General features: G+C 47.8%; 6 protein-coding genes across 10 annotated transcripts; 3 read left to right on the forward strand and 3 right to left on the reverse strand.

Moving 5' to 3' along the window:
• Positions 1-3,293: 3,293 nt before the first annotated feature.
• MPL (MPL proto-oncogene, thrombopoietin receptor) lies at positions 3,294-16,744 on the forward strand (the record flags this gene model as incomplete). 2 transcript variants are annotated; one of them, XM_084872118.1, is made up of 12 exons in its annotated part: positions 3,294-3,384; positions 3,531-3,663; positions 4,192-4,370; positions 4,853-5,142; positions 5,548-5,710; positions 5,959-6,085; positions 8,360-8,541; positions 8,705-8,847; positions 11,694-11,853; positions 12,054-12,150; positions 14,872-14,959; positions 15,165-16,744. In XM_084872118.1, exons 1-12 carry the CDS (start codon positions 3,306-3,308, stop codon positions 15,459-15,461), a joined length of 1,938 nt encoding a protein of 645 aa, XP_084728244.1. In that variant the 5' UTR covers positions 3,294-3,305. The 2 variants fall into 2 exon arrangements, with proteins under 2 accessions (XP_084728244.1, XP_084728245.1); XM_084872119.1 differs by lacking the exons at positions 11,694-11,853; positions 12,054-12,150; positions 15,165-16,744 and having other exon boundaries at positions 14,872-14,937.
• A 5,581-nt stretch (positions 16,745-22,325) lies between these two features.
• On the forward strand, positions 22,326-26,496 carry CDC20 (cell division cycle 20). Of its 2 annotated transcripts, none has more exons than XM_084874622.1 (11): positions 22,326-22,461; positions 22,565-22,802; positions 22,917-23,065; positions 23,164-23,260; positions 23,392-23,526; positions 23,618-23,814; positions 23,985-24,079; positions 24,225-24,453; positions 24,604-24,729; positions 25,788-25,905; positions 26,242-26,496. In XM_084874622.1, the coding sequence occupies exons 2-11, from the start codon at positions 22,622-22,624 to the stop codon at positions 26,418-26,420; spliced, it is 1,506 nt and encodes a 501-aa protein (XP_084730748.1). In that variant the 5' UTR covers positions 22,326-22,461; positions 22,565-22,621; the 3' UTR covers positions 26,421-26,496. The 2 variants fall into 2 exon arrangements, with proteins under 2 accessions (XP_084730748.1, XP_084730749.1); XM_084874623.1 differs by having other exon boundaries at positions 22,381-22,489.
• A 162-nt stretch (positions 26,497-26,658) lies between these two features.
• ELOVL1 (ELOVL fatty acid elongase 1) lies at positions 26,659-31,937 on the reverse strand. Of its 2 annotated transcripts, none has more exons than XM_084874718.1 (8): positions 31,798-31,937; positions 29,104-29,163; positions 28,725-28,915; positions 28,171-28,251; positions 27,962-28,018; positions 27,762-27,867; positions 27,534-27,670; positions 26,659-27,360 (listed from the first exon to the last, which is right to left on the reverse strand). In XM_084874718.1, exons 2-8 carry the CDS (start codon positions 29,147-29,149, stop codon positions 27,139-27,141), a joined length of 840 nt encoding a protein of 279 aa, XP_084730844.1. In that variant the 5' UTR covers positions 29,150-29,163; positions 31,798-31,937; the 3' UTR covers positions 26,659-27,138. The 2 variants fall into 2 exon arrangements, with proteins under 2 accessions (XP_084730844.1, XP_084730845.1); XM_084874719.1 differs by lacking the exon at positions 31,798-31,937 and adding an exon at positions 29,860-30,770.
• Positions 31,938-41,188: 9,251 nt separating this feature from the next.
• Positions 41,189-47,599, reverse strand: MED8 (mediator complex subunit 8). 2 transcript variants are annotated; one of them, XM_084872690.1, is made up of 7 exons: positions 47,532-47,599; positions 45,815-45,933; positions 44,994-45,138; positions 44,344-44,484; positions 44,071-44,152; positions 42,393-42,641; positions 41,189-41,566 (listed from the first exon to the last, which is right to left on the reverse strand). In XM_084872690.1, exons 1-7 carry the CDS (start codon positions 47,535-47,537, stop codon positions 41,502-41,504), a joined length of 807 nt encoding a protein of 268 aa, XP_084728816.1. In that variant the 5' UTR covers positions 47,538-47,599; the 3' UTR covers positions 41,189-41,501. The 2 variants fall into 2 exon arrangements, with proteins under 2 accessions (XP_084728816.1, XP_084728817.1); XM_084872691.1 differs by having other exon boundaries at positions 45,815-45,952; positions 47,532-47,575.
• Positions 47,600-47,651: 52 nt separating this feature from the next.
• On the forward strand, positions 47,652-97,522 carry SZT2 (SZT2 subunit of KICSTOR complex). The gene is made up of 72 exons (XM_084874451.1): positions 47,652-47,749; positions 55,355-55,480; positions 56,221-56,394; positions 56,678-56,848; positions 60,495-60,626; positions 61,362-61,503; positions 61,915-62,021; positions 65,831-66,041; positions 66,502-66,672; positions 67,101-67,335; positions 67,723-67,852; positions 68,767-68,909; positions 69,116-69,268; positions 69,403-69,517; positions 69,700-69,917; positions 70,017-70,232; positions 70,627-70,705; positions 70,904-70,998; positions 71,270-71,438; positions 71,594-71,708; positions 71,809-71,922; positions 72,133-72,303; positions 72,467-72,561; positions 72,792-72,915; positions 73,020-73,184; positions 73,275-73,479; positions 73,747-73,862; positions 73,976-74,222; positions 74,713-74,854; positions 74,996-75,088; positions 75,486-75,564; positions 75,671-75,964; positions 76,121-76,262; positions 76,662-76,769; positions 76,856-76,919; positions 77,133-77,318; positions 77,659-77,826; positions 77,914-77,998; positions 78,138-78,209; positions 78,388-78,589; positions 79,489-79,588; positions 80,311-80,440; positions 82,441-82,593; positions 82,677-82,779; positions 82,869-82,974; positions 83,060-83,171; positions 83,809-83,927; positions 84,033-84,197; positions 84,460-84,544; positions 84,698-84,862; positions 84,950-85,117; positions 85,731-85,864; positions 86,285-86,451; positions 86,567-86,664; positions 86,763-86,895; positions 87,007-87,137; positions 87,265-87,365; positions 87,445-87,621; positions 87,814-88,084; positions 88,185-88,264; positions 88,350-88,475; positions 88,597-88,796; positions 90,604-90,691; positions 90,903-90,983; positions 91,066-91,140; positions 94,389-94,602; positions 94,992-95,145; positions 95,294-95,416; positions 95,517-95,922; positions 96,040-96,156; positions 97,149-97,217; positions 97,337-97,522. Exons 1-72 carry the CDS (start codon positions 47,723-47,725, stop codon positions 97,478-97,480), a joined length of 10,296 nt encoding a protein of 3,431 aa, XP_084730577.1. The 5' UTR covers positions 47,652-47,722; the 3' UTR covers positions 97,481-97,522.
• A 625-nt stretch (positions 97,523-98,147) lies between these two features.
• HYI (hydroxypyruvate isomerase (putative)) lies at positions 98,148-100,923 on the reverse strand. Its single transcript, XM_084874720.1, has 8 exons — positions 100,678-100,923; positions 100,496-100,607; positions 99,326-99,440; positions 99,045-99,123; positions 98,909-98,958; positions 98,742-98,811; positions 98,436-98,570; positions 98,148-98,313 (listed from the first exon to the last, which is right to left on the reverse strand). The coding sequence occupies exons 1-8, from the start codon at positions 100,874-100,876 to the stop codon at positions 98,240-98,242; spliced, it is 834 nt and encodes a 277-aa protein (XP_084730846.1). The 5' UTR covers positions 100,877-100,923; the 3' UTR covers positions 98,148-98,239.
• Between the last annotated feature and the right edge of the window lie 39,285 nt (positions 100,924-140,208).

A 140,208-nucleotide genomic window follows, 5' to 3' on the forward strand; every position in this document is an offset into this window, starting at 1 on the left:
AGGACTGGAAAATTTTTTTAAGAATTAAGAAGTAAAGGACTGGGGAAGGCACCTCTTTCCAGCTGTGTGGGAGCAGAGAAAAATGGGGAAATGACAGACAGGTAGCTGGACCTCCTTCCATGCAGGAGCAGGAAGCCCTCATCTCAATTCTGACAGTCATAGACAAGCCTCTTGTCTAATGGGCTCTGCACCCTTAACCGCTATTATATCACCTCTCTGTAGAAGTCACCGGAGTTGGTAAAATTGGATGCTGGAGGGAGGGGGAATGAAGAATTGAAGATCACTGTCAGATTTCAGGCTTGAATGCCCAGGTAGGCTCTGATGAGATGTGAGCATAGGAAGAAGAAGAAAAGATCTGAACGGGTGTATTGGAGTTAATAATAGTTCTTTTGGGACTCGGTGAGTTGAAGTGCCTGTGGAACAACAAATAGAGATGTCTGAGAAGTAACTGGAGAATTTTAAGATCAAGAGAGTGATAAAGACTTGGGAATTACTACTATATAAATGCAAGTGACACTATCAGATCACTTAGGCACTATAAAGGGCAAAGCAAGGATATGTGGGGAACAGCAACATTTAAGAGAAAGAGCAAAGAGAGAAAGAAAAGGGGTGGGGAGTGGGGAGTTGTTACGGGGTGGGGAGTAGGAGGAACTAGGAGAACGTGATACATCGTAGAACCCAAAGAAGGAGAAGAATATCAAATGTTGCCGAAAGGTGGAGTATGATATGGATTAAGATGAGAGACACAATGAGGTTATTGTGGCTGGGCCAGAGTAAAGACAGTGGTAGGAGATGAGATTTAAGCAGGCAGGGAGGAGGTCAGGCAGGATTTTGTGTGCCATTAGGAGGTGTCTGGATTTCTAAGTGCAGTAGGATCATTAGAGGGATTTAGCAGGAGACAAAGAAATCCGATTTGCAGTCTACACTTATCACTACATTACGTGGGGGACATATTGAAGGGGTAGAGTGGAGACAGGAAGCTATTGCAATAACTCAGACTTGGACTAGGATGGTAGGAGAAGAGGTGATAAAAAGTGTTCAGATTCAGGATACATTTTTTTTTTAATTTTTTAAAAAATTTACTAATAAAAAAAAATAAGAGATAGCTGATTGAACTCAAGATAAGAGAAAGATAGAAACTAAAGAGTCCTGAGGTTTTGGGTTTAATCAACTGAGTAGATAGTGTTGCCATTTATAGAAGTGAATAAGACTGGGAAAAATAAAATAGGTCTAGGCATGGGAACCAGATCAAGAGTTTTATTTTGGCCATCTTAAGAATAATATGCCCACTAGACATACAAGTAGAGATGCAATCCAATTCTGGAAGAAAGTTAGACATTAATTTTGAAATCATCAGTATATACATACCATCAAGGCCACGGGCCTGTATGGACATTAAAGCTGTATTTCCTCTCTCACTTGACCTGACAGAGGTTGGGTGGCCATTGATTGGGGGCCGGGAGAGGCATCCAAAATCATCCCCATTGGGCAAAGATTCCTGTCCAGCTCTTGAACCTGAGAGCTGGATAGGAATCAGGACTAACCTGGCTCAGACACTTCGTGCAGAGAAATTATGCCAGAGAAACTAACACCTCACAGGAAGGCTGAGGATTTCCATTTTCCTCCTCTTTCTCCCCTCCCCTCTAAGGTGCCATTCCATTCCCTGTGGACTTTACAAATGTTCTATGTTAGGAGCATAAATTTGGGAGGAAGAGAGATAGGTGATATTAGGGACACTCAAATTTATAGAGCCAGCAATGGGAGCTCCAGCTCCCTGGGGAAGTTTATGTGGCATATACCCTGCCACCATCCCCCCTTCCCCCGCCCTCCCGCAACTCGGCCTGCAAGAGTCAAAGCTCCTGAGAGTTGACACAAAAGCCACCCATAGTTTCTGCCCTCCAGGAGAAGGCCTGGGCTTCAGCCAAGGGGTCAGGCCCACTATTCTGCTGCTAATGTGAAGACGAGCATGAGCTGAAGAGCTGAGATCAACCATCCTCTGATTTCAAGTCAACCAGATAAAAATACTAAAGACTTGCCGAAACCGGTTTGGCTCAGTGGTAGAGCATCGGTCTGCGGACTGAAAGGTCCTGGGTTCGATTCCGGTCAAGGGCATGTACATTGGCTGCGGGCACATCCCCAGTAGGGGATGTGCAGGAGGCGGCTGGTCGATGTTTCTCATCGACGTTTCTGGCTCTCTATCTCTCTCCCTTCCTCTCTATAAAAAATATATTTAAAAAAAAGAAAATACTAAAGACTAGCCCTGACTGGTTTGGCTCAGTGGATAGAGCATCGGCCTGCAGACTGAAAGGTTGTGGGCACGACCCCAGTGGGAGGTGTGCACGAGGCAGCTGATCAATGTTTCTCTCCCATTGATGTTTCTGATTCTCTATCCCTCTCCCTTCCTCTCTGTGAAGAATCAATAAAATATATTTTAAAACAATACTGAAGACTAGTGCTTCTCTAACTTTAATGTGTATTTGAATCGTCTGGGGATTTTGGTAAAATACAGGTTCTATTTTGTTACATCTCGGGTAGGGCCCAAGATTCTGCATTTCTAACATGCTCCCAGGTAATGCTTTTGCTGCTGGTCTACGGACCACACTTTGAGCAGCAAAGAATGAGAGGCAGCTGTGGAGCTACCCACAATGAGAGGGGCATGTCCAGTCCCAGGGAGAATGTGTTCCCTTGTGCACAAAGTCACAGAAACTATTAAAATGGAAATAGCCACCGCTTTGTCGTGGTTGTGTGGCAGGTGGTCATTTCTTGGCACTGCACTTTCCAAGAGCATCACATGGTTGTTAAGCACTTGGGTTCCTGAGCTTTACCTCTGAGTAGGCATGTGATCTGAGGCAAACCTTCAACTTCTCTTGAGTTTGCTCACATCTCTAATGGGAGTAATAAGACTATTGTAAGGATTAGCTAAGTCAATAGATACGAAGCACTTAAAACATAGCAGCACAGTAAGTGTTCACTGTTAGTAAATGTTACTATTTTTGTTGATAACACACCCTCTACAATAGTCAATTTAGACACACATGGACACTTAGTCTCCTTTTGGTACATGGTCAAATTATAACCCCATCTCCCTCCCACCAAAAAGCCTGTATCCTCTCTTTCAAATGCCTCCTACCCGCTGTCCCTCTCCCCCTCCCCTGGCCCCTCGCCCCAGTGTGGTCTGGGGCAGGGACAGGGACAGGACGTGGGGCTGTATCTGACAGGAACCTGAGGGGCTGGCCTGGGAGGGGATTGGGGCCCGGCTTCCTGAAGGGAGGATGGGCTAAGGCAGGCACACAGTGCCGCAGAAGATGCCCTCCTGGGCCCTCTTGGTGGCCACCTTCTGCCTCCTCCTGGCTCCCCCAAACCTGGCACAAGTCACCAGCCAAGGTGAGGTGTGTGGAGGGTGGATCTCACCTCTAGCTAGGAAGAGGGAGCCCTGGGAGGGATGCGAGTTAGGAGGCTCCCACTGGTCCCCTATCTTTCTCAAACATGCCTGGAAGGACCCAGAGCCCAACTCACCAGCTGTTCCTCAGATGCCTCCTTGCCGGCCTTGGATTCAGAGCCTCTGACCTGTTTTTCTCAAACATTTGAGGACCTCACTTGCTTCTGGGATGAGGAAGAGGCAGCACCCAGTGGAACGTACCAGCTGCTGTATGCCTACCCAGGGTATGTGCTGGGCTGTGCCCCACTCCCCTGCACCTGTCCTGTTCCTACCTCAGCTGAGCCCTGCTCCAGTAGCTTTCCCTGCCTTTGGCCCCATAAGACCATGGTCGGCAAACTGCAGCTCACATGCGGCTCTTTGGCCCCTTCAGTGTGGCTCTTCCACAAAATACGACCTGGGCGAGTCTGTTTTGAAGAAATGGCATTAGAAGAAGTTTAAATTTTAAAAATTTGGCTCTCAAAAGAAATTTCAATCATTGTACTGTTGCTATTTGGCTCTGTTGCCTAATGAGTTTGCCTGCCACTGCCATAAAAGAATTATTTCAAGTAGATGCCTTAAGTAGCCACTTAATGAACTGATGTGCTTTGGATATATCCAGCTCAAGCCCCTAATAACCCCTCATCCAACCTATCCCAGCACTGAGGGAAAAAAAAAAAAAAAAAGACAGTAATGGAAATAGAAGTAGGGCTTGGGGCCAGCCTGGGTCCTGGGGGTGGCTGGATAGGTAGGATGGACTTTTCCTATGCCCACAGGGAGGAGCCCCGTGCCTGCCCCCTGAGTTCCCAGAGTGTGTCTCCCTCTGGAACTCGATATGTGTGCCAGTTTCCAGCCCAGGATGAAGTTCGTCTCTTCTTCCCACTGCACCTCTGGGTGAAGAACGTGTTCTTGAACCAGAATCTGACCCAGCGGGTGCTCTTTGTGGATAGTGTTGGTAAGGGCCATCCTCCATCACCCTGGCTCCTCTATCTGCTGCCTGCAGGCTAGATCATAGAGTCAGACCAGTTGGTGCTCTTTCAGGACATGCATCCCCTCCATTACTAGACCCCCCAGATGCACCTCAAGACACCCTATCATTCCTCCCAGCCTTGGCATCAAGACCTAGACTTCATTTCACATCAGAGATACCCTGGCCCTCCCATCCTTAACCTATTCATTTACACACTCATTCAACAGTGCCAGGAGCAAAGCTAGGGGACAGGTATACAGAGATCCCTGCTCTTGAGGAGCACTGAGTCTAACTAACTTGGAAAGAGGTCACTGTTCTCATGAGGAAAGGAGAACAGGCTACAGAGTCTCCCGGTGCTGCCTTCCAAGAGAGCCAATCCAGCCTGTAGCACCCCCCTCTACAACCCATGGGCTCAACTGTAGACTGTGGCATTCAGAGAGTTCTGATGTGCCCTATTTTGCCCTCAGGCCTACCAGCTCCCCCCAAAATCATCAAGGCCATGGGCTGGAGCCAACCAGGGGAACTTCAGATCAGCTGGAAGGTCCCAGCTTCTGGATTCAGTGATTTCCTGAGGCATGAACTCCGCTATGGCCCCAAGGATCCCAGGAACTCCACTGGTCCCACAGTCATGCAGTTGCTATCCACAGAAACCTGCTGCCCAGCTCCGTGGAGGCCAAACCCAGCCCCAGCTCTGGACCAGGCTCCATGTGCACAGCCCCAACAGGATGGAGGAGAGCAGACCTCCCCAACTAGAGAAGTATTCTGGCCTTCTTCCGCTCCACTTCCTATCTCCTACCCCAAATTTTGCCCCAAGAAAGGACAGGCCGTACTTTGGGGATACTAGATTGGGTTGGTCCTTGGGGAGTTAGTACAAACTCTGATTGGTCCTCAGGAACTGTTTCTATTTAGGGATCTTCCACTTTGGATCATTCACACCAACAAAGTTGAGAGCTCCGGGCCTCCAAATGAATGGGGACTTCCCTCAAAACCCCTAAAACCATCTGAAACCCACTGACCTAGCCTCCAGGCTGTGTGCATATCTATCCAGTAAGGAACTGAGCATCTCTCCACAGGCAGGCTGCGGGGCTTCAAATATAAGAGATGGAGGCTATGTTGGCTGAGAGGCAGACCTAGATTCTGAGACTGGGATTCTTCTTTCAAGGCTCCGTCTCTGACAGGGATGAGTGGAAGCTGCCTCATCTCAGGGCTCCAGCCTGGAAATTCCTACTGGCTCCAGCTGCGCAGCCAGCCTGATGGGGTCTCCTTCCGTGGCTCTTGGGGACCCTGGTCCCACCCTACAACTGTGGACCTGCCTGGAGATGCAGGTGAGTCATAAAGGAATGGGGAGATGAAGAGAAAATAAAAAGGTCTTTAGGGAGGCATGGGCTGGACATGGAAGCTCTGATAATCCTGGTCCTTCCTGATGACCTCAAACTTGCTACAGAGAGAACTATGTTCAGGGAGAAAACAAAGAATAGAAGTGAATGTTCCAAGTTATATATGTAAAGATGATCTAGATATCATATAGAGTAGAAGCCTGTGGACCCTAATGTGACTTCCTTCTCCGATCCAGTGGAAATTGGACTACAATGCTTTACCCTGGACTTGAAGAATGTTACCTGTCAGTGGCAGCAACAGGACCATGCTAGCTCCCAAGGCTTCTTCTATCACAGCAGGCTGCGGTGCTGTCCCAGAGACAGGTGAGAGTTGAACTACTGGTTGAGCTTGATGTCATGGGAGAAAGGCACAATCTTGCCAAAAGAAGGGAGAAGTTGTTCTTGGTCCTCTCACTCCTCTCCCTGTCCCAAAACCCAATGGCCTCCATGCTCTCATCCTCCACTGGGTGTTTTATCTTCTCAACCTCTCTCCATTCCCACTGGGGATGTTTTGGTTTAGTTCAGTTTTAATCATGTCACCGGGACCACTGCAACAGCCTATATCCTCATTCACCTCCAATTCATCCCCCATGCTGCTGACAGAGTGACCTTTGTTAAATCAGATTTTGCCTGGCCTTCCTTATTCAAATATGTCCTGCAACTTTTCACTATCTATCAAATCCATCAAAATGTTGCCTTTTCCTCCCTCTCTAAAACCAATAAACATATCTTTAGGTGAGGATAAAATACTTTCTTCTGACAGAATTCCAGTTGGAAAAGGCTGATCTTGACTATACAGGATCCATGAGGGCAAAGTCTGTTTTCACTCACCAATGTATCACACTGCCTGAAACATAGTAGGTGTTCAGTAAAAAAACTGTTGAATGAATGAATGAATGAATGAATAATGAAACAAAACACTATTCACAGTTTTAGTGTATGTTTCCAGTTTTTCTATACATTTATATATGTCTATACATATACTTAATTTTCAGCATAAATTGCACATATCATTAAGAAATGCAACTCATTGTTATTAATAACTGCATAGATTTCCAAGTATACAGGTGCCTTGAATGGGTTCAAGGGTAACAAAACTGAAGTTATCCTTTCCTCCACCAAAACCTGCTACTCCTCTTATTGTCCTCCATCCTACCATCAGCTCAATTTTCCAGGCCGGAAACATGGCAATTACCATGGACTTCTGCCTTTTTTATACCCTTAAAGTCTAATCAGAAATACTTATTTATACCTCTTCAGTATCTCTTAAATCCATCTATTTCCCTTGACCCCCATTGCCACAATCTTATTTTCAGATTCTCATCACTTTGCACATGGAAACCATGAACAGTGTCCTAATGGATTTCTCTCCAACTCTACCCTCACAAATCCTTACCTACAAACTGCAGTTAGAATGATCTTCCCCAAGTATAAAGCCAATTGTGACAATTCCCTGTTTAAAATCTTTTAATGTCTCTGTAGTTACAACATGATTGAGTTCAAGCTCCTTAGAAAGGCCACAGGGCCATCCATGACCTTGGTCTGTCCTCTCACATTTACCATTCACCATCAGGCCCCCTTGTGCTAAAAGCATTCTACACCACTTCGAATTTCTCCCAAAGCATCGTATCTCTTATCTGTGCCCAACCATGTGCCTCAGATGCCTGTTTGTCCCCTTTGCCTCCTATTTATAGTCCAAGGCTCAGTTTAAGCACTGCCTTGTCCAGGAAGTATTCTCTGACCCTCCCATTTTGGGTAAGATCACCCGCCTTGATACTCCCCAGCCAGCCTGTGCACAGCACTGAAAAATACTGTTTGTTTTTCTGTCTCTCCCGCTGAAATGAGAGCTCCTTGAAGATTTCTTCTCTTTGTATTCATAGGGCCTAGCACAGTGCCAGGAACACAGTTTTAATAATTTGGTGAATGCATAAGTAAACATAAAATATGTTAAAAAAAAATATTATCTTAAAAAAAAAAAAGGATAGGCTTCTTTGTGAAATTATAAAGAGGTGAGAGTAGAAGCAGGATCACCAGTTAGACATATGCATTAATCCAGGTTGCCTTCCACAAGTGCCCCAAATGGTTATGAGAAACCTGCATCCCAGGTATGCGCCTTTAACTGGAATTGAACCTGCAACCCTTTGGCTGACACTCTAACTACTGAGCCCACCATCCAAGGCTGAAAACAGATTTAAAACGTTGGATGTTTTTCTGCAGAATGATGACGGTTTTAACCTTTGAAACAATCCTGTGAAATAGGTATTATTAACCCATTTTACAAATGAGGACATTGGGACAGAGATAAATCAAATAATCTGCCCTGTTATACACCAACAAGCCAAGACCTGAACTCTATACAGCCCATGCTACTTTCGTGTATCATCTAGCTCCTTTCTTAAGAGGAAGAGGCTGGGGGCACCAAAGCAAACGTCAGAAAACAAAAATTATGGCATGAAGATAGAGCAAGCCCTGGAGGCCATCCAAGAGAGGAGTTAGATTATAATCCATGCAGGGTATAGCTCCTGTGGGATGGAGAATATCAGGATTAGTCTCTGAGGCAGCAGGCCTAATTCAATGATTCTTTGGGCTGATTCTTAGAGACCCCATCTGGGAGAAGTGTGAAGAGGAGGAGAAAAATCCAGGAGTACAGCCCTCCCAGGTCTCCCACTGCCACTTCAAGTCACGAAATGACAGTGTTATCCACATCCGTGTGGAGGTGACCACAGCCCAGGGCGCTTTTCACAGCTACCTGGGCTCCCCTTTCTGGATCCACCAGGCTGGTAAGAGCTTTCTTCCTTTCTGCTCCCACATAGCCCCTCCCCCGACTGCATCGGACCCTGTGCCCAGAATCACCAACTCTTGACACTTCTGACCCATGGCCCTGGCGGCATGATGTCCCATGCACAGAAGGGCTTAGGCCAGTCCCCGATGACATCCCTGTAGTGCGCATCTCCACTCCAAACTTGCACTGGAGGGAGGTCTCCAGCGGGCAGCTGGAATTGAAGTGGCAGCACCCATCATCCTGGGCAGCCCAAGAGATCTGCTATCAGCTCCGATACACAGGAGAAGGCCATCAGGACTGGAAGGTAAGGCCAAGGAACAAATGCCCACAGACCTCACCATACAGGGTATTCCTGAGTTTCATCACACCTGTTATCAGGGGTGAGGGCATCCGTGTGTCCATGTCTAGGCTTGCATATCTGTGTTTATATGATTCAACTGGTATCTTAACTTCTCTTTGGCATCCGATACTGCTGACTACTCCCATTTAATATTTCTCTTCCCTTTGCGGCTGGGATACCTGTCTCTCCTGATTCTCCTGCTGTCTCTCGGACCAAACCTTCTCATTCTCCTTTCCTGGCTCTTCCTTTTCCACCCTTCCTTGATATGTTGTGCTTCTTACAGGCCCATCCTAGACTCTTTTCTAGATAAACTTAGTATACACTTTCCTTAGGTCAGTGGTAGGCAAACTGTGGCTCACGAGCCACAGGTGGCCCTTTGGCCCTTTCAGTGTGGCTCTTCCACAAAATACCACGGCCTGGGAGAGTCAATTTGGAAGAAGTGGCATTAGAAGAAGTTTAAGTTTAAAAAATTTGGCTCTCAAAAGAAATTTCAATCATTGTACTGTTGATATTTGGCTCTGTTGACTAATGAGTTTGCCGACCACTGTCTTAGGTGAATGCTTCAACTCCATGATTTTAACAACCTTATATTAACCACCCCAGACTTACCATATGGGAATAAACTTCTACCACAGGCAAATTACTTAAACATTTGAAGTCCCAATTTTCTTATTGGTGAAATGAGAATAAATATATCTACCTCCCAGAGTTAAAGTAAAGATTAATTATATAAATACCTAGCACACTGACTGGCAGATAGAAGGTACTCATATATATTAGTTAAATCTTAGTTTCTTTCTCTACTTTTATTCTTATTTACCACCTACACAGCATATACAACTTCTTACCAGATAGATCTACCTAAAGCCAACACAGGCATTTCAGACTCATAAAAGTAGTCCCCCCTTATCTGTGGGAGATCATTCAAAGACCCCTAGTAGAGGATTGAATCCATGGACAGCACCGAAGTAAATGTATACTATGTTTTTTTCCCTATAAATACCTACATACACCTTATGGTTTCTCTTTGGCATATCCAAATTACCAGCATCGCTACTCTTGCACTTTGGAGCTATTAAGTAGAATAAGGGTTAGTTGAACACAAGCATTGCAATACCTTGACAGCTATATAGGGACAATCAGGCAGGACAAAGGGATGATTCTCATCTTGGGTGAGATGGAGCAGGATGGTGTGAGCTCTCATCATGCTACTCAGAATGGCAAGCATTTAAAAACTTACAAATTAGCCCCAGCCAGTTTGGCTCAGTGGATAGAGCTTCGACCTTCGGACCAAAGGGCCCGGGGTTCGTTGTAGTCTCCTCCCCAGCCTGGACCCTGGTTAGGGTCCTTCGTGCAGGAGGCAACCAATCGATGTGTTTCTCTCACATCACTGTTTCTCTGTCTTCCCCTCTCTCTCCCACTCTCCCTAAAAACCAGTAGAAAAATATCCTCAGGTGATCATTAATAACAACAAATAAAAATAAAGATATATAAAACAGCTTAAGGGAAGCCACTACAGTTAGGTACATTAAAAAAATAAATAAATAAAAACTTACAAACTTTACTTCTGTAATTTTTTATTTAATATTTTTAGAACATGATTGACTAGTAGGTAATTGAAACCATGCAGAGTGAGACCATGAATAAGGAGGGACTACTATATATCCAACACTTAACTCATTTAAGCGGTTGATTAATTTATACATGTGTATACACTCATATAACCATTATCCAGACCACAATATGTTATTTCTAGCACCCCGGAAGCCCCTCATACCCCTACAGTCACACACCTCCCTTCCCAGGTAACCGCTATTCCAACATTACTATTGATAAGTTTGATTATTGTTGAAAATGGAACCATACAATATTTCTTCCTTAAACTTATTTCTCCTCTGTACCCTGTCTCTGACAATGGCACCACCACTTACCCAGTTATGCAAGCCTGGAATCCTCCTTGATTCTTCTTCCTTTTGCCTTGTCTCTTCCCCCTAATTATTAACAAGTTGAATGTTTTGTACTAACAGTCCTCCAGGCCCTCCTACCACTGCCTTAGCCTCATCTGACTGTCCAGCCTGCCTACTGAACTACTCTGTAGTCCCCAATCAAGCAACTCAGGCAGTACTAAATGCTCCTTTGTGCTCCTGGTGCTTTACTTATATCATTATCATAGCACTAATTACTCGTAATTATTTATTTTTTTGCGTGTCTTCCTGAGTAGTCATGCAAGGGACCATGTTTCATTTACCTTCTTCCCCAGTGCTAGCCCAATATTTGGCGTATCACAAGCAGTTCATAAAAGCTTGCTAGATGATTAAGTTCATAAACTTTCCCTGCTTGTGCACAGGATACTTGTACCCTCTGCTTGGAATCTGTCCTTGGAAGCATAATTCTGGCAGCCTCTGCTGAATGCGTGTGACTTGCCAAGGATCCTTAGTGTTTGAATGTCTGGGATTTCATTGCTTCTGACAGGTCAATGTGTCCCAGCCAGTGTGCGTGCACCAGGGTCTCTGTAGAGTATCGTGTGTATTTGTGTCGGGATGAGTAGTTCTCCACGCAGATGAGGTCTGCGTGTCAGGGTGTCAGGGTGCGCTTCTCTCGAGGTGGGCTTGCCTCGGGTATAGTGAGGCCGCAGGAAGCGGGAGACGTTCTGTCTTTAAATTCCCGCAGGGATGCATGCTTCCTGTCAGTGAGGCATTTTGAAGGGATCCGCTGAGTTTCAAAATGGTAGGGTTTGGGACCAACAAATGCGGATTTCTTAAGGGCCGGATGCCCGCCCATCCGCACCTTCTCGCTTGTCCTCTGCGCAGGTGCTGGAGCCGCCCCTGGGGGCCCAGGGAGAGACCTTGGAGCTGCGCCCGCGCTCCAGCTACCGGTTACAGCTGCGCGCCAGGCTCCACGGCCCCACCTACCGAGGCCCCTGGAGCGCCTGGTCCGCCCCGGCGAGGGTGGAGACCGCCTCGGAGACGGGTGAGGGCCTCGTCGGGGCACAGGCGGTCTGCGGCTGCGCAATTGGAGGGCGCCCGCATTGCGCACGCGCGGCGCCCGAGTCGACGAGGGGCGGGGCCAGGGTGGGGCGTGGTCAGGGTAGGGCGGGGCGGGGCGGGGCGGGGCGGGGGGCGGGGCTCCGGCCTGGGGTGGCGGAGGTCTGACTGTTTCCATCCCCGCAGCCTGGATTTCTCTGGTGACCGCTCTGCTCCTGGTGCTGGGCCTCAGCGCTCTCCTGGGCCTGCTGCTGCTGAGGTGGCAGTTTCCTGCGCACTACAGGTACCGCCCGGGTCAGGCCGGACACGGGCTGTGGGCATGGCGGGGCCGAAGGCCTCGAAAGAAGCATCCCAAGCCCTTTGACACCCACTTTCTGGACAAGTGCAAGCCCACACCTGTGGCCTCAGCTGCGTCCTGCAGGTCTCCCCTGGGAGTCGCACCGCTTCCTAACACTCTGACCATGCTTACTGTACTGGACGCCTCAGACTGCCCCACCTCCTGACTCCTCGTCTCAGGAACAAAGCTACTGTCCACCTGTCACCCGAGCCACAACACTTGGGTGCCTCCCTCCTCCTTATCCAGTCTGATCTGGGCTGGTCATTTCGCCTCCTCAACCTCGCTCAAACAATGGCTCCTTTTCTCTAGCCCTGCATGCGCTACCTAACTCACTGAAACAGAGCCTCTTCTCCCTCCAGTTTGTCCCACCCAACCATTCTTCCTAAAATGCACACATGAATTTATCATGCACCTCTTTAAATCTCTGTATAGCTCCCCAGGATAGAGTTCAGGTTCTAGAATGACAAGCAAAGCTCCACCAGATCTGGCCCCTGCCAGCATTCCCATCTTCTCCCACCCTGTTCATCAGTCTTGCCAAAGTGTTGATGATTTCCTCCACAAGTCAAGCGGTTTTATTTCTCAGCACCTTTGCACATTATGTACCCTCTATCCGGAATATTCTCCATGGATGAATACTACCCATTTATCTTTAAATAACTCTGTTCGCCAACTCCTGAGAAACCTTTCCTAGCCCTCCTCTATTTGCTACTCCCTTTTACCCCTGGACAGACTTCTATCATAGTACCAGTAGCATTCTACTACATTTGTTTCATTATGTCTTCCCTAAACCTTATGTGGTTGTCTTTATTTATTTTTTTAAAATATTTTTTATTGATTTTTTACAGAGAGGAAGGGAGAGGGATAGAAAGTTAGGAACATCGATGAGAGAGGAACATCGATCAGCTGCCTCCTGCATATCCCCCACTGGGGATGTGCCTGCAACCAAGGTACATGCCCTTGACCGGAATCAAACCCGGGACCCTTGAGTCCGCAGGCCGACACTCTATCCACTGAGCCAAACCGGTTTGGGCTATGGTTGTCTTTAAATCCTCAGTACAGTGTATGCTAAATAGCATACCCTTAAATAAATGTTATTAATAAATGACTTATTTATGTGGGAAGACTAAGGTTAAAGAGAAATGTCATTGGAAGTTATAAGCAGGAAACAGACTTCATACCACCTCAGTCTTTCAATTGGTAATTTCTTTTGATTCTTGAAGACACAGCTCAGAAAGCAAGTTCTCAAGGCAGCTTCTTTTTTTTTTTTTAATATATATTTTTTATTGATTTTTTACAGAGAGGAAGAGAGAGGGACAGAGAGTTAGAAACATCAATGAGAGAGAAACATCGATCAGCCTCCTCCTGCACACCCCCTACTGGGGATGTGCCAGCAACTAAGGTACATGCCCTTGACCAGAATTGAACCCGGGACCCTTCAGTCCACAGGCGACACTCTATCCACTGAGCCAAACCGGTTTTGGCAAGGCAGCTTCTTTTGATGGTCCTCAGCTATCATCTCTCTTTGAACATACCTGTCTTTGAACTTTTAATATGCAGGTGGGAATGTAGCCTGTATGCAGGTAGCCAGATCCAACAAAAAAGGGGAAAAAGAGGAGGTGGTGCTCCTTTTTCCCCATTTATCAGATAACTCACTCCTTCTCCCTGGAGAGACATGAGTGAGGTTCACAGAAGAGGCCTGAAATGTTGTTCAGCTAAAGTCCCTCCATGTGGAAATACGAACCTAAAGAACCAACATACCTTAATCCATACTCTTCCCAGATAGATCACCTTCCCCTGTGACTTAATAATAAGCCCCACTGGCTCTCTTCGTTCATTCATTAAGCTAATTACCTGAGCACCTATTATGGGCCACACTCTGTTCTGCACACTGGAAGTACAGAAGTGAGCAAATACACAAACTCTTTGCTGTCATGGAGCTTACATTCTTCTAATGGGGTGAGACAAAAAAAAAAAAAAAATAGATACAATAGCCGAAACCGGTTTGGCTCAGTGGTAGAGCGTTGGTCTGCGGACTGTAAAGTCCCAGGTTCAATTCCGGTCAGGGGCATGTACATTAGTTGCAGGCACATCTCCAGTGGGGGGTGTGCAAGAGGCAACTGGTCGGTGTTTCTCTTTCATCGATGTTTCTAGCTCCCTATCTCTCTCCCTTCCTCCTCTCTGTAAAATATCAATAAAATGTTTTTTTTAAAAAAATAGATACGATAACCATAAATACACAATAAGTCAAGTGTTATAAAGAAAAATAAAGCAGAGCAGAAGATAAAGTAATGGGGAAGAGAGGTGGTACTGTTTTAGCAGGGTAGTCAGGGAAGACCTCTTTGTCAGGATGGCATTTGAACAGAGACCTAAATGAAGCAAGGAGAATAAATTGAGTGTTCCAGACAGCAAAAAGGAAGTGCAAAGGCCCTGAAGCAGAATGTTTGAGGTCACTCTGTACCACTCCTTTTTTTTAATGTCCCCACCAATACCCTCCCCCACCTGAGGTTTCCTTTGCACCTATGCTCTTGCTTTTATTACCTTGACTACACTTTTACCTCTCCAAGCTTTACTCGCCCACCTCAGAGCCTCCCTACTGCCCCACCTCAATGTTCTCCTCCCTCCCACCTCACTCCCATGTCTCAATCTCCTTTTTACCTTCTCTCCCAGGAGCCTGAGGCATGCCCTGTGGCCCTCACTTCCAGACCTGCACCGGGTCCTAGGCCAGTACCTTAGGGATACTGCAGCCCTGAGCCCGGTGAGTGCACTCCCCTCCCTCCTACCTACCACAAGTCCTACAAGGAGCTGGATCCTGCACACACAACAACTTTTCCAAGGCCATTGCCTACCAGTGTTCCATCACCCTAGGCCTTCCCCAAGCCAAACCCTCCTTCCTACACAATCTGGGTCTTCTGGCACAGGGACCTGCTAATCCAGCCCCCCTTTCCTCTCATCTCTCCCAGCCCAAGGCTGCAGTCTCAGATGTCTACGAAGAAGTGGAACCCAGCCTCCTTGAGATTCTACCTAAGTCCTCAGAGAAGACTTCCCTGCCCCTGTGTCCCTCCCAGACCCAGATGGACTACCGAGGACTGCAACCCTCTTGCCTGGGGACCATGCCCCTCTGCATTTCCAGTGTGCACCTGCCCACGGCTGAGTCGGGATCCTACTGCACCACTCACATTGCCAACCATTCCTACTTACCACTGACCTGTTGGCAGGCTCCTCGCTCCCAGTATCCTGGACAGATCCAAACCCTCTAGACCTTTCTTCCCACCCTCTCTACCTACCCCATCCCACCCCACCTCACTCCATACACACCTCAGACCTCACTTCCACCCTCTTTGTGAATCCTTGTAGCTGGGTTTCACAACACTGTCTTGCAGTACTGCTGATGACATAAATCCAGGAGCCTCTTTCCTCAGGCAAGGCTTGTTTATTTGATTAAGCTCTAATTTCTTCCAGCTTCTTTCTCTCACCCTTTAATGCCACACTTGCCCACTTCTCATTTGCTTTTTGGACTACTTCAATTAGTTCTTCTATTACAAATTTGCTAAAGAAACTGCCCAGGCAAAGTTCATCTCAAACTTTCTAATTCAAGATCCAGTAGGATCTTGTTAACCCTCCATTTATCTCATCTCTCTGTGGCATTTGTCACAGTGACTATTTGTTTCTCCTTTAAATTCTCTCCTACCTTGGCTTCTGTGACATCATGGTCTCTCCTGGTTCTGCTCCTCCAATAGTTAAGAGCACAAACCCTGGAGTCAGCACTGAGTTCAATTCCTGTCATCCCACTTACTAGCTGTGGCCAAATAAAGTCTTTGAGCCTTAGTTTCTCATCTATAAAACAGGGGTAATGGAACCCTACAGAGTTGTGAAGAGGATTAAGTGAGATAATCTAAGCACAGTGCCTAGGATATAGTGTTGAATATATCTGAATGGTCATAATTATTCTTTCTTCTTCTCTTATCCTAGCATCTCTTCTACTCCTAAATTATAGCAGTCTCTCAAGAATCCATTCTTTTTATTTCTTTTTTGTTTTAGTTAATGCTCACCCAAGGATGTTTTTCCATTGATCTTTTAGAGAGAACGGATGAGAGAGGGAAAGACAGAGAGAAACACTGCAGCCCTGGATCCTTGCCTCCTGCAAATGCCCCAACCAGGGCCTGAGCCAGGGAGGAGCCTGCAGCCAAGGTTCGTGCCCTTGACCAGAATCAAACTCTTTGGTCCATAGGCTGATGCTCTATCCACTAGGCCAAACTGGCTAGGGCTCAAGAGTCCATTCTAACAGTCTCCAATTCCATCCATTTTCATTGCCTTTACTCTATGCTGACCAAAGTTCTTGTTCCCAGCCCAGATTTCTACTATAGCACCTGTGATGCCTATGCAAGCAACTATTTGCATGCCTGTCTCCTGCTACTACGATTGTGAGCTCCTTGAGGGCAAAGGCTCTGAATTGTCTTCCTCCCCCTCCCTCGTCCCCTCGTGTCCCCCCGCTCCCCCCCAGTGCTTGGTGCATGGGAGTAAGCCTTCAATAAATGTTTTCTAAATGAATTAAATCTTTCTGGACACCATCATCTTAACCCCATGCCAACCTCCCTCATCCTCTAAGCCAGTGGTCGGCAAACTGTGGCTCTCAAGCCACATGCAGCTCTTTGGCTCCTTGAGTGTGGCTCTTCCACAAAATACCACGGGCCTAGGTGAGTCTATTTTGAAGAAGTGGCATTAGAAGAAGTTTAAGTTTAGAAGAAATTTCAATCGTTGTACTGTTGACATTTGGCTCTGTTGACTAATGAGTTTGCCAACCACTGCTCTAAGCCTTTCATATACAGTATGTGCTTCAGCCATTCTGGCTAGAGATGATTCTCTTGATCCATTCAAATTTTCAAACAAGGGTATTTTTTAGTTGTTGGTGTTTTGTTTTGCTTTTTTTTTGGGGGGGGGGATTGTTTGTTTTTCTGGCCCCAAACATACCCATTGTATCAATTAGGGTCTTGGCAAAAAAAGATGGCACACTCAAACTGGGTATCTTGATGAGAGTTTAATAGTTATAAAGATGAGGCAGGATTTTTAAAAATCATCAAGGAACAGTGCAATATCCCAGGACTAACAACAACTGGGAGCTGGTTCCACCCCTAGGCATCAAAGGATAAGGAGAGAGAGTAGTTACTAGACCTGAGGAGAGTAGCTGTGAAAGAGGGCTGCTTGGCTATCCATTTAGGTAGAGAGATACAGCCAACCTGTGGAGACATGGCAGGGAGGAGCCAGGGGAATAAATAGCTCAAGGTCACTCTTCTCCCACCCTCTGATCTCTGTATTTGCTAGGGTTAAACAACAAAAATGATTATCTCACAGTTCTGGAGGCTAGGAGTTCAAGGTGTCAGCAGGGTCGGTTCCTTCTGAGGCTGGGAGACACAATCTCCCCTAGCTTCTGGTGGTTTCCTGGCAGTCTTTGGCAGACCTTGTCTTGGTAGAAACATCACCCTTCTCTCTGTCTTCATTTTCCCATGGCATTCTCCCTGAGTGTGTGTGTCTAAATTTCCCCATTTTATAAGGACACCAGACATACTGGATTAGGGCCCTCCCAAATGACCTTATCTTAATTACATCTGCAATGACCCTATTTCCAAATAAGGTCACACTCTGAAGCACTGGGACTTAGGAATTCAACATATGAATTTGGGGGACACAATTCAACCCATAATATCCTCCCACTGGTGGAACCCAAACATAAACCAAAGCCCAAGGAAATCCATTGACACAGGCCATATGAATCATCCTCATAGGGCACAGGGCAGGGTGGAGAAGGATGAAGAGTGGGTCTGGATGGGACAAACGGATGACATCCAGTGTACTAATTTTCCATCATTCCTTCCCCTCGTCATATTCAAGGCTTCGACTTTATTCTTAGGGACTCAAGACAGGGATGAGGCCCAAACCACTGAACCTCTCACCTTTACACCCACTCTACCATCATGTCCTAATCACTTTTACTTCTTAAATTCCATTTCCTCTATCTCCACTCAACTACATACAGCCATTTAACTAATATCTTTGCCTGTTTTATAAAATATATTTTTATTTCAAAGAGGAAGGGAGAGGGGGAGATAGAAACATCAATGATGAAAGAGAATCATTGATTGGCTGCCCCCTCACTGGGGATCAAGCCCGCAACCTGTGCAAGTGCCCTGACTGGGAATTGAATTGTGACCTCCTGATTAATAGGATGATGCTCAACCACTGAGCCACATGGTAGTCCCTCTTTATTTTTTAAAAATATATTTTATTGATTTTTTACAGAGAGGAAGGGAGAGAAATAGAGAGTTAGAAACATTGATCAGCTGCCTCCTGCACACCCTCTACTGGGGATGTGCCTGCAACCAAGATACTTGCCCTTGACCTGAATCGAACCTGGGACCTTTCAGTCCACAGGCTGATGCTCTATCCACTGAGCCAAACTGGTTTGGGTGGTAGTCCCTCTTTAGATCTCTCTAGTTTCAACCTGTATGTTGCCTCCAGATTGATCTTCCTATTAATCTCACTCCTTACCTTTGACTCTTCAGAATTTGATTTCTTTCTCTTCCACTACTTACTAATGTGAGGATTAAAAAATGTTAACACAATGCCAAGCATATAATGAATACTCAGTGTTTATTAAGCTATTTTTATTATCCCAATTAAGTGGTTCCACCCCCTGAATATTTTATTCCTTCCATATCCTCTGCTTCCCTAGATTCAAGTCCTTCAGGTGTGAGTCCCATCTGCGCGTGCCGCCCGCCGCGCCCCCCCCCCGCCCCCTCTCCCCATCTAACCAGCTCCTCGGCCTCTAATTATCCATCTCAAAGCCTTGTTATCCTCGCCTCTAGCCTAAGAGAAAGTGATACTTCTCTCCTAGACTGGAAAAGCTCCCTGTGTTTTCTATCCCAGTTTCCTTGTTCTGTCAGCTGGCTCTTGCCTTGCCCCTTTCACCTCCCCTGACCCTTGCCTTCACCTTCAAAAAGACATAGGCCTCGCCCTAGTCAGTTTGGCTCAGTGAATAATGCATCAGCCTGCGCACTGAAGGGTCTTGGGTTCAATTCAGGTCAAGGCATGTACTTCTATTGCAGGCTTGAACCTCGGCCCTATTGGGGCATGTGTGCGAGGCAACCAATCGATGTGTGTCTCTCATATCTATGTTTCTTTCTCTGTTTCCCTCCCCTCTCTTCCATTCTTTCTAAAAATCAATGGGAAAATATCTTTGGGTGAGGATTAACAACAACAAAAAAGGACATGTGACTCTTGGTGCTATTATTCCCTCAAACTCCCATTGCACTGCCCCTTTTTCACTCCCAGATTTCTCACACAAGTAGGCCGTGCTTGCTGCCTTCATATTCTCCCCACCCTTCTTTCTGCAACCTTTCCAATTGGAACCTGAGCATCCACTCTCCTGGTCCCACTCTCTCCACGGTCACCAATAATTTGTTTCTCAAGAGCTATATCTGACCTCTTCGGTCATCATTCTGCTTAACTATTTTGCATCATATTAGAATTCTTCCCATTTCAAGGTCCATGTCAGTGTAATGTGGCTTCTTTCATTCCTTTATTTTGAAATGGATGAATTCCTTGAGGTTGTACCCTTATTTACCCTATCCTTATTCTTTGCAGTTAACCCTACTCCAGAAGCTGCAAACTGCTAGCCATGTCCCACCCTCAGATATGTTTTGTTTGGCCCTTCCCTACACAGAAAACTCTCACTGATAAAACAAGTCCAAACTCAGTTTAACATTTAAGGCCCTGACCAACCTGATTCTAGACTACATTTCCTATGTAAATGGGACTCCTCATTTAAAACCCCAGGACATCCAACTCCTTGTTTTCCAAGGTAATTAGAACTAGAGAACATAAACACTTAAAAATCAAAGATAACAGTATTAAATTTGGGCTAAGAGCACCAGATTTTTCTCTGTCATCATCAAAGTTCACTCTACTACTTATTTTTGTTTGTCTGTTGTGTTAATTCTCACCACAGGATTTTTTTTCCCCCATTGATTTTTAGAGTGAGTGGAAGGGAGGGAGTGAAGGTAAGAGAGAGAAACATCCACATGAGAGAGACACATTGGTTGGATGCCTTCCACAAGCACTCCAACCATCCATGGCCAGGATCCAACTTGAACCTGCAACCCAGGTGTGCCCTTGACCGAGACCCTTCAGTGCTAAGGCAGATGCTCTAACCACTGAGAAACACTGGCCAGGGCACTCCATTACTTATTATTATTGGCTGTGTGCCTTTGGGCAAGTTTCTAGCCTTTTTCAGACCCAGTTTCTTTTTCTATAAAAGGGGCAAGCTGATGTCTTATAGGAATAAGGATTAAACTCAATAATGTATGCAAGCCCTTTAAACACAATAGTTAGCAGATGGTCAATGAATGGTACCTATTATTGTTTGTATTATTGCTGTTTCACCTCTAAGCACATTCACACAATTCATTCAAGTCATAATTAGAGCACTGGATTAAATGGGTTTTGAACCTGGATTTCCACCAATTTGTGTGAACTCTGACACATCCCTTCCCTGTCACAATGTCTCCCTCAGGGCAACTCCAACCTTACCTTCCAGAGAGGAAGGTCTGAATCCTGGTTGTTTTTCTTTTTCTTTTCGTTTCTTTTTTTAAAATATATTTTATTGACTTTTTACAGAGAGGAAGGGAGAGGGATAGAGAGCTAGAAACGTCGGTGAGAGAGAAACATCCACCAGCTGCCTCTTGCACACCCGCTACCGGGGATGTGCCCGCAACCAATGTACATGCCCTTGACCAGAATCGAACCTGGGACCTTTCAGTCCGCAGACCACCGCTCTATCCACTGAGCCAAACCGGTTTCGGCTGTTTTTCTTGACTATAAGGAATTCACCCCCTTCAGCTTATTTCCCCTGATTGTAAAATAGCAAACTAAACTATTTCAAAAACAAACACACGTACTACTTCTTTCCTAGCAGTGTTCCTGTTGCGGGCCGCAGGAACAGCACCAGGTGTATGACCAGAGGGGTCAGATCAAATATGGGTTCAGCAACCTCGGTACTTGGGTTCTGGCTAGGAAAGCATTAAGTCCAGGCCCAAACTGTAAGAGAACATTTATTGGATAAATTACGGAAGTAGAAAAGTAATTCCTAGAAGAAATGAGCTTAAGAAACAAGTTATAGATGTAAAGGAAGGGCCCTGGGAGTTTGGGAGTGAGGAAGCTAATGGCAAGGTGCCAGGGGCAGGGAGGTGGCAGGGAAGGGGAAGGAGAAAGGAGAAACGTGAGTGTTCTCCTAGGAGGGTCCTCCATCCTGAGGGTTTTAATGGAGGGGAGTGTAGATGTCCCGGGGGAAGATTTCAACAGAATATTCAGCAGTTTTACAGGTATGTCCTTTGAGTTGTGGTCTCCACTAACCTGCTGGCACCAGGGCAGAGGGTCATTACTCAATGCAGCCAGCTCTGAGGTCAGCCTTGGCATTGCTTATCTGGTTTTGTTGCTTTTCTGGGCCTGGGGTTGAAATACAACTGAGGCCTAGATGCTATCTCTAGGGAGGAAAGGTCAGGGGTTCCAAACTGCATGGCCATCCATAGGCTAGGGGAGGAACGGTCACCCAGGAGGGGATGACTTCCAACCCTACAATTGATTGTCTATCGTTAGGCACCTGGGGCTTTACACCCTGATGACCTCCAGTACCTGGCCCAACGTGCTTGCTCTGCTCATGTCTGCCTTACAACATTTCTACTTCCACCAAGCAAACAGCGGATGAACCCTAGCTAACTCTGGCCTCCCTTCTGTTAGGCCTCTCAGCCCTTTCACACCCCATCCCTCCCTTCCCCTACACCCTCTTCCCTCCCTTTCTCTAAAGGGATCCAGGGCTTTAAGCCGCTCCACAGAGTTAAGTACTTGGGTATCATAAATACGGTAAACACCACAGGGAGGGTTTAACTCTGAAGGGCGGGTGAGGGGAACCTGAGGAATGAATGGGAGCGAACTGGCAGCGCAAGCCCCGCCCCCCCGACGCTCCCCGCCCCCTTCCCTCCCGCTTTCAGTCACTTAATCGCGTTTCCCGGCTGAACTCTCGTGAGATCTGTGACTTGCCCCGGAAGACCCGCCCCCAGCGCCGTGGAGGCCAATGGGAAGAAGTGACGGTTACGACCGTTGGGCTTCAAAGAAACCAATGAATGCCGGGAGCGGAGAGTTTAAGACGCTTAGGCCTGCGCTCCTACGAAAGTCGGTCCGGGGATCGCGACCTGCCCGGAGCTGACGGTGAGCGGCGGCCGGGCTCTGCGGAGAGGTAGGCCCGCGGCCGAGGCGGCCCCCGCTGTGCGGCCCCGGCCTTTGCGAGCTCCGGTCGCTTGTCTTCCTCCAGGGCTCGGCGGGCACCTTTCCCCTCAGGGGTCCGCTCCCCTCCGGACGCTTCGCCCCGATGGCGCAGTTCGTGTTCGACAGCGACCTGCATGCCCTGCTGCAGCTGGACACACCCATCCCCAATGCGCCCCCCGCGCGCTGGCAGCGCAAAGCTAAGGAGGCGGCGGGGCCCGCCCCGTCACCCATGAGGGCGGCCAATCGGTCCCACACCGCCGGCCGGACCCCGGGCCGAACTCCGGGTCAGTGGGTGCGGCGGGACGCGGGGCGGGAGAACGCCTTGCGGACAGCATCCTGCATGTCTCTCCTCCTTCGGGGGCCTCGTCGGACTGTCTGCTTCCCTCTCCCCACCCTAGGCAAATCCAGCTCCAAGATTCAGACCACTCCCAGCAAACCTGGCGGGGACCGCTATATCCCCCAACGCAGTGCTACCCAGATGGAGGTGGCCAGCTTCCTCCTGAGTAAGGAGAACCATTCCGAAAATAGCCAGACGCCCACCAAGAAGGTAGGTGCCCCAGAGGGGCTTGAGGCCAAGGGACCCGTCTGTGTGCTTTGCGTAATGTCATCCTGCCTCACTCACTCCCCATCACCCTTCTGTGCCAGGAACATCAGAAAGCCTGGGCTTTGAACCTGAACGGTTTTGACGTGGAGGAAGCCAAGATCCTTCGGCTCAGTGGGAAACCACAAAAAGTTCCAGAGGGTAAGTCCTGAAGTTCATGGGTTTACCCACCCAAGACTGAGGGGAGGAGGGGAATGCTACCTGGCCTTCCAGGTTAGGGCCAGGGGGAGGTCTCGGGTCTCGCAGTGTCTAATCTCCCTCCTCCGGGACAGGTTACGAGAACAGACTGAAAGTCCTCTACAGCCAGAAGGCCACGGCCACGCCTGGCTCCAGCAAGAGGACCTGCCGTTACATCCCTTCCCTGCCGGACCGGATCCTGGATGCCCCTGAAATCCGTAATGACTACTGTAAGTGCAGCCTGTTCCTGGCCGGGTGGGTGGGGAGAGAGTGCCTGGGGGCCAGGCAAACAAGCATATGTTCTCTTTGTCCCTCTGGCAGACCTCAACCTGGTGGATTGGAGCTCGGGGAATATACTGGCTGTGGCATTGGACAACAGTGTGTACTTGTGGAGCGCTGGCACTGGCGACATCCTGCAGCTGCTGCAGATGGAGCAGCCTGGAGAATATGTGTCTTCTGTGTCCTGGATCAAAGAGGGCAACTACCTGGCTGTGGGCACCAGCAGTGCGGAGGTGCAGGTGAGACTTGTCCCTGGGCTGCAGCTGTTGTTCCCCAGGCCCCGGGAGCTTGCCCAGGAGGAGGTTATGCCAAGGCCCAGCCTCTGATTGTTGTGATTCATTCTCATTCTCATTCTCATTCTCTCTCTCTCTCTCTCTCTCTCTCTCTCTTTCTCTCTCTCTTTCTCTAGCTATGGGATGTGCAGCAGCAGAAGCGGCTTCGGAACATGACCAGTCATTCTGCCCGAGTGGGCTCCCTGTGTTGGAATAGCTATATACTGTCCAGGTCAGTGGTTTTTGTTAATCTGTTGCAAAATCAGGCTATGGTTTTTGTCCTCCCCCAACTGTACACCCCTGAAGTGAAGCAGCTCTGCCTTACTGGTGGCATTTGGCACTGCCACAGGACCTGATTCCCATCTTCCTTCTTGCAGTGGCTCACGCTCTGGTCACATCCATCACCATGATGTTCGGGTAGCAGAACACCATGTGGCCACACTGAGTGGTCACAGCCAGGAAGTGTGTGGGCTGCGCTGGTCCCCAGATGGACGACATTTGGCCAGTGGTGGCAATGATAACTTGGTCAACGTGTGGCCTAGCGCTGCCCTAGAGGCGGGCTGGGTTCCCCTGCAGACATTCACCCAGCATCAGGGGGCTGTCAAGGTAAGAGGGGCTCGGCTGGGGCCTCTACGGACTCTCACCCAGAACCTGGGGAATATTATGGGGAGATGGGATGCTGGGATTGGACTGGTTAGTCTAGGACCCTCTATAACTCCTTGGGTTACCTGCTGATTCCACTTTTGTCCCATCTAGGCTGTAGCTTGGTGTCCCTGGCAGTCCAATATACTGGCAACTGGAGGAGGCACCAGTGATCGGCACATTCGCATCTGGAACGTCTGCTCTGGGGCCTGTCTGAATGCTGTGGATGCCCACTCCCAGGTAGTCTTTTACCTGTTCTAGTCTCTCACTCCTAGATACATTCTTACTCTTTATTTCTTCCTGGGCAGCCATGTTTCCTAAGTCTGTACCATGATGATTTCCAATCTTCTAAGCTCTCACTCAGGAGCTCCAGAACCATATTTCCAACTCTCTGTGGCCCATCTCCTACCCCATGTCCTATAGGTGGCCCCAGCCTAATAGGCTCCTAATTAAACTTGTACTTCTCCTTGCCTCCCTAAAATGTGTCCCTCCTCCTCCTCCGCTTATATTCTTTGAGAGGACAAAACCTACTTAGAAATCTGAAAACAACAACAACAAAAAAAAAAACCACCCTAGAATATTTCATCCTCCTCACCTAATCAACAAGATAGTTTTACCCCAAAATGTCATTCACAAATGTTTTCTCTCCTCAAGTACACTGGTCTCAGTATTCTTAGCTCCTCTAGTCTGTCCTCTCTGCTGGGGTCTGGGTGGTCTGTTACTGTCCTCCTTAAATCCTGCAGTGGTTCCCCATCACCTACAGCAGGGGTCTTCAAACTACGGCCCGCGGGCCACATGCGGCCCACAGAGGAGTCTGATCCGGCCCGCCAGGTTTTTTGGGCAGTGAGTGCTGCCGAGGTGTTACAGTAGGAATTAGTAGTTCATATAGTCCGGCCCTCCAGCTCTCTGAGGGACCGTGATCTGGCCCCCACTTTAAAAAGTTTGAGGACCCCTGACCTACAGCATATATCCCAAATCCATTAGAATTTGATGACCTTGCTGGTGAGTCTCCTGGATGACTCCAGCTTCTCCTTCCATTCAACACCCACTCTGCCCACCTTCATTCTAGATTTGGGCTTTTGAGCCAAAGTTCAAATTCTGGCTCTGTCACCTACTACTTTAACTTGCTTGTGATCTTAGGCAACTTGCTGAACTTCCTTCTGCACTTTTCCTCATCTGTAAATGGATAACGGTTATAATTCTCAAAAGGCTTTTGTTAGGATCATGGTCACTCTAGTCTGAGTGACCTGGCAGTGTTCCTAACACTATGTTGAAGCTACAACATCCTCTCCCCACAGGTGTGCTCTATCCTCTGGTCTTCTCACTACAAGGAACTTATCTCAGGTCATGGCTTTGCCCAGAACCAGCTGGTTATTTGGAAGTACCCAACCATGGTCAAGGTGGCTGAGCTCAAAGGTATGTGCTAAATGACAGAAGCCAAACACAAAAGACCACATATTGTTTGATTATTTATATGGACTATCCAGAAGAGAGATAAAACAGACTAATGGTTACCAGGGGCTGGAGGGAAGGGTAATAATGTGTGACTTTCTTTATGGAGTGAGAAAATGGTCTGAAATTGTAGTTGTGATGATTACACAACTCTATGACTATACTAAAAACTAATGAATTGTACACGTTAAAAGAATAAATCATTCAAAGCTGTTACAAAAAAAGAAACCAAAAAAAGGTAGGTTGCCCCTAAAATTGGAGTTGTATGTCTGCTCTGACTTTTTCCTTTCTCATGCCCAGGTCACACAGCCCGGGTCCTGAGTTTGGCCATGAGTCCCGATGGGGCCACCGTGGCCTCAGCAGCAGCAGACGAGACCCTACGCATGTGGCGCTGCTTTGAGTTGGACCCTGCGAGGCGACGGGAGCGGGAAAAGGCTAATGCACCCAAAAGCAGCCTCATCCATCAAGGCATCCGTTGAGGACCAACTCTCATCACTTCAGTTTTTATGTTTGCTTTTTTTATTTTTCTAATAAAGTTATGTCTCTCTTCTTGCATGACCTCTATCTCAGTGGCTTTTTCAAGAGGCTCCTCCCCTGTTGGAGAGCTAGAAATGTCTGTCCTGTGGGAGCCCTGACCATCTGTCCTGTTCGTAGACAGGGCCAGCAGGCTTTGTACCCTTCCTCCTCATTTACACACACGCACACACACAGCCTCAGTAGTTTCCTGTCACTTTTAATGAAGACACGAGTGAGCAGCCTCCACAGGCTGTATTCCCAGGCCTCCCACCCACTCTGACCTCTGGTGGAAAGGAGGGAGCCTGGGTCCGTAGTGACAGATTATTGCTGACCTCTTCAGTGTGAGGAAAAAGGCCACGAGACCCTGGTGGGGGCCAGTCCTGAGTGCTCCTCTCCCAAGTTTAAGGCAGGGAGTGGGGAGTAAGCGTCCAGCCCTTTCAGCCCCCAGCTCGAGTGGCAGAGGGCAATGAGGCCATGTCCCTGGGGCTGGCTGGGACAAGTGGGTGAGGAACGGAAGCTGTGGTCCCTGTGTACCAGCTGTGGGGAGGGGAAGGCTCGTCCCCTGCTCAGTCCTGACCACATAAGCCCTGGTCACAGGTGTGGTTGGGGAGGACAATGACGGATGCTGCCCAAGGTGCAGTCCTGAGGCACTTAGGTGGGCGCCTAGCAAGAGCATGTTTCTCAGTTGGCCTTGACTTTGGCAGTACCTGGAGCTCCGTTTTGCTGAACCACACGGGGCAGCCGTTTGCCTTTGGTGTAAGAATGATACCAGAAGTTGGAGAAGAGCACGAAGAAGATGGTGCCGTACATCCAGATGAGGTGGATGATGACTGGGTACTGGTAGTTACAGCTGGGCATGAAATAGTACTGGGAGATGTGCAGCGAGACCAGGACAAACTGGATCTAGGATAGAGAAAGGCAAGGGTCAGAGGTTATACTGAGAGGGCTGGAGGGAAAGGGTATAGAGAAAGACTGAACATTGAGTGGGAGGATAATGTCAAAGGTGAGAGGTTGGATAAAGGAAGGATCCAGACTAGAGTATTGGGATGGTTATAGGCCAGGTCCAGGCCCCTCACCAGCTGGATGGCTGTCATGTGCTTTTTCCACCAAAGGTAGGGCTGAGCAACAGGGCCAAGGGCAGACAATCCATAGTACAGGTACATGACGACATGCACAGAGGAGTTTACCATGGCATGGAAAGAGCCCATTCCTCCTGTGAGTGGACAATGAACAGAGTCAGGAGAGTCGAGCCTCTAATCCCCAGTGCCTGCCCCTTTTTCCCCCCAACGGCCTTCACCACTCACCTGGGGCAATTTTCACTCCCCACCACCAGCTCCACGGAAGCACTGAGTGGTGGAAGACATGTAGGAAGGTCACCTGTCCATCTTTTTTCCGGAGAATAAAGATCACCTAAGAATAGTAGGGAAAGGAGTTTCAGAGTCAGGGCCTCTCACTCCTTTCTCCCCTCCCCCACCCCAAGTTCTCCCAGTTCATATACTCTCACCGTGTCCATGAGCTCAATGAACTTGGAGAAGAGGAAGAGCCAGGCCACTCGAACCATCTGCAAGAAGTCAGGGCAGCCTTAGGACCCCGCCCTTAGGACGACTAGAGCCTCCGTAAGCTGGCCCAGGAGCACAGGTCACGCCCAAATTGCTCCTATCCCCAGCTTGTTTACGACGCAGGAACCCCCACCCCCATCTCACTCCTACTTACCCTCAGAGCCTCTGGGTTGTTGGAAAAGTCCACAGGGTCGCAGCGCCAGGTGTAGCTGCTCAGCCAGCCAGACATCAGGAACTAGAAATGGGATGTGGATTAGACCAGCGTTTTTCAACCGCTGTTCCGCGGCACACTATGTTGCCTGGTGTGCCGTAGGTGCAGACAAGACAAGAATTTTATAATTTTTCACTATTTTGTTTACTTAATATTTCATAATAAAGTAATTATAAAATACTTTCTTTGTGTTTATTTGATTCCTATTCAAGAGAATTACTTTATATATAGTCAATATAGGCACAGAGTTAAATTTTTTAACATTTTCTAATGGTGGTGTGCCTCGTGATTTTTTTCATGAAACAAGTGTGCCTTTGCCCAAAAAAGGTTGAAAAACACTGGATTAGACCACCAGAATGCCCTCCCTCCCCCCAACCCCTCCCGTTTGCTAGTTGAAAAAAATGGATCTGAGCCTTTCTGGAAAGGAGATGCATGCTGTGGCTCCAAGGCCTTATCCTGCCAGCAGAAATCGAAGCCTAGGCACCCCAGGGTCCCACCTCATAAACAATGTAGAGGGAGAGTGCCACCAATGAGAAGTTGTAGACAACCATGAAACCACGCAGTTGGAAGGGCTTCCGATTGGCCATGATTCGAGGCCCAAGTGAGAGAACGAAGTACACATAAGTCAGGAGAATGGAGGTCATTAGCAAGGGGGACCCCATCAAAGGGTAGCTCTGTATCCGGGGATCTGCAAATAAGGATCAAAGGAGTCAGGAAGTGCCACCGGGTTCAAAGGGTCCCAATCAGGTCATGTACAGACATGACGTCAGGTCACCAAGGGTCAAAGGGGTGGGTAGGGACTTCCCATTAGGTGACAGTCCTAGATCCAGAGATCTCGGGACCGGAGGGAGGTAGGGCAGGTGGACAGTCTCTTACCTCCATGCTTCATCATGGTCTGGTACACGTTCACAAGAGCCTCCATCCTCGTTAACGACTCTGGGGAGGCATGGAGGGCGGGTGTCAGCCAGGGTTGTGTTCTCCCATCTTACCCCTGACCCACAGACAGGACAGAGACCAGACAACTCCCGATACCTCATTGCGAAAGGATATAACAGAGAGAGGAAGGAATTGCTGGGGATTAGGGGTAGGAGGAGACAGTTTGGCGGGGGCATCTGCTTCCCACACATCCTGCCCGCCTGGGAAGGGCTGTTCCACCCTTCCTTTCCTCCCCGCACTCTGCTCTTCTCTGGAGATTTTTACTTCATGACCTCCCATCCCCGCTTCCTCCAGCAGAAAACTCTCAAATTCGATCCCTTTCTAGAAAGTCTTAGCTCTCCCTGACAGGGAATCCATCTCCCGAATGAACTGCCTCTCCCTTCCTCACCAAAGTCTCTCGTCTCTCCAGCTCTGGGTCTTGCTTCTCTCCGGGGATCCTCCCCTTCACCCTCTCCTGGCCCGTATCGGGATGCTCTTCTCCTGGGATTGTCCTTCCCAGGACTCTCCTCTCCCGAGGATCCCTCCTTTCCCCAGCCGGGACTCTCACTTCCCAGCCCTTCCGGCCAATCCTGTCCCTCCTTGGCGGTCCCTCCGGTCCTGGTGCCTTCCGAGACTCTCCTCCCAACCCCTCTTGTCCCTTCCTCCTCTCCCCTGCCGAGACATTCCCAGGCTCCTCTCGCCCTCCAGAGCTCTCACCTCCAGCCTCTCGGCTCCTCTCCGGCGCTCTCCTCCTGCCCTTCCTCTCTGGGAGCCTGGCTCTTTGAGACTCCTGCCCCGGCAGCTCCACCTGTCTGACTAGATCTGGCAGCAGCCCCGCCCTCCACCCACCCCCGCTGCACCGCACATGGGGTGGAGGGTGGGTCCAGGCCACAGGTCAGTGCCTGGAGGAGCAGGACCCACGAGGATTGAGAAAGCCAAGTAAAGCTGAGACTCACTGTCCACCCACCCTCCCCAGATCAGCCAGATGGTCCAAGGTTCTAGGTTTTGAGCCACAAGCCTGCAGAGTCTCCAGGCCCAGCCCAAACCTTGGAGCAAAGAGAACTGCAGAAAATCCACACCCCGGGATCTGCTAAACTAGCCATAAATTCTCTCAGTTTGTCCTACTTTTAAGTGGGTCCAATCGCCCTTCTCTCCCAGGGAGGGGCAGGGAAGCCAGTGGCATGTGAGGAGGTGGGGACGTGGGGGAGGTCTCAGGAATCTTCCCCTCCCTCAGGGAGGAGTCTAAAGATCTGGGCCCTCTCCCCCTCAGGACCTCAAGGAATGAGGGAGGAGGGAGGAGGGCTCACCCGGACACAAAAGCCAGGCCCAGGGGAGCCTGGGGCTCTGAGGAAGTCCCAGAGGGACAATCCAGTCCCTAAACTGCCCGGGGAAGCAGAGCTACCTGAGCAGGTACTAAGTGAAGAACTCACCTTCTGATGCATCCACTGAGGCTGCGCATGCACCCCTCACCCTCACACACACACACACACACACACACACACACACACACACACACACCCCGGGCTCACATCCCACAGGTGCTCCCTCAGCTCCATGTCAACCCCCAACTGCCCCACCACGGTCAGGCCCGAGTCCTTCCATACACACATGGCCTCAGACACACCTGCCTCTCACACAGCTCTCCCCTCACCCACCCCATGACCAACTCACCAGGGGCTAGCACCCATGGAGCCCACACAACTCCTGCGGGCATACCTGCCCTCCTCTGACACACCACCCAAACAAGCCTCCGTGGACTCTGACATGCATAGTTTCTAATACTCAGACCTGCTCCAAAAATACATCCACACTAGTGAACACACCCAAAACACTCCCCAAACACTCACACATCCTCCTGCCTGGGTCCTGCATTACCATGTGCTTATGGTAATACAAATGCTTCGGCTCATGCCTACGTGAGTCACAGATAAATGTGGCCACACACAGAAGCTCACGCAGCCCACTTAGCAGGGAAGGAATATAAAATCACCCGTACCACATGTTGACACACACCTGTCCTTGGCCAAGCACACAGATCTCTTTCCACGGATGACATTCATTCATTCATTTACTCATTCATTCACAGTCATATTTTCGTCGGTTGCCTGTTCTGTGGGAGGGCCTACCAGGAGAGGGGTAACATGTGCTCTAACACACAGTTCCTTCCCGGCCCAGGAGTTTGCCAGCTCTTATCTCTCTCAACCACCACACTCGCAGGCACCCTGGAGGTCAGGAGTGGCTCAAGGTTCTGGAAAGGACCTCTGCCGGTGCTAGAAAGAATCTGGGTGTGTCCCCCGTAGGGGAACTCGGTCCTTCCTTTTAAGATGGATGGAAGGGAAAAGAAAACAGGCAGAGGAAGGGGGGAGGGGAAAAGAGGAGGGAAAGGAAGGGAAGGGAGGAGGGAAGGGACGAGAGGGAAGAGGGATAAGACCTGGAGGTGGTGGAGGAAGGCCTAGGTTTGAGTAAATGGGGTCCACGCACGGGAGGGAGGTTGCTGGAGAGGCCCAGCCCCAGAGAGCTGGGACCTCCCACTCACTCTCCCCAGGAACAGCCTCGCCCACAGCCAGGGCAGGGCAGGGCAGGGCTGGGCCCGGCGAACCACGCAGGGGACCCCGGGCACGTGGGAGCGGCCGCCCAGGAAAGGATCAGACTCACCGGTGGGGGACCAGGCAGGCAGCAGCCGAGGGCTCGGAGGGAGCAGGGCCAGAGAGAAGTCCCCAGGGCCAGCCTGCCTGCCACTTCCTCATCTGCTGGGCCGACTTTCTGTCACCAGAGGGGGAGGGGGCGGGCCGGGTGGGGGGCGCCTGCTGATTGGGTCTCCGGCTGAGGCAGGAGGGGCCGTCCAGCCTCAACTGGGCTCGGCCCGCAGGGCGGGAGCAGGGGCGGGCCGCCCGATCCCGGGCAGGAAGCACGCCCAGCCCGACTCCCCACCCCTTCCCTCGGCATCACTCAGCCCGCCGCTGTCAGCTCGCGCGCGCGGCCTGGCTGGGGCCGCCAGAGTGGAACCCTGCTTCTTCCTGACATTCGGCCCGTGAATGGCCTTATTCTGGGCCTCCTGGTGATGAATCCACCAACACATCTGTGTGGGCGGGCAGGCCCACCCAGCTTAGGATCCTGGGAGAAGTTCCAGGGCCCAGCCCTTCCTCAAAGAGCCCCCCTCCCAGAGAGGGAGCCCTGAGCTGCGGCGAGCCACAGCAGCAGGGAGGTCTCTGTAGGTGGGAGCCACTGGGCATGCAAGCCTTGCCTCCGAGCCCACACGTCTGGATGAGCCCTAGCATTAGGAGGCGCTGAGAGTACGTCGTGCATGGAGGCGGGGAAATACAAGTGGCTGGGGTACAGCCTCTCTGCCCTGTACAGGCCTGGTGGCAGGTGGAGTGGTCTGGAATGCATCGGGTGAGACCCTTGCTACATGCTAGGCACATGTGTGCTCTGTCTCTCTGTGTTTGGTATATTTATTTAAGAAAGCACTAAACTGTAATAAAGTATTTGATTTGCTTTTTATTTAAACACGCACACACACATACACACACTCAAGTGGCCTGGGGCAGGAACAGGGAGTGAGTCACTGGCTAACCACACTGGCCTTCCAGGCGGTGAAAGGGACAAAAGGAAAGTAAAGCCGGCTGTGGCTGTGGCGGTGGTTGGATGTAGTAGATCTTGAAGGTCAAACCGGGCACTTTGACTTTATTCTGGAAGCAGCGGAGAAACAGTGGAGATTTTTGAGGAGGCTGTAATCAGGCTTGTATTATCAGACAATTCATCAAATATTTATTGACAACTGCCATCTGCAAGGCGCTGGTGACACATCCGTGAAAAAGGCAGAGCGTCCCTGCAGGGGGGTGACCATCCAGTTGAATCACTTCACTCTGGCAGCCAGTACGAAGAGGGCATTGGAGAGACCAGTGAGCGATACAGCCTGACCTCAGATCTGGAAATTGATGGGAATGAAGAGCCAGACACTGTGGAGACTTCCCAGAGCCAGCTGTCTATCCAGCTTTCCTTCTTCCACACTCATCAACTGGACTGAATTCTTGGGGGTGAGGACTAGGTTTTAGTGAAATGAAATCTTTATCTTCTGTAGCTCCTGGAATAGTGCTTTGCATATAATGATCTAATAACTGCTTATAGGACGGTGCAGATGCAGATAGAATAAGGAATTCAGAGGAGACAGTGGTTTGGAAGAAATAATATGTTCTTAATGGTTGGATGTAGCTATATGGAAGTTCAGTCTTAGAGGTAAGAGGTCAGAGCCAAAGTAGACCTATGACCCAGCCCATGAGTACCTGCCCTTAACAGGAAATGGCAGAAGAATTCAATAATTCAAAAGTCTCAAACTTCAAATTGTACGTGAAGGCATACCTGATCTGGCTCTCAGTCTCCCGTTCTACCTGTGCCATTATCCTGGACCACATCCTATGATTTAATCATTCCCCAAAGATGTCAGCATCTTTCATACTCTCCACTCCTCCAAGCCCTGTTCAGTGGCTCAACACAAGATACAAGCAGCTCTCCTCGGCAATAAATCATTCCCTCTCCCCTTTCTCATAAGCCCAATGTAATTATTTGTATCACCCTTTCCCCCACCCCCCCAAGTTCTTCTCAGCAGGAGCTATGCTTTAGTTGTCTATCTTCAGCATCTGGTCCAGCACCTGGCTCATTTGACCCTTCATGTTTGTTGAGTGAATATTAGAGTGAATGAAACAATATGGAAAAGGGAAGGAGGTCAAGAAACCAAGAGTCAAGGAGAGAAGGATAGTAAGAATTCAAAAGCCTTTCTACTTCCCTTGGAGTAGCAGTATTCACGAGTCAATAAATATTTATTGAAAGCCTAATGTGTTCCAGGTATACTTTAGTGGCTCAGGGTCAAAACTGACTCCAAAGGCCTGAGTTAAATACTTCCAGTTAGTACCATGTGACCTTCTATAAGCTGCTGACTCTATAAATGGGAACAACACAGTACCTAAAGAGCCTCGTCAGGGTGGCTCAGTGGGTGAGCATTGACCTATGAACCAGGAGATTATAGTTCGATTCTCAGTCAGAGTATATGTCTGGATTGCAGGCTCAATTCCCAGTTGGGGGCATGCACGAGGCAGCCGATCAATGATTATCTCTAATCATTGATATTTCTCTCCTTCTCCCTCCCTGAAATCAATAAAAATATATTAAGCCAAAACCGGTTTGGCTCAGTGGATAGAGCAAAGACTTGCAGACTGAAGGGTTCCGGGTTCGATTCCAGTCAAGGGTGTGTACCTTGGTTGCAGGCACATCCCCAGTGGAGGGATGTGCAGGAGGCAACTGATCGATGTTTCTCTCTCATCGATGTTTCTAACTTTCTATCCTTCTCCCTTCCTCTCCATAAAAAATCAATAAAATATATTAAAAATATGTATATATTTTTTAAAAAAACAACACACTAAGATTAAAGGAGATAACCCATGTGAAGTGCTTAGTGTTGTTTCTATCTCAACATTTAGTAGACAAGGTGGGAGGCAACCAGTATATCAAGAAGGTATACATGAGGATGTAGATTCATGAGCATTCATTTAACAAATATTACCCACATGCTTACTGTGTACAAAACACTTTTCTGAGAGCGCTACTGAGAGGTTCTGGATTCAGTGTCCATCTAGAGATGAACTAGAGAACAAAGCAGACCATTATTGACAAGAAACTATTCCAGAGGCCAATCATAGTAATAGGGAACTCCAACTATTCTTGTATTCACCTGGACCACATTGGCAAAAGACCATGGCAAGCCCTCAGTAAATTTTGTCCTAGTCCTGGGAGAAAGCATCTTCAAATATCTGATATGGGCCACTGAACCCCAAGTCCTATCAAATGGCATCCACATGGCTGTGGGATTCCTGTAAAATACTCAGTCTAGTGGAGAAGAAAGACACATAAGTGAATAATTCGAGTAGCATGTGTTAAGTATTCCTACAGAAATAAATCTAGAGGTTATGAAAGCACAGGGGTAGGGGTGGGGGACACTGTACCCCAAGGTGGGAATTAATTCTTGACACCTTCCCTGAGCATTAAAGGACACTTTACAGAAGGCAGGGAAAGACATGACAGGCAGAGGGAAGCATGTGTTTAAAGGCAATAGAAGCTAGCCATGTGGCAGGTTCGGGAGCTCTAGATAGTTTGGTGTGGCTCTAGCTTAGAAGGCATATGGCTAAGGGCAGGTAATCTAGGCAGGAGTCAGTTTATGAAGAGCCCTGTATGTCATGGTTTAAATTTTATTGTTTATCTTTTTCAGTCCTGGCTGCACTAGAATCACCTGGGGAGCTTTTAAAATATCAATGCCTGGCTCTCACCTCCAAATTGATTCTAATTGTTTTTTAATGGGAAGAGGCTTGAGCGTGTTTATGTGCTGTGTGGAAGGAAACAGTGGGCTCCAGCACACACCTCACAGACAGAGACGTGTGAAAAAGAAGAGTAAGTCTGTCAAAGGACCAGGAGGAAATGGAATAGTTTGGGACCTGTGGGGAGGCTAGGTGGAAGGCCTTGGAGGTCAGAGGGTTCAGTGAAAGTTCACACACCAGGGACAGGATGATAAACTGGAGGGATCCGGGAACTCAGTCTTTATTTTATCTTTTTTTTTTTAATTTTAAAAAATTTATTGATTTATTCTAGAGAGAGGGAGAAAGAGAAAGGCAGAAACACCAATCTATTGTTACACTTATTTATGCATCCATTGATTGATTCTTGTATATTCCCTAACCAAAGAATGAACCCACAACATTGGCATATCAGGACAACACTCTAATCAACTGAGCTCCCCAGCCAAGGCCAAGAATTCACAATACTGATAAGGATGACAGGAAGTCAGGTGACAATTTCCCCAGGGTCCCATCCTGTCTGACTCCCTCCTCACATACTGCTCTCTACAGGGCCTTCTCCATCCTCTTTCCCCAGAAGGCATGGCTTTTCTTTCTCCATGGGTTTAGTCTGAAAACTGTCATCTGTATAAACTCTAACAATCGTTATTTTAGGCTTTATATTTCAGCAGAAAAATTAAAGGAAAGTGGAATCATACAGGAATGGCAATAAGTAAAAAATAAGGTATATTTGTATGGGAGTGAGTGAGTGAGCAGGTGGAGCAGTGGAATAAAGTATGGAAAAGATGGTGCGGGGGGGGTAAGGTGGTGGTGGTGGTGGTGGCAGTGGCGGTGCAATGGGGATGTTGTCATCTAAGAACAATAGAAACTAAGGGTCTAGGCTGAGGGACAAGAGGAAGGGGCTGTGTCAAGCTTCCCTATCCCCATCTTGTAAAGGACAAAGGGCACTTTCTACACACACTCACACGGGGGAGTTGAGGGGAGTGCTGAGTCTGTGAGGACAAGGGAGCGAGGATGAGGGTGAAGGGTTTGTCAGTTAATCATTCTACATGTCCCTGGGCCTTAGCCAGACAGAAAGTATACACTGCCTAAGACTGGGACCTTGGCTGAGGAAAATGGAGCTGGAAAGACATCTGGCTGGCAGAAGGGAGAGGCTTTTTGCAAACATTCGTCATATCATCTGGAATCTGGGGGTTTGCTGGACTCTAGAGAGGTCAGGGACAAGAGTGGGTAGCCAAAGCCATGGGTATCATACAGTGTTTCCTGAACTGATCATTGAAGAAGAAACTCAGAAGGAAGAGGGCTGTGATAAAACCTGCAGAAGAGCTCTGGAGAGAGAAAAGGGAAATCTTTGGGGTAGGAGACAACTAGGGGAGATTATTAAAATGGAAGAGATCTAGCAAGATTTGGAAGATGTGTGAGAAGAGCCAAAAGGGTAAGAGAAAATGTACCTTACTATTCAGTACTTTCTCTGGCAAGCAGGGGCCCAGCTGCTTTCCACATGCTCTTACGGTTCAGTCTAGTAAGGTACTGTTATCACTGCTTACCAGATGAAAAGAATGGGGTCAGAAAGGGTTAACCCAAATGCTACATTATGGATGCTGTAATACAAGACACATTGTCTTGCCATAGATCACACAATTCTCAGGTGGAAAAACTTGGATTCAATCTCTGACAGTTTAACATGCTTGAACTTGGGGAACAGTAAAGGGCAGCAAGAGCTAGACTTAGTATGTACAAGGTACAAATGTGGAGCATAAAAGAGGAGGTAATTGACCTTACCCAGTGGGAGTGGCAGGGAATTGAGGACAGATTGGGTTGTTGGAAAGCTTCACAGATGAATGACTCATGAGCTGAATTTTGAAGGATGATTCGGTATTCATCAAACAGAATGATGGGGCAAAGTGTTCCACGCAGAGGCACCAGTGGTAATAAAGAAATGGAGGCTGGATTGGCTGGTGTTGCTGAGCATCTGACCCATAAACCAGGAGGTCAAAATTCAATTGCCAGTCAGGGGATGTGCTGGGGTTGTAGGCTTGATACTAAGTAAGGGGCATGCAGGAAACAGTTATGAATGATTCTCTCTCATCACTGATGTTTCTCTCTCCCTTCCTCTCTCTGATATCAATAAAGACATTTAAAATTTTTTTTTTTTTTAAAGAAATGGAGGCTGAAAAAAGTCTGTATGCCTGGGGAATAGAGTGAGTGATAGGACAATATAGAAAATAAGTCAGGGGCTAGATCACACAGAATCTTATTTGCCTTCCCAAGACATTTGAGCTGTTTTCTAAATTTTTCCAGTGAAGTAAATGTAATGGCAAAAAAGAAAAGAATATCCCCAGGGAATCTGGTGGCTTCGTCTGAAGCTCTTCAGACTACAGTCATGCGCCACACGGCATTCTGGTAAACAACAGACCGCATATAGTTCCATACGATTATAATAAGAGCTGAAAAATTCCTTTCACCTAGTGATGTCGTAGCCATCAGGTCCTAGTGCAATGCATTACTCATGTGTTTGTGTTGATGCTGGTATCCAGTGTTTGTAAAGTCTACAGCAGGGCACAGTAATGTCCTAGGCCTTTACATTCACTCGCCACTCACTGACTCACTCAGCAAATCCAAGTCCTGCAAGCTCCATTCATTGTAAGTGCCCTATACAGGTGATCCATTTTTTATAATACTTTTACTTTGCCTTTCCTATGTTTAGATACAAGTGCCTACCATATTGAGTATAGTAACATGCTGTACAGGCATGCAGCCATACAGGGTGGCAAATCCCTTCCAAACGTTAGCCCCTATGTGTTCAAGGCTGTCAGGCTAGATTGTATTAAGCCTCCCCAGCTACAATGAACCTTCAGGACTGATTTAAAAAAAAAAAAAGGACCAAAGCCACTGGCCCTACTTCTGGCCTGTTGCTAAAATTCAGTAAGTTATCCCCCCAAATCTGAAGCAGATGGAAGAAAACATACATCCCTCGGTAGTTTCTCTGGACAGTAATCAGGAGTTGACTCAGGGTGGGCATTTGGAAGGGTTCAGCCTCTGTCCTGCCTGGTGCTGGGATCAGCTCATACGGCTCCTGTGTCCACAGGGCACAGAGAACACATTGTCCATAGGAGGATTATTCTGGACAAGAAGCTCAGACAAAGGGAGAGGTTGTTCCCAGCTGCCTGGGGGAGGTGAGATGGGGGTGGGAAAAGGGACCAGCCTTGCACTAGGGCATTCCTACAGAGTTCAGCTTCCCCCCTCTTCCCCCCCGCCCCAGCAGCAGGATGGGAGGTGGGCACTACACAACCTCTCCATCTCAGTTCTAATGCCAGGACCCCTTATGGAGTTGGAAGGAGCACTTAGCTACAGCCTACCTGTCTTGGCTGTTGCCCAAGAAAGTACAAGGTTAACTAAAGTAAGCTAGCTAGGTAAGACAATAATACACATCAGAAGGGGAAGACAATGGGATGACTGGGGCAAAGATCAAAAGGGAGGCTCAACAATGACCCAATCCTAACCTTAGGACAGAGCTGGAGAAGGAGAGGGCCTAGGCAGGTGTCACGCAGACAGTGATTCAGGATGAACTCAGTGCTGAGTACGATTTCGAGATTTCACAGCTGCTGTTTTCTCCATGCTAGATATAAACATGGAAGACGATCTCATTCTCCAGGGGCCCCAAAGAGTAGGAGAAAGCAGAGCAGTCAGAAACTGAGGAATATTACCAGAGTAGGGCAAGAGAGCCATCTTTTGCAAATCCTAAATTTGAGCAAGTCATGTCCTCTTCTTCTTTTTTTAAATACATATTTTTATTGATTTCAGAGTGTAAGGGAGAGGGAGATAGAATCATCAATGATGAGAGAGAATCATTGATTGGGTACCTCCACCACACCCCCTACTGCGGATCGAGCATCCAACCTAGGCCTGTGTCCTTGACTGGAATCGAACCTGGGACCCTTCAGTCCACAGGCCAACGCTTTACCCACTGACCAAACCAGTTAGAACCATCATGGTCTCTTCTTCAAAGGAAACTCCATTTATATTCTCTCCTGAGGGAATGAGTGTGTTAGGAGTGGGAAATACATACTCTCCACTGAGGAGGTTACTGTGTTGTATGGGCCCCATAGTTGGTGATGCTACATAGGTCGTGTGCTCCAGAGGATTTGGGGTGGGAGTGGGCTTGGAAGTGAGAGCGTGTGCTTTCTAAGTTTAGAAGGTGGAGATGTGAATGCCTCCAGAATAAGGAATATTGACTTATGGGCACAAGATACAGGTCAGGTACTGTGTATGTTCCTGTTGGAGCAGGAGAATTTCCATTCTTGGAGGACAAGGAATCCATTTTAAATAGCACAGGGGGAATAAAGTCAGTACTAACCACAGACAACAAAGAAACGTGGGTTTGGTGCCTTTCAGCAGGAAGGAATCTTTTGGTGGAATAAGGAATAGCAGATGCCAAAAGTTTGCTTCAGGGATTCTACAGAAGGCCAGCATAAACCCAAGGCAATATGAGAGTTAGCTTCAACAACACCAATAGGAAGGGAAGGGATAAGAAGATAAACAAGATCTGAGCCCTAGCTGGTTTGGCTTAGTGGATAGAGCATCAGCCTGTGGACTGAAGGGTCCTGGGTTCAATTCCAGTTAAGGGCATATCTGGGTTGTGGGCTTGATCTTCCCCCACCCCCGCCCCTGGTTGGGGGATGTGCAGTAAGCAGTCTATCAATAATTCTCTCTCATCATTGATGTTTCCATCTTTCTCTCCTTCTCCCTTCCTTTCTGAAATTAATAAAAATTTATTTTAAAAAAACAACACTAGAGCAGTAAGAAAATACACTAAAGTGGGAGGAAGGTCTGGCTTTGCCTCAGAGCCAATGAGATGACTCCCTGTGCTGCTGTGTGATATGGTCAGGGTAACTGTGGATACCATTTCTTGTCTTGATGGAACAGGAATGAATGTGACATCTGGGACCACTTTTCCAGTCCTCTGCTGCCACAGCCTGGCAGAATTCTGCCTGGCACCGAACAGATGCCAAAGAACTAGGTGCACCGAAAGAGAAGAGAAAAAAGGCAGCTAGAAGACTGTCCTCATAACTCAGGACTTTCAGATCAAAGCTAGTCAAAGATAAAACTTTTTAGGGAGAACAAATTACAATTACATTGAAGCAATCTTGAAAGACTCTGATGAAGCAACACTGAAAGTCTCATAAATTGCTGTCAGATATGCCTGACATATGACCATCAAAATTTAAGTAACTTTATTCAGAGAAACCTTTTGATCCACTTCTGCTGACCTCACCCCTCCCTTGCCCAAAATGAGCGAGAAAGGCAACTTAGACTGGAGACTCAAAATCACTTTGCTCTTCAACTTGAAAATGCAGGCAAAGGTACCGGAGGCTACCCATTCCCATGATTGATCTTGAAGCACAGGCTCATGGAGAGCAGAGCAGGCCCAAGCTTTACCAAAGCTTTAGGTGGATCGTTCACCCAGCCCGGAAGCCTCAGTGCCTAGCTTGAAGAGATGGCCAGGATGGAGCCTGGGCAGAGACAGTGTACCTCTAAAAACACAGAGGCTGCCACAGTTTCTAGCAGCACAAAATAAGCAGACTTTCCAACAGAACAGAGTGGTCTATGATCCTGTGTTCATCAGCTCACCACTGACGTGAAGCAGTATCAGATCAGGGTCAGTTCTGGATCAAAGACTGAGGAGGGCAGTAAGGAGAAGTGGCTGTAGAAACTACCATTTATTGAATACCAATTATGTCTTATACTGTGCTAAGTGTTTTACATTCATTTTCTCATTTAATCCTCACAATAACCTTATGACGTAGAAATGATTGCCATTTACAAATAAGAAAACAGGCTCAGAAAAACTGGGTCACTTGCCCAAAGTCACACAGTCAGTTGGTGGTAAAGCTGGGATTTGTCTGTTGCTGAAGCCCATGTCCTTTTATTGTACCCAGCTAGGTCAGTTTGGGCAAAAGGCAATTTCACTGCCCAGCTCTACAAAGAGCATCTGGCAGCAGAGGTCGCTGGCCTCACTCACCGCTGGTAGGGATGCATTGAAGCTGACTTGATGTTGGTCTTTATTCCACTTGGCATTTTCCCTACAAGGAACATAAAGAAAGACGCCTGATACATAGCAATACTTTTATGATAATTCAGAAATGTGGTCTCTCAAGTTTCCTTCTGCCACCCTCTCTGTCATCTCAGAAGCTCTGTAGCATCTGGCCCTGGACGCCAAAGCTCGGAGGCGTGGTTGCATGCCAGCTCTCTCCCTGAAGGTATCTAAGAGGGGAGGGCTGTTTGGGGGGAGAGGAGGTAGTGGGAGGGATCAGACTCCTGCTCACCTATTCCTAGAAAAGATAGCTAAGTCTGTGTGACCCCCATCACAGGTAAAAAAAATATATATTCATTTATTTTAATTGTCCCTTTTCTCAGACAGTGTTGAAGGAAATATCTCTTCTAGTTACTTGCATCTGAACTCCTCCAGACTGTTCTCATCATCACTAAAAGTGAGCAGGAGGGATAGAATGTGGAGAAAAGAATGCATGTAGCACTGGAAACTTGCTGCTTATCAATTCTTAACAACCCACCTACCAAATGGTCTAAATTAAGGTCTGACTTTTGGTTTCTCTAAGAAAAAGCCCCATACATACCTAATATCTAAGAAACAGAAGGGCAGTTGAGACAGAGGTCTGAGATAGGGGTTGGAGGCGAGAGCAGTTTCTGCTATTCAAGGTTATTCTTCATTTTCTAGAGTTTGTTAGCGTCACAAATGAGATTTTTACTCTTAAAAATAGTTTTCTGGGTCATAGTCCAGGAGAATGGGAGAAAATCTCCAGGTCTGGGAAGACTGAAGGCTCAGACAATTCAGCTTATTCTCACTTCCCTGCTCAAGGTCTGTCATCATGTCAACCCTTGCCACCTTACCTGGTTGACCTGCTTGGGCCATTTGCACCCCACTGAGAATTGACTGCTGCTGGCTTGGAGCACCTGCCATCTGCACCTGCTGCAATCCTGAGGCTCCTGCAAGGATCGTTCCAGTTCCTGGCTGGCCTGGCTGGCCAGGTCCGCTGCTGCCTGAAGGTCTCCAATTAGACAGCCCTTTTCCAAAGGCGACAGCTGCCACCAAGGCATTGGTGTCTGCAGGGTTAAAGGTCTGCTTGTTTGGCCGGAGACCTGAAGAAAAAGGTGAGTGAGGACCCTGAGGTACACCTCTAACCCTAGACTGAGCCTAGCAGTAGGAAGACCAGTATGAGTACCAGGGCTTAGAGTTCTGACTTTAGCAGCATCTAGACTCCCTAGTAGCCCAGAGGAAGAGCCAAAGAGTCTCCACAACTATCTCAGAATTCTCCCTTTTCACTTTGCCCATTTCCTCCATCTGTTTCAGGGCTGGACTTAAACACAAAAAGCTAACAAAATGGATATATACCCTTTTCTAAGCAGCTCACTCTTTTATGTCCTCACTTTGCTACTAACCACCATTCCTATAAAAGTGATCTTATCCCTCTTTCCGTCTCCATTTTTTATTTATTTTTTTAAAATATATTTTATTGATTTTCCACAGAGTGGAAGGGAGAGGGATAGAGAGCTAGAAAGGTCGATGAGAGAGAAACATCGACCAGTTGCCTCCTGCACACCCCCTACTGGGGATGTGCCCGTAACCAATGTACATGCCCTTGACCAGAATCGAACCTGGGACCCTTCAGTCTGCAGCCCAACGCTCTATCCACTGAGCCAAACTGGTTTCGACCCATCTCCATTTTTTTAAATTTTATTTTTATTTTAAATCCTCACTTGAGGATATTTTTCCCCACATTGATTTTTAGAGAGAGAGAAGGGAAGGAGGGGGAGAAAGGAAGAGAAACATCGATGTGAAAGAGACATCAATTGGTTGCCTCCAACATGCACCCGGATAAGGGCTGGTGATGAACCTGAAAATGAGGCACATGCCCTTGACTGGGAGTCAAACCTGCAACCCTTCAGTGATAGGAACTGCTGTGCTAACCACTTAGCAACACCAGTCAGGGAACTCCATTACTAATTACTATTGGCTGCGTGCCTTTAAGCAAGTTTCTAACCTTCTATGTATATAAAAGCCTAAGCAACCATCGCAACCGAACAGACAACTGAACAGGATGCGTGGGGCGACCAGGCCGGCAGGGGGGTTAGTGAGGGGCGACCAAACGACGAGCAGCAGGCTGTGTGGGGCGACCAGGCCCGAAGGGGGGCGGTTGGGGGCACCAGGCTGGCAGAGGAGAGGGCAGTGAGGGGAGACCAGGCCAGCAGAGGGGACAGTTGGGGATGACCAGGCTAGCAGGGGTGGAGGGCAGTTAGGGGTAATCAGGTAGGCAGGCAGGTGAGCAGTTAGGAGCTATTGGTCCTGGATTGTGACAGGGATCGGGCCTAAACCGGCAGTCAGACATCCCCTGAGGGGTCCCAGATTGGAGAGGGTGCAGGTTGGGCTGAGGGGGACAAAAACCCCCCTCCAGTGCACAAATTTTGTGCACCAGGACTCTAGTTTTATATAAAAAAGAGTATCTGACTTATGGAGTTAGGATTAAACTCAGGACTTTCCTTCTCTATTTTGCCACCGATCGCTCCATACCTCCACTCTCTGATTCTCGTTCCTCTTTGCTGATTTTCTCCAAAAGGTTTGAGCACATTTTATTTAAGCTCTGGATCTGCTTCTGTAACACACAAATTGGTAGAGATTAGGGCAAGCAAGAAATGATTTAGGGGAAGTTGCTTTCTTGTGCTCTTCTAGGGGCCATTTGTATGCAATCAACTGTGCAACCTATTAATCAGCAATGGCAAAGCCTAGCTTCTCATGTGGGACTTGGGGGATGGGGGGGTAGCAGGGGCAGTGAGTCAGTCCAACCTGAGCTACATCAGCACCGATGCGGGCTGCGTCTGTTGTCAGCTGCTTCTCTTGCTCTTCAACCTCAGGGTCAGGCTTAGTTCTCAGATGGTCAGGGACTACCTCATGGCTGAAAACAGGTACTCGTCCTTCAGTCTGCCGCTGTAAACACAGATTTTATTAATCATCCTAGGCATTCCCAGATGATTCCATCTGGACCGATATATAGTTCCTGTCACAGGCAAACAGTGCATTTTCAGGGAAAACACAGCCCAAGACATATGATACTTAGCTTCCTACGACACTATACTCCTCACTCCATCATTCATTTCTGTCTCCTCGCACTCCCATCTGTACTAGACACAGGGGCAAACCTCTCTGCTACATTTTAATCAAAGACTAAAATATACAAAGTCACAAAAGAACATGCATTTCGCTGAGATAGGTGTTGGATGAGAAAGGCCTTTGCCTTGGGAGCGAGGTCCTCAGGTTATTTGGGAGTAGCTCCCCAACTCCAGGACAAAAAGTGAGGCCTCCAAAATGCAGCCTCACTTTCTATTGCCATATACTGCTCCACATTCAGAACTTCTACAATAACCAGCCAACAACTGTGCTCCAGGTCCTTATCGAAGAATTTAATTTCCCAAGTTGTACCCTTCTCCTCCTCTTACCATGAGATCTTCATCACGGTCTGGGGACAACACCAGAGGGATGATGACCTGGTTACGGAACAGTGGTGTCTTTTCATGCTTCAAGACCTTGTTCAGAGTGTTCAACTGTCCAGAGAGCAAGGCAAAGCTGTCCAGGACGGAGGGCCTGGTGGCAGTAAGAAGGTGTCAGCATATTTCCAGTGAAGTAGCCTCAAAGGGGTCCTTCAGATTAGGGATACCCAGACCCGCCCCCAAAAGACTCATCATAGCCCTAGAGGTGGACTGGGTGGGAACCAGAGTGTCTCATAGGGATTGTGGGGTTAGAAAAGAGGGACACACGCTCAGTTTCTGGCAAGGATGGAGAAAAAAGACAGTTCATTTCTGTTCTTTGGGTGGAGAACAGAAAATAGGAACCATGCCTACACTGTTATCTCTAAAAGTTCAGAAACTGAGTAAGAGCCTCTTTTCTGGCCTGGAAATAGGAACTATATTTCCAGAGTAGGTTGGACTTAAAAGACTCGCCCATATCTATGGCAAGAAATCCAGGAAGATCTTTGTGTTTCTACTGTAGTGGGAGGATTTCTTTTCAAAGAAGTCAAAGGGTGAGGATCAAAAGCTAGAAAGAACTGGGTTGGGAAACTGGGCATTTCTCTACTTCCTTGCCATGGAGGTCCTAAATTATACTTCACTTGCTAAATGTTGGGAAACCTAGCTCTTACCAAATCGTAAGATGTTTTCAAACTGATAAATGGCTCTATCACTAGAGGTGTCCTATTCCCCAGGAGACTTGCCCCCCACCCCCACCCATGCAGCCCTCCCCAGATTACCCTGACCAACCTTACCAGGTCAACCGGTCATACTCGTTCTCCAGTTTGTAAATGAAACTCCCCAGTGAGTTCTTCAGATCAGCCACTTGACTCAGCAGTGCATCTAATGATGCTTCGAGCTGCTTCTCCTCCCTCTGCACCAACAGGGACAGGCTGGTTACCCAGATGAGTGTGAGTATGACACATACAAAGGCAGGCTGAAGAGCCAGGACGACAGTATGCAACACTATTAAGTAACAAGGATCTCATTGGCTCAGGAGAGCCGGATTGTTTTCTATCTTTGGTATTTGGGTTACAGAGAGCATCAACCCTTAGACCTTTCAACTCATTCACCTGAACGCGATTCTTCCTACCAAGTGATTCCTTTCTCCATCCTTTCCTAATTCATGCCTGGTTTTTCTCTCTACTAGGTATACTCTATTCTCTCATTGAAAAATTTTCTTGAGACCTTGTGTCTGGGTTTATTCATTTTGTGTACCTCTGCAGTACTACTCTGTTCTAGAGCTCACCTTGTGAGCCAGGCTGTTCTTGTCAATGGCACACAATCTCTGAGAAATCTACCTGTACATGAAGGTTTCTCTGACCTCTGACTGGCCGTGTACCACTGCCGCACCCCTTGCCCCAACTCTTCATTTGCCTTCATCATTCATTTGATGAATTAATTCTCCTTGCTGAATTAATCTGCACTCATTTTATCTCTGTGCCAACATTCCTGTGCTTCTTTCACAGGCTTATAAACCTTTACTGACAAGACTACCAGGTGCAAGGAACTATGATAAATGAACACCAAATTGCATAATGAATGGGGATGGCCTGGGGTGGGGGTTGAGGGGACAAAAAGGGAGAAAATGGGAGACATCTGTAATACTGTCGGCAATGCAATAAAAATAAAATTGAAAAATGCAAATGTCACCCTAGCTGGTTTGGTTCAGTGGAGAGAGCATCAGCCTGGGGATGGAAGGGTCTTGGGTTCGATTCCAGTCAAGGGCACAGTAGGGGGCATGCAGGAGGCAGCAGATTAATGATTCTCGTCATTGATGTTTCTATCTCTGTCTCCCTCTCCCTTCCTCTCTGAAATCAATAAAAAATATTTTTTAAAAGGCACATGTCCTAAGCACCAGCCAAAACAAAAACAAAAACAAAAAAACAACTGTACATGCTGGAGGATCTGCAAAATAATGTTTATCTATAGCCTCCAGTTTTATTTTGGGCACAGGTTGGGAAATGGTCTTGCAAACTCGCCAATGTGCAGAACAGGGGCCACCCAGGGCCTCAGGTTATACTGAGTTTAGCTTCTAGCCACAGGGGCTCCACCATTTCTTCATCCCTCGGGCTTCTCTCCAATGACAGATTCCCTGTTATTTCGGCATCCAACAGCGTCCACCCAACAGCCGGCCAACCCAGCACTTTCTTGAGTCATCTTCCTTAGCTCAACCTTCCCAAATTACAACCTGATCCTTTCCCATAACCTAGCAAATCAGTGCTGCTTCCTCCCTCCCGGTAGAGCCGTAGTTTGTCTCCGGTCGGCGCGGGGCTCCGGACCCATCTCCTCTCCGCCTCTCCTCCAGAGTAGGCCTCGCCCCCCAACCCCACGTCCCCTTAAGTGTCAGCCTCAGGCTCTGCCCCTACTCTCAGCTTCAACTCTTCACTCTCTCCTCGGTCAGCCTACTCTCGGTCCGGTCAACCGAAGCTAGGAGGCCTTATCGATAGCCCCTACCTGACAGATACTCACCTGCATAGCGGCGGCTGTGTCTGGGGCAACGACCTCCTCTTCCGGTTTCCAGTCAATGAGTCACGCTGAGAGGGTTTCTCCCACCAATCAGAGAGCTCATACGTTGTCCCGCCCACTCGCTTCCGGTTCCTGCCAGGTGCGCGGTGGCTGGGTCAGGGGTCCCTGGCCCGGGCCGGCGCGGGAGCGCTGTGATGGCCTCGGAACGCCCGGAGCCGGAGGTGAGGGGCGGGCGGGCGGGCGGGCGGGCGCAGCTCTGGTGCCCGAGACCCCAGGGTCCGGCGGCCTGGGACGGCCGTAGCCTCCTCCGGGTCTGGGGGCGACCGGGCTAGCCCCGAAGGCATGTCAACGGAGCCTCCTCCCCGAGGTCCGCGATTTCCTCCAGGGGAAACTCGCCGCTTTGTTTTGTTTCCTGAAATTTCATCCACGCCGCCGACTCTACGGCTCTTGGGTTCTTTGACCGAATAATAGTACTAAACCCTTTATTTTGATTTTCTGCTGCAGTTTCAGGGGGCAACAGGGCGATAAGCTTACTTTGCCGATTTCTGCAAACATTGGAATCCCATAAACGGCATGAAATAGCACATTTCTAGCGTTCGTGCTTAGGGAAAGCAGTTTTGGTTTCGTGAAAATATTTTTGTATCGGAGGGAAACCTCGTTCCAATATTGTGCTAACTTGGGGCAAGATTTTTACATCCCAGATGTTGTTTCATAAAATACCTATCTTAGGGTGTGTTGTGAGGATCCCATGTTTTAAACCAGAAAATGCATTTGAGGTGTCAATTAGATAGTAAGGACCACGGAAGGAACTTCAGGTACCTTGTGTTATCCAAACTTGTGCAAGGAAGGTGTCAATACTCATTCTCGTTCACAGATAAGGAAATGGAAAAGTGAGGGAGGTTAAGCATCTGACTCAGGTGCTACTCAGCTGGCGGGTAGCAGAATTCTGGAGTTAGAAGCTCCGAGCATAAAATTGCTCAGACTTGGAAGGCACATCACTAGGAGAGGTGTCCAGTATTACAGGAGAATATGAATAGGTGGGAAGGGTGAGGGGTGTGTAGGATGACACACGTAATAGTCATTACTAAATGATTACTGCATACCAGGCATCATCCTAAGCACTTTTCCACTACCAATTATTGCTCTCAACCCTATGAAGTAAACACTATTATCACCCCCATTTTTCAGTTGTGGAAACAGGCACAGAGATACTCAGAGAAGCAAAGTGGCACAGCTAGTAAGTAGTAGAGCCAGGACTCCAAAAACAGGTGGCCTGGCTCCAGATCTTATGTTCTTAACCATAATGTTTAGTAATAATAAATATCCTATATAATAAAAGGCTGATATGCACTACCGGGAGTTTGACCAGGGGGCAGGGCCAGCCCACCAACCGCCCATGGCCCCTCTCCCCCAAGCGAGAATTGATGCACCAGGTCTCTAGTTCATAAATAATAAAGTAGCCATGAGATGGCAAATCACCAGTTCACTGGGATTTGATGTGATGAGACTCAGGATTAAGTAGGAAATTATGCCTTATTTAAAATAATCAGACATATTCACAGGAATAACCCATTTATCAGAAATACCAGTATTGAGAAAAACAAAAAATTTGTAGTCTATTTTGTTATGGATTAAAATTAAATAAAATGGGGAAATACAACATACTTTCTAGGCCTAATGCAAATCATATATGTAAATTTTCTAGTAGCCACATTTAAAAAGGTAAAAAGAATCGGAGAAAAATTAGTTATATATTATTTAATCCTGTATTTCCAAAATATCACTTTAACTTATAATAAATAGTTTTAAGTTCTGAGATATTAACATTCTCTTTTTTGTACCAGATCTTTATTTTTATTTATTTATTTTTTTAAATATATTTTATTGATTTTGTTCAGAGAGGAAGGAAGAGAGATAGAGAGTTAGAAACATCGATGAGAGAGTCATCGATCAGCTGCCTCCTGCACACCCCCTACTGGGGATATGCCCGCAACCAAGGTACATGCCCTTGACCGGAATCGAACCCGAGACCCTTCAGTACCCAAGCCGACGCTCTATCCATTGAGCCAAACCGGTCTCGGCTTGTACCAGATCTTTAAAGTCTAGTGTGTATTTTACACTTCAGCACATATCATTTTATACTACCAGTAACACTTCAAGTGCTTAGTAGCCCCATGTAGTAGTAGCTACCATATTGAACAGTAGTCACAGTCAAAACACACTCCTGGGAGTCTCATTCAGCCAAAAAGTAAGCATTTGTTAAGTTCTTGATTTGCATTTCTGAAAATGTTACCTCAGGAAGTAAAGATCGTAAAGAGTTCTTCTGCCGGTGGGCGGAAAAGTGACTGCCCTTTAGGCTTGATTTGGGCTTAGTCAGATTTAAGAAATCATTCGTTCATCAAATACTTGAAATATTTTGAGTGCTGTTATGGATCCCAGGATTGTGTTAATTATTAGGGTGGATATGGGGCAGTGTAAGACATGTTTCCTATTTTAATGGAGTAAGCAAACATTGAATTATGATAATAAGTGCTGCAAAGGAAAAATACAGAGTTGAATGAGTATTTAACAGCAGTTCTTAACCTACTTTGTTAAGAAATGGTAGGAGCAGCCAGGACCGGTTTGGCTCAATGGATAGAGCGTCGGCTTGGGGACTGAAGGGTTCCGGGTTCGATTCCAGTCAAGGGCATGTACCTTGGTTGTGGGCATATCCCCAGTAGGGGTGTGCAAGAGGCAGCTGATCGATGACTCTCTCATCGATGTTTCTGACTCTCTATCTCTCTTCCTTCCTCTCTGTACAAAATCAATAAAATATATTTAAAAAGAAAAGAAAGAAATGGTAGGAGCAGAGGTAGATCAGGAAGTTGCTTCAGAGGAATAACATTTAAGCCCTAAGCATGAGAGACTGAAGGAATAGTGAGAACCCTGAAGTGAGAAGGAGCTTGGAGCCTTTGGAGAGCTGAGAGGAAGCAGCTACTAGTGGCTACAGTGTGACAATGGGAATAGCTAACACAGAGTGCTTGCTGAGGGTCATCTAATACTTGTAACTCCCCCCCATGAAATAGATACTTTTGTTAGCCCCCTTTCACAGGTAAGGAAACTGAGGCACAGAGAGTTTAAGTAACTTCACCAAGACCTTACACTGATAAGCAGCAGAACAAGCATTTGATCCTAGGGACTCTTAACTCAGCGGGAGGTTGGTGAGAGAAGAGGCTGGAAGAAAATTCAGGTTGAGACCATACTAGAGTTTCAGGACTATGTCATATGTATAGTGGTAAGGAGGCTTCAGACAGTTCGGGGTGGGTGGGGGGGGTGGGAGAGTACATTTTTCATGGGACTCAGCTGAAAACAGCACAAAGCTTGGATTCCATCTTAACTACAAAGACACTGGTGCAAAGAACAAGTTAATGAGATGGGAATGTTTCTTTTATACTGACATACATGATACGCAGTGCAGTATCTGCTCATGTTTTATTCATCTTGTTATTAATGGTATGTAGGCCTCAATAATTGTTCCAAAGAATGATAGGCTTCCTCTATCATTGTTCTGACTCTCCTGTCTAATTGCAACAATATCTTTATGAAATAGATATTCTTATTTACATGGTATCAATGAAGAAACTAAGGCCTGGAAAAAATTAAGTAACTTTTCCAAGCTTGCCTAGATAATAAGTAGTAGAATCAGATTTGACTTCAGATCTCTTGACTCCAAAACGCTGCTTTCTCTTTGCCAGAGTCCTCTAAGAATAATGCATATAATTTTGTGAGAATAGAGAATGCCAATTTCTGCTTTCCATTGTATACTTAGGACCCTAGTGCTGGTATGTGGCAGGCTTTTCATAAATTTGTTGGCTGATAAATGAATGCATGCTCACCTCGCCTTTATCCTCTTTGGACTTGGATGAGGACGATGCCTTCTTGATCTAATTAGGTAAATTAAGCTGTAAAGAGACTTATTAGAAGAAAAAGGAGCCCTCTCTTAGCTTCACATTAGAATAATAGACTGAATTTACCCAATATAATAGGACTAATTGAATAATTGTATGTGTCCCAAAAAGCCAGGTATATGAGGACAGATTGGGGGAGGGGGGGGCGCATTTAGCAGCACAAGTGAGAAAGTCATAGGGGTTTCCTAAGTATGGTATGATAAAGCCTTTAAAAATATAAATAGAACCTAGGGGACTCTGAATATGTGACCTCACCTGGGTATTGTGTTCCATATCAGTCCCCACATTTTAAGTTGAGAAGTAGATCAATCAGAGTTCATTCATAGGCATATGATATAAAATAAATTAATAAGGAAATTTGAAGTCATGCCATATAAGACTTAAAGAACCTGGAGATATTTATTACAGAAAAGCAAAGACTCCAGACTGTCATCAAATGTTTGATAGACTCAGAAGCAACTGATTGTTGACTGGCTTGCCACTATACTGATGTGTGCATTTATACTTCCATATACCTTTGGGGTAGCTGGTGGTATTTTATACAGGAGGACTGAAGCTCAGGCCCGTAGTCTCAGCTATCAAATCACACTTTCTCTCAAAACAGATATATTAGAATGCACATCAGAACCTTCTCCCCAGATTCCAAGAACAGCAAAAAAGAATATAATACTAAAAAAGAACAGACTAGTAAAAAACTGGTTTAAAAACAAGCAAACAAAAATACCACAGCTTTCATGAAAGCAAAGGAAAATCCCAAACAATAGAGGAGTTAGTTTTTCCGTAAAGTGGGTGATGAGGAAGGATGGGAACTCTTGAACAACAAAGAGCAGATGTCAATAAAAGTGGAAAATTAAGAATAACTGGTAAATCGATAGTGAGAGCCATTTCTCTTTCATGCATTTATTCAACAAATATTTAAATACCTAGTGTGCTTTGGTGCTGTGCTAGTTTCTAAGGATACAGCAAAGAACATTATATAGACAAAGCCCCTGGAGCTTCTAGACCTGTAGGGGAAACAAACATTAAAAAGTACATAAAGCCCTGGCCAGTCTGGCTCAGTTGGTTGAGTGTTCGCCCATGTACCCAGAGGTTGTCTATTCCATTCCCGGTCAGGGCACATGCCCAGGTTGCTAGGTCGAACTCCTGTAGGGGGTGTGTAGGAAGCAGCCAAAGGATGTTTTCTTCTCTCTCCCTCTCCCTTCCTCTCTCTCTAAAAAAATCAATTAAAAAATATTTTTTAAAGTTCATGAACAGTTTGCTCAGCACCTTTCCCTCCCCCCACCACCCTCCAGGCATGTTACCTTTGCCCTTCTCTCTCCTAGGCTCCAAGGGCCCTTCTTTTGCTTCTGCAACTTGTTTCCTGAGCCCACACAGCCCAGCTGGCTCACCTCTACCACCTCTGTGATGTTTTAAATAAACTTTCTCTTATAACTCGAATAAATAAATAAAAAGTACATAAATTCTTTTATTGTAAACTGTGGTGGGTGCTATGAAGAATTATAGACTGCCGGGACTGGTTTGGCTCAATGGATAGAGCGTCGGCTTGGGGACTGAAGGGTCCCAGGTTCAATTCTGGTCAAGGGCATGTACCTTGGTTGCGGGCATATTCCCAGTAGGGGGTGTGCAAGAGGCATCTGATCGATGACACTCTCTCATCGATGTTTCTAACTATCTCTCTCCCTTCCTCTCTGTATAAAATCAATAAAATATAACATTAAAAAAAAAAGAATTATAGACTGCTTTGTGAATGCCCAACAGAGATACCTAACAGCGCAGGAAATCATTGTCAAGATTTTAGTTCTAGAAGATAGAGTGACCAAATGTCCCCAGCTGTTCGTATGGTGTTGATGCTTCGACATATGCTCTACCTACCAAAGAAAAAGAAAGGAAAATAGCGTGGAGGCTAGTGTTAGGATTTTCTCACCCTGATTATGATTAGTTTTAAATGTTAAGTTTACTTTGCTGAGAACATAGCGTGAATTCATTTACTCAGCAAAATTGTTTTAAGCATCTTATATGCCAGGCACTGCACTAGGCCCTGGCGATAAGGTAATAAACATGAAAGATTGCTAAATTGGGATATTCTTTCGTGTGTGTGTGTGTGTGTGTGTGTGTGTGTGTGTTTAAATTTATTTCTTGCTTTAAGGGGGAGAGAGAGAGAGACATACATTTGTTGCTCCACTCATCCATGCATTCATTTGTTGATTCTTGTATGTGCCCCTACCAGGGAGCAAACCTGCAGCCTTGGTGCATCAAGACAATGCTCCAACCAACTAAGCTACTCGAGCCTGTGACTCAGCCAGGGTGGGATATTCTTCCTGTTCTGATAATACCCTGGGCCCCAGCCTATCCTTTTCCAGATAAGAAGCTTGGCTGGGATCCAGTGTAGTCAACTCAAACACAAGCATGGTGACTAATCACACCCACACCAGCTCAGTCAATCCTGAGGGAAAGGTTGCCCACTCTGAGACTGTGGATCAGAGAAAGACAGGGCAAGTAATGACTGCAGGTTCTTTCATGCCAGTAGACCCCTTTCTCATTGTAGGGGCTTGGCAATAAGACTAATTTGATGGGACTTTTTTTTAGGAGGTTGTGGTTAGAAGTGATGGTAAATAACTATATTGATTTTTCCTAGCTAACTTGGAAATCTTTCTGCCACTTATTGGTTTCTGATGCTACCTTAGTCAACCCTGACACCTTCCTTTTTTATCACTTTCTCACTCCCAATTAATTGCCAGTTCTTGTCTGTCTTATTCTAAAAATCTCTTAAAGTACAACTAAGCTCACTTGTCTCAAAGGTTAGTTGAAGCTGACTTAAAAAATATATATTTTATTGATTTTTTTACAGAGAGGAAGGGAGAGGGGTAGAGTTAGAAACATCAATGAAAGAGAAACATCAATCACCTCTCCTGCACACCCCCTACTGGTCATTAAGGAAACTTTCTGAATCACATGGTAGCCAGGGGGATTTTTTTTTTTTTAATTGTAGGAATATTATAATTATAGATGCAGATTATAAAAAAAAAGAAAGAAAAAAAAAAAGAAGGAATCTTGTATAATAAGAGAAAAACTATTTTCAGCCAAGTATTTCTGGTTATAAGAAAGTCTGTAACTTTTAAAACCAAAGAGGGGTGGAGGGCCAGGGACCGTGGCAAAGGAAGTGTAGAAGTTTGTGTAGGCTCAGCATCGTGCCCCAGGGAAGCGTGGCAGCGCCTCAGGATGAGGTTACCACAGGACGAGCCCCAGAATGCCTTGTCTGATCAGCTGCTTGCACTTCCACCCAGGCAGAAAGTGCTCAGGGCCATTTGAATATTTATAACATTCACAGGCCATACAGATTTATCACCTTAAAAATTAGCCTGCTGTATTTGGTCAAACATTTAATTAATTCATCCCTAATGCATTGGCAGGGCCAGACCAAGTGAATGTTTGGGCCTGATACAGCCGAGTGCTAGATGTCCCCCTATTTTAGTTTCTACTGTCGTTGGGGTTATTAGGATGAACTATCTGGCATTATTGAGCGTCTGTTCTATTTTTAGCAATTTTCCACGCACAGGGACACAAAGCTAGAACAAGATACAATCCCTGCTTTCAAGAAGCTTATAGTTTATAGGAGAAACTCACATGAACATTTGATAATGTGTAAAGGTCACTTCATCTGCATAGAGATCTGCAGGGGGGATGGGATCAGAGAGCTGAGAATTGAATCTTTGGGCACACCTTACATACAGGTGGGAGTAAGCTTTTATCTCTGCTGCCTTGCATCTCACTTATGGATTGTGAGCTCCTCAGACAAATTACTTGCACAGTGACCTGTATATACCAGTAGGAGGAATACAGTGAATTTTTATTAATTTATTAATGTCTCTTTGGCCCCAGGTGGAAGAAGCTGGGCAGGTGTTTCTGTTGATGAAAAAAGATTACCGAATCTCCCGAAATGTTCGCCTGGCTTGGTTCCTCAATCACCTGCATCAGACTGTGCAGGCCACACCCAAGGAGATGTTGGTGAGGCCCAGAGACATATAGGATGCGAGGGGCCGGCTCAGAAAATCTGTTTTTTAAGAGAGTACTGGAAAGAGGCAGGAGGGGAGACTAACTCTGGGAGAAGCAAGTGACTTTGCCCACAAGATGATTCTTAAGGAAAAGTTTTTTTTAAATTAAATTATTATCTGTGTACATATTTTATCATTGCCCTCCCTCCCATACATACCCTCCCTCCCCAGAGTTTTGTATCCATTGGTTGTACTTATATGCATGTATACAAGTCCTTCGGTTGATCTCTTATCTCTCCCAGATCTCCCTCCCCTCCCCACTGTAATTTGACAGTCTGCTTGTTGCTTTACTGTCTCTATATCTATCTTTTGGTTCATCAGTTTATAATGTTCTTTATTATCCATAAATGAGTGAGGTCATGTGGTGTTTCTCTTTCATTGACTGGTGTGTTTCACTCAGCATGATATTCTCCAATTCCATCCAGGTTGCTGTAAATGATGAGAATTCCTTCCTTTTTCATGGCAGCATAGTATTCCATTGTGTAGATATACCATAGTTTTTTGATCCAATCATCTGCTGACGGGCACCTAGGCTGTTCAGGAAAAATTTTGTTTCATAATTTTCCAGATATGTGTTGGGGTGTGGGAGGTAGAGCCAATGTTGTATCATTTTGGCTCTGGAAGTTCAGGCCCTGGGAAAAAAGGTGTGCCTCTTTCCTGACACTTTCCTTTTCTCTTCATCCTAATTGTCAGCTTCAGTCTGAGCAGGAATTGGAAGTCCTCAGTGTCTTGCCCCCTGGGTGGCAGCCAGATGAACCAGTGGTCCCAAGGCCATTCCTCCTCGTACCTTCCACTCAGGTCACCTTCTTGGCTTGGCAGTATCGATTTGTCATTGAGCTGGACCTTAGCCCATCTACTGGCATTGTGGTAAGGAGCTGGGGGAGACAGTGGAAGAAAAGGTGGGGTGAGGAGGAGAGGGAAAAGCTTGGGAGGAATGAAAAATGATCTCAGCCTACCATTGTGGAAGGAGACAGGCTGTAAGGGAATGGTGGGTAAAGACGGATCCCATTCCAGGGATGGCACTGTGTTTGGTGGTGCCATCAACCTGAAGATAAGAGGCCCACTGACCCATGAAAGCTGCTTGTCTCTGCCCTCTGTACAGGGCTGCCTTTGCTCACCCTTGAGAGATCTTTGTGTGCATTGCCCTCAGGATGATTCCACCGGGGAGATCTTGTTTGATGAAGTTTTCCACGCCCTCTCCCGCTGCCTCCGTGGGCTGCTTCGGCCCTTCCGAGTGCCTGGATCTTGCATTGACTTCCAGCCTGAGATCTACGTAACTATCCAGGCCTACTCCTCAATTATTGGCCTACAGTCCCACCAGGTATTGCACCCTTTCTCCAAGTTTGTACCCTCAGACCTCATTTCTGGTAGTCCTGAGACCAAGTCCTTATCCTGAGTCTACTGCATGTGCCCAAAGTCCCCAACTCTGCTAACTTCTTTTTTTTAATCTTTATTGTTCAGATTATTACAGATGTTCCTCTTTTTTCCCCCCATAGCTCCCCTCCAACCATTTCCCACCCCACTCCATGCCCTCCCCCACCCCACCCCCATGTCCTTGTCCATAGGTTTAAGCTCTTTGTCCAATCTCTTCCCAAAACCTCCACACCCTCTTTCCCCTGAGAATTGTCAATCTACTCCCTTTGCATGCCCTGATTCTTTACATTCACCAGTTTATTCTGTTCATTAGATTTTTTTATTCATTTGATTTTTAGATTCACTTGTTGATAGATATGTATTTGTTGTCACTTTGTTGTTCATAATTTTTTATCTTTACCTTTTTCTTCTTCTTCCTCTTCTTAAAGAATACCCTTCAGCATTACATATAATACCTGGGGGGGCGGGGGGGGGGGTGATATATGCAAAGCAGTTGGTACACACCCGAATCCTAGCCCTCTGCTCTGAATTAAAGTGTTCTTCTAGTGCAGCTGTTACGACTGTTGGTTGTGGGCTCCATCCCCAGGGCCAGACTTGGTAGGTGTTCATAGCCAAGGCATGAACATAGTATTAGGTAATCACTCCACACTTGGTTGGGTTTGGCAAACACTTACTGAAGCCTGATCTATTCCAGGCCTGGATTGGGTCCTGAATACACAGAAGAATCAGACACTGTCCTTATCCTGATGGGAGGAGTTAGGGTTAGGGTTTAATGGAGGACACTGATATTGGAGGAGATAGTTTCAGTTGAATGTGATAAAGGCACTAATAAGTTATGACTCGGGGCAATGAGAGCGAGGTGGGGGAGCATCCAACCAAGCCTGGATGTCTCTGCAGGCCTTGGAAGTTCTCATCTTGGAACAAAGAGGCATTTGAATTGTGTCATGAAAGAAGAATTGAAATTGACCGTTCAAAGACAGGGAAATAGCTTTCCAGACAGAGTGGCCTGTGGAGCAAAGATATAGCTAGGAAACCGCTCTCATTACATATTACTTAGTTGGACACAACAAAATTTGAATGTGGAGGTGGGTTTAGGAGGAAACTGAAGAGATAAGGACAGGATTGTGAGAACCTTTGAATGTCATAGCTAAGAACTAATACTTTATTCTGTTGGGGAGTTTATCCAAATAGAGGAGAAACATCAGGCTCATTCCAGACACGCAGTTTTATGTCCTATTTTTTAAGTATAATATAGGTGTTTCTCTTTTTTTTTATAGATTTTTTTTTTTTTTAAATTTCAGAGAGGAAGGGAAAGGAAGAGATAGGAACATCAATGATGAGAATAACTGATCAGCTGCCTCCTGCACGCCCCCTACTGGGGTTGTGCTCGCAACCTGGGCATGCGCCCTTGACCGGAATTGAACCCGAGACCCTTCAGTCCGCAGGCCGTTGCTCTATCCACTGAGCCAAACCAGGCAGGGCAAATGTTTTTCCGTGTCACTAAATATTCTTTAGAAACATGACTTTTTTAAAAAATATATATATTTTTTATTGATTTTTTACAGAGAGGAAGAGAGAGGGATAGAGAGTTAGAAACATCGATGAGAGAGAATCATTGATAAGCTGCCTCTTGCACACCTCCTACTGAGGATGTGCCTGCAACCAAAGTATATGCCCTTGACCGAAATCGAACCTGGGACCTTTCAGTCCGCAGGCCGATGCTCTGTCCATTGAGCCAAACTGGTCTCGGCAGAAACATGACTTTTAGTGGCTGCTTGATTTTATCATATTTGATCATTATGTATTTAGCCAAACATTTATTGTTGGACCCTTAGGTTGACTCAATTTTCACTTTTCTAAACAATACAGCTGTGAACATCTTTCTCATCTTTTTATATTCCCCTGATTCTATTTTGCTTCTCACAATCTGGCGTGTAGAGTGGTATAGAGTGCCCCTCTCCCCTCTTTGGGCTGTGCTCACCCGCTTCTGCGGTTCTGAATAGGGAATGAAAAGGGAGTTGTTGCACACGAGAGCAGAGTTGGGAGAAGTGGGCATGTGAGACAGGTTGAAGGAGTGTGATAGGGAGAGAAAAAAAGAGACACCCCAGGCCACCAAGGTAACAACCCTAGTGACATTTTTAGGATGGGGGTCTTTCTTTCTTTCTTTCTTTCTTTCTTTCTTTCTTTCTTTCTTTCTTCCTTTCTTCCTTTCTTCCTTTCTTCCTTTCTTCCTTTCTTCCTTTCTTTCTTTCTTTCAAAGTTTATTTAGAAAGTTACGGAGGTATTAGAAATGGCCCAGTTGGGCTGTGTAGGCTCAGGGAACAAGTTACAGAAGCAAAAGAAGGGCCCTTTGGTGCTTAGGAGAGAGAAAGGGGGGGATAAAAGAGGTATGGGAAAGTCAGGAAGAACCCTGGATGGGAGCACTTATTTATGTTGGAAATAGAAGAAAAGAAATCCCATGAAGAGAAAATGAAAGTATTAGAGAAAGGAGGATGCCAGATTAGATAGAGAGATAAGCTTTAGGGGAAAAGAGGAGGAGAAGAAACCTTTCCTTCAGAGCCTGGAAGGAAGCACAAGAACACAGGTATAGACATGTAGCAGAGTTGGAGGTGTTTTCTGTGGGTTGGAGAATAGTATTCCCTCAGGGTGAGGGTAAGCTGGGAATTCCTATTGAGTGGCAAAGTTATCATTGAGAGTAAAGGGAAGAAAGGAACATTCATTGGGGGAATAAGATTTGGAACTTAAAAAAAAGAGAAAATTTCCCGGGACCCATTTGGCTCAGTGGATAGAGCGTCGGCTTGCAGACTGAAAGGTCCTGGGTTCGATTCCGGTCAAGGGCATGTACCTTGGTTGCGGGCGCATCCCCAGTAGGGGGTGTGCAAGAGGCAGCTGATCGATGATTCTCTCTCATCGATGTTTCTAACTCTCTATCCCTCTCTCTTCCTCTCTGTGAAAAATCAATAAAATATATTTTAAAAAAAAATTTCCTTATAGTCTTTGTGTGCAGTGCTTAGGAATCAACAAGAATAAAAAATGTATGAAGTAGAATGAAAAAGGCGTTGCTAACCAGAGGTGGGGCACTTTATGGGCAAAGATGGAAGGAGTTGGAAGATCTTCTCTTGCCCGCAATGCGGAGATATGGGGGAACCCAGGGTGGAGGACCTGAAGCGGAGGAAGGTTGTGAGCCCAGATTAAGGTGGCATGACCTGGGGGCAGTGAGCAGGAATACCTGGGCTGAGGAGTGATGGAGTAGATGACCTAGAGTAGGGGTGTCGAACTCAATCAGAGAAGGGGCCAAAATCTAAAATCCAGCCTAAATCTCGGGCCGAATGGTTTACTGAACAGTCATAAACTGACAATGTCATAAACTGACAGCGGAGTGCAGTGATGACAGCGCGGCTCGGGCCACATTGCAAGGCCTGGCGGGCTGGATTTGGCCCGCGGGCCTTGTGTTTGACACATGTGATCTAGAGGAACTGGCTGTGGGTGGGAAGTCAGGGTTGCTTAGAGGGAGAATAAATGGGGAGGTTAGGAAGAGGGCTGCCCAGTGTCCCCTGACCTTCATGTCTTGGTCTTTCCCTCGTGATTTTCAGGTACTGATCCAGGGCTGCCTTTTGGACCCTTCCCAGCGGGAAGTGTTCCTGCAGCAGGTGTATGCACAGCTCTGTCTCTTTGAGGATAAGGTGGCCACCATGCTGCAGCAGCAGTATGACCCCCAGAGCCAGGTATGTGGGAGACAGTAAGCAGAGGCCATTTAGAAAGAGCAGCTATTAAAGAACAGAGGGGAGAGAGGAGGGGCAAGCCTAATATAGAAGGGAAAGAGGGTAGAAAAAAAGGGCCAGAAGCAGAGTAAGTCAGGATTAGAAGTGCTAGTGAGTACCCACAACAGGTTCCCTATTGGGAAGAGGGCTCGGATACTCTTCCCAGGACCCAAATTCTTGCTGGAGAAAGTGTGAAGGCTATTTGCTATGTTTGTTTGTTTTTAGTCCTGGATCTTCTCCCTTGATGGATCTGAGAAGGTGATCACTAGCTTTGATCTCTAGCTAGTACTTTATGCAGTCAAGGATAAAGCTCACTAGAATGCATTTTCATTCCTCCCAATGTCCCAGAAGTAGCCAGACAGGTGGCAGTTCTGTGTGTCTGAAACATGGTGTCATTGATATATAAAATATTTCATAATGACAGTAGAAAAATATGGGAAGAGGGCCTTATTAGCAAAAGGTGGGGAAGCCCTGCTCCAGTACAATCTGGTGCTGGACTCCCTGTCCATCTGAGGGTCAGTATCTGAACACACACTGGAGGAGGAAGCACTGTCAGGGTTTGGCTGCAGGGTTGGGGGCTTGGGGTCTTCATATGATTGGGCCTGTATTGACTTGGGCAGAGCTGCTGTAAATTCGGGCTTTGCTATGGATGTGGCAATGCTGTCTGTCCCATTTTGTCTTTTCTGTTACTTGGGCCAGGCAGAGGACCAATCCCCAGACTCAGGGGAGCTCCCTGGCCGGAAGATGGGAGTCTCCATGGTGACAGCTGATCTTGGACTGGTCAGTATGATTCGTCAGGGCATCTTGGCGCTGCAGTTGCTCCCCTCAAACTCTAGTGCAGGTCAGTAGAAAGAATGTTGGTGGGATTGGGGAAATAGAATTCAGGAAAGATATTGGGGGAGCATTATCAGCAAAGCTAGTTTCCAGGGAATCAGTAGGCCCAGGGGAGAGGGTCTGTTTCCTTGTTTTAAGAGTTAAGTGTGTGTGTTAGTGGATATCTCAAGTACCCGCAGCTCTGACAGTCATCGGGGATCCTGGTGGGAAGGAGTAGCATTCCAAGGATATCACTCAGGAAAAGACTGAGATCCAGCACTCAAGAGAAAGAAGCAGGAGGGAAGGAGAAAGGAAAGGTGTTTGAATCTTATAAAACACATTTGTTGGCAGACACCAAGGTCTTCAGCGCTTCATCAGTTGAGTGCCTGGTTTTGACGGGTCAGTGTCCCGGGTCTGAGTCTGATGTTTCCTGCTCCAGGTATCATTGTGATCACAGATGGGGTGACCAGCGTCCCTGATGTTGCTGTCTGTGAGACCTTGCTGAACCAACTTCGCAGTGGCACCGTGGCGTGTTCCTTTGTACAGGTGAGGACTTTCTAGGATGAAGGAGGGAGAGTATGGCATCTCACCAAGTGGGATGTGATTAGTTGTTTTCTCTGCAGGCGATGATTTCCCCAGGTAAAGCAAATAGCATAATTACTTGTGTGTGGTGGGAAGAGATGCCGTGTCTAGAAAGAAGCAGGTGGCAATGGTGGGAGAGGACTCTTGTCTTTGTCCTCTTTCCTTAGGATGTTATAGTAACGGCATGTTAGAGTAAAAAGAATGCAGAATTTGGCAGTCAGCTCCAGTCCCATTAGATTAGTTACTACTGTTTGGTTTGTCAGGGTCAGAAAACCCAGCTCTAACAAGCTTAGGAGGAAAGCGGTATATTCAGGGAACTGCAGTCGATTTGGATTGATGAACTGTGGGGCAGGGGCAAAGAGTTATGGGAAACAAGGCTGGAGGCCAGAGAATGAAAAGCTGGTTCTGCTGTATTGAGTGTCAGCATAATTCTGTGGGTGACACAGATAAATAGAAGGAAAGTCACTAGTTGGGTTTGTGTTTTATTAAGGTCACTTTTAAAAATATATATATATTTTATTGATTTTTCACAGAGAGGAAGAGAGAGGGATAGTTAGAAACATCGATGAGAGAGAATCATCGATCAGCTGCCTCTTGCACACCCCCTACTGGGGATGCGCCCGCAACCAAGGTACATGCCCTAGACCGGAATCGAACCTGGGACCTTTCAGTCCTCAGGCTGATGCTCTATCCACTGAGCCAAACCGGTCCCGGCTAAGGTCACTCTTGATGCAGGGTAAAGGGCAGGGATAGAGGAAAGACCACTATTAATTGCAGTGGTCAGGTGAAAGAGGCTTGGGGCTTAAGTTAGGAGAATTTAGGGTAAGAGAGAAGAGGATAGGATTGAGAAAATGAAAAGGTAGAATCAACATGACATGATTAGCAAGTGGTAAGGGATCAGGGACAAAGAAGTTAAGGATACCTTCAATGTACTGACTTTAGTGATGACTGGGTAGCTGGCAGAGCAAATGCAGAGAAGCAATTGGGGTATAGTGAGGACAAGATGATGAATCCAGGTTTGAGCATGCTGCATTTGATGGGTCACCAGGATGGCCTTTGGAGTTAGGCATGCCGGGCCTGAATCCTGGCTCCACTTACTAGCTTTGTGACCCTGGGCACATCACTTCTTGGTTGGACTTATTTGTAAATAGAGATTATAATAGTACCTTCCTCATTGGATGAGAGAATGCATTTAAAGTGCTTAATGTAAAATAATAATAAAATGCATAATGTAGTACATTATCTATCTATATAAAAGCCAAGGGGCCATTCAACCAGTAGCTATGAAACACAATGACCACCAGGGGACAGACACTCCAACTGGTAGCTATGACGCACACTGACCACCAGAGGGCAGACACTCGATGCAGGAGCTGCTGAGCTGCCATGACTTGGCAGCTGCTGTTCTTGGGTGAAGCACCCAGAACCAGAAAAGAGGAAGACCAATTCCAGGGTGTATCACAAAGACTACCTAAGAACTACCCTCTTGCAATCCAGGACCCCTTGGGGGATGTCTGAGAGCCAGTTTCACCCGATCCCCACAGGCCAGGCTAAGGGACCCCACTGGTTGTGCACCAGGTCTCCAGTTACTTAATAATGGCTGCTACTTGTAGCAGTTAGCAGTTGGATATGCATATCTGATACTCAGGAGACTGCACTATTTGAGAGAGAGTGAAGAACCTGAGGAAACACTAATGTTTAAAGGTCTTCCATAGGTAGAGGGCTAAGCATACAATGAAGGGAAAAAATCAGGTGAGAACCAGGAGATTCTAATGTAATAGAATTTAGAGTTTTGGGAAGAAGGGAGTAGTTAACAGTGTGAGATGCAGCAGAAAGATTATGTAAAATGAGAAATGAAAAGTGTCTTTTGGACTTGGTGATTAGGAGGTCACGGGGATCTTTTTCAGGCCATTTCAGTGAAGAGATATTGAGGGAAATGATTGCAGTGGGTTGACAAGTGGATAGACTAGAAGGAAGTAGAGACAAGTGTTGACACAAAGAATTTGGCTATTGGAATCAAGTGGGGAGTGAGAATAGCCAGAGGGAAGTGCAGGTTGGAAGGAGAGGGGTGTTTGACTATTTTGTTTTGTTTGCTTTTTGAGCTAGAGGCTTAAGCATGTTTCTAAGGATCCATGGTGAAACAGAGCTTGAAACTAAAGGAAAGAAAAGCAAGCCTGATAGAGTAAGACCCTAAATTGGCATGAGGACCATTGACTTAAGAAACATTTGAGGAGAAGGAGAAGGTCAAGTCTTTCTTTGAGAGCAGAAGGATAGAAGTGAAGACATAGATAAATTCTACCAAGGGCCTGTGATTTCTCTCTGAAGTAGAAGGTGAAGATGAGTACTGTAAGGGAAAGGAGGCCAGCATTGAAGGACTAGCTGGGTTGGGTGTCATATGTTTTGAAGTGGTATCAACTGACCCAAATATGTGTTTTTCTCCATTTGGGGTCCATTGGCATCCAATTTAGGGCTATACACTGAGTGGCCAGATTGTTATGATCTCTGAACGCATAATAATCTGACCACTCGGGGTGTGTATGTGTGTGTGTTAGAGGCCCAGTGCATGAATTCGTGCATGGGTGGGGTCTGTCCTGCCTGGTCAGGGGGAAGGGATATGGACGGTTGGCCGGCCTGCCTGCTGGTCGAACTCCTGTTCGAGGGGACAATTTGCATATTAGCCTTTTATTATATAGGATAGACAATGAGTGGCCAGATTATTATCCATTCAGAGATCATGTTGATGGAGTTGCTTGAACATAGGGACCCGACTGGGTTGAGAAAGGATGAGGAGGCTGGTGATACACTTGGAGAGAGCAGAGATTCAAGGCCTGGCAGTCTTAATAAGGTCAGAGAGCAGCAGGAGAAGGAGGATGGAAGATAAAGGGATAAGGTTATGCCCTGCCAGCATTGTTCAGTGGATTAGTGTTGACCTATGAGCCAGGAAGTCATGATTCGATTCCCAGTTAGGTAACATGTCAGGGTTGCATGTTCGATCCCCAGTGTGAGGCGTGCAGGAGGCAGCCAGTCAATGATTTTCTTTCATTATTGATGTTTCTATCTCTCTCTCCCTTCCATGAAAATATATATTTTAAAAATATATTTTATTGATTTTTTACAGAGAGGAAGAGAGAGGGATAGAGAGTTAGAAACATCGATGAGAGAGACATCAATCAGCTGCCTCTTGCACACCCCCTACTGGGGATGTGCCTGCAACCAAGGTACATGCCCTTGACCGGAATCGAACCCAGGACCTTTCAGTCCGCAGGCTGACGCTCTGTCCACTGAGCCAAACCGGTTTCGGCGAAAATATTTTTTTTTAAAACAAAGTATGGTCTAGCAGCATTGTCTACCTAGCAGCATTGGCATCACCAGGGGAACTTGTTAGAAATGCAGACTCTCAGGCCCCACCTCAGACCTACTGCATTTTAATAAAGTCATCGGGTATTTTATATGCACCCTAAAGTTTAAGGATCACTGTTAGACATTGAAGTCTCTCAAGATGGTGACAGAAAGTCAATGAGCCAGTAGCCAAAATCTTTAACGAATGGGGGCAAGCTGGTATTTGAGGAAGAATGGTGTGACCAGATGGCACAGGCTTCAGGCAGGAGGGCTCAGGGGAGGAAAGTAACGGTGGTATGTCCTGAGAGAACACTGGCCCACTTTCCTCACTGTGGTCCTAGGGACGGGAGCAGCCACCAACCCGTTCTCTTCCACTCTTCCACTTCTTTCCCTGGTGCCTCTTTTTGAGCGAGATCTCCAATTACTCTCTCCAGGTGGGCGGAGTTTACTCTTACGACTGCAGTTTTGGCCACGTGCCCAATGTGGAATTGATGAAGTTCATCGCCATGGCAACATTTGGCTCTTACCTATCCACTTGTCCGGAGCCTGAGCCAACCAACCTGGGTCTGACTGTCTACCACCGGGCGTTTCTCCTCTACTCCTTCCTGCGCAGCGGGGAAGCCCTGAACCCCGAATATTACTGCGGTGAGAGCCTGACTGGGGCCGGTGCGGGCATGGGGAAGTGTAAGATGGGCCCAGATGATACGGGACTCTATCTAGGGTTTGGGTTTTGGGGGGACTGAAAATATAACTGGGGCTGAAACTCAGTGGATAGAGCATCTGCTCAGTGGATAGAGCATCAGCCTGCGGACCAAAAGGTCCCAGGTTCGATTCCGGTCAAGGGCATGTACATTGGTTGCAGGCACATCCCCAGTAGGGGGTGTGCAAGAGGCAGCTGATCGATGATTCTCTCTCATTGATGTTTCTAACTCTCTATCCCTCTCTCTTCCTCTCTGTAAAAAATCAATAAAATATATTTAAAAAGAAAATATAACTGGGGCTAACTACTCTGGTCCTGTTCTCTCCCCATGATTTCAGCATAGTCCCTCCCCCGTATCTCTCTCCACTAACAGGTAACCACTGTACCCTTCTCCATCCTCACTAGGCTCTCAGCACCGACTGTTTAATGAGCACTTGGTCTCTGCCAGCAGCAACCCTGCCTTGGCCCTTCGACGGAAGAAGCACACGGAGAAGGAGGTGCCAGCCGACCTGGTCAGCACCGTGTCTGTGCGGCTTCGAGAGGGCTACAGTGTCCGAGAGGTCACCCTAGCCAAAGGTAGGTGTTACTAGGCCCTGCCGTATCCCACAGGTTTCTCAGACTTTGAGTATGAGAAGACCTGCCAAACGAAGCAGAGGACACACCTGTCACACACGGAAGTGTCACATGAAAAATTCTGCTGGTCACTGGAGACAAGTGGGTTTGGAACTGCCTTCAGGGCTTGGTTCTCTTAACATGTATCTGCCCGGCTCCATCTCCTTTTGCCTCAGGCGAGTCACCTGAGAGTGGTGTGATAGCCTGGATCTGGTTCTGTTTCAGATTACTGCAGGGTTTTGTTTGTGTCAGTTGGCAGGCCGTGGGGCCTGAAATGATGGAACCGGGCTTGGAACCTTTGGCCAGGCAAGAGTTCCGTGAGGTGGGGGGAGTTTCAGACAGGAAGCAGTCCCGGGCTGGCGTCCTAACTAGCCCTCTTGCTTCCCCTGCAGGGGGGTCCCAGCTGGAGGTGAAGCTGGTGCTCCTGTGGAAACACAACATGCGCATTGAGTACGTGGCCGTGGCACCCTGGCCCCTGGAGCCTGAGGGCCCTCGGGGAACACGGGTGGAGGTCACAATGGAAGGTGGCTATGACATTTTACACGATGTGTCCTGTGCGCTGCGGCAACCCATTCGCTCGCTGTATCGCACCCACGTTATTCGGCGGTTCTGGAACACGCTGCAGAGGTGAGTGAGATCATTGCACCGTGAGTGGCACACTATCCGCTCTGTGGAGGGGAAGGTGTATGAACTTGAGGGGTGACAAGAGACACCCTGAGCACCAGGCTGTGTCCAGGGTCCCCTGGTAGGGGTGTCGAACTCAATCAGAGAAGGGGCCAAAATCTAAAATCCAGCCTAAATTGCGGGCCGAATGGTTTACTGAACAGTCATAAACTGACAATGTCATAAACTGACAGCGGAGTGCAGTGATGACAGCGCGGTGCGGGCCACATTGCAAGGCCTGGCGGGCTGGATTTGGCCCGTGGGCCTTGTGTTTGACACATGTGCGCCTAGGGGCTCCCCTCTGTACCCACCAGAGTCACTTGTGGCTCAGGATTGGCCCTTGTCCTGCAGCATTAACCAGACGGACCAGATGCTGGCCCACCTCCAGTCCTTCTCCTCAGTCCCAGAACACTTCACGCTTCCGGACAGCACCAAGAGCGGAGTGCCACTCTTCTACATCCCTCCTGGCTCCACCACCCCGGTGAGTGCCTCTGATCTCCTTACCCCCATGTTGTGCCCACCCTCTCAAGTCCGAGGCACCCAAACCCAAACCGGTTAAACTAGAGAGCGATTCTCCTTCCTCCTTCCAAGCCCCTGGGGAAGGAGGAGGAGCTGTAGAGAGAGGCTGGCTGCCTAGGTGGTGGTATCCCAGCGACTGCGAGCCCTCTTGCCCCACCTCCACCTGGCATGCTCTGGCCTTCCCCTGCCACCTTCACCCATTTCCCACCATTAACAGCTACCATCACTGTGCACTTCCTGAAGACCACACCTCTTTGTCCTGTGCTTTCCTCACACTCGGCCCCCGGGTGTCAGCCTGACATGGCTAGGCCAGGAGGCTTGTGCTAGTGAGCAATTGCTTCATCTCAAGTCCTGCCAACACTCAGTAGCTTTGCCGAAACCGGTTTGGCTCAGTGGATAGAGCGTCGGTCTGCGGACTGAAAGGTCCCAGGTTCGATTCCGGTCAAGGGCATGTACATTGGTTGTGGGCAAATCCCCGGTAGGGGGTGTGCAGGAGGCAGCTGTTCGATGTTTCTCTCTCATCGATGTTTCTAACTCTCTATCCTTCCTCTCTGTAAAAAAATCAATTTAAAATATATTTTTAAAAAAAACACCAAAAAAAAACAACACTCAGTAGCTTTGCTCCAGAGCCGGTGAGAGAAGCGTGGCAGGACTCATCCTTCGCCTGAAATTCGCTTTAAAAGGCTCCACAGGCTGAACCTGGGCTCATGCATCCCAATCTGGCTTTCCCATTGGAGGCAGTTTTTACCCCAGCCCAGGCTGCGTTGTGATTTCCCTGAGCCTTAAACCACTGCTGTCTCTGACCCTCTGAACTCCATGGTTCCGGGCACTGGTTTTCTGGGAATACTCACGTAGGGCTGTCCTTCCCACCCCCAGGTGCTCTCCCTTCAACACAGCGGGACCGACTCATCCCATGCGCAGTTTGCTGCCTACTGGAAGCCAGTGCTGTCCATGGATGCAAATTCCTGGCAGCGTTGGCTGCATATGCATCGCCTAGTGCTAATCCTGGAGCATGACACGTAAGTGTACTCTTAGGCCCATAGCTGGCATGGAGGAGCAGGGGTGAGGAAATGGGGAAGATGGGGAAGGGGAGCCGCAGATGAGCCCTTACCAACCGAGGCCAAGAAAAACTGTGGCCTTTCCTTGCTGCTCATTAGCCCCCATATACTCGAATAGGTCCTAGAGCTGGGGGGGGTCTGACCTCAACGCTGACCTCTCTCCCCAGACCAATCCCCAAGCATTTGCACACCCCGGGCAGCAACGGGCGCTACAGCACTGTCCAGTGCAGGATCTCACACTCCTCGCTGACCTCTCTGCTTCGGGACTGGAGCAGCTTCGTGCTAGTTGAGGGCTATTCCTACGTGAAGCTGCTCTCCAGGTGGGAAAAGTGATGTCCCTCCCCCGCCATCTCAACTCGTGTCTCTTCCTCTAACCCCAGACTGCATCCCTGCTTCCCCCTAAGCTCATTTACAGCCAGCCTAGGGCTGCTCACTGACTCCCGTTTCTCCCCAGTGCCCCAGACCAGCCCCCCTCCTCCTTCTACATGGTCCGCATCATTTCCAAGGCCCCATGCATGGTTCTTCGCCTGGGTTTTCCCATCGGCACACCGGCACAGGCCAGGCACAAGGTGAGCTGGGCCCACGGAGCCTGGTGTGTAGACTGGCTCCTTCTCCCCAAACCCACAGGGCCGGGGCATAGAGAGAGATAAACCCCCAGATTAAGTCAGGTTCTCTCACCTTGTCTGTGGGCCCCTTCTACCAGATTTGTAGGATTTGGGAGTAGGAGAATTTAATTGCATTTTTTTCTCAGATTGTGTCAGGCTTGCGGGAAGAGATCCTACGGCTGCGTTTCCCACACCGAGTGCAAAGTAAGGAACCAACACCCAAGGTGAAACGAAAAGGGCTGGGGGGCGTAGGTGGGGGCAACTCTCCCTCCAAGTCCCCCCCCTTGCTGGGGCCGCAGCAGGCCCTCTCTGACCGGCCCTGCCTCGTGGTCCTGCATAAGCCGCTGGACAAACTACTTATCAGGTTGGTACCGAGGGTGGGGTTGGGGCTGGAATACATGGGAAGGCTGTGGCTTAGCTGGGTATATGCAGCAATCGACTGAGAGTTGCCCCTTCTTCCCAGGTATGAGAAGCTGCCCCTGGACTACCGGGCACCCTTCTTGCTGACACTGGAGCCACCAGGCCCCCTGCCCTTGGTGTCAGGCCGCTCAGCCTCTTCCAGCCTAGCATCGCTGTCCCGCTACCTCTACCATCAGCGCTGGCTCTGGAGCGTCCCGTCAGGACTGGCCCCCGCACTGCCACTCAGTGCCATTGCCCAGCTCCTCTCCATCCTCACTGAGTATGTCACCGGAACCTGCCAGACAACTGGGGCAGGGGAGAGAGCCAGTGTAGACTCTGGGTTAGGACACTGGCAGAAAGTCTACGCCAGACACTGCCCATCTCTAAGCCTCATAATAGCTGCTGCTGCTGTTGTGTAAAGTATCCAGCACAGAGCAGAGCTTGCTACTGCCCTCCCTTCTCCCTCTTCCCTCCACTCTTTTTAGTTAGGCCTCTGGTCCTAATTGGACTTGTTACATTAGAAGGACCACTAGTGTCAGAAAGGCCACCCGCACTGAAGTCTACCTAGTTGGCTGCTGGAAAATGGGTGCCTAAGTGGCATGGGGTCAGGATATATGTTCTGACTGTGTCTCCCCATCTCATCTCGTCCTGCCCCCACCTTTGTGGGGCTTCAGAGTCCGACTCTCTGAAGGGTTCCACTTCGCCTGCAGCGGGGAAGGAATCATCAACATGGTGCTGGAGCTTCCCATTCAGGTTGGTGCTGCCCTCATCACACCTCCCACCAAGGCGTGTCACCGTCCCAGCGGCCCTGACCTCTGAGCTGAGTTGGGACTGCTGGACCGGACCTGAGGCCAGTCCGGGACTAAAGTTCTGAGGGACAGAGCTGGGCGGGGCCAGAGCTCCGTCTTGGCTGGGGCTTACCCCGGGATCTCCCATCCTTTCTACCCTCAGAACGAGCCTCCGGGGCAGGCTGCAGTGGAAGAGCGGCACACATGTGTTGTCCAGTACATCCTCTTTCCCCCACACTCCACCTCCACCAAGGACAGGTGAGACCTGGCCCCTCAGAGGGTTACCTCTCTCCATATTCCTCCTCCTGCCTTCTGTACCATGAAGTTCTGCCTCCCATACCTGAGGGAGTTGGGGCAGAGGGTGCCGTTTTAGATGCTTCGTCAGGCAGGTGCAGGTCTGGTAAGACCACATGTCACTTGTGTCTGCCCTGTGTTTCCACCACCTTCCTGCCCTGCGTGGACTGACTCCAGCCATGGGGCTGTGGTTGGACACTCCCCAGTCACAGGCTAAGGCCCCTTCCTCCTCTAGTTTCTCAACAGATGATGACAACGACGTGGAGGTGGAGGCCCTGGAGGGAGACTCAGAGCTCAATCTGGTCACTGAGGTGTGGGTGGAGCCTCAGTGTGGGCGAGTGGGACCTGGCCCTGATTGCTGGAAGCATCTCCAGGACCTGACATACTCTGAGATCCCGAGAGCTGTGAGTGACCTCAGCAATGCCCTGATAGGCGGGGCTTTGTAATCCCCCTGAATCTGTATGCTCTCAGGGGCTGACTGTGGGCTTCCTGGGGAGCTGGAGGCCCAGGTCCCTGGGACTATCGGGGCTTGCCCTGACCTCTGTTATTCCTCCCCCAGCTCCACCCTCGGGATGCTGCCTGCATAGGCTCGATGCTGAGCTTTGAATACCTGATACAGCTGTGCCAGAGCAAGGAATGGGGTCCCCTGCCCCCAGAGCCGAGGGTCTCTGATGGTCAGTAGGGAAGGGGCCCCTGAGAGGAGTGAGTAAAATGAAGGCAGCAACAGACAGAAAATCTGGTCTCAGTGTGGGTCTTGTTTTTCCTCCCTCTTAGGATTGGACCAGCGAGGAGACGCCTGTATCCATGAAATACCTTTCCATTTTGATCTAATGGGACTGTTGCCTCAGTGTCAACAGCTCCAGATGTTCTTCCTTTTGCTTTCTAGAGGTGGGTGAACTTTGCCCCACTCACCCACACCTAGGGCTAGCAAGCGTGGGCGAATTGGAGCATAGAGAGCAGATGAGCCTGCAAACCAGCAGATAAGTAGTGGGGCCAGAGGAGGCTTGGGAACTGCAGGAGGGGTGTGCTGGTCGGGGCTGAGCCAGGGTACTGGGCAGCAGGAGGCTCTTGGTGCTGAGTGGAGTGTGTGTCGGGCAGAGCCAGAGGGCATTCCTCTCGCCGAGGGGCCTTGTCCCGCCAACGACTTGGTGCTGTGCCTGCTGCACAGCTGCCTGGGGCAGGAGCTGAGTGACCGGGAGATCCCGCTGAGCGCCGCTGACCAGGCAACCTTCTTGAGAGAGGTGCTGCAGCGGACCCGCTACAGTCCAGGCAAGCTCCTCACCTCTTTCCAAATATGACTGTGGCCCCTGCCCCTTCCCCCCATCCCACAGGGTGGTTTCTGTCTTTGGGTTTTAGCCTCCCTCTTTTCACCCAAGAGCCTTACCTCTCTGATGGCATTGCCTTCTTCCGCTCATCTCTATCCTCATTGTAGGTCCAGAGGGGCCACCAGTGGGGGGCCACGGGATCCTGAAGGATCAGCCGGCCGGCAGCACCCAGACAACTGGAGACTTCGTGCTTCCCGCCATGGTCAGCACCGGTTCACATCCTTGAGCCCTTTTCATTCTGACCTCCTTCCGTCACCACATACCCATCCCCCACTTTCCATCACTGGGGACCCAAGACGCCTCCTGCCGATGACAGGATGCTGTCATTCAACTTTGTTCTGGATCTTACAAGCTGTACCCTCCAGGGTGGAGGAAGGAAGAGGGGTTGTTTGCTCCCTTGTAGATTGCTCTAATTTTGTTTCTCTTTCACAGAATGTAGGCCCTCCGGAAACGCTCAAGCCTCTCATCTCGGCCCAGGCCCCTCAGTGGCGCTGCTATGCAAGGCTCGTGAGCCCCCAACATGTATTTCTGACGTTCCTCCCAGCTACCTTCTCAGGTACCAACCACTGACCTTCCTCACTGGCCCCTCAGATACAGACCCTGAGCTCCATCACTGGGCCACCAGGTGGCTCTGACTGATGCCTCTCTTTTACTTCTCAGATGTCCAGCATCTGGCCACCTATGGCCTAGAGGGACCCTCTCAAGAAGAGACAAAGCCCAAGTTCGGGGATTGGGGCGGGGCCTCCAGCCTGAAAGTTCTGGGAGGGCCTGGGGTCAGGGCTCCAAAGGCCCAGGTCCCTGTCCTCAGTGTCATCCCGGCCTATGGTAAGGCTGCTGCCTCTTAAGTCAGTTAAGCAGGAGCAGAAATGGGAACAGATAGAGGGCTTGGAGATCATGTGACACCTCTTCCCACAGACAACGCCCCGAATCCAGGAGAGCTGAGCCCACCTTTCCATCGGGACTTCCAGGCTTACCCTGGGCGCCAGGCTCCACAGACAGAGGGTGCAGAGGGGCCCCGGGCCCGATGTCCTGTCTTCATCTATAGCTGTGCCCTGGAAGCACTGAGGGAGCAAATGGTTGGCATGCAGCCCCCTCAGACGCCCCGAGACCTCATCTTTCAGTGAGTGCCCTCCACGTTGACCTAGGTTCTCCTCCAGCTAGGGCTCGGGTACACACTCAGGTCTGGACAGACAGGTTGATGGTCAGTGGCAGGAGCTCAGCCGCTTAGCCATGTCCTGCCAGCTTCTTGCTGGGCTTCCTTGAACTTGAGGGCCGTGAATCCATTTGGTGGGGACCTGTGGATAATCCACTGCAATGTGGGTGGACAGTGAGTCTGAAGTGTCTCTTAGAGAAGTCGGCCAAGCTCCCGCTTCCCTCTCATTCTCAGGACTCAGTTTCTCGACCAGACCTCCCCCTCCTCAGCCTGGATGGAGCCCAGATATAAGGAGGCAGCCAACCATTGTGCATTATTGCAGGAGCATGCGCAGCGATGCTACGTCCGTGGTGAGCAGGAGGCCACGGAAGGGAGCATCAGGGAGGAGACTGGAGGATTACAGGGACTGGGTCTGGGAGGTGGTTCCAGAGCTTGACCCTCCAGGGCCCTTCCGCTCCGTCAGGGCTGTTCCGGAGCTTGCAGCAAGCACAGACTGTGACCTCCCAGGACTTGCTGATGGCAGTGGACGCCTGTGAGGAACTCCTACAGGAAATAGACATCACCCCTTTTCTGCTCGCTCTCTGTGGACACGCTCGGAGTTTGTCTCACGCACCCCCAAGCCCTGGTCCTCTCAGCCCTGGTCCCTTCAGCAGCAGCATCGAGGAGGGCCCTGAGCCTCGGGAACGAGCTGTCCTGGCTTCTGAGTCCAGGTTAGGATTGCCCTGAAATAACGTAGAAGGGGGCACACAAAGTCCCAATAAACCGGGACCTTTTGATCCCAGGGAATGGCCGAGCAAGGTAGCACCCAAGCACCCGAGTGAGAGGCAGTAGTACTTTGTTGCTGGCTCCCTGCCTCCTGCCCAGACTCCTTTCTCCCATTTGGCTTGGGGAGCATCTCCCTTTTGGCTCTCCTGTCTCTTACTGGTGTGGAGTGTTGAGCTGGGTTGGGGGAGGGAGTTGCCAGTTGCTATCAGTGGAAGTAGAAGCTGTCCCGAGAACATTCATGTAATAGCTATGATCCCCATGAACTACTTTGAGTTTCACAGGGGCAAAAACTGTATTGTGCCCACGGCTGAGTCCCCAGCTCACCCTTCCTAGAGACAGAGACAGACAGGTGTGTGCTGCTCCCAGTTGGGAAGCAGGCTTCTCCAGGAGATGGTTTTTAAAATTTTAATACCCCCCATCCCCCCAACCACTCAGCATAGAGACCGAGGACCTAAGTGAGCCTGAGTTTCAGAGCACCCGTGCACCTGGCAATCCAGACCCTGGCCTGGAGATCTCTCTGACAGACGTCTGCCAGCTCAGAGGGGAGGCGCATGATGTCCTGCACAGCCTCATCCAGGTGAGGGCGGAGGAGCAGAGTCCTGCCTGTGCAGGGGGTTGATGTTCTCTCCTGGGTTGAGGGTGTAGGTGTCTGTTGTACGGCAGGGGTTGTGTTCTGAGGGATGGCTGACATTCTAGCCTCCTCCTAACCCCCAAACAGGAGAAGTTCCTGGAGATCAGTGGTCTCCACTTCCGCACAGTGCCCTCCAATCCCCACTACTTCTTCTACTGCCCTCCATCCAGCAGGCGAGAGGTGAGTAGCTTTCTCCTCTACCTTTCTCATGCGCCCTACCTATAGCCCCAGAGGTTCTCTTGGCCCGCTCAGATTCTCTTTAAAAAAAAATTTTCTTTATTGATTTTTCTAGAGAGAGGAAGTGAGTAGAGAGGGATAGAAACATCAATGATGAGAGAGAATCATTGATTGGCTGCCTCCTGCATGCCCCCTACTGGGGATCAAGCCCACAATCCTGGCATATGCCCTGACCAGGAATCAAACCAGTGACCTCTTGGTTCTTGGGTCAGTGCTCAACACTGAGCCACACAAGCTGGGCCCATTCAGATCCTCTTGACTCTTGGTTCCCTTAGTCCTGGTTATGGCTCTTGCTCTGCCTTGGATCAAGCTGATTTCCCCCCCCCCCCCCCCCCCCCAGGATGAGGGCCCCCGGGACACAACAGACAGAAAAGTCAGTGACCTGGAGTTTTCAGAGGCTGAACTCATGGGAGAAGAAGGTGTGTGGGGAAGTGGCTCAAGGTGGGGAAGGCTGCTTCAAGCCAGGATTCTCCAGGGACCGCCACAGCCAGCCTTTCCTATTGACCATGAGACATGCATCTCTAGGAGACACATCTGCCTGCTGTGTGGTCACCGAGAGCGACCCAGAGCTGGAGGTGGAGTACTGCGAGAGCCGGGAGCCAGACCTGGGGCCTTCTGGGCTAGACTCCACCTCGCTGTCAGATGCAGACACCGTGAACCCTGATGAAGACTCCTTCAGTATCCTTGGGGGCGACTCACCCACTGGGCCCGAGAGCCTTGTGCATGACCTGCCACCGCTCTTCCTGCACCTCACGTGCTCCGTGCGGCTGCGTGGGCAGCACAGCTCAGTACCCGTGTGCAGCCTGCCCACCTGCCTGGGTGAGATGGGGGTGCCCAGGGGAGGGCCATGGGTCCCAGCATAGCCTGCCTGCCTGCTTGGGGAGAGTTTTTGGCTATAACTCTTTAGCACTGAGAACTGGGAATCTATGCTTGTCCTAGGGTTCTCAGCAACCCCTAACTTTCCCCCTCTCCCAGGCCAGGTGCTTTCCAGTCTGGAGGGCCCCCCAATTGGGGGCCGAGTACCCCTGAGGGACCTCAGTGTCACTTTGGATGTCTTTGTGCTGACCTTGCCGCTGGAAGTAGAGCTCCCCCCGACCTCGGACCCTCAGCACCACCGGTGTGACAGCATGTTTGGTGGGGGGACTTGGGCCTTGGGGGAGGGGGGCCATTAAGAAATCTAGGGACACTTGAAATATTTTAAGGTAGGAGTGCTGGCCGAAGCCAGTTTGGCTCAGTGGAAAGAGCGTCTGCCTGCGGACTGAGGGGTCCCAGGTTCGATTCCGGTCAGGGCCATGTGCCTTGGTTGTGGGCGCGTCCCCAGATGGGGGTGTGCAGGAGGCAACTGATCGGTGTTTCTCTCTCATCGATGTTTCTAACTCTCTATCCCTCTACCTTCCTCTCTGTAAAGAATCAATAAAATATATTTTTAGAAAGAAAGAAAGAGAGAAGAGTGCTTTGAAGAGGTTTTGGGAGGATATTAGTTGCTGACCTTTGATCTTTGCTCCTACCTGTTCAGGTCAACATCTGAGAGCAGTACTTCATTCCCACGGTCTCCAGGGCAACCATCATCTTTAAGATCGGATGATGGCCTGGGGCCCCCACTGCCACCCCCAGAAGAAGATAGGTATTGCTCTTTTTCCTTCAAGAGTCCCTTGCTCCCCTTTAGTTTTATTTTCTGGAAACCAGTGTCTAACCCTTTCTTCCAATTAGGCACCCCGGACTATCCAATTTGGCCACACCCCACAGATTGGCTATTGAGACCACTATGAGTGAGGTGAGTCCTAAGGGACAGCCCCTCAACACTGACTGATACCCTTTCCGTCATGTCAGTGGGGCAAGGCACCCCCGTACCCTGGGATTGAAGTGAGAACCTCCTCAGTCTGTGAGGCAGAGTGTCTTCTGGTATCTTCTCGTCTGGGAATGAGGTGATGCCCAGTCAACAAGGGAGGTGCCCTTTGCCACTTCCTGTGTTGTCCTCTTCCTCTAGATCCGCTGGTTGCTGGAGGATGAGATGGTGGGGGCACTCCGAAGAGGGGGGATCCCCCAGAGCCCTGCCCTGCACCGAGCGGCTGCCCACATCCACAGCTCCCCTGGACGCTCCACTTGCCTTCGCCAGACTCTGCCGCTGAGCTTTGTGTTTGGACCAGAGCGCTCCCTCACACAGTTCAAGGAGGTACATTGTCCTTGCATCCTCCCTGGACTCCAGATACAGCACTGGAAAGCCCCCTCTTGGTTCAAGTCCATTGAATTACCCTTCTGCCCACCTCCTCACCACATTGTCTGCCCACCTCTACCCCATGCCTGGCAGCCCAAGTGGGAAGAGACCTAGCTCTCAACCTTGCCACTGGCCCACTGGACTTTAAGCGAGTCATTGAACCTTTCCTACCACAGCGGTGGGGATGCTAGTGCCCGCTCCACGAGGCAGTTGTGAGGGTCTGGTAAGGAAGGGTGGGGTGCCATGAATAAGCAGGGCTACTCCTGCCTAAATTGTAACGGCGGCTCCTGTTCCTCAGGAGTTCCGCCGCCTCCACCTTCCTGGTCATGTTCTCCTTGAGGACCCTGGCAGTGGCTTCTTCTTTGTGGCAGCTGGCCAGCAGCCAGGTGGATCCCATGGGGTGCCCCCCTCTGTGGCCTGGGCTTGGCACAGCCATGAGGACAAGGCTGACGACAACGAAGCGGAGGTGAGTCTTTCCCGGGCTGACCTGGGACTGGCAGGGGTGGTGGTGGGTGAGTGGGGCCTGGACTCAGTCCTGACTTCCTCCCCTCAGGCCCTGACAGCCAACCAGGTCCCTGGCTCCCCAGAGGATTCTGAGGCACCCTCCCTCATCAGTCTGCCCAGCCTGCCACAGGGCGGTAAGAAAAGACTTGGGCAGCCCGGTCTGAGGCCAGGACGCAGGGCGTGTACATCCCCAGACCGGTTTCCATTTTTGGAAGATGGTCGCAGGTGCGATTGAGAAGGGGCTTTAGGCCTTTCTTTTTCTTCTCTCCCCAGGGAGCCAGCCTGGGCCCAGCCAGGGACTGAGCCTCATGTCCAGTCAGGGCAGTGTGGACTCAGACCACCTCGGTAAGCGGGGGCTGAGGGAAGGACTCTCGGCTAATGGGAAGTGGGCTTGGGGCTGCACAGCAGAAGGTGGGGAGTGGGGCGTCAGAGGGAACTAACCTAGAGGAGCCATTGAGCCCGATGTACTTGGAAGCTCAGATGAGCCTAAGGATGGGGTTGAACTTGAGCACATTTGACACAGGTTATGATGGTGGCAGCAGTGGCTCTGACAGTGAGGGTCCCAACGAGACCCCGAGTGAGAAGGCCCCCTTCACGTTGCGGACCGCACCTGGGCCAGCACCTCCACAGCCTTCGCTCTCAAGCCTCCCTGGGCCCTGCCTGCCTGACTTCTGGCTCATCGTCCGGATCCTGCAGGACCGCGTGGAAGTGTATGCACATGCCCGGTAAGGAGGAGCCAGGGCCGCACCCTGACTCTCGTGGTAGCCTCTTCTGCCTGGTCCCGCTTCACCCTTCTTGAAAGTTATTGAAGGGTAAGACATGGGACTGAGCGTTTGGGTAGGGATCTGAGTTTTATTCTGAGGGTGGGGGCTCCTGACCACTTCCCACAGCCAATAGCAAAGCATGTCACTCTGCTTTCCTAAAGGAGTTGAAAAGCTGATGGAGATTTTGGCTCCTCGCTGAGCATTCAGAGCATCTACAGTTCAGAGCAGCTTCAGAAATTAATCTATGAAAAAAGAAATAATAGACAACAATTAACAAGTGCTTACTAAGTGGCAGGCACTGTTTAAGCTTATTTAATCTATAGAACATCCCTACAAAGTATTATCATCCTTATATTATTACTGTAAATGAAGAAACTCGAGCACAGAAAAGTTAAGTATTTCCTAAGGTCACAGTTAGTAAGTGGCAGAGCCAGGATTCACACCTAGGCCTCTGGTTAAATCCTCCTCTAATCACAGGGGTGGGGTTGAGAGAAGGGAAGGCCATCATTCAGATAAAGTGCTCCTAACTTCCCAAGGGACAAGTGTTCCTAACTGGAGTCCATGCTCAGAACCCTGAGCCCGGTGACTTAGATACCACCTCTGACCTGCCAGTGATGAAAGGAGAGCCTCATGGCAGAAGCCTAGGTGGGGCACCCAGATGGAGCCTGGTGAGGCAGGCATGGAGCCTAGGCTTCCAGAATTGCCACTGAGATTTCCATCTTTCCCGTGTCCCATCATGTTTACTTTCCTTTGTTCAACCTACTTCCTCTTCATGGTTCCTCTTGGCCCAGCTCCCATGACCCTTCCCCACAATTTCCTCCCCACTGCAATTCTGTGTCTGATCCACCCCTCCTTCCTAGGAGCCTGATTCGGGAAGATGGGGGGCCAGGCACCGAGTGCCGCCACCTACAGCAGCTCTTGGTGAGGCGAGTTGGGGAGATCTGCAGGGAGGTCAACCAGGTAAGGGCAGCCAGGGACAGGGCTCTCCAGGTATGCTCACAGCCTAGAAGAGAAAGGAATTCCCAGGACCTTGGCTTTCAGAGGCTGCTGATCCATCTTGGATGTTTTCTTTGATGCCTCCTCATTTATTGGGATGTCCCCCTCCCCACACTCCCCACAAACCAGGGAACCCTCCCTACCCCGTCCCCAGTACTGTGGGTTCCTCTCATCCCTCCAGGGACTGAAATGTCCCTACTCATTGCCCTGTGCTGGCATTAGGGATATAATGGTGAACAAGAGGGGACACCTGACTCTCTGGGCTTGTGTTGAGTCGGGGAGATAGACATTGAACAACTAAAACACACAAATTATTTTCATTACAATTGTGAAGACTTCTACAGAGGAAAAGCAGAGACCATTATAAAATCATATAACTGGATCTGACCCTCTAAAGTGTCAAGGAAAGCTTCTTAGAACTGATTTTTAAGCTGAGACCTAAAGAATGATGAACACAATGAGGAGGGACAAGTATTCCTGACTGGGGACCAGTGCTCAGAGCCCTGGAGCCCAGTGACTTAGATACCATCCCTGACCTGCCAGTGATCACTGATGCTCTTTTTGACCTCTGACCCCCTCACCCCTGAGATAATGGGCATTCTCTCTGGCCTCTGATCACCTCTCAGCACCACCACCAGCTTATGAGGGAATATTCCAGTTCCTTGATACCTTGCTCCTTCTCCTAGCGGCTGCTTCTTCAGGACCTCCATGACAGTCACGTGTGTAACTCTCTCCTGGTGGCCGAGAGCGAAGAAGATCTGTGGCGCAGCGAGACCCCCTTCCACTCCCGACAGCGGGCACCCCTGCCCAGCGATGGTGAGGTTCCACCGGGAGCTTCCTTTCCTTTATCAGACTGGTGAGAAGCCGAGGGCAGAGTCACCATTGGTGGCAAGTAATACAGTGAGAGCCAGGAGGGGAGGACACAAAAGGATCACTAGACTTGGCTATTTCAAGTTCATCAGAGACTCCAGTAGAAGTACTTCAGTGGGATACAAACTAGAGGAAATTGAAAAGTGAAAGGATGTTAGGTCGAGCAGAGAATAACTAATCTTTCAGGTGGCTTGGGAGTGAAGGGAGAGATGAAATGGATGTGGCAGGAGCTAGCGGAAATGGAGGTCAAGGCAGCAATTTTAAACTAAGGGAGAGACTTGCGCACATTTATATTCCAAGGCAAAAGCCAGGCGAGGGGGGAAAGGTTGAAGAATACTGGAGAGAAGGGGGTCATTGAAGGGACACTGGCTGTCACCTGTCTTCCTAAGGGCCTGGTCCTGTCTTGTTTCCCAAAGTGACGGTCTTCCTCCTGCAGGGTAATAGACTGGGCAAGGGTGGGCGTGGGGGACAAGCAGGCCAGTTGACAGGTGAGAGAAGGCCAGCAGAGTGGAGCCTGAGACCCGGTAGGAGGGCTTTCTGATTGGCTGTCCCTCCAAACAGGCAGGCACAGGACCCCTTGGGGATTTCTGGTCATGGTTAAGAAACATGGTAATCTACTCGAGATGGTAATTGAGGTCTCCACACTTCTGCTCCCTTCTTTTATTCCTGATGACCTCTCACCCCAACTCAGAGCAGTGATTTTTCAACTGGTGTGCCACAAGAATTTTTAAAGCATGCAGTACCTAAAAGATATTTCTCCAGAGAGGGGCACTAGCCTCTGCTCCCTTAAATTGCCAAATTAAAAAATGACAACAGTCAACACAACAATAGCTGTCCAGTGTGAATGAGTCAAAACTATACCTTTTTTTTTTCTTTTTGATCAGGTCGACAAAAAAATATATTTTTTGGTATGCTGCAGAATTTTAATAATTAGTTTATGTGTGCCATGAGATGAAATGCCATTCCTTTGTAGTTCTCCCTTCTGGTTTAAAAGTAAAATCAGACCACTCCTTATTTTTAACATTCTCAGCAAGTCTGTAGAGGAACCTTCCTGACAGCTCCAGAGAGTGCATCTCTCAGCACATCCCGGGACATGTTCCACATCAAAGCAGAATTCCTGTAATTAGTGGGCTTCCCGGGGTTTTGGCGGCATCTTCTGCAAATTGAGCATGAGCGAGGACAGCCCTGCACTGTTACTTCACAATGACTTCCAGCAGCCTGAGATGTAAGACCAGGCAGGCGCCAGACAGAGCCCCTCCTCAGTATAGTCTCTCCATGTGGTGTTGCTGAAACCCTTAGCAACCAGCATTCCGTTCCAGACTGTGCAGCCTCCTGGGTTTTCTGTAACTGCTCACATCTGACAGCAGCTTCTCTGGGAAACCAAATTGCCACCATTGGGCTACTGGAAGGTTCCACATCAACCTGGAAAGGGTCAGACACGGCATTGGATGTGACTGTGGACTCTTGCACACTGTCACACTGCCCTTTGGATTCTTTGGGGTATCCAAAGAATACCTCAGGACACAGCTTTCCCACAGGACACAGCTTTCCCACTCTGGGGAGGGTGTGTATCAGTAGGCTTTGCTTTTTTTTAGTGGGGTTATTGTTATAACTCCCAATGAGTACACAGATGGGGTGCATATTGCATGATGATGTATATGTGTCAGGAGGGTGTTGTGGCATTAACTTTAGGATTTTCTCATGCTTTGCCTCTCCTGACACCTCTTCTTGGCTCCTTTTCCACATCTCTCTAAGATAATTCTGAAAACCTTTGTGCTGTGATCTGTCTTCCTAAGAGCATGGTCCTGCCTTATTACCCAGAGTGACCATCTTTGCCCTGCAGGGTAATAAACAAGGCTGAGGAGCCTGGGAAATGGGAATAAGTTCACAGGTGAGAGCAGAGGGCTGTATGCCATTTCTGACCCACGTCTCCGTTCCCCCATCAGATTATGCTGCTGATGAGAGCTGTGCACCCCGAGGATACCTGGCAGCCACAATGCAGTTTGTCCCTGGCCATTTCTCCTGTGACGTCGTGTGGGGCACCGTGATTCGAGTCCATTCGCGCCTCAAAATGGGGCCCAGCATGGGGGTCTCTCGTGGTATATGATGGCATGAGCGGGCAGGTGGAGTGTGTAGGGGGATCGGGAGAAGGGAGTTCCCTGAGCCCCCATCACTCCTACAGCCATCCAGGCCCTGCGCTCCGTGCTCAACGCCTTCTCCGTGGTGAACCGGAAGAATATGTTTGTCTACCAGGAGCGAGCAACCAAGGCTGTGTATTACCTTCGGTACGTGAGCCCTGCAGAGACGGGGTAAAGCGTGGTGCCTGGCTGGGGCAGGAGGAGGTTTGTCCAAAGACCTTGCCGCTCTTTCCCAGGCTCCTGGAGACGTCCTGCAGTGAGCGGCCATCGGAAGGCGATGCCACGCCCCCCTCCCTGGCTCTGTCCCGAAGCCAGGAGCCCATCTACTCCGAGGAAGCCTCGGCATGTACCCCTTCACTCCCTGAGGCCCTGCTCTCCATCAGTCTTCGCTCTCTGGGCCCGGGCCCTGACCAGAGTTTTCCTACAGGGTCCTCGTTCTCCCCTCGACCTGGCTTCCAGCCGCAGTGCGGACGCTGCTCGTCCTGTGGGCCAGGTGGACAGACATATCCAGTTGCTGGTGCATGGTGTAGGGCAGGCTGGTAAGGACAGCAGGGAGAGGGTAGGACGTGGCCAGATGAGGTTCCAGGATTCTCGGGGACTTCTCTTGGAGCCTTCCTACTCCAGCTCATGCTGTGCTCTGGGCTTCCCTTGCGTAGGAGCTGGGTGGGAAAGGACAGACTGCTGTGATATTTAGGGGCCAGGACCTAGAGCTGATTGAAATGCAGCTTGGGGAAGGAGGGTCATTAAAGTTGGCATCAGCTATCTGTCCTGGGTAACTGTGGGTAGATCGTGGCCTCACTGGCTGGATACCAGGGGCGAATTGGGGGTGAAGGTGATTGGTTCAAGTTGAGATATGTTGAGCCTGAGGTGTCTGTTAGGCAAATGGATTTTCCATCCAATGTTTATGGCCCAATGAGTGTGTGTACTAGGTCTTGGACTAAGATTGTTATATATGGGTAGATAATGTTACTATTCCCATTTTATGGCCAAGGACACAGGCTTTGAGAGGTAAAACTCACTTGTCCAGAGTCACACAGTGAGCAGCTTGGCAGAACTAAAACTTAGTGCTGGCTGCCTCTGGTGTATGGGAGAAAGTTTGAGTCTGGGGTTAAGGGCTGGTTTGGGGTAGCTGGATCCTCCACAGGGTCTCCACCTTCCCACCACGGCTCTATCAAGGTCCCGAGATCACAGATGAGCTGGTGCGGGTTCTGCGTCGGCGCCTGGATGAGGCCACTCTGGACGTCATCACAGTCATGCTTGTTCGGAACTGCAAGCTAACACCAGCTGATGTAGAGGTCAGCTCCCCCCCAGAATCCAACATCCTCCATACAGCTGCAGATGCAGGACAGTCAGCCAGAACCTGCTCATCCAGCTCTGACTGCCCTTCCCACTCTCTGCAGTTCATCCAGCCCCCTGGAAGTCTCCCCTCGGAGGTGTTGCATCTGGCCCTGCCCGCCTCCTGCAGGCCCTGGCTTCCGGCCGTGGCCTGGTACCTGCGGCAAAACCTGCTTATCTTCCTGCACTCTCCCAAGTACACAGACAGCAATGGCTGGAACCACTTCCAGGTGAGGTTTCACACACCTCATTCAACACCCACATGCGCCCAAGTACCCCCCATGCACACACACACCCTTACTGTATAACTGTTATACAGATGCCCCATTGTATCTTGGCCCATGGACCTGTGTACACCCCTCCTCCCACATACACCTTTATTATCTACCTGTGCCTTTCTGTGCTTCCCATTCCCCACTGTGGACACCCTTCCCTCATGGCTTTTGGCCATTTGCCTAGTCTTACTTAATTTTCTGGCTGTTCTTTCTCCAGCATCCGCTCCCACCCCAGGGCAGCCTCCCCGACTTGGACATTTACTTGTATAACAAGCCTGGTGGACAGGGCACTGGTGGCAAAGGTACAGAGCATGGCACTACCAGGTGTGGGAAAGCCTTTCCTGAGGTGGCTGAGAGGGCCTTTCCCAGCCTTGCAGCTAGGGGGGGTTTGGGGAGGTGAGGCAAGGGGATCTGGAAGTCCCAGCCCTGAGTTTTTCCTGTGGATTTCTACCTAGGAGTTGCCTGCATCACGCTATCCTTTGTGGATGAGGGAGGGGCCCCCATCTCACTGGCATCATGGCCCCCCTCTTCCCCGGGGCCCCCAGATCTACTGCAAGAGGAGGAATTTGAGCAGCTGGTCACGGTCACTCGCTGCCCAGTCCTGCCGGACAGTTCTTCAGGTGGGGCAGCTTGGTCAGAGGCGGGGTGTTCAGTTAATGCTGTAGGAATTGGAGGCGCCCTTACGTGACCCTCATTCTTTCCTCCAGCTCACAGTGGAGCCCCACGGCTTCGACTAGATGTGTGGGAAAAGGGGAACATCAGTATCGTGCAGCTGGAAGAAAAGCTCCGAGGAGCAGCTCGCCAGGCCTTGGCTGATGCTGTCATGGAGCTGCAGCTGCTGCCGGCCTCCCTGTGCACAGAGGACATGTCCCCAGGTATGTGGGGTGAGAGCCTCACTGGTCCGGGCAAGATGGTGGTTCAGGTGAGGGTGCACAGGGGGGATTCTGGAAGACGTCACAGAGGCCCCATCTGAAATACTCATTCTTAATTGTCCCTTCCCTTCCCTGCGTCAGCTAGTCCCTGGCAGAAATGTGCCCAGGCTTGCCGAAACCGGTTTGGCTCAGTGGATAGAGCGTCGGTCTGCGGACTGAAAGGTCCCAGGTTCGATTCCGGTGAAGGGCATGTACCTGAGTTGCGGGCACATCCCCAGTAGGGGGTGTGCAAGAGGCAGCTGGTTGATGTTTCTCTCTCAACGACGTTTCTAGCTCTCTATATCTCTCCCTTCCTCTCTGTAAAAAAATCAATAAAATATATTTTTTTTAAATCTAAAAAAAAAAAAAAAATGTGCCCAGGCTTAGGGTCACCCTCTTAGAGTGGGAAATGTCAGCAACTCAATTCACACCAAATCTGCAGCCACGCTCAATTGCATATGCTGTCACTCACTAACCCACAGAGAAGGTGTCAAGTCGCTGTCATACCCTGGGGCTAGGTTGTCTGGAATGGGGATGGATGGTCAGTGACAAAATCTGTATTGTCTGGTGTCCACAGGAAGTCTCAGGAGTGGGTCCTTGGAAACCAAGAGCCCTGCAGGCCGAGCTAGCACCTTTCCCCCTGGGCCTGCCCCTGGCGAGCCTGTGACTCCCCCCAGCAGAGCTGGCCGGCGTAGCTTCTGGGATATGCTGGTAAGGGGGGAATGGGAGGAAGTGATGAAGTTGGCATCTACTTCTCGCCTGCCTCCTGGCCCCACCTGCACTCCCCTGCAGGCCTGGCCTCACGTCTCCGGTTATAGAAAACTGCCCTGTCCCTTGGGTAGGAGCTTGCCGAATGTAGCAAGTTCTCACTGACAGAGAGAGCTTCAGCTAAGTAAGGGTCCTCACGTCCACTTTTCTTACCCTGTCCTCACCACCTGCAGGGTAAGAGGGCTTTTCCAGTGACACGGCTGGGTGGAGAGTTGAGTAGCTTGCGCAAGGTAGCTTAGTCAGCCTGCAGTGAGGCCAGGGCCCGAGCCCGAGCCTCCACATCCTCCAGGCTCTTGTCACCCTTCCAGCCTCTACCCTGTTCCCCCTCTCAGTTGCCCTGCTCATCCACTGCATTGCCTCCAGAATAAAACAGAATCCGGGGACTTGGGTTCTCCCAAAACAACTGATGACATTGTCCTGGATCGGCCAGAAGACACTCGGGGCCGGAGGCGTCACAAAACTGAAAATGTTCGGACTCCGGGTGGCACTGAGCGGGCATCGGGCCCGGATTCTGGAGCCCAGAGACAAAGGTGTGTGTGTGTGACGTGTCAGGGAGGGTGCGGTGTGAAATCATAGTTGATAATGGATTTATAGAAACACATATCAAGTATCAGTGTGCAGTTCTTCCTCCTGCTGTGTCTTCAGACGCCGGACCACGCAGCTGGAGGAGGGCGAGGTGGGGACCCTGCAGCCTGTGTTCGCTCGGGTCACTCAGCGCTGGATGGAGTTCATGGTTCAGACGGGTGAGACCCCAGCCCCCTCCCCTCCTCAGCCTATCCGCCTCCCCCCCGCCCCCCATACACATACACACCCCAACCAGGACTCCTTTGCCCGGATCCAGGTTGCACCTCAGTGTCCAAGAGCTCCACCCACATGGTGTCCCGGTTCCTCCTTTCGTCCATCTTGTCTGAGTTCACCACTCTGGTCACCTCAATGGCTGGAGACACCAGTGTCCGCATCTTTGAGCAGCTTTTGTGAGTTTGGGGTCTCACAGAGGCTGAGCTAGGGGAGCTAGGCTCAGGAGGCGATGGCCGGAGGTGAGGCCATGGGTGGGCTGCCTTCTGAGCATCCCTCCCTCCCAGCAGGACTTCAGAGCCAGACGTCCTCACTCCTTGTTCCCTTGGACAACTGGGCCCAGCACCCCGCCCCACAGCTGAGCGGCACCTGCTGCTGCTGGGAAGGAACTTCTCGCAGTGGAGGAGGCCAACCCAGCAGGGTGAGGGCACGGCCTAGGGGAGCCGGGTTTGCAGTGACTGAAGGTAGTCTCTGACCTTGCGGGGGGCAGGATGGGACTGAGGGGACCTGCCTCCAGGACCCCGTTACGACCCTCCCCCTCCCCGTAGCCCCCAAAGCCTTGCAGCGCTTCGAGCCTGGAAGTGACGGCAGCTCCGGACGACATGCTCCCCGGCAGAGGTTCTTGCTCCTGGAGGTCGTGGATAAGAAGGTAGATGTGGGGTCAGGGGCTGGGTGTGGGAAGAGGTTCTGTGATCTCGCTGACCCTGACTGTGACCCCTGACTTCCAGCTGCAGCTGCTGACTTACAACTGGGCCCCAGACCTGGGCGCAGCGCTGGGCCGAGCGCTGGTTCGCCTCGTGCAGTGGCAGAACGCCCGCGCCCACCTCATCTTCTGCCTCCTCAGCCAGAAGCTTGGCCTCTTCCATCACTACGGCCAGCTGGACTTCCCCGTGCGGGATGAAAAGGTGCTGCGCTCCGGCTCCCTCCTCCAGTTCTGGCTCCTGAGGGTTTGAAGGAAGTACTGGCTCGGAAGCAGGGGAAGGGGACAGACTAAAAGTAGAGGGAGTGGGGAAGGAGAGACAGAGAGGAGGCCAGGGCAGGAGAGAAGGTCTGAGGACAAAAGCCACGCCCCCATTATGAGGCTCCATCTTTCTCAGGAGCCAAACCCATTCCTTCTGCCGACCACCGTGGAAACAGAGGCCCTCATCCGGAGCGCAAGCCCCCCTCTGAGCCGTGAGCAAGGCCGGCTGAGTGGGTCCTCTCGGGGCGGGGGCCCCCTGCCCCTGGACACATTCCCCTTCGACGAGGCCCTGAGGGACATCACAGCCGCCCGCCCCAGCTCCTCACTTGGCCCGGTGCCCAGGCCCCCTGACCCCGTCACCTACCACGGACAACAGTTCCTGGAGATCAAGATGGCAGAGCGCAGAGGTGAGGGCACTGGGTGGACGGTGGGCAGGGACAGACTGGAATCTGGGAGGGAGAGGGGCAGCAGGTCCTGGTGGCCACTACTGATGCTTCCCACCCCCAGAGCTGGAGCGGCAGATGAAGATGGAGAACCTGTTTGTAACCTGGCAGCAGCGCTCCACGCCCGCCAGCATGCCCATCAGTGTGAGTGGCCCGACCCCCATCCTGCAGGAGCGTCTGTGACCCCTCCCTGGCCACCACTCCAGTGTTCACGGCCCCATTTCCGCAGGCCGGGGAGCTGGAGACCCTGAAGCAGTCCTCCCGCCTGGTGCATTACTGTGCAACGGCCCTGCTCTTCGACCCGGCCGCCTGGCTGCATGGGCCCCCGGAGACCTGTGGGCCCCCCGAGGGGCAGGTGAGGCTCAGGACTCCTGGATTTCTCCGCTGGGATCACCCTTTACCCCACAGCGACCTCCATTCCCCCGCCCCCTGGTGGTCCACAGCGGGTAGAGCCTTCCTTAATCCCCCTCCCACAGCGGCGCCTTCGCCCTGAGTCCGGGTCTGGGAGCCGAGAGGCTCCCGCAAGCTGTGAGGCCTTGGACGTGTCCCCGCCCGGTGCCCGGGAGGAACCGTGGCTGAAGGAGCTGAGCCTGGCTTTCCTGCAGCAGTATGTGCAGTATCTGCAGAGCATGGGCTTCGCGCTGGTGCCGCTGCGGCCCCCCTCACCTGCCCGAAGGTGAGCCCATCTCTTCCTCCCTTGTCCTCCTCTTCCTCCCCTCCCTTCCTCCACTGCAGGTGAGGCTCCACCTGCCCTTCCTGTCTTCACAGAGGTCCCGCAAGGACAGTTCAGACCTTATGCCTGTTCACCCCACTAGGCCAGCACACACACACATGCACACACGTGCGCGCACACGCACACGAGGACCTTGGACACTTCCATGCAGCCCTCACTCACATCCTTAAACTTCACAGAGCTGTACATTCTCACAGAGCTTGTGCCCAGGTACATCTCATTGCTTACATGCTGGTGTACAGCCATGCACATGGATCTGGTACACGTTCCTAAGCCTCTGGATCTGGGTCTTAATGATTGCTGTCCTTAATGATTGCTGTCCTGATAACCTCACTGTCCTGTCCTGAAATTTTACATGGTTTGTGTCCCAGAAAGTCCCTTACTCACCGAGGGTAGCTGTTTTCCTCACCAAGAACCCCTGCACTGAGCCTGCTTGCATCACTGCACTCTGGCCTGTTCTTGGTGATGTTCATTCACTGGCTACTAGAGTCTTAGAAAGTCAGCAGCTCGCCAAAGCTGGTTTGGCTCAGTGGTAGAGCATCGGTCTGCGGACTGAAAGGTCCCAGGTTCAATTCTGGACAAGGGCATGTACATTGGTTGCGGGCACATCCCCGGTAGGGCGTGTGCAAGAGGCAGCTGGTCGATGTTTCTCTCTCCCTTCCTCTCTGTAAAAAATAAAAATATATTATTAAAAAAAAAAAAAAAAAGTCACCAGCTCCTCTGTCACCACCTTCCTTCTCCCCTGAGCTCAGTGACAAGTTCACAACCACCTCTTCCTCTGTGTCTAATCTCTGTGGCCCTGCTCTGTGCTCTTCTCAACATCTGACCATCCAGATTCTGTGTTCCCACCCCTTCCCAGTGGCTGATGGGAAAGTATCTGTTCATGTTACAGTTACTCTCATATCTCCGAATTTATGAGTTTATTTCCTCCCTCCTCTTACTTCAAATTTGATGCACTTTCAAGTTAATAAATATAATTGTATCCTTAATCAAGATCCCACCATGGGCCAGAAAGTCAGTTCCAACTCCTTAGTGTTTGTAACCAGCTCTCCGCCTCCCAGGCTGCCCCTCTTTTCCCGGCCTTAGGAAGAGGGGACCCGCCCCTCGTTGCTCAGTGACAGCCGGAGGAGTAGCTGCTCAGCTTGCTGCCCTTGGCCAGGTCCCAGCTGTAGGAGCTTCTCTGAGACACTTGTTTGCTTACTTTCTTGAATTTATCAAAAATCTGAATACTTTTTAAAACAAAAGATACACTAGCTTAAAAAAATGTTTCTAGAGCAAAATGTAAAGTCAGGCCTTTCTTTGTCACCAGACTTAAAGTATCACCAGTAACTAGCTGGTCTTGTCCCTATTTCTTAAGGATGAAATGGGGCATGTCTCCTTGAATTTCCCTAATGAAATCTTAGACATACAGCCCCCTGCCCCCTCCCGCCTCCCCTGCGGCCCCCAGTAAACAGATCCCCATGCCCTCATGGGTGTCTCCCCACATTCTCAGCAAGCCTCTCTGGCCTCATCCTCTCACTGGTAGAGAAAGGCCTGGCATCCTTCTCTGCACTGAGCACTGCTCACTTCCCTTAAAGCAGCCGTTACTGAGGGAGCCTTGCCACCTCCTCCCCGTGGTGCCCCGAGCAGGCCCTCTCTGGGCTGTCTCCGCTCCTACAGACAATCCCACGTAAAATGGACTGGGTCCGAGAGCTGTCACCCTTCACCCCACTGGCTGCTGCATCTTCTTGTCCCTCTTCCTTTCCTGCAGCACCAGCCGGCCGCGGGCCATGGCCATCCTTGGAACAGAGGGCCGGAGTTCCTTCTCCTCCAAAAGCAAGGGTGATGGGAGCCCCAAGGTAACGTCTCATCACCTATCTTCCCTGATAGTGAAATCAGTGCCCCTGAATCATTTTCCCAAGGCCAGAGGTCAGTGACCCTGGGTGGTGGCTTAGGTTGTTGATCCCAGCCTGACACCACTAACGTCACCGCCCCAGAGACTTTCTCCCTGCTGATCTGCGGCCGGTGAACCACTCCTGCCCCCGAAGCCATCTTTTTTTCTTTCTTCAGAGCACTGGCTCTCCAGTCACCACCTACCACCTGCAGCGGGCACTGCCCGGAGGCATCATCCTCATGGAGCTGGCTTTCCAGGTGAGCAGGGGGAGCACTGAGTGAGGAGAGCCAGACTCACCTGTCTCTTACCCTCCTGACCTCACCTTCACCCTCTCTCTAGGGCTGTTACTTCTGTGTCAAACAGTTTGCCCTGGAGTGTTCCCGAATCCCCATGGGCCAAGCTGTCAATTCTCAGGTATGTGGTGGAGTGGGAATATGGCGTCTGAGGTATAGTCCCTGGTATGCTGTAGCCAATATGAATAATGCATGAGCAGTCTGGCTGAGGGGTGACCTGGTGCTGTGTGCTGGCTAGGTCAGTGGTCCTTCTAGTGACTGGACCATCGACCAGCATCACTCTGCAGGTGGTCCAGCATTGTATTCAGCTGTAACAAGAGGGCAGAAGGCATTCCAGCACAGTGGCTGATCTAGCTGTGATCATTGGGCACAGACAGCCTGGCACTGTGTCGATCCACAACCATAGATGGTTGGTGCAGACATTTGAGCATAGTGGCTAATCTGACACATGAGTAAGTCGGTGCCATGGCCAATCCTGGCCTAATCTAGAGCTGGCAATAGCCTTTGCATTGCATAGAGTCACTAACACTACGGCCCGCGGGCCACATGCGGCCCGCAGAGGAGTCTGATCCGGCCCGCCAGGTTTTTTGGGCAGTGAGCGCAGCCGAGGTGTTACAGTAGGAATTAGTCGTTCATATAGTCCAGCCCTCCAGCTCTCTGAGGGACCGTGATCTGGCCCCCACTTTAAAAAGTTTGAGGACCCCTGACTTAGAATGTGGGCTAGAGTTCCCACCCACACAGCATGCCCGCCAGTTATTTATTCAGGCCTGTCTGCCTGCCTCAAGGCAGGGCCCCTGCACCCCATGAGCACCAAGCACCAGGAGTGCTCGGGAGTGAGAGGTTCAAGTGAGGTCAGGGACCTGAAGCCCTCCGTACTTCCATGATTCAGCGTCGTCAGGTTGCCCCATGTCATGCGAAGGCCCAGGCCTTCCTCGTGTCTCCCATTTGGTTTCCGAGAGGTCAGGATCTGCCTGGGCCCGGTCTGTCGCCTTCCAGCACAGACAACACAGATTCCTCTCCTGTCTGGAGAGCTATCAGCCTTTGACTTGCTGTGGATACCTAGGCCAGTCATCACAAGAAAAGGTGATCCAGGAAAGCTTGGTGATTGCAGGAACCTCCTAGAGCCTGAATGCCTAGAAGGGAGCCGTGGGCCTCAGGGATTTTCACACTGGGCTATTGTATTGATGGGAAGGACCCCTCCCCACTCTCCACCCTCCATTACTCAAACTTTCTGGCTTCCCTGCTCCCTGATCTCTATCCAGCTTGGCTCTCTGCCTCTACATATCTAATCGTTAAACCTACTTGGTTTCTAAATTGCTTTATTGTTATTGTTTATTAACTGCTTAGTATATATACTACAGTGAAGGGGAGTTTTATTTCTCCGGTACAGATCAGGAAACTGGGGCTGATGGAGGCTCATTAACTTGCCCCAGGGCACAGAGCAAGCTGGGGGCAGTACTGACTCTGAGGCTCCCATCGCTGTGGAAGTTTTTCATACTGTCTCTGACTTTAGGGAGACCTTTACTTCACCTCCACAGTAGATAGGAAACTGAGGCAGGTAACGTGACTTACCCAGCATTGTGCGCTACTCTGCTCCTAGGCCATTGCTTCCTCTACAGTCATTTTTCCTTTCCTATTGACTCCTATGCCAGGGCCCCCAAGGAAGTGCTCATGTAGATTCTGCCATTCCGGCACCATCGATCCAGTTGTTAGCACTTTAACTAATGGTGATTTCCACCAAGAGATCAGCTCAGTGTCTCTGCCACCCTTTACTCACTCATTCACAGATCAATTAGATCTGACTTGGCAGGATGTCCAAGACAAAGCTTTAGCAAAGAGAAGTTAGCCAGGCTTCAGGATCAGGGAGAGCAGCTTTCAGGCAGAGAAAAAAAGAGAGAATGTGATGTACTTGTGAAGAATGAGTATTTTGATGAGAAAATAAAGCTGGAGAGATGGGAAAGGGACAGCAAAAACTTCCTAATAGTAAATAATTACCCACCTGGCCTAGCCTGACCACCTTGTTTAAAATGGCAACTGCTTTACTTCTTGTTTTCCATAACACCGTCTTCTAACCTCCTGTGCACTCATTTCTCTAAAGTTTATTGTATTATCTCCCACCACTCAATGTAAGCTTCTTGAGGGCTTGGGTTTGTTGCCCAATGTATCCCCAGCACCTAGAATGGTACCAGGTAGGCACTCAGCAAGTATTTGTTGCATCAGTGAATCTGTGCCAGACTTTAGTAGACTCTGGGCCTCAAAATAAAAAGTCCCATCTCTCAAAAAAGTCAGTTTCATATAAACAGGGTTACAATCCTATCTAATAAAGAGTGAATATGCTAATTGACTGTCATGCTCTCACAAAGATGGCAGCGTGCACAGCCAATAAGAAGGGAATATGCTAATTGGCTACCACACCCTCAAGATGGCAGCACCCACAGCCACAAGGTGGTGGCGCCCAGTCTCCTCAGCCCCAATGGGGCAAGTCCAGGCCCTCACCCAGGCGGGTCTGGCTACTCCGTGCGCCTGCCTCCAAAGTTCCCTAGTCCCCTTAGCCTCCAGCTGCGCAGGGCCAGTCTGAGGTGCAGGCAAGTCACTGATGGTGGCTGCCCAGCTACCCAGGGCCGCCTGAAGCTCAGATAACCAGGGCCTGCTTGCACTGGCGGCAGTGGCAGCAGCAGAGGTGTGATGGGGCATTGTCTTCTGATTGCCAGGTCACCTCCTGCCCCTGAGGGCTCCTGGACTGTGAGAGGGGGCAGGCTGGGTTGAGGGGAACCATGAATTTTCATGCACCGGGCCTCTATCCTATATATAATAAAACTGGTAATATGCAAATTGGTCCTTACATCACAAGATGGCTGCCTTCAATCATCACAAGATAGACAGCAGGGGAGGGCAGTTGGGGGCTACCAGGCCTGCAGGGGAGGGCAGTTGGGGTGATCAGGCTGGCAGGGGAGCAGTTAGGTGTCAACCAGGCTGGCAGGGGAGTGGTTAGGTGGCAATCAGGCTGGCAGGGGAGCAGTTAGGAAGGCTATCAGGCTGGTAGGCAGAGTGGTTAAGGGCAGTCAGGCAGTCAGCCAGGCAGGTGAGTGACTAGGAGCCAGCAGTCCTGGATTGTGAGTATGTCTGACTAACCCTGAGGGGTCCCCAGATTGAAGAGGGTGCAGGCTAGGCTGGTACCCCCCCCCCCCCCCCCCCCTTACCCCAGGCCTCTAGTATAGTGTAAAAGATAATATAATGAGGAAAGTGTCCCTGAGCTGTTCGGGCAATAGGGTGAGTCCTGAGCTGTCTTCTCCCATGCAAAAGGAGGAAATGGGAATATGCTGGGCAGCCTGTGCTACCATTTCCTCACCAGCCCCTGTGCCTCCGCAGCTGTCCATGCTGTTCACCGAGGAGTGCGACAAGGTGCGGGACCTGATGCACGTGCACTCGTTCAGCTATGACTTCCACCTGCGCCTCGTGCACCAGCATGTGGTGGGCACCCACCTGGTGCTGCGGCACGGCTACCACCTCACCACCTTCCTGAGACACTTCCTGGCCCACCACCCCGATGGGCCCCACTTTGGTCGCAATCACATTTACCAAGGTTGGTTGGTCCCCACGGGCAAGCCAGTGAAACTGAAAAAGAACAGGCCACAAGGTGGGGGCCAATGGGGCCACTTCCTAGGGCCACACTTTGTCTTTCTACCCCATGTTGTTAGTTGCCTCATATCACTTGGACCCTGCCCCCTCGTCTCTGTCTTAACTTCTTCATAGTCTGTTTCACATCAAAGTTTAGACCCTATGTTGTATACCCTCCCCTGCCTGTCCTGAGCCACTTTGTCCTGCCTCGATGTTCTACGGGACCTTAGGAGCTCTCCACAAAAGCAGGGCCGGTCTGCTTGTCAATCAGAGCCTTAGGACCTCCTAATCCCCCAGCCCATCAGACCAGGGCGTCTCTCCCAGGCTCACTGTCTCCTGGCACTTGCCCCTTAGGGACCCTGGAGCTTCCCACGCCGCTCATTGCTGCCCACCAGCTGTACAACTACGTGGCTGACCATGCCAGCTCCTACCACATGAAGCCGCTGCGAATGGCTCGGCCAGGGGGGCCAGAGCATAATGAATATGCCCTGGTGTCGGCCTGGCACAGGTACGGAGGACAGGGGACACCAGCACATTCTCTGGTGGAGCTGCAGGCAGGACCATCCTTACCGTTGGGAGGCCTGTGTGTTCTTGGGCAGACAGGTTGAGGCTGGCTTCATTAGGACCTCAGGCTGACATCTCATCCCCACCCACAGCTCTGGCTCCTACCTGGACTCTGAGGGACTTCGTCACCAGGACGACTTTGATGTGTCCCTGCTTGTCTGTCACTGCGCTGCACCCTTCGAGGAGCAAGGAGAGGCCGAGCGGCATGTTCTGCGGTCAGCAGATGCCCACCTTGAATGTGCCCATTGTCCTGCCTGCCCCCTGTCCTTGCCGTTTCCTGCTGTAACCACCACCCTTGCCCCCTCCCCATTCCAGGCTGCAGTTCTTCGTGGTGCTCACCAGCCAACGAGAGCTCTTTCCCAGACTAACTGCTGACTTGCGCAGGTTCCGGAAGCCACCCAGACTTCCCCCTGAGCCAGAGGCTCCTGGGAGCTCAGCTGGGAGCCCTAGGGAGGCCTCGGGGGGTGGTCTGGTGCCTGGCCCAGCTCCTCAGTTCCCCCCGCTGGCCGCAGAGGTGGGCGTGGCACGGGCGCGGCTGGCTCAGCTGGTACGGCTAGCCGGAGGGCACTGCCGCAGGGACACCCTCTGGAAGCGCCTCTTCTTGCTGGAGCCACCGGGGCCCGATCGGCTGCGGCTAGGGGGGCGCCTGGCCCTGGCGGAGCTGGAGGAGCTCCTGGAGGCGGTCCACGCCAAGTCCATCGCGGACATTGACCCCCAGCTGGTAAGGAACTGTGGGTTCCGGAGGGGATGGGATGGGTGTTAGGGTTCCATGGGCAGCCAGGGTGGAGGGGGCAGGGCGGCTCTGGGACAGTAGGTCCAGGCCTGTGGACCTCCCCAGGACTGCTTCCTGTCCATGACGGTCTCCTGGTACCAGAGTCTGATCAAGGTTCTCCTGAGCCGCTTTCCCCAGAGCTGCCGCCACTTCCAGAGCCCAGACCTGGGGACTCAGTACCTGGTAAGTCTCCTTGACCTGCCTCAAAAACACAAACCTTCCTTGGCTAGAGATCCCGAGGGCCAAGTTCTGGAACCTCATCGGTGGTTGGTCTTGGAGGCTGCAGTCCCAGAAAGGACCTCTCAGGCTTTAAGCCTTCTTATTCCCCCAAAGTGTGGCCCTCACACCACAACACCAGCACCACCTGGGAGCTTGCCAACATGCACATGGGCCCCACTTCAGACCCGACTGAGACTGCCTTTCAGCCAGATCCCCATGTAACTGCGTACACTGAAGCTGGAAGCACTGCCAGGAAGAACAGGTGGAGAGAAGAGCTGTGGTGATAGGCACACGCTGGGGGGAGTAAAAGGTTAGCGATGAGCCCGTGAGAGCAGTGGTCCAGGAAAGGACACTTAAGAGATGACTCCACAAGAAAAAGTAGGAGTTGGTTCGCGGTGATGGTCCTGCAGCCTGGTTCCTGTGGGGAAGATTAGTTCCGAGGTGTTCTGAAGGGACATCGGGGATTGGCACTCAGGAGATCTGGGCAGCATCTGTATGGACAGGGGGTCCCTGCAGCCCTGGGAGTGGGAGAGATTGCCCAGGAACAGGCAGACAGGAGGGGACAGTCCAGGGAGGTCAGAGGTATAAAACCTGGGATAGCACAGGAGGCAATGAGGGGGCTGTCAAGGGCAGAGGACTCCCCTTGGCTGTGGGCTGCGGTGCCAGCTCTGTGCAGGGCCTCAGATAGATGACTTCAGGAACCTCCCAGCCAAGCCCCCTCCCCTTCACTAAGATGAGGCTGGACAGGCTAGACAGGGGCCAGTGAGGGTGAGGACAGATTCCGTTTAAAGAGGAGGTTCTAGGTGACCGTGGAGTGAGTGCAGGTGGGTTTGGGTGTGATGATGGAAGCAGCCCTTCAGCCTAGTCCCACCACTTCCAGGAGGCCCTCGGGAGGGTCTGTGCTTCCTCAGGTGGGACAACCCTCACTCCCCATCTCATCTTGTCTTCTGCTGCAGGTTGTGTTAAATCAGAAGTTCACTGACTGTTTTGTGCTAGTGTTTCTGGATTCCCACTTGGGAAAGACGGTGAGAACAGGGGGTGTGGGACTCTGTGTCAGCCTGGTGGGAAGCTGTACTCGAGCCTGCTGAGGTTGGGAGGCCTACCTGCCCTTCTCTCACCAGTGGACCCCCACTCTGTTCCCCAGTCTCTGACAGTGGTTTTCCGCGAGCCCTTCCCAGTACAGCCCCAGGACAGCGAGAGCCCCCCTGCCCAGCTGGTCTCCACCTACCATCACCTCGAGTCCGTCATCAACACGGCCTGTTTCACCCTCTGGACCCGCCTCCTCTGAGGAATGGACGCTGAACGTCACCGTTCCTCCGATCATGCTCTATAAGATTACTCACTTGGAGTAGGACTGGCCAGCCCTCTGTGCCCCAGCACAAGCCTGGACACTGCGGGACGCCAGCAGCTTTGTGCATCTCTCTGCGGGTCTGTAGCCCAGCCTGGCAGCAGGGGCTGCCCTCCCTAAACACTCACGCTGCTGACCAGCCAGGGCTCCAGCAGGCCAGCTCACCTCCTGAGGTTCCCATCTCTCAGGCCCCCGGGCCCTTCCAGAAGGGGACTCTTTCCTGCTCACTGGTGGAATCCAGGAATTCTTCACACCAGGTGGCAAGCGCTCACCCGAGGGCTCCTCTGCCTGAATCCAGCCTCCAGGATTGAGCTCTCTGGCCCTCACTACCCGCTGAGACATCACGGTGGGCATTGCCGTTGAGATAAGACACCTGGGCTCCAATCCCAGCTCTGTCTCTGAAGCACCTGTGAGCCTGAGCAAGTCCCTTTGCTTCCGGCCCCTGGAGTCTCATCTGGAGGTGAGGAGGTGGACTCAAAGCTCTCTCTCCTCCAGGCAGCACTGCGGCCTGGGGGCTCCGGCGTGAGCTCTGTCCCTTCCCAAAGGAGGGGAGCGATCAGAGAAAGCGAAGGGTTAGACACCGTGTGTCTCCAATAACATACATGTATGAAATGCTCAGCAAGTGGTCTTTAATTCCAGAGGATACTCGGGATGCTCAGTTCGCTGTCCCAGAGGGGCGCGTGGGTGGACTGCGGGACCTCACTGGCCAGCCCGGGAGATGCCCCGCCTATCCCAGTAGGAACGGAGCCAACTCAGGCCCTCCACTGTGTCTCCTGAGGGAAGAAGGAGGCAGCAGCATCTCAGACCATGAGGAGGAGAACAGCTCCTGCCCGATACCCGTCCCTCAGTTCTCCCGCGCCCCGGGCCAAGCCTGGAGCCTCAGCCTGCCCCTCACCTTGAGGCTGGTACTCGCAGCCGACGAAGCCTTTGTAGCCTTCGTCTTCCAGCAGTTGGAACAGATAGGGGAAGTTCAACTCTCCAGGGCTGCCAGGGTGCCCCCGGCCCGGGACCTGTGCCACCTGCACATGCCCTGGGGACAGGCAGGGGCAGATGCAAGGCCCAGGCTCCTGCTCAGGCCTGAAGGACAGGTGTGTGTGTGTGTGGGGGGGGGGGGGGGGGGAACGTAGGGAGAGCTTGGAGGAATGGGGGGAGGACGAAGCAGCACAGCAGATGAGGAAGGAGCAGAGAGAGGGACCCTCACCAACGATGGGCAGGAACTCCCGGATGTTTCCTGTCAGATTCCCATCCATGATCTGCCAGTGGAATATGTCCTGGGCAGAGATCACTCCAGTCAGAAATGCCTCCGGCCCACCATGCTTCCCAGCTGGAGAGCTCGGGCCCTCAGAAGCACTCCTTTTCTTCACGTACCATTTGTAGCTGGAGGTTGGGCCTTCCCACCTTCTGTAAGATGGCTGCCGCTGGAGAGACACCGGGAGGGGGGCGTGACCCACGGAGGGCACAAGAATCAGAGGGACAGGAGGCGGCACAGGGCTGGGGCCCCTACCCTGCTGGGGCGAGTCCAGGAAGTACTGGGGGTCGGTGATGTGGGTGTTAATGGGCTCCAGCAGTCCCACGAGGTTCTCCTAGCGCCGTGTTGGACCTGTAAGTAGAGCTCTTCCACCCCCGTTGGGCTTCTATCTGTCACTGATCAAGCCCCTCCCCAGTCGCTCTGACTCCGGCCAGTGCCCAGCGTTATGCCTGGCTACTCTGCACTGTGCACCCCCTTCCCTGCACACTCAGACACATTCCTATAAGCATGTGTGTCTGTTTTCACTGTCGCCTCACCCTAGCCAAAACGTCAGCTGCGTGCCTCAGGTTCTCCAGAAAAACTGTCTCCATTTCACCCCTGACTGCGGCTCGATCAGCACCCCGGGGCACTCGGCCGGCCATCAGATGAATCCTGTGGGGAAAATGGGACTGGAAGGGGCTGTGGAGTCCACCTCAGAGCAGGGCCTTAACTCCCTCCACTCCTCTTCCAGCTGCCCTCCCGCCATGCCAGCCCTCCCATCCCCCAAAGGCCTCTGGTCGGGACCTCTTGGCCCTGGTGCTCAGGCCTTAGACACACCCGTGTCCGCTTTTGGCCAAGCCTTTTCCCCACAATCCCCCTGAGGGTGCTCCTGCCGCAGAGTCCAGTCCTCACTTAGCCCCTCCTGTACTTTCAACCTCCTTCCCAGTGGCCCTTCTCAGCCTTTAAACACAATTAAGTCTCACTTTTTTGACATTTTGACCCAAACCCTTCTTGAGAATTCCATGCTGCTTGTCTCTGTTTCCTGAATGCTGCTGCTTCTCATCTGATTTCTGACCCCACCCCGCCCAATAATGGCCCCTTATTGCCAGTTCCTTAGCCTATTTAGAGCCGCAGGATTTGACATTTATTTGATCCGCCCCGCTTTGAGCCTTCCAACCTCCCACCACCACCTGATCTTTCTCGGCCACTTCCAACCCCAACAAGCTACCTCTCCAGCCTCTTGAACTTTGCTGAACACACCAGGCCGCCTCTTGCCTCTGGCCACAGCATCCCTGCATGGAATGCTCCTTCCATCGAGCAAATGGCCACTCCTTAAGCCCCAGTTCAGCATCAGTACCTGTAGGAGGCCGCCTCTGATCCCAGACAGGTGCCTACTCTGCTCCCACTGCCCCTGCCTCCGTGAATTGACCCGTTCTCCAACGGACCCCTCCTCCGTTTTCTGTTTACTCTGCTATCTCCCAGGTCAGACTGAGCTCCCAGCATGGGATCCCAGCAGGAGGGAGGCATGAAAGAGTTGCCAACTGAGAATGACACACAACAAATATGAAAGGCAATTTACAAAGCACCGGGACCGCAGGGTGTAGGAGCGCCAGCGCGCTCCGACTTCTGAGCCTCTCAAAGCCTGGGGATGTCACCCACCCCCAGCCCCTTCCCCCAAACACGTGCGGCGGGGTCGTGGGTCAGAGGGGAAGAGAAAGGGCAGGTACCTGGGACAGCCCAGGGCCTTGGCGTACAGCACCGCCTGCTCCAGCCCCTCTCGGAAGGCCGCCTGCCTCCCGGGGACGGCCCCCAGCCCCATCTCCCCCTCCTCTCGGTCTCCTGCGGAGAGAACGGAGCTCAGCGCCCGCCCAGGCGCGGGCCCCCCTCCCGGGCCCGGGCCGCCGCGCACCCGGAGGCGTGTTGATCAGCACCAGCTGCAGCCCCGCGTCCTGCGCCGCGCGCGCCAGCGCCTCGGGCGGCTCCGCGTACGGCCAGGCGACCTCGGCGGCCTCGAAGCCCGAGCTGCCCGCCGCCCGCAGCCGCGCGGGGAGGCCGGGGAGCTCGGGGAACAGCCAGGACACATTGGCCGAGAAGCGGAGCGGAGCCATGGCCGGCGCGGGGCAGAGTCCGCCGGGCCGGAAGGCGGAAGCGGGTGGGGCGCCCGCTAGGGGCGTCCGGAGCTCGCGGAGGTGCAGTGTCCCGGCAGGCCGATAGGGGGCGCGCTGCAGCCGCGAGTCAGGGCCGTGAGCTCTGTGGGCGGTGTCAGGTAAGAGAAGCGATGTGTTGTAAAAACCGTGGGCATTCCAGAAAAGTGAGATGTTTCAAAACAGGAGAAAGGGAAGCGCAGGGAGAGGAAAGAGGGCTGCGCGAGGGCCGCGCGGCCAGGACGCAGGCAGAGAGAAGGTGGGGAGCCCGGGTGGCCCTTTGTCTGAGGTCGCGGCGGCAAGTAAGGAGCCAGCCTGCCTCCAAGGCCATTACAATGAAGGAATGAGACTTGAGCAAACACTTAGCAGTATTTTTCCTCATTGTGGAAATGGCATCTGTTCATTACAGACCATTTGAAAGCTTATAACCAAGTAAAGAACATTTAAACCACTAGTTATCACACCAATCACCCATTAACTTTCCCTTACAGATGAAAAAAATTAAAGTGCAGTTTCTTCCTTAGGAAATTTTAGTCATACTTCATATATGGTTTTATGGTCTGCTTTTCATTTAATATTATTATTATTATTATTATTATTATTATTATTATTATTATTATTATTTTAAATCCTCACCAGAAGTAAGGATATTTTTTCCATTGATTTTCAGAGAGAATGGAAGGCATCAATGTGAGGGAGACACATTAATTGGTTGCCTCCCACACGTGCCCCAACTGGGAGTAGGGATCAAAGCTGCAACCCAGGTAGGTGCCCTTAACTGGGAATCAAACTGGGACCCTTCCAGGTGCAGGCCGAGGCTCTAACCACTGAGCATGCCGGCCAGGGTGTCGTTTAATATTATTTTGTGAGCATTTGCCATGCCATAAAATAAAATTCATCTTAGTAAATATGAAGAATAATTGGCTATATTATTCATGGACCAGGCAACATCTCATCTAGCAAGGAGAGATATCCAGAAGAGTTACACAAAATGAAAGACTTTCTTAGAAAGGAGGGTGGGGCAAAAAGTGTTGACCCTGAGAAAAATATACTTGCCAAAAAGGACTCATCAGAATTGGGCTCAAATTCATAACCCAAGTCCAACACGCACTGCTTCTACTGCATTTCAGGGAAAACCACACCCCACTGCCCAGCACTGGTTGACTCATCTGAGTCAACCCTTACAGAGGAGCTTCTAGGATCAAACTCAACCAATAGAACTGAGATTTTCCCCATCCAATCTTTACTAACCAATTAAACGGGCTCCATCCCATCCAATCAAGACAGCGCTCTTAGGACCAATCAAACTGTGATGATTTGGAGTCCTCATTTTCATGAGAAGAACCAATCCTGGACTGAGGTGGGAACTCTTGATAATCCAGCTTCCTCCTGTCTCCATTGAGCGCACTACCAGTTCCCACTGGAGACTACGCCTTCCCCTGCTGAAATGCGACCCCAGAACTGTAGGGGTTGCATTTCACCAAGGCAGCCTCACAGTCATGCTGTTTCATGATTGAGCTGTCACCGAGTTCTTTCACAATAGAGCTGTTTTCATTGACTAAAGCCTCTCCCTTCACCACACCCCATATTGGAAACTCCTGTTGGCGTCGATGACAACCTTCTGTTGACGAAAGTCATTAGCAAAGAAAAACGAAAGTTTATTGGAGGAAAGCACAAGTTCAGGGTAACCATGAATTACTGGCTGGGTTTGTTGCTGGGCTAGAAGAAAATCTTCCTCCTTCCTGGGTAGAAGATACAGCTTCCTCTTGGAGACACAGGTATGTCTTTTCCTGTTTGGGATAACTGCTGAGGAGTGGTAGGGGTGAGAGCCCCCTCTCAACACAAATTTTAGCTGAGGTTTCCTTCATTTTTATGCCTGTGTTCTTCAATGTTCTTCAAAAGCATTGCATTAGCTGCCCATTGTTCCACGCCTGGACAGCCCAGAGGTTATACTACTCTGTTGATGGACATTAGGGTTTTTCGATGTGTGTGTACACACTATAAAAGCACTTTAATGCATCTCTCAATCCCATCTCTGAATTGGTTTCTTGGGTTTCTTGTGTACTCATTACAGTGTTTGGCTGCCCAAAGTACTTTAAAGTCATGTGACACATAAAGTTGTTTAGGTCAACAAGGAACCACATATATGACAGTGGTCCCATCTTATCTAATAAAGAGGGGAATATGCAAATTGACCATCACACCGTAACCGTTAAGATGGCTACACCCACAGCAGAGGATGAGTTCCTGTAATGAGCCTTAATGAGCAATCAGCAAGGCAGGACTTGACAGGGGACCTCAGGCCATGTCCCCCCAACCTGGCACTAGGCCAGGGTACCTGAGGCCATGCCCCCTGCCTGGCAGGGCTTAACAGGGGACCTCAGGCTATACCTCCATGCCAAGTGGGGCTAGATGGGGGACCTGAGGCTGCACCCCCCCCTGCTTGGCCAGGCTTGATAAGGGTGGGGCCAGCCGGGTCTGGATCTCACCCAATGTTGGTGAGGCTGGCCGAGTCTGAGTCTTGTGTAATTTTGAGGCACTGCAGGTGGGCAGGGACTTGACTCTGGGTCCCACAGCTTGCCCAGACTCTGACAGGAGGAAGGTTTTCATATACATTTTACTAATTTTCTTTCATCTCTGACACTTCTATTGTATAGAAAGGGCAAATAGCAATATTAAAATAGTAGAGACCTGTTGCACAAAGATTCGTGCAATAGGCCTTGCTTCCCCTGGTTACTGGCACTGGTTTTCCTCTGGCACCTGGGACCCAGGCCTTCGCTCCAGCTACAGCAGAGAAGCCAAGCCTCTAGGCTAGGCTTCTCTGCTCCAGCCAAATTAACCTGCCATCTTTGTTGGGTTAATTTGCATACTCACTCCTGATTGGCTGGTGGGCATTATGGAGGTAGAGTAAATTTGCATATTTCTCTTTTATTAGTGTAGATTTCCTCTAACTAATCCCCTTTTATTTATTTTGTTTTTTAAATATATTTTATTAATTTTTTTTACAGAGACAAAGGGAGAGAGGGTTTAGAGAGCTAAAAACATCGATGAGAGAGAGACATCAATCAGCTGCCTCCTGCACACCCCCCACTGGGGATGTGCCCGCAACCAATGTGCATGCCCTTGACTGGAATCGAACCTGGGACCTTTCAGTCCGCAGACTGACGCTCTACCATTGAGCCAAATCAGTTTTGGCCCCCACAAATTTTGTGCACTGGGCCACTAGGAATATTATAATAGACTATCAGCAAAAAGACAGTTTGTGATGTTGAAAGAAAGTGCTGGACCCAACTATAATGTTGAAGTTACTACCAGCTCTCTGTGATATGAGGAGGCTCAGCATGCTGTCCACCCACCATGTGCCTTCCTGAAGCTGGGGCAGGGAGTTGTGAGGGAGTAAGTAGACAGTGCTAAGGAGAGGGGAGCTGGGAGCCTGCTGCCCATCCACCCTTGTTCACACCATCCCTGCACTCTCACACACAAACACTTGTGTGCGCAAACTCCCTTCCCTCCGTTTCTCTTTCTCTTTCCTCCCAGTGTGAGTCCTTTTTCCCCCTGCCTCTCCTCTCCCCCTCTGGGCAGATTCCTAAGGTTGGAATTACATGGTCAAAAATTAGTAATAAGTTTAAATTCTTCATGGCTGAGCTAAATTGCATTTTTAAAATGCTGTACATCTATTCTCCAACAAGACCTGGGGAGAAGTCATCTTGGCCTTATTTTCTGTGCTAGCTTTGACAGAAGGAAGCTCAAAGTGCAACATTAGGAACACCCAAGTCCCACTTCTTCTGCCCACTATCAGCCTCCAAGCCAAGGCAGGCCCAGGCTGATCTCACAGTTTCCATTTCAGTTCTGCCTGTAAGAACAGGCTGCCACCAGCTATTACAGATCACCTGACTTCTTGCCCATTTGCAGCTGGCATTATACTTGGCACTTTGACTTGTCCTGGAACGTGTTTCTTGGGTGTGGTCCAATCAGGATGTGACCTCATCAAATCTAACAAGTTAATCAATCCAAACTTCAGCATGTTTACAATCCAATGTTGATCAAACAGAGTAACATCTAAGGGAAGTAATTTCTTTATTAATCCTTCACTGTAAATCTCTGAGCATGAAAATTCTAAGACTTTAGAAAAGCATTCTGCTGGGGTTTGTAACAGGAACAAAACTTGTCCAATCCTCAGTGGTCCACTCCTTCTTTACTGTACACCTGTTAGGGCAGCAGAGATGGTGTATGTACTAGATAGGCCTGACTCACTTGCCCCCTTACCATAATTCCTTAAAAACATCTTCATTTAATATGTCAAAATAAATACAAAAGGAGAACAATGCACATGAAAATTATTTTCTTTATTCATTGTTTGACTACCCTGTTTCCCCAAAAATAAGACAGTGTCTTATATTAATTTTTGCTCCCAAAGATGCGCTAGGTCTTATTTTCAGGGGATGTCTTATTTTTCCATGAAGAAGAATACGGTACACATTTATTGTTAAATGAAAATAAAGGAAATTTATTCCCTGTATACGGTACGGTAATACGGTAGTTGTCAACACAAACCAGACAAACTGTGGATCTTACAGTATCAAGAATTTACTCATTTATTCAATGACAATCATGTCAATGACAGTCTTCTGGAACATCATCATAATCCAATTCCTGAATTTCCTGGTGAATTTCTTGTGACTCCATTTCTTTCAGAATCAGTGGACCAAATCTCTCATGTTTAGCCTAGGGGGGCCTTATTTTCAGGGGGATGCCTTATATTTCACTCAGAAGGAAACCTGTGAGTAGGTCTTATTTTCAGAGGATGTCTTATTTTCGGGAAAACACAGTATTTATATCTTATACCTTTGTAACGCAGGCATTACACTAAATTATTATTACAAATCTTGATTCTTTGCAGGTAACTCCCAACCAAAGAATTTGCACAGGTATGACAATTAATTAAGGTAGCATTGATTTGTAAATAGTTAATGGCTAAACTTTGAATGTACAGCTGAGTCTCATTTGATCATTTGGATTGCACCTGACAATGTGGTAAAAAAAAAAAAAAAATTATAGCCCAAGTGAAAAGGAAATAAAAATCTCAATGAAAATCCATTTTATACCTCTCAGATTGGAAAAAAAAAAAATTTAAGACAGACAATATCAAATATTGGGTAGGATTGGGAACGTTTATTTATTTATTGGAGATAGGAGTATAAATCACTTTAACCTCTTTGGAAAACAATGTGCATTATCTCTTAAAGCTGGACACTCATGTGCCTTTGATCCAGCAGTTCCTCTCCTAGGTGCAGTCCCTGGATACACCTTTGTGCAAGTATATCAGGAAATAAGCTCAGCGATGTTCATTGCAGCACTGTTTATGTAGCCAAAAGATGGAACTAACCCACATCATATATAGATGACTTGTGGTATAGCCATACATTGTTGTACATAAGAGCGAAGAGAAAGCTGGTGGCTCAAAGGATAAAATTGAGTTTACTTTGTATTAAAGTAATACACAAAGAGCTTAGTGAAGCTTCGGCCAAATTGAAAATATCGGTGTGAACACATCACATGGATAAATCTCAGAAACATAATCTTGAATGAAAGTAACAAATCACAGAGAAATATATACAGTATGAATCCATTTCTACTCAGTCAAGCAAAGAAAACCAAACAATGTCTTGTGTAAGACACATGCATCTGTAAATCTAGGAAGAAGAGCAGGTGAATAATGGTCACATAATTTTTTTTTAATGCTTTTCATCTTGAAATATTTATTTATTGTTTTCTTTTTTAAAATACGTTTTTATTGATTTTTAGAGAGAGAGGAAGGGAGAGGGATAGAAAGATAGAAACATCATCAATTGACTGCCTCCTGCACGCCTCCTTCTGAGGATCAAGCCTACAACCCAGTCATGCGCCCTGACCGGAAACTGAACCTCGAATCTCTTGGTTCCTGGGTGGACGCTCAACCACGGAGCCACACCAGCTGGGCTTAACATCTTTCCTGTTGTAGTATCATCATAATCTCAAGGTGTTTCTTCAGACTCAGCTTATTTGTATTAAACTATAGTTACCACATTTTAGAGTCAACGTGTCACTGCTCAATGTAGTGGTCTTTTATTGCATTACCTGCTCAGAACCTGTGGCAGGCGGCCAGTAAAATGGTACCAGTGATCTCTACCTCCTGGTCTTCACATCCCTTCCTCTTGGACCTAGCAACTCATTTCTAATAAATAGAATTCAGCAAAAGCGGTACCGTGTCACCTCAGAGATTAGTTACAAAAAGGCTGTAGCTTTGGCCTTGGGCGCCCTCTCTCATGCTTTTAATCACTTGCTCTGGGAAAAACCAACTGGCGTGTTTTTGTGAGCTACCTATCCTATTGTCAGACCTGCATGTCAGACCTGATGTCTCTGGCCAACAGCCAGCCAGGACCTGAGGCTGCCAACAGCCAGGCGAGTGAGCTTGGAAGCAAGTCTGCTCCTATTGAGCCTCGAGATGATTGTACCCTGGCCAGCACCTTGATCGCAGCCTGTGACAGACCAGGTTTGAGTCAGAGACAGCTGAGCCACGCCCGATTCCTGGCCCACAGAAACTCTTGGATAATAAATGTTTGTTGTTTCAAGACACCGAGTTTTGGGGTAATGTGTAGCAGCAACAGGTAACTCATAGAGGATCTCTTTCTTCTTCTGGGTACAGTTCCCTTGTTTGGGCGAACTATGTCACTTTCATTACTTGTTGACCTTAAGGTGTAAATGAGTGGTGCCATCTTCTTATAGATTCTCTCTTCAAAGACACAATGATTGGTCAATGAGTGAACACCTGACCCATGATGGACCAACCACGGCAGCTGTTGTAGACATTGTAGGTTGCCTACACAACATCTGTTCCCTCCTTTCTCCTTCCTGATAGAACCATATCTCGCGGGGACGGTGAGCCAGAAGGAACAAAGCTCATGTACAAGAGAAGGAGCAAAGAAAACCCAAGGGAGGCACTGTGTTCAGCACTTGGAACCTCTACAAGGGAACCAACAAGGCTGGCCTTCATTGCTTCATCTTAACTCTTTCCAAAAACAAGATGGACCAGAACTAACTTGCTATTCCCATCCCAAGATCCAGCAGTGTCCATTTTCAAAAAACACTTGGTTCTCTTAGTTCACACACACACACACACACACACACACACACACGAACAATTTAAAATCTGAATCATGGGCCAAAACCAGTTTGGCTCAGTGGCTAGAGTGTCGTCCTGTGGACTGAAAGGTCCCAGGTTCGATTCCGGTCAAGGGCATGTACCTTGGTTGTGGGCACATCCCCAGTAGGGGAAATGCAAGAGGCAGATGATCAATGATTCTCTCTCATCGATGTTTCTAACTCTCTCAGCGATGTTTCTAACTCTCTATCCCTCTTTCTTCTCTCTGTAAAAAATCAATAAAACATATTTTTTAAATCTGAATCATGAACACTGTGGCTATTTATTTATATACACTGTATTTATTTATATCACTTCATTAATTTATATAATTTTTTATAGTTTGTAGAAGTTGGCTAGATGACCCCACAACAACTTAGGGATTTCAGTGTCTATGAGGGAGTCTTTTAAAAATATATATATTTTTATTGATTTCAGAGAGGAAGGGAAAGGAAGAGAGATAGAAACATCAATGATGAGAGAGAATCATTGATCGGCTGCCTCTTGCACACCTCCTACTAAGAATTGAGCCCTCAACCCTGGCATGTGCTCTGATCAGGAATCTAACCATGACCACCTGGTTCATAGGTAAATGCTCAACCACTGAGCAACACCGGCCAGGCTAAGAGGGGTCTTTATCTTTCAAAGTCATGAGCTTCTGATGATGTTTTTTTATTTCATCCAAGCTTCATTAAGTGCTTCTCTATCTTGTTCTAATACAAGAGCATTTTCCTTTCTATTTCACTTTCTTTTTGGAGCTACCAGTCTTTTTACCATTTCTCTACAGCCTGTTCAAATCAGATTTTATATATCATGTTATATATTTTCACATCCAACCATGTGTTCAGTTGCAGCTGCCTAGATTTAAGAATATCAACATTCAAGTGTCACTCTATTATGTATTTTTTGAGCCATTGAGCCTGCATTTCCTAAGGCTTTGGATTTTAACTCTCCTACTTTACTCAGTTTTACCAGTAATAGTCCATATCGCATGGATTCTTGAGAGCTTGTAACTGTGTCAAGAAGGAAACTAAATCTTCGGTTAAATTTTTCTTTCATAGATTTCTATTGTATTCAAGCATGTCAGAGGAATCTCTGCGGTACATCTACATTAGGACTCTATAACTAAAATTTCAGCAATTTAAATGGAATCATCTAACACGCAGTGTATTGAATAACGTCATTATACAAAACAACATTGAATCACTCTACGAAATTTGTGCTTGCATGAGCGATCATCTATATTCTTGAAAGAATATTATAATATTTGCCCTTCTATGTTATACACCCTTATCTTTAAAAGGAAGTGGAACTTTATCTTTAGTTTCTGGTCTATTACTGGGGTGGTTGGATCACATCCAGAGACTCTTCTTGTGCCCCTCCCTTCTATATGTATGCTGTTGGTAACGCAAGAAGACTCTTGCAGCCTTACCTAGTGGAGTGCTAACTAATTACACACCCATCCACATGCAAACTTTAAACCTAGTTAAGTTCAACCAGTGTGGACTCAAAGGGAACAAGTGTGAATATTCAAAAAGTTAGATTTTTTTTCTTTTACATTTGGAATTTTGAAAAATCTCAGTAACCCTGACTATGGAATCTTCTTCTCTTATTTAATTTTTACACTCATGAATTATTTTGATGATGTTACACATACACTTTTTGCAACTTACTTATTCCATATAGCTATATATTTATATAGGAAATCTTTCCTGGGGGGTGGGGGATATATGTAAACTGTCTTTCTCCCTTTCTTTGGCCATTCTTTTAACTGCATTTTATTCCAGACTAGAGGCCTGGTGCATGAAATTTATGCATGGAGGGGGGGGGTCCCTTCAGCCCAGCCTGCACCATCTCCAATCTGGGACCCCTTGGGGGATGTTTGATTGTCAGTTTAGGCCCCATCCCAGGGACTTTCCTCTCACAATTCTGGACCACTGGCTCCTAATTGCTCACCTGCCTGCCTGCCTGTCTGGTCATCTCTTACTGCACCCCCACTGCTGGCCTAGTCACCCCTCACTGCCCCCCCCCCCCGCCAGCCTAATTGCCCCCAACTGCCCCCTTTGCCTGCCTGGCCACCCCCAACTTTCCCCCTCTGCTGGCCTGGTCATCCCTAACTGCCCCCCCCCCCTGCAGGCATGGTTGCCCCCAACTGCTCCCCCACCAGTCTAGTCATCCTTCATTGCCCTCCCTGCCAGCCTAATTGCCCCCAACTGCCCCCCTGATGCCAGCCTGATTGCCCCAACTGCCCCACATGCCAGCCTGGTCACCCCACGCAGCCTGCTGTTCAGTTGTTTGGTTGTCCCTCGATAATGCCCCTGCTGTCCCGATCATAGGCAGCCATCTAGTGAGGGCATGAGGGTCAATTTGCATATTACCTCTTTATTATATAGGATTATGCAGATTTTATCATTCCCCTATTGATAGACAACAAGATGGTTTCCAGTTTATCACTACTACAAAAAGTAAGCACCCTTTTATATGCCATTTTGTGTGTGTACAAATATGAGTATTTCTCCAATACAGATCCTTAGAAGTGGACTAACAATCTATGAGTGCCTGCTTCCCTACATCTTTTTTTAAATAGATATCTTTATTGATTTCAGAGATGAAGTGAGAGGGAGAGAGAAATAGAAACATCAATGATGAGAGAGAATCATTGATCACCTACCTCCTGCACGCCTGCCATGGGGATAGAGCCTGCACCGGGGGCATGGACCCTGATAGGGAATGGTTCATAGGTCAACGCTCAGCCACCGAGCCTCACCAGCTGGGCTGCTTCTCTACACCTTCATCAGCACTGGGTAACATCAGTCTTTAAGATTTTTGCCAACCCAGGGGTAAACACATTTCAAAAAGCAAATTCTTGATAATTATTGAGGTTGAACATTTTTCCAGATGTTGATTTGCCATTAATATTCCCCTCTTTTGTAGCTTATTTGTAGCAAATGTCCTCCATTGGATTCTTCGTGTTTTAATTAGTAAGTTTGTAGGTGATCTGGATAGAAATGCTGGATATTAAATCTTTGGCTGTTTTTACTCATCTTCGACTTTATTTCAAGTATTACTTGCCGTTGAAGTATTGGAGTGCTGCCTTCCTGTTCAGCTATCTATGTTCCCGTGGGGAGGAGGTGTGCCCTCCCGTGTGAAGGATCTCCCGGCCTCCTGCCCCACCTTTTCCGTCTCCCCCGAGGGAAGGAGCACGCCTCCACTTGTTGGTAACTTTGGCAGAAAGAAGAAGCCAAAATGCTCAGCTCCGTCCCATGGACCATTCTCTGTGAAAAAGCACACATCCTCTCTGCTCCTCCAGACCGGGAGAAGTACAGGGGGAAGCCCTCACTGGGATGACCTGGGGGTGAAATAGCTGCAAACCTGCTTGCCTAGCAGACCTCAGCCATATGGTCCAGTACCAGTTGTGGTGGTAATAAGAGTAATATTTATATCTCCATCTGCCACACTCCTGTGTCTATCTCTTAATAGGTTCTTGTGTCAGAGTCCAAACAGAAAACAGAAGGCACATGCACATTAGAATAATTCAGGAGATTTAATAAAGGAACTATTTACGAAGGTGTGGGCAGGGTGCAGGAGAGATAAGCAGGATAGTGCAGCAACCTAGGGCTAAGAACAGCAAGCAGAGCATTTGTTCTCATCAAATCCTAGGCCTAAAAGGATGCAGGGAGTGGGGGTGCAGCTACTGAAATCCAGGAGAAGAGGGTCCTATAGAGCTAGCTTCCCGCAGGTGAAGGACACGGGCAGCCTGAGTCAGCCTGCAGGGAGGAAGCCTGAGAAATAACTACCATGACGGTTCTCTCCTTCCCCTCTCTCATCTCCTCCTCCCCACTAGACAAACCAACCCGAGCCAGAGGACAAGGGAAGCCATTGCTGTCATCAGCACAGATCTTTCTACAGAGAGCGAGGAGGAAACGAGATCTGGAGTGACAAACAGACTCCCTCTGGCACTGTTCACCTCTTTCCTCCCTCAGGGGACACTGTCATCCTTCATCTGGGTGAAACACGCATGTTTCCATCAACAGGATGCACAAAGCCCCCTCGGCTACCATTTTATCACGAGGCAATCTGGCATCATCCCTCCTGAAACCTCAAGCGTTACTGTAAAGAGTTGGGCAAGAGTGAGGAGAGGGGTGGTAGGCAGAATTCAGAGATGGCTTCCCCAAATCCCTGCCCTCTGGTGTACACACTTCAGTTATTCAATCCAACATTGCTCTGGGTACTGAAGGAATTTTGCAGATGTAACTAAAGTCCCAGCTTTGAAAGGGAGATTATCCTGGGTGAGTCTGACCTAAACTGGTGAGCCATTAAAAGGGCTCTTCCTGATGAAAGAGAGTTGAATGTAATGCATGAGAAATTCTCCATTGGTGGCTCTGAAGACGGAGACGGAATGTGGCCGACAGCCAGCAGGAATATGGAAGCTTCAATCCTATGGCCACAGGGAACTGAATGCTGCCACAGCCGTGTGAGCTGAGAGAGGACCCTGAACTCCCGATGAGAGGCAGCCCTTGATTTCAGCCTTTTGAACCTTTTGAGGAGAGAAACCAGCCTTGTGTGCCGGGCCTGGACTTCTGACCTACAGAACTGTGAGCTAGTACGTGGCTGTGGTCTCAAGCTGCTAACCTTGTGATATTTTGTCAATACCTGGGACAAAAGGTAACACAGCGGCTAAGGTCCCCGTTTTGCAGCAGGGAATAGGGCCTATTTGGTCATCAGAGCTGTCTTCTTTCATCACTCAATGCAAGTTCTTGTTGTCCTCAAGCAGCATCTCAGCTGGATACGTTTCCTGACCTAGTGGACTGACTCAGACCTTCCTTCCTGTAGGATCTGAGTCTTCGGCGATCTTGACATTGAGTTGTCCTATTTCCATTGACACACTTTCCCAGGGGTGATCAGGGTCAATCACCAGCCACCCTAGAGAACCTCTTGTCTGTTTGTTTGGTTGGTTGGTGGCATCAGAAGCCTATCATGAATGGGGTGAATCTCGGCTTCTAGTTTATTTTCGAACCATGACCATGTTTCCTGGTGCAGAATTACCATTGTGGACACTAGGAACTCCAGATCCAGAGAGCCTAAAATTTCAAGAATGGAGACAAAAATGTCTTCTAGTGGATGGCTAGGTGTAACAGTGAGAGGGGCCACTCCTAGCGCTGGCCCTTTGTTCTGGGACACATGCATCCTGGCCTTCGGGGAGATGGCCCCATGTAGTGACCTCAGGTTTAAAGCGTGCACTGTTTGGAGGGTGTTGTCTTCCCACTGGCACTGTAACTGAGCCTTCAGTAATCCACTTCACCATTCTCTCCAGCTAATTCATCCTGGGCAAAAAGCCACAGGGTCACACCAGCAAATGTAACGGGGATGAACCCTCTGCCACATGTCTTATGCTGTAAAATACGTCCCGTTGTCAGAGGTGATGTTGAGTTTAATACCATGATGAAGGACAGGCATTCCGTGAATTTAAAAATGATGCTGAAAGAAGCACTTCAAGCAGAAAAGACAAATGATTGATTATGTATTTATCCTATGAGAACAAAGCTTGGCTCCCCAAGATGGAGGAGTTCAAGATGACTTCCCTCCAATCCCAGCGTGTCTCTGTCTTCATGGTAGGAAACTCAAGAGGCAGAAACTTGTCTCTCACTTCAGAAGGATGCCCCAGCCCAGGCTTGTATGGCTCAGTGAGTTCATTGGGCAACATCCTATGAACCAAAAGGTTGCCAGTTTGATTCCCAGTCAGGGCACATGGCCAGATTGTGGACTTGATCCCCAGTAGGAGGCAGCCAATCAGCAGACTGATGTTTTGCTCTCACGTTGATATTTCTCTCTCTCCCTTTCTCTTCCTCTCTTTCTAAAAATAATAATAATAATAATAATAATAATAATAATAATAAAATGAAAGATGCCCCAGACCCCAAGGAATTTTATCTACATGGTAGGCTCCTCAGCCTCAGGCACATATATCTTACAAAGGCATCTGGTGGTCTTGACATTGAGTTGTCAAATTTCCATTGACCAGAACTTTAGAGCAAGAGAGGACTCAGGGGTGCCCTGAACAAAGACCTCCCTATTCCCATTGTGTAGCAACCACACAATTCCCATTCACCAGGTCCAGTTAGTGTAATACCACCTGTCTAATAACTAGGATGTTCTACAGGATATCAAAATGCTTGCGTTTCCTTCACATAATATTACGACAGCGAGGAGGAGACTGGACATTATCCTGGTGCAAGATGGTAAAGGTATTCTATCTGCCCTGCTGTGAACATGCAACCTGCTTCGGGTTTTCGTGAGAAGAACATGGTTTCCAGGTCTAAAGCTGAATGCCAGGTGCCGCGGACCGTGCGGAATTGCCACAGTAAAAATTCCACAACTTGGTGCCTTAGTTGTGATTGGCATCACTACCTGGCTAAGCTCGCAAAGATTGACTATCTTTCTCCATGCCCCATCTAGCTTCTGCACTGGCCAGATAAGCGAAGTAAAGGTGGATATGTTGGGAATCACCACCCTTGCATAGCTCAGGTTTTCGATGGTAGCACTAATCTCTGTAATTTTCCCCATGATTGAAGTACTATTGCTTTTGACTTACTTGCTTGGTGTGGTGGGGCTGGGAGTGAGGGGGGAGGGGGTGTTTCAGGAGCTTTCCCTTTGCCCTTCTCATCATGAAAGCCTTCATTTCATGGGCGAACAAATCAATAGAAGAATTCTGCCAGCGACCAAATATCTTTCTTTTCACTGTATATTCTGGGAATGGAGGAAAAATACACAGGGTGGGTACATGAGCTCACAAGACTGTAGTAGACAGACTTCGGCTAGGTTTACATACGTGACCTGATTTTCCTAAGTGTCCAGTCTCACTGGTGGATCATGGTGTCACCTTGGGGCCCTGGGGATCAGAGTGAATTCAGAGCCAACATCTGTTAACCTCGGCAAGATCTCGAGTTTCCCTTTCACTAGTGCATAGTGACCCTGTAGACGGCGGCAGGTCATTTAGGGAAGACACACGGTACCTGTGGCCACGTTGCAGGACACGTCCTCAGTTGAGGACCTCTGAGTCTGGGAACTGACTTAATTGGGTCTAGGAATTGGGTAAGAGGCCACGAATACCCCCTCCAGTTTCTGCCCAGAAACTTTGAATTTTTCATATGTGCTTGGCAAGCAGCACCTCTGTAGGCTGCCCAGCTATTTCATTTCTAGAAATCTTTGCCACAGTTTCCTACGGATCAAAGCACCCCATTGTCCTTCTGTGTCTGTGGCTTATTGTTGGCCTGCTCATCTCTGACTTTCCTACTCTGGCATCCCGTATTCCCACTGAGATCAAGGAACCCAGCTCCTTTGCATCACCTCCAACTGTCGTCTCCAGTCGATAGATGACAGTCACCACAAGCTTTTCAAGCACTTCTTACTGCCTCGCGGGGAGAGGATGTCCTCTAGGCCGTCCTGAGGGCTTTGGTGGGGGAGCCGTGGCAGTCTGCACAGCACAGTCATTCTCAAAGAGTGCTGATTCTGATCCATGCTAGTGTTTGAGAACCTCTGCTGTAGAGCAGGGCTTCTCAAACTTAAAGAGGACTTTTTCTATTCTTTTTTCTCACCCAAGGATATGCTTTTTATTGAATTTGAAGAGAAGAAGGAGAGAGAGAAGAGAGAGAGAGAGAGAGAGAGAGAGAGAGAGAGAGAGAGAGAGAGAGAGAGAGAGAGATCAAATGGGTGCCTCCCACATGCACCCTGACTGGGGATCCTACCAGCAACCTGGACATGTGCCCTCACCTGGAATTGAACCTACCACTTTTTGGTGCATGGGACACACACCAACCAACCTAGCCACTGACTAGGGCAGGCTTCCCAAACTTTAATGTGAATACAAATCACATGGGAATTTGTTCTGTTTGTTAATCCTCACCCGAGGATATTTTTCCATTGATTTCCAAGGAGAGGGAAAGACAGAGAGAAACACATTGATTGGTTGCCTCCTGCAGGAGCCCTGACCAGGGCCCGGGGGCCAGGGAGGAGCCTGCAACCGAGGTACATGGCCTTGAATGGAATTGGACCCGGGACCCTTTGGTCCAAAGGCTGGCACTCTATCCACTGAGCCAAACCGGCTAAGATCATGGGGATTTTTTAAAAAACATAAAATCTGATTTAGTTCAGTTTGAGGAAGGGCCCAAGATTCTGCGTTTTCTAACAAGATCTTAGATAATGCCAGTGCTTCTGATCTGAGACCACAGGCTTGAGCAATAATGCCATAGGGGTGAGCGTAGACTCAGGACATGGAAATATAATGGCTCTATTATATCAGTGGTTCTCAAAGTTTAGGGTGTGTCAGAGTCACCTGGAGAGCTTGTTAAACACAGACTCCTGAGAACTTCTTCCCAGAGTTTATGATTCCAGGGATCTGAGGTGGGGCCCAAGAGTTTGAATTTCCCACACGTGTACAGGGGATGCTGATGTTATGGGTCCAGGGACCACAACTTGAGAACCACTCGTCTATCATCCTTATCGTCCACTCCCACACATTTCCCTTAGGTTCTGGACTCTGCACCGGGCAAGGGTTTGGACTCTTGAAGTGCACAGGCTCTGCTTTTCCGGAGCAGACCGTTTAGTGATAAGAGGCAAGGAAATGGGGCCTAAGGAGACTTGGCCTGAGCTTAGGAGGCCACTGCCTTGAGTGAAATTATTGTTAGGCTTTTATGCAAAGGAGAGCACACTCCTCCAGCCAGCAGAAGAGGTCCGGAGGAATATGAAGGGTCAAAATGCTTGGCCCCATCGTCTGGCATTGAGGCATCCTGTATCCCCTTCACATGTCTCCGAGTTCTCTGTTCCTACCAGTGATGCTGCCTGGATGTTAGAGGCTTGGCAGAGCTCAGCATTTCATTGGTGCTACGACCCTGACAATCAGACAGTAGGCTTGGTTCTTAGCCACATTTGCTCCGCAATTACTGAAAACGAGACTCCTTCAATGCCACCATGGAGGTATCCTGATTTTTCCTGTGTCTTTCACATTGTATCTCCACAGCCATATTTCTCCTTTTCCCTTCCTATACGTTCCCTCTGTGGTAAAAAGAATCCAGTTGGTTCAACTATTTTATAACCACTGTGGTTGCCATAGCAATTAAGTGTCAGAGCCACTTGATTTCGTACTGCCTCACCCTCCATCTGCATTTCATCCCATGCTGCCACCATTGATAATCTGGGTAACGAAGATGCCACCACATGCCGTGGATTACCCATCTCCAAATCCTCCCCAGCCAGGTTATCGCTGTGCTGCTCAGTGTATGAGCAACTGAATTCTAGAATCCCATTTGGAGGGAGTGTTTTCTGGTTCCACAATTACTGCATTAGTCCGAATCCAAACAGGAAACAGATGGCACACTGAAATTAGCATAACTCGAGGAGGGTTTCATAAAGAGACTATTTATTAAGACTTGGGCAGTATAGAGGGGACGCACAAGGGATAATGCATTAATCCAGAACTAATAAAGGCAGAACTATTAGTACCCTTATGTCTGAAGAGATGGAGGGAGTGGTTTCTGGAATCCAAATGGGATCCCTATAGAGTGGGCCCGTTGGAGAGAAAGTAATGGTTTTTGGTCGAGGGCCATGGCCAACCCAAGTGGGCTTCTAAGGGAGACGTCTCGCTGGGAATCTTCACTGGCTGATCCTAAGAAGAAGCCAGGAAGGGAAGAATCCACGGCATAGTCCACGCAGGTCAGCCCCGAGGCAGAGAACAGGGTGGGAAAGGGAGAGGTGAATGTCCACTATTTTTGTGCTGACGCTCTCACAGTTTATTTTTCTTTGGATCGAAATCTACCATTTTGTTCTTTGTTTTCTACTCATCAAATTTTTGTTACTTTGTTTCTCCTTTCTTGCCTTCTTTAGGAGGAATTATTTTTATTTTTTTTATTTCTTTTTTAGTTTCACATTCTTTTCTAATTCTTTCAGTGGTTATTACAGAGATTGAATACATCTCCTTACATCAGTATAAATTCATGTTTAGCATTATTTTGATACAGATGGTTACATATACAAATATGTATTTATAAATACATAGACACACATGCATATGTGTGTGTACACAGACTAGTGTACACACACACACACACACACACACACACACATATATATATATTTTTGCTCTGTCAGCTGAGAAGGCTTGGAAGGAGTGACACCCCATTAGTAAGAAGCACACCAGGCACCCAGACTTTGGTTTCTTTTTTTTTTTTTTTTTTTTTTTTCAGACTTTGGTTTCTAACGCCATTCTAAAATGAAAGGGACTGGGACTCCTTGGAGAAATGGTGAAGAAAATATACAAGATGAGCCTATATCTTCTTACAGTGCCAGAAAGTGAAGCGGTGCTTTCAAAAAAATGAGGAGGGCGTGTCAGAAGGACATGGGGATCAGATGAAGAGCTCTCAGCAGCCAAAGGTGGAACAATTTGAGCAAAATAATAATAACAAGCAAAATGGTACTAGATTATAACAGAAAGTATAAAGTAATTATCCAGGAGTCCATACTGATGTCAATAAATGAATACATAGGATGGGGAGAAGAAAGAAATCCCCCTTGCACAAAAATTCCAAGTAATTTATATAAATATTTCACCTTCAAGGAGAGAGAAGATAACTCCCACTCCTTAAATATGAACCAAAAAAACACACACACACAGTATATAGAAAGGAGGAAAAGAATACTTTTACAGCGAAGCAATCTGACAAACACTATTTTAGCCAAGTGACCCTGATTAACATCAACAGTCTAGTAGGACATGATCTCACTCATCTAGGGGAAATGGTGAACAACATAGACTGATGAACAAGAACAGACCCAGAGATAAGGAGCCATGGGTCAGACTGTTGGACCTCAAAGGGAGGGTGGGGATGAAAGGGAGAGATCAACCAAAGGACTTATGTGCACAAATATGAGCCTAACCAGTGGTCAAGGACAATAGGGAGGTGGGGGCATGAGTGGGGGTTGGGGGGGTGGAATGGGAGGTTGAGGACAAATATGTGATACCTTAATCAATAAAGAAATTAATTTTAAAAAAAGTGATGTCACGTTGATAGTGGGTGCCTTTGGTATGGGGGGGGGGGGGGGATGAGACTTTGCGTTGGGTTCTTCCACTCTAAAACAGACAACTCCAATCTAATCATGAGAAGAACATCGACAAATCTCCATTGAGGGTCATTTTATAAAATACGACCAGTGCCCCTCAGAACTGTCAAGGTCATCAAAAACAAGGAAAGTCAGAAATGGTCACAGGCAAGAGTTGCCTAAAGACACATAAAGGTAATGTGGTATCGTAGGTTGAATCCTGGACAGAAGAAGGATATTAGGTCAAAACTAAAAAAAATGTAAATAAAATGTGAACTCTAGTTAATAATAATGTACCCATATTAGTTCATGAATTGTGGCAAATGTACCAGAATAACGTGAGATGTTGACAATAGAGGAGACGGGTGAGGGGTATATGGGAATTCTCTTTATGATCTTCTCAACTTTTCTGTAAATCTAAAAGTATTTTAGCCCTAACCGGTTTGGCTCAGTGGATAGAGCGTCGGTCTGCGGACTGAAGGGTCCGGGTTCGATTCCGGTCAAGGGCATGTGCCTTGGTTGCGGGCACATCCCCAGTAGGGGGTGTGCAAGAGGCAGCTGATCGATGTTTCTCTCTCATTGATGTTTCTAACTCTCTTTCCTCTCCTCTCTGTAAAAAATCAATAAAACATAAATTTAAAATAAATAAATAAATAAAAATAAATAAAAGTATTTTAAATTAAGAAGTGTATTTTAAAAATAGGACTCCAACACTAAATGTTTTTCACGGTTAGGATGTTTATTACTCATCTTTGTCCTTGAATGTACTTTTATAATTCTCAGGTGTGCATTCTGCTTTAAAAAGTAAAATAAAATAAAAACATGACTCCTTGGCTGAGGAAAGTCTACCTTAAATTAGTACTTTTGTTACTTACCAAACCTCCTCCTCCCCACTTTTGGTGCAATTTTTGTCACTTGTTTTATTTCTAAACTGTTTAAGTTCCACAAGACGTTATTGTTGCTGTTGTTTTAAACACTTTATTTAAACACACACACTCACATATATGTTTTTGTGTGTTTTTCTCACCCTTCCTAGTGTTTTACATTCCTTCCTGCAATGCTCTGCTTCCACTCTGGATCATTTCCCTTCAGCCTGACACACTCTTAATTTTCAGTGTGGATCAGATGGTCTTGATTGTGGTGATAGTGATATCAGAATGCATCAAATCATACATTTTATTTAAAGCTCTAAAGATGTTTCCTTGGGTCTATTGATGATCACTTCCTCCAGCCCCCACCTGCTCCTGCCCCAGCCTTAGCAACCACTGGTGGTTTTCCTGTCACTAAACATCTTTTTGCATATTCTAGGATTTTCTATAAAAGGAATGATATTGTCTATTCTCTTAGGTCTGATTTTTTTTCTTGCAGAATTGTGTTGTGAGCATCCATCCTGTATGTGGCAACAGCTTATTATTTTTCATTGCTAAATCGTATTCCATTGTCTGGATAGTCATCATTCGTTTATTTGCTCACCTCTTTATGGACTTTGGATTGTTTGCAGTTTTTTGCTATTGCAAACAAAGCTGTTATAAACACTAGCACAAGTCTTTGTATGGACATATATTTGCTTTTCTCTTATGTAAATACCAAAGAGTGGAATGGCTGGATTATATGGTCGGTATGTGTTTAACTTTTTACAAAACGGCCAGACTGCTCTTTGAGGTGGTTGTGCGTTTTCCATCAGCAGGGCATGACAGCTTCATTTGATCCACTTTCTCTCTAACACTTGATGTGGTGGGTCAGTCCTTTCTCATTGTAGCCCTTCCAGGGGGTGTGTCGCGCTGTCATTGTGGGTTTAATTTGCATTTCCCTAATGACGGTTGAAAATGAGTATTTCATGTGCTTTTTTAGTCACTTAAAGGAAATTACTTTTTGTTTGTCCAGAAATGCCTTTATTTTGCCCTTACTTTTGAAAGGAAATTTTGCTAAGCGTATAATTAAACAACAATCACTTTCCCCCAGAACTTTGTAGATAATGTTAATATTCTCCCATTTTTTTTAACTTCCATTGTGGCTGCTGAAAAGACAGCTTTTAGTATTAATTCTTGTCCCCTTGTTATGAACTGTTTTGTTTTGTTTTTTAATTTTTTTTATTTTTATTTTTTAAATATATTTTATTGATTTTATACAGAGAGGAAGGGAGAGAGATAGAGAGTTAGAAACATCGATGAGAGAGAGTCATCGATCAGTTGCCTCTTGCATACCCCCTACTGGGGATATGCCCGCAACCAAGGTACATGCCCTTGACCGGAATCGAACCCGGGACCCTTCAGTCCCCAAGCCGATGCTCCATCCATTGAGCCAAACCAGTCCCGGCTGTTTTGTTTTTTTAATCTTTCATGTACATACTAGAGGCCCGGAGCATGACATTCACGCACTGGCGATGGGGGGAGTCCCTCAGCCCTGCCTGCACCCTCCCACAGTCTGGGACCCCATGGGGCATGTGCGCCTCCTGGCCTAAGCTCCTCAGCCTGCCTCAGAGGTGGAAGAGGCTCCCGCCACCACCCTTGCGCTCACCAGCAGAGAGCTGGCTTCTGGCTGAGCGGTGCTCCCCCTGTGGGAGCGCACTGACCACCAGGGGGCAGCTCCTGCATTGAGCCTCTGCCCCTTGGTGGTCAGTGCGTGTCATAGCAACCAGTCATTCCGCCATTGGCTTGATTTGCATATTAGGGTTTTATTATACAGGATATTTATTATTATTATTATTATTATTATTGTTATTATTAATGGCTCAAACACAAGAGAAGTTTATTCCACATTCACTTAATAGTCCGTGGCAGATGGTCCAGGTCTGTGAGCAGCCCTCCTCCAAGTGATGAATCAGGAATCCAGGATTCTTCCTTCTTTTTCTTTTTTTTTTTTTCTTTTTAAATATATTTTATTGATTTTTTTACAGAGAGGAAGAGAGAGAAATAGAGAGTTAGAAACGACGGTGAGAGAGAAATATTGATTAGCTGCCTCCTGTACACCCCCAACTGGGGACGTGCCCGCAACCAAGGCACATGCCCCTGACAGGAACCGAACCCGGGACCCCTCAGTCCTCAGGCCAGTGCCCTACCCACTGAGCCAAACCGGTTTCAGCAGGATTCTTCCTTCTTGGGACTCCACCTTCCTTCTTGGACTCCAACACCTCTAGGGCTGTGTCGTCCTGTGCATCCTGATAGTGTGTAGAGGAGACAAACCTGCCTCAGCCCAAAGTAGCACATATAGGACATATTTTTATTAAGCCTTTTTGAGAATTATTGTCTTTCTGAATCACATACTGATCATTGGCATCTCTGATCTTTAGAAAGTCTCACCACAATCTCTGAATACGGCAGCCCCCATTCCTTCTAGAACTGCGAGTGAGGTTTGTGTTAGATCTTCTCATTTGCTTCTCCATCCCTCTCATTCTTTCACATTTTCACTATATTTGTCTCTTCTTAATGCTGTCCGGGTAATTTCCTAGATTTATCTTCTCTTTCCACCTGTGTACAATCTACCCTTTAAGCCTCCTATTTTTCTACTTTATTTTTAATTCCCTGGAGCTCCGTTTGCTTCCCTTTCAACTCTGCCTAATTCCCCTCGAAGGTCTGTTGCTCCTATGTCAAATTTTTTATGTCTTTTGTACTTATTTAAACATATTAAATGCATATTTGGTATCCTGTATCTGATCATTCCGGTGGCTATCATATGTATGGGCCAGATTCTGCTGTGTATCTTTTCTGCTGATTCACATACATCATGTTTTATTACCTCCTACATTTAAGGAAGGAGAGAGAGAGAGAGCGAGAGCGAGAGCGAGAGCGAGAGCGAGAGAGAGAGAGAGAGAGAGAGAGAGAGAGAGAGAGAGAGAGAGAGAGAGAGAGAGAGAGAGAGAGAGAGAGAGAGAGGGAGAGAACACTCAGATGCTTTGGACAGGTATCTGTCAGAATTGAGGCCTGGGTGAAATTGCATTCATCCTTGGAAAACAATCATTTGTGTTTGGTAGGCACTTGGAGGCACTACAAACCCTGACGGATTTTAACCACGTTTTAGGCTTAAAATTTTTTCTTTTTTAAATCCTCACCTGAGGATATGTTTTCATTGATTTTTATTTATTTATTTTTATTTTTTAAAATATATTTTATTGATTTTTCATAGAGAGGGATAGAGAGTTAGAGACATCAATCAGCTGCCTCCTACACACCCCCTACTGGGAATGTGCCCGCAACCAATGTACATGCCCCTGACCGGAATTGAACCTGGGACCTTTCAGTCCGCAGACCAATGCTCTATCCACTGAGCCAAACTGGTTTTGGCTGTTTTCATTGATTTTTAGAGAGAAAGGAAGAGAGAGAAAGGGAGAAACATTCATCAGTTGCCCTCTGTTCACGCTCCAAGTGGAGATCAAACCCACAACCTAGGTATGTGCCTTGAGTAGGCATGGAGCCCACACTTTCAGTGCACAGGACAATGCTCCTGCTAACAGCCTCCCGCAGGGCGAGAATTTTTATTATTATTATTATTTTTTTAACACGTAGTTATGTGTCATCACTTTCAAGCGACCACAGCCCCAGGTTTGGAGACAAGTATCCTCATTGTCTTTCTCTGTTGGTGGTATTTTTTCCCAAGTTCAGTTGCTTTTCTAGTTCATCCACAGGGAATCCCAGCTTTCTCTGGAAGTTCCCAAGGCAACCCCTTGCCCTTAGGCCTTAAGCGTCAGCTACTGATCTCTCCGTTTTGCTAGGCCTACCAGGAAGGGACTGATGTCCCCACGCACACAGCAGCTTCAGTTAGAATTATTCTTGAGTGGAACTTTCTTCTTATTTCTGATAATTTCCCTTTCTTTTCTGACAGCATTGCCGTGCCTTTAAAAAGAAAGATGCTTTTTGTATTTCATCCAGCATTTTAAATGCTCTGTACCAGGAAGTTTTCTCCAGACAGCTATTCTGGAAAGAAACTATTTACATTTTTACCCATCTGGAATTTATTTTTATATATTGTGTAAGGCAGAGGTCTAAAAACCTCTACCATCATTTTCACTTCCTCTTCAAAAGTAATACCTTTTTATTTTATTTTATTTACTTTAGAGAGAGAGGGGGAAAGGAGGGAAGAAAGGAGGGAGGGAGGGAGGAACATCAATTTGTTGTTCCACTTATTTATGCATTCATTGGTCGATTCTTGTATGTGCCCTGACCAGGGATCGAACCCACTGCCTTAGCATATTGGTAGGACACTAACCAACTGAGCTACCTGGCCAGGGCAAAAGTAGTATCTTTAAATCAACTTTTAAAACATTTCTCCCTATTTTCTGTTGCTCATTACCAGCTGGATATCTAAAAGAGTCATGGAAACCTACTTTTAAGGGAAATATCCCTAAAATAAAAATTATAAATGGTATTTCCTATTTTAGTGGCGCTGGGTTTCTTACTCCAATTGCTTTATGAATAAATAAAATACCTCACCCTAGCCAGTTCGGCTCAGCGGATAAAGCATGAGCCCTCACACTGAAAGGTCCCAGGTTTAATTTCGGTCAAGGGCATGTAGCTGGGTTGCAGGCTCTATCCCTGGCTTTTGTCCAAGAGCCTCTGGGAAGCAATCAATTGATGTGTCTCACATCAATATTTCTCTTTCTCTATCTCTCCCTCTCCCTGCCACTCTCTCTAAAAAACAGTGGAAAAATATCCTCAGGCCCTGCCTGGTTTGGCTTGGTGGACAGAGCATCAGCCTGCGTACTGCAGGGTCCCAGGTTCGATTCCAGTCAAGGGCACATGCCTGGGTTTCAGGCTCTATCCCCAGTTGGGGGCGTGCAGGAGGCAGCCGATTGATGATTCTCTCTCATCGTTGATGTTTCTATCTCTCTCCCTCTCCCTTCCTCTCTAAAATCAACAAAAATGTTTTGTTTTGTTTTTTTAAAAGAAAAATATCCTCAGGTGAGGATTAACAAAAGAAAAAAAAAACTCTCAGAATATATATAATGAAGTCCTTTTCTAACAGTCCAATTTTATCACCTGATCAGAGGCCAAAGGGAGCTAGGTTTTCTGACATACAGATGAAGCAAAAACAGGCCAACAGCATTTTGAACTAAACATCATAAATTTGAAAGAGGAAAGAATTTTCCTTTCTTTCTTTCTTTCTTTCTTTCTTTCTTTCTTTCTTTCTTTCTTTCTTTCTTTCTTTCTTCTTTCTTCCTTCCTTCCTTCCTTCCTTCCTTCCTTCCTTCCTTCCTTCCTTCCTTCCTTCCTTCCTTCCTTCCTTCCTTCCTTCCTTCCTTCCTTCCTTCCTTCCTTTCTTTCTTTCTTTCTTTCTTTCTTTCTTTCTTTCTTTCTTTCTTTCTTTCTTATTTATTTTTCTGTTGTTGTTAATCCTCACTTGAGGATACTTTCTCATTGATTCCTAGGGAGAGTGAAAGAGAGAGGGAAAGATGGAGAGAAACATCGATGTGAGAGAAACACATTGATTGGTTGCCTCCTGCACACACCCGACCCGGGCCTGGGCGGGGAGGGAGGAGCCTGCAACGAAGGCACGTGCCCTTCACCAGAATTGAGCCCAGTGCCCTTCGGTGCCCCTCAGACCTCAGGCCGACGCTCTATCCACTGAGCCAAACCTCTAGGACAGAGGGAAGAATTCTTAACTTTGGATTCTCAAAACTAAAAATCATACTGGGATATAATTTTAAATCAGTTTAAAGACCAAGTTAATTTTCTATCAGCCAAATTCCTATCAGTGGATGGAAAACAGAATGTGATGCAAAATGATCTACCCTGTGTTTTTCATGAATGTTCATGTAAGTGGAGATAATGCACTACTCAGCCCTATTCACTTACAGACAGACAAACATTAGAACATCTGTGGCAGTTTTCACAACATAAATTTATATTTTCAATCATGTTAAACTGCTATTTGGGAAGCACATTCCCAAGGAAACAATAATTTCTGAAGCTCTATAAACACTGTCTTTTATTTGATTAACTTTCAATCAAGCTAAAAGAAATATCCAAGAAGACCTCTAGAACAAAGCTCTTTATTAAAAATATCAATTCTACTTAAAAGAAAAGATATGGAGAGGGGAGTGAAACATATATTCTTAATGCTTTTTTAATCTTAATCAGTGAATACAACTCATGGAGGGGAAAACGACCTCCTGGTTCTTTTATTGTAAAATTTATGTACAATAAAATGTGTTTTCTTATTTTCTATCCTCACTCAAAGATATGTTTATTAATTTTAGAGAGAGGGGAAGGGAGAAAGAGAGAGAGAGAGAGAGAGAGAGAGAGAGAGAGAGAGAGAGAGAGAGAGATCAGTTGTTTCCTGTCGTGCCCCAACCCGGAATGGAACTTGCAATCTAGGTATGTGCCCTTGACTGGGAATCGAACCTGCAACCTTTTGGTGTACAGAAAGATACTCCAACCAACAGAGCCATCCGGCCAGGCATACTTTAGTGTTTTGACAAGAATATATATCCAAATAACCATCATGATCAAAATATTAAACATTTTCATTACACAGAGCATTCCTTGGAGTCCTGATCCAATTGCCTCCCATCCTTCTCACCAGAGGTAACCACTACTTTCATTTCTGTTCCCATAGCTTAGTTTGCCTTGATCACACATTGGAAAACTTTCCTGTAAAGGAACAATCAGTGAACCTTTTAGGCTTTACAGGCTACATATGATTTCTATCACTGCTACTTCTCCTCCTCTTCTTTCTTCTTCTTTCCAACCTTCTAAAAATGTAAAAAAATCATTCTTACTAGTAACTCAAGGTCATACAAAAACAGGCATTACGCTAGGTTTGACCAATGGGCCACAAACTAGAATCCCAGATAAATGAAATCATATTCTTTTGTTCTGGCTTCTTTCACTTTACATGCTTCTAAGATTCAATCCATGATATTTCATGTATCAATGGTTGTTGTTTTTTTTAATGATTTCGTTCCATTGATTTTTTTCTGTATTTGTCTGTTTTTCTTTTATTCATTTCTACTCATCTCTTTTCCTTTGTCCTCCTTACTTTCAGTTTAATTTGCTCTTCTTTTTCTAGTATCTTAAGGTGAAAGCTTAGATCATTGGTTTTACAAAACTTTTTTTTTTTTTAATTCTCACCCAAGAATATTTTCCCATTGATTTTTAGAGAGAGTGTAAAGGAGAGGGAGACAGAGAGAAACATCGATGTGAGATTTCTTGTCTTCCACATGCACCCTGACCAGGGCCAGGATCAAGCCACAACCAGTATGTGACTTTGACTGGAATCAAACCGAGGACCTTTCTGTCTGCAAGCTGTCACTCTATCCACTGAGCAAAACCAGCTAGGGAAAAACTTTCTCCTTTTTTTAAAACATTAACAGTTAGAGCTATAAATTTCTAAGTGTTATTTTAGCTGCATCCTTCAAATTTTCATGTTATAATTTCATTATCATTCAGTTAAAAAATATTTTAATATACCTCATCATTTCTTTTTTTTTAATCTTTATTGTTGAGATTATTATAGATGTCTCTCTTTTTTTCTCCCCATTGCCTCCCTCCACCCAGTTCCTGCCCCACCGCAGACCTTCTGTGTCCATGGGGAATGCATATATGCATATAAGATCTTTGTTTAATCTCTTCCCACCCCCCCCCCAACCCTTTCTATCTGAGAATTGTCAGTCTGTTCTATTTCTACGCCCCTAATTCTATTTTATTCACCTGTTTATTCTGTTCATTAGATTTCTTATTCATTTATTTTGATTTTTTAGATTCTAATTGTTGATAGGTATGTATTTGTTGCCATTTTGTTGTGGGTTTTTTTGTGTGTTTTTTAAATCTTCTTCCTCTTCTTATAGAATACCCTTCAACAGTTCATATAATACTGGTTTGGTGGTGGTGAAGTATGTTAGCATTTTCTTGTCTGTGAAGCTATTTATCTGACCTTCGATTCTAAATGACAGCTTTGCTGGGTAGAGTAATCTTGATTGTAGGTCCTTGCTATCAATCACTTTGAATATTTCTTGCCACTCCCTTCTGGCCTGCATAGTTTCTGTTGGGAAATCATCTGACAGTTGTATGGGTGCTCCCTTGTAGGTAACTAACTGCTTTTCTCTTGTTGCTTTTAATATTCTCTCTTTGCATTTTAATTATGTGTCTCAGTGTGGTCCTCTTTGGGTTCCTCTTGTTTGAGACTATCTGTGCTTCCTGGACTTGTAAGTCTATTTCTTTCACCAGATAGGGGAACTTTTCTGTCATTATTTCTTCAAATAGGTTTTTAATATCTTGTTCTCTCTCTTCTTCTGGCACCCCCATAATGTGAATGTTGGTACATTTAAAGTTGTCCTAGAGGCTCCTTACATTATCTTCATAATTTTGGATTCTTATTTCTTTTTGCTCTTCTGGTTGGGTGTTTTTTGCTTCCTCATATTTCAAATTGTTGATTTGAGTCTCAGAATCTTTACTGTACTGTTGAATCCCTGTATATTATACTTTATTTCAGTCAGTGTATGCTTAATTTCTGACTGGTCCTTTTCCATGTGTTTAGCATTCTCACTAAGATCCTTAAAAGTCTTACTAAGTCCCTTGGAGGTTTCTATAAATTCTTGAGTGTACTTATAACTATGGTTTTGAATTCTATATTCAGTAGTTTGCTTTATTCCATTTGTGACATGTCCTTTGTCTCCACATTTTGACTGCTTCCCTGTGTTTGTTTCTATGTTTTGGATAGAGCTGCTATGTCTCCTTGAGTCGGTAGAGTGGCCTTGTTTAGTAGGTGTCCTATAGGGCCCAGTGGCTCAGCCTCCCCAGTCACCTGAGCTGGGAACTCTAGGTGCACCCTTTTGTGGGCTATGAGCACAGTCTTGCTGTAGTTGAGACTTGATTGCTATTGGTATCCCTGGGAGGAATTGACCTCCAGGCCAATTTGCTATGAGGAGCAGCTTAGACTATAATGGGAGAGCTGCTGTGCAGGAGACACCCCTATGGAGCAGGACTTGCTTCGATGGGGCTTTGGCGCTCACTGAGTCTGTCTGTTGGGTGTGTCACTTATGGATGTGAAGAGTGGTAATCTGGTATGGTCTCACACTGCCCACTGGGTACACTGCTCTCCAGGGAGGTGCGAAGACATCCACTGCCTGGGGCCACCCAGCAGGAGCTACAGAGAGATCTGCAGATTCCTCCTGTTTGTATCGGTTTGGAAGTGGGCAGATGAGGCCCAGCTATGAAGCTAGGTAGGCTGGTGCTGGTGCCAGGTCTTGGCCTTTTATTGACAGGTTTGGGGCTGTCTGACCCAGCTGAAGCTTGTTTGAGATTTTCAAGGACAGGCCATTCATATGCAAAAGCCACTGCAGGCAGCTTAGGTGGGGTTGTAAATTGGAGGAGGCAGGGTCCTAGGGAATCATCAGGTGGAGCAAACAGAAATGGCTGCTAGTCAGCCCTCAACCAGGGAGGTCCCAGCACAGGAACCATGATCCCTGTGAGTAACTCTGTCTGGGAGAAAGCTGCCCCCAAGTTCCTGCTTCAATGCCAGACAAATGTGTCCCCCAGAGCCTTGCCCTGATGCTGGGGCTCAGAGGAAGCAGGACCTTGTAAGTTCAGTTTATGGTGCCAACCTTTTAAGAGGAGCAGCTGGCTCTCCAGCACCCTCTGTGTCACTGAGGTCCGATCCGCACTGGTTTTTACAGCCTGAGGGACTTCTTTTCCCAAATCTGGGTCCCTGGGCTGGGGGTCTGATGTGGGGCTGGGATCCCTTGTTCCTACGGGTGGCCTCCATAGAGACAATCTCTCTCCTGATTAAAAAGCAGTGCATGTGGGTGCCAGACCAGCCATTCTGCACCTCCACACCTCCTACCAGTCTCAATGTGTTTTGTTTTGTTTTTACTCCTCTAGTTGTAGGACTTCCATTCAGCCAGCTTTCCGGAGGTTCTGGGTGATGGTTGTTCTGTATTTTAGTTGTAATTTTGATGTGGTTATGGGAGGCGGTGAGTACAGGTGTTTACCTACACCGCCATCTTTCTCAAACCTTGTAATTTCATATTGCCTTCAGGTTAAAAATGTGTTATTTAATATCCAAATATTTGGGGATTTCCTGATTTTAAAAATTTATGTTTGTTTGTTCCTAATTTAATATGATGGTATTCAGAGAACATACTCTGTATGGTTTCAGTCCTTTGAAATTTATTGAGGATTGTCTTATTGCCCAGGATATAGTCTACGTTGGTAAATGCCCCTTGTGCACTTAAAAAGGAAGTGTATTCTGGAGTTGTTGAATCAGTGTTCTTTGAGTGTCAATTAGGTCAAATTGGTTGATAATGTTGTTCAAATTTATTGTGTCTTTACTCTTTTAAGTGTACTTGTTTTATCGGTTGCTGAGAAGACATAACAATTTAAAATATGTGTATGCACCTGCATCAGTCAGCGTGGGCTGCCATAACAAATACCACAGATGGGGAGGTTTAAACAACAGTTGTTTGTTTCTCACAGTTTGCAGACTGAGAAGTCTGATATCAAAGTGCCAGCAGATTCAGTTCACAGGGAGAACCCTCTACCGGGCTCGCAGGCAGGCAGTCTTCTTGCTGTATCCTAACATGGTGGAGAGAGAAAGAGTGCTGGTCTCTTCCTCATCTTATAAGGACTCTAGTCCCATCATGGGGCCCACCCTCAGGATTTCATTCTAACCTAGTTACCTCCCAAAGGCCCTACCTCCAAATACCACCATTTTGGGGATTGTCCTCAACATATAAATTTGGGGGAGGACACAAACAAGCAGTCCATAACAGCATGGACTTTATAACAGAGCTTCAAAATACATAAAGCAAAAATTGACAGGTTATTGGGAGAACTAGTCAAATACACAATCATTGGTGATCTCAGCACCCTCTCTTGAAGAGTTGATCCTTTTATCAGTATGAAATGACATCTTTAGCTCTAATAATACACCTTATCTTTAAGTCTATTTTTTCTAATATTAATATTAATATATTGGCTTTTTTACACTTCTAACCAAGATAGAATAACAGGGTCCAGATTCACCTGAAACAAACAACAAACAAAAGCAGACACAATACAGGAAACAGAAGTTTTAAAGACACTGGACATCAGGGAAAGAAAAAAAGGGAGAGAGACAGAGAGAAGAGAGAGAGAGAGAGAGAGAGAGAGAGAGAGAGAGAGAGAGAGAGAGAGAGAGAGAGAGAACAACAGAGATCCCTAAGAGATGGGAAACAAATGAAGTAAGCCCTATAATTGCCCAAACTTACTGTCTTCGGAGAGTTTCTAGAACATAGCATAAGTTCAGGAACTTTGACAGAGATGCCCTGAGTTGAGAAGATGGAACTGAGAGTCTGAAGACGAGGCATCTACCGGTAGAGTGTATGGGGGAGAGTAAAAGAGAGTGGAGAGCTGCAGAGATTGGATCCTGGAGATTTACAGAGGATCCCACTCTAGTTTTCAGCAGAGTACTAGTCAACAGATGTGTGTGAAGAAACTTTTGGAAACCAGAGAAATAACCATCCAAAAGTATTAGAAGAAATAATGCCTGGCACCCACACAAGGCCAGAATGGAAAATTCTAAATTTAACAGGCATTGGACAGAGCGTTTAGGCAAGGCACAGAATGACTCAGAGTGGGAAATATTTAGCCTTAGCGTGAGCACTTCTGCAGACCCACATAGCACATCATAAAAGCAAGATCTGAAAAGATCAATCTGTTTAAAAGTAACTTTGTTGCATCTCAGAATAAAATTTAAGAAGAATTAAAGGGTCCTCCTTTTAAAAAAAAAAAAAAAAAAAGTTTGTCTATTTACACATTTTAATCAAGATATTTAGTCCAGCTGAAACCGGTTTGGCTCAGCGGTAGAGCATCGGTCTGCGGACTGAAAGGTCCCAGGTTCGATTCCGGTCAAGGGCATGTACACTGGTTGCGGGCACATCCCCGGTAGAGGGTGTGCAAGAGGCAGCTGGTCGATGTTTCTCTCTCATTGACGTTTCTAGCTCTCTATCTCTCTCCCTTCCTCTCTGTAAAATAAATAAATAAATAAATAAATAAATAAATAAATAAATAAATAAATAAATAAGATATTTAGTCCATTTGCGGTTAATATAATTACAGATAGGGTTGGGTTTTAGTTGACCATCCTGTTATTTGTTCGCCATTTATTCCCTATGTTCTTTCCCCCTTGTTCTTTTTCTGCTTTCTTTTGGATTCATCAAGTATTTTTAGTATTTCATTTTCATTTCTCTACTGGTATTTTTAAAATACAGTTTTATTGATATGTAATTCACATGCCATACAATTCATCTATTTAAAGTATACAATTCAGCCGAAGCCAGTTTGGCTCAGTGGATAAAGCGTCAGCCTGCAGACTGAGGGGTCCCGGGTTCGATTCTGGTCAAGGGCATGTGCCTTGGTTGCGGCCGCGTCCCCAGTGGGGGGTGTGCAGGAGGCAGCTGGTTGATGTTTCTCTCTCATCAATGTTTCTTGCTCTCTGTCTCTCTCCCTTCCTCTCTGTAGAAAATCAATAAAACATATTTTTAAAAATTAAAAAATAAAGTATACAATTCATTGGTTTTTTATATATTCAAAGAGTTGTGAAACCATTTTAGAACATTTTCATCACTCCTTCAAACCACCTCATACCCTCTAGTTCCTTTTCCCTCTGCTGCCAGCCCTCTCCCAACCATAGTCACTGATCTACTTTCTGTGTCTATAGAATTGCCTCTTCTGGATATCTATATGTATAAAAGCATAATATGCTAATTAGACCAGATGGCCTTCTGGATGACCTTCCGGACAACCTTCCTGATAAAGCCAGGGCTGCAAGGGAAGCCCAGGTCCTAGGTGCCTGCAGGCAGCCAGAGGGAAGCCCCCGGTCCCAGGTACCAGAGGGAAGCTGGTGCCAGCAGCTGGGGGAAGGAAGGCCTAGTATTGCATGAATTTCATGCATCGGGCCTCTAGTTTCATATAAATGGAGTCATAGAATATGTGGCTTTTGTGTCCTGCTTCTTTCATTTAGCATAATATTCTCAAGCTTCATTATCAAGGTTGTAGCATGCATCAATACTTCATTTTTTATCGTCAGATAATATTCCATTGTATGAATATACCAAATGTTATTTATTTGTTCATTTGTTGATGGACACCAAATTGTCTCAACCTTTTGACTATAGTGAAGGATACTTCTATAGACTTTTGTGTGAACGTGTGTTTTCATTTCTCTTGGGTATATGTCTAGGAGTTTAAGTGTTAGGTCCTATGGTAACTCTTGTGTTTAAACTTTTGGTGAACTGCCAGATTGTTTTCAAAGTGACCCATTTTACATTCCACCAGCAATGTATAAGGATTCCAATTTCCCACATCCTTGCCAATATTTATTATCTGTCTTTTCTTTGATAGCAATCCCAATGAGTGAAATGATATCTAAATGTGGTTTTGATGTGCATTTCCCTGATGGTGAATGTTGAGATCTCTCCATGTACTTATTGGCCATTTGTATATCTTCTTTGGATTCTATAGGCTTTTTACCTATACCTCTTTATCTTTTTACTAGAGGCCCGGTGTAGAAAATTCATTTGTGCACGGAGCAGGGCTGGTCCCTCAGCCAAGTCTGCAACCTCTCCAATCTGGGATCCCCCTCGCAATCCAGGACTACTGGCTCCTAACCACTTGCCTGCCTGCCTGCCTGCCTGCCTGATTGCCCCTAACTGCTCCCCTGCTGGCCTGATTGCCCCTAACCTGAAACAAATTTTAGGCTTTACAGGTTTCATTATACAGGCTACTAATAAGCTTCCCTCCCTCTGGTCGGCCACAGGCACCTGGGACCCAGACCAGCTTTGCCCAGGCCAGCCACAGCCTCAGGGGGCTGTGGGCAGGCAGCTTCGCCCAGGCTGCAGCTGCAGGCACCTGGGACTGCAGGGCAGGTGGCTTTTCTCCCTCTCCCAGACCACAGGCACTGGCTCCCAGGACTGTGGGGCGGGGGGCTTCTCTCGGAGCCCTGCTTTGTCAGAAAGGACATCTGGTCTAATTAGCATATTACCCTTTGATTAGATTTAGTGGTTTCTCTAGGAATTAAAATATTCATCTATAACTTACCATAACCTTTGCTTAATTTATATTATACTACATTATATATAAGATATAGAGGCCCAGTGCACAAATTCATGCACCAGTGGGGTCCCTTGGGCTGGCCTGCAGGTTCCGGTCGAAACCAGCTCTTCAACATCTCCCAAGGGGTCCCAGATTATGAGGGTGTAGGCCAGACCAAGGGACCCCACTGGTGCACAATAGGGGCTGGGGAGGGACACAGGAGGCTGGCCAGCCAGGGAGAGACAGCAGGACTGCTCCAGGGCATGTCTGGCCATCTTGCTCAGTCCCCATCAGCTGGACCCCAGCAGCAAGCTAACCTACAGGTCGGAGCATCTGCCCCCTGGTGGTCAGTACATGTCATAGCAAGTGGTTGAGCTGCCTTAGCATATCATTAGCATATTATGTTTTGATTGGTTGAATGGATGACTGGACAACTGGACACTTAAAATATTAGGCTTTTATTATATAAGATAATATACAATGATCTAATTGCACTTATACCCCATCCTATCTTTCGTACTATTGATATAATATGTTTTACTTCTGCATATTATAAACACCACAATACATTATTACTGTTAACAATTGACTTTAAAAAAAATTTTAATGAAAATAGTTGCTTTCTATTTAAATGTGTAGATACCCTCTCCAGTACTCTTTATTCCTCCCATAGATCCATCTGATAACACTTCCCTTCCACCAGAAGAACTTCCTTTAGCAGTTCTTGTGCAGTTTGTGAGCAATGGATTCTTTCAGCTTTTGCTTATCTAAAAATGTCCTTATTTCTCTCAATATAGAATTTGATGTTGACAATCTTCCCCAGCCTGCTCCATCCTCCCCTCCCCATCCCCCACTGATACAGATGTCGTTCCATTGTCTTCTGGGCTCTGTTTTTGCTGATGAAAAGTCAGCCGACATTTTCATCATTGTTCTCCTGTATATAATGTGTCTTTTTCTCTGATAGTTTTTAAGATTTTTCTTTGTAGTATTTGATTTTCAACAGTTTTATTATGATGTGCACAGGTGTGATTTTTTATTTACTTATCTGAGCTTCCTGGATCTGGATTTGCTATGTAGTTCTAATCAAATCTGGAGTATATTCAGGCAAAACTTCTCCAAATAGAATTCAAACATGTTTTCTGCTCCATTCTATTTCTCTTCTTATGGGACACCAATTACATGGGTGCTACCTCTTGATTCTATCTCACATGTTACTAATAAGCTGTTCTCTTTCTTTTTAAGCTTTTTTAATCTCTGTGCTTCAGTTTAGATTATGTGAATCGAATTTCCTAATCTTTGATTCTGTTTTGTCTATTCTGCTTATTTTTAATTGAAATTGAACTTACATTCCATAAAAGTCACCATTTTAAAGTGTACAATTAGTGGGTTTTTAAGTATATTTGCAAAGCTGTACAACGACCATCACTATCTAATTCCAGAATATTTCCATCACTTTAAAAAGAAATCCCACAGTCATTAGCAGTCATTTCTTTTTCTTTTTAAACCCTCACCTGAGATATGATTTTATTGATTTTGAGAGAAAGAGAGAGAAATACTAATATGAGTGAGAAACATCAATCAGTTGCCTCCCGTACATGCCCTGACCGAGGATCGAACCTACAACCTAGGTAAGTGCTCTGATCAGGAATTGAACCCACAACATTTTGATGTCACGAGACGACACTCCAACCAACTGAGCCACCCCGCCAGGGCAGCAGTCACTTTTTTTCTCCCCTTCTTGAGAAACCAATCAATCTACTCTCAGTCTCTATGAATTTGCCAGTTTGGGACATTTCATATCAATGAAATCATAACGTGTTTGGCTTAGTGGCTGGCTTCTTTCATACAATTATTATTTTTCAAGGTTCATTCATGTTGTAATAAGAATCAGTACTTCATCTCTCGTAATGCCCAAATACTATTTCATTGTATGGATATGCCACATTTTGTTTATCTGTTCATTAGTTGATGAACATTTGGGTTGTTTCCATTTTGGGTGTATTATGAATAATGGGGCTATTCATGAACACACTTTTATGTGGACATATGTTTTCATTTCTCCTGAGTGTATACTTATGAGTGGAATTGCTGGGTCATATTGTAACTCTATGCTTAACGTTTTAATGAACTGCCAAACTGTTTTCTACCTTCCCACCAACATTGTATGAGGGTTCTAATTTCCCCACAGCTGCAGCAACATTTGTTATTGTCCTTTTAAAATTATTATAGCCATCCTAGTGGGTGTAACGTGGCATCTCATTGAGGTCTTGATTTGCATTTCCCCAATGACTATGTCAAACATTTTCTCATATGCTTTTGGCCATTTATAGATCTTCTTCAGAGAAATATTGATTCAGGTCCTTTGGTTTATTTTGGGCTAAAAGTAACCTGATTTTAAAACTGGGTTATTTGGCCCTAATCTGTTTGGCTCAATGGATAGAGCGTCAGCCTGTGGAATGAAGGGTCCCAGGTTCGATTCTGGTCAAGGGTATGTACCTTGGTTGTGGGCACACCCCCAGTAGGGTGTGTGCAAGAGGCAGCTGAATCGATGTTTCTAACTCTCTATCCATCTCCCTTCCTCTCTGTAAAAAAATCAATAAAATATATATTTTAAAAACAAACAAAAAAAAAACTGGGTTATTAGTCCTTTTTATCATTGAGTTGTCAGAGTTCTTTATATATTCTAGGCACAAGTCCTTTGTCAGATGTCTGATTTGCAAAGATTTTCTCCCATTCTGTTGTTTGTCTTTTCATTTTCTTGATAATGTCCTTTGATGCACGAAAGGTTTTAATTTTGATGTTCAATTTACTTGTTTTGTTTTGTTTTCCCCTTTGGTTGCTTGTACTTTGGGTGTAATATTTAAGAAGCCATTGCCTAATCCATGGTCATGAAAATTTACCTCCTATCTTTTCTTTCAAGAGTTAGATCCATTTTGAGTTATTTTTGTATATGGTGTGAGGAGGGGTCCAAATTTATTCTTTTTCATGTGGAGAATCAGTTGTCTGGCCACCATTTGTTGAAAGGCTGTTTTTTCCCTGATGAATGATCTTGGCATCCTTGTCAAAAATCAATCTACCATAGACTTTCAATTCTATTCCATTTGTCTATATGGCACTCCTTATACCCGAACACAGTCTTGATTACTGTAGCTTTGAAGCTTTGAAATTAGGAAGTGTAAGTTCTCTAACTTTGTTCTATTTTTTCAAGATTTTTCTTGGCTATTCTCGGTCTCTTGCCATTCTATGTGAATTTTAGGATCATCTTATCTATTTATACAAAAGAGGCAGTTGAAATTTTGACCGGGGTTGTTTTCAATCTCTAGATCAATTTGGAGAGTATTGCCCTCTTAACAATATTGTCTTCCAAACCATGAAAATTGGATTTTTAAATTTAGAACTCCTTTAATTTTTTTCGACAATGTTTTGTAGTCTTCAGTGTAGAAGCCTTACAAATATTTTATTAAATTTATATCTAAGTATTATATTCATTTTTATGCTACTGTAAATAGAATTGTTTTCTCAATTTCATTTTCAGAGTTCATAGCTAATGTATAGAAATACTATTGATTTTTGTATATGATTTAAATCCTGTACCCTTACTTAACCTATTTATTAGTTCTATCAGGTTTTTAGTGAATTCCTTAGAATTTTCTGTACACAACATCATTTTATCTACTAATAGAGATGTTTACTTCTTCCTTAACACCTTTGATGCCTTTTATTTCTTTTTTCATGCCCAACTGTCCTGACTAGAACCTATAGTACAATGTTGGGTAGAAGCAGCAAGCGTGAACATTGTCTTGTTTCTGATTTTAGTCTTTAACCATTAAGTTAGATATCAGCTGTGGGTTTTTCATAGCTGTCCCATATAATAGTGAGGAAGTTCTCTTCTAGTCCTAGTGTGTGGAGTACTTTATAATGAAAAGAGGTTGGATTTTGTCACATGGCTGTTTTTTGTTTGTTTGTTTGTTTGTTTTTTGTGCCTGTTGAGATGATCCTGAAGTTTGGTGAGTGTGTGTGTGTGTGTGTGTGTGTGTGTGTGTATGTGTGTGTGTTATATCACATTAATAGGTTGGGAGGTATTAAATTAACATTTTAATTGCATTCCTGAAAAAAATAAATTCCCCCTTGGTCAAAGTGTATAATTCTTTTTATATGTTGTGGATTCAGATTGTTAATATTTTGTTGAGGATTCTTGCATCCATATTTATAATAGATATTAATCTCTCCTAAACTCTTTCATGTTCACGACTGTTATTTTTCTCCTAATCTCTTTGGCGTCTCCCCATTCGTGTAGTTCAGGGGTCAGCCAAAGATTCAAGAAACATTTATATAGACATTTGGTGCGTCCCCTTTTGTAGCTCCCTCCTTTCGGGTTTTTCCTCCTTAATTTCCCGCTGCTCTGACAGCCCCAAACTCCGTCCTTTGCCGCCTTGGGGTGCAGCTTTTTCTTTCTTCGCTAGCCTCATGCTCTGCAAAGAGAAGCCGCATGAATATGGATCTCACCCAGCATGGCTCCCTTCTTTCAAGAATTAAATTCCCTCATGTTTCTACCTGCCTCCTGTCATTTTCTAGTAGCTTCAAATCATTTAACAAAAGTATTTTGGCCAGCCCTGGTTGGTGTGGCTCAGCTCGTTGAGTGTCATCCCATGCACTAAGGTCACCAGTTCTATTCCCAGTCAGGGCACATGCCCGGGTTGTGGGCTTGATCCCTAGTCTAGGATGTGCAGGAGACAGATATTTGCTGTTTCTCTCATTGACGTTTTTCTCTCTCCTCCCTTTCTCTCTCTAAAAATCAATAAAAACATTTAAAAAATATTTTCCAGAGTTTATAACGTTTATCTGTAAGAGAATTAATCTGATATCAACTATTCTCTAATACCAAAGATCAGGACCTTGTTCCAGAACTGTTACCCTTTAACATTAGTTATAAAAAGTATTCACTTATTACCTATTTTATTATATAACTAATAAATATTCATATTTTAAATTACCAAATGATACAGAAGCATACAAAGGGAAAATTAATTTTAACTAATTAAAAATAAAGCACTTAATTACTCCCATCCTACCTACTCTCTTCTTCATAACGGCTTTCTATTTATCCTTTAAACACACACACACACACACACACACACATTATTTTTCCACAAATGGTGTGATACTACTTATATGTTATTTGGTAATCTGCTTTTTTCACTTATTATATATTTTTGAGTTTTTCTATTCATACCTGTTTATTCTTTCATCAAATATTCATAAAGTACTTGCTATGGGTCAAGCACTGTTTTAGGTCCTGGGGATGAATCAGTGAAACAAACATATAAAAAAAAAATGTGCCTCATGGAGCTTACATTCTTGAGAAGGTAGGAAGTGATGGATCTGAAATAAACAAAATTATTAAGTAAAGTATTAAGTACTTTGAAAAAAATTTAAGAAAAGTCAAATACAACTTAACAAAAGGAAGATAAATGATCCAATAAAAAAATGGGCAAAGAACCTAAATAGACTCTTTAAAAGAGGACTTACAGAAGGCTGAGAAATATGAAAACATGCTTAAAGTCACTAATCATTTGAGAGATGCAAATCAAAACAACAATGAGATATCATCTTACACCTGTCAGAATGGCTATCATCAACAAATCAGCAAATGAGAAGTACTGGTGAAGATGTGGAGAAAAAGGAACCCTCATGCACTACTGGGGGGAATGCAGACTGGTGCAGCCACTGTGGAAGACAGTATGGAGCTTCCTCAAAAAGTTAAATATGGAACTTCCATTTGACCCAGTAATTCTACTCCTAGGATTATATCCCAAGACATCAGAAACACCAATTAGAAAAGATATATGCACCCTTATGTTCATAACAGCACAATTTACAATAGCTAAAATTTGGAAACAGCCTAAGTGCCCATCAGCAGATGAGTGGATTAAAAAACTGGGATACATCTGCACAATGGAATACTACATTGTTATAAAAAAGAAGGAACTTTTACCCTTTGCAACAGCATGGATGGAACT

Source organism: Pipistrellus hanaki (assembly GCF_964339955.1).
Source record: "Pipistrellus hanaki genome assembly, chromosome: 2".
Classification (NCBI taxonomy): domain Eukaryota; kingdom Metazoa; phylum Chordata; class Mammalia; order Chiroptera; family Vespertilionidae; genus Pipistrellus; species Pipistrellus hanaki.

Bases quoted from the DNA above. Each gene is read 5' to 3' on its own strand.
- CDC20 (XM_084874622.1), top strand. From the start codon at position 22,622: ATGGCGCAGTTCGTGTTCGACAGCGACCTGCATGCCCTGCTGCAGCTG. The intron at 22,803-22,916 runs GTCAGTGGGTGC...TCCCCACCCTAG, and splicing joins GACCCCGGGCCGAACTCCGG to GCAAATCCAGCTCCAAGATT. The intron at 23,815-23,984 runs GTGAGACTTGTC...CTCTTTCTCTAG, and splicing joins CCAGCAGTGCGGAGGTGCAG to CTATGGGATGTGCAGCAGCA.
- ELOVL1 (XM_084874718.1), bottom strand. From the start codon at position 29,149: ATGGAGGCTCTTGTGAACGTGTACCAGACCATGATGAAGCATGGAG. The intron at 27,868-27,961 runs GTGAGAGTATAT...TACTATTCTTAG, and splicing joins TCATTGAGCTCATGGACACG to GTGATCTTTATTCTCCGGAA. The intron at 27,361-27,533 runs GTGAGGGGCCTG...TCTCTATCCTAG, and splicing joins ACATGACAGCCATCCAGCTG to ATCCAGTTTGTCCTGGTCTC.
- MED8 (XM_084872690.1), bottom strand. The intron at 45,139-45,814 runs GTAAGGTTGGTC...TACTGCCACCAG, and splicing joins GAGTATGACCGGTTGACCTG to GCCCTCCGTCCTGGACAGCT. The intron at 44,153-44,343 runs GTTGGACTGACT...TGTGTGTTACAG, and splicing joins TCGGTGCTGATGTAGCTCAG to AAGCAGATCCAGAGCTTAAA.
- SZT2 (XM_084874451.1), top strand. From the start codon at position 47,723: ATGGCCTCGGAACGCCCGGAGCCGGAG. The intron at 55,481-56,220 runs GTGAGGCCCAGA...CCTAATTGTCAG, and splicing joins CCACACCCAAGGAGATGTTG to CTTCAGTCTGAGCAGGAATT. The intron at 69,269-69,402 runs GTGGGAAAAGTG...GTTTCTCCCCAG, and splicing joins TACGTGAAGCTGCTCTCCAG to TGCCCCAGACCAGCCCCCCT.
- HYI (XM_084874720.1), bottom strand. From the start codon at position 100,876: ATGGCTCCGCTCCGCTTCTCGGCCAATGTGTCCTGGCTGTTCCCCGAG. The intron at 99,441-100,495 runs GTACCTGCCCTT...TTTTCCCCACAG, and splicing joins AAGGCCCTGGGCTGTCCCAG to GATTCATCTGATGGCCGGCC. The intron at 98,812-98,908 runs GTACGTGAAGAA...ATCTCTGCCCAG, and splicing joins CCAACCTCCAGCTACAAATG to GACATATTCCACTGGCAGAT.